At 38.8% G+C, this 144,179-nt stretch overlaps 1 protein-coding gene across 2 annotated transcripts; it reads left to right on the forward strand.

The window, feature by feature from the left end:
• The first annotated feature begins 229 nt into the window (after positions 1-229).
• GASK1B (golgi associated kinase 1B) lies at positions 230-71,669 on the forward strand. 2 transcript variants are annotated; one of them, XM_061384329.1, is made up of 5 exons: positions 230-318; positions 1,520-2,660; positions 20,881-21,095; positions 64,099-64,325; positions 67,753-71,669. In XM_061384329.1, the coding sequence occupies exons 2-5, from the start codon at positions 1,751-1,753 to the stop codon at positions 67,958-67,960; spliced, it is 1,560 nt and encodes a 519-aa protein (XP_061240313.1). In that variant the 5' UTR covers positions 230-318; positions 1,520-1,750; the 3' UTR covers positions 67,961-71,669. The 2 variants fall into 2 exon arrangements, with proteins under 2 accessions (XP_061240313.1, XP_061240312.1); XM_061384328.1 differs by lacking the exon at positions 230-318 and adding an exon at positions 633-812.
• The last annotated feature ends 72,510 nt before the right edge of the window (positions 71,670-144,179 follow it).

The raw sequence follows: 144,179 nt of genomic DNA on the forward strand, positions 1-144,179 counted from the left end.
AACGGTACGTCTAAGTGAGACCCAGAGGTCATCAACCCTTGCCTCTGTGCCGGGACACACAAATCACCTAAACCAATCACTAACCTGTTTTTTAAATACCTCCAATCAGAGAGAATCCGCAACTTTCTTTTTGTGATCTGTTGTACTGTGCAACAGCACACTGTAAACGTCTCTTCCTACCCATGTGTACTCCTATTTGCCTGTTCTATTTTAACCTTCATTTGCCTTAACCCTTTCTTACCTTTTTATGAATTTCTAGGCCACTTCTCAGAAGAGGTGGGAGATCAATGTGACTCTGGCCACAGCCAGGATGAAAAGGTGAGTCCCTGGGAACTCCGATGCTCTAATCCCAGGCCTCTGGGGTGATGGCATTCATCTCAGGAGGCCTTTATTCTACTGCTGCTAAGCAAACCCTCTCAAATGCCTTTGAATTCCAAGAGTCTGTTTCTAAACAGGACACTAGAGGGCTCCCGGGGGTTAAAAATAAGTGGAGAAATATTTGAATGAAAACTGCTTCTGGACGGCATTTGTTTTTTTCAGAATTTAAAATTAAAGTTCATTTTTTTTAATATGAAAAAAAAAAAAACCCTCACGTCTTCAAATTGGGTTGTCAGCAGCCAGTTAACAAGTATCCGTTTTGCTTTGCGATCAGTAGTTTTAAAGGGAACTTTTAAAGCTGAGCTGAAATATTTGAAATGTGGAACACTCTTGACCATGAAATATGTTCTACTTATATGCCTCAGCCTTTAAAAGTTCTTTGCATTAGAGTCAGAGATTACATTCTTCCTGGAGCCAAGCACGGGGCCAGCTGTGTAAGTAACATTGCTTACCAGTTCTTCTTCTTTTTAATAATGTGAAAAAAGACAGCTAGAGAGCTTTGGGTTTTCTTTCAGCTGAATTTGGTGGAAAGAAAAGGAATAAAAAGCAGTTAGATGCGTGTTTTGTGTTTATGTTTGTGTGTGTATGACTGAATAAATGTAATTACTTCCAAGATACGTGAACACGTATGGCTTTATAGTATAATGACTCTTAATGTAAGATAATGAAATGTATTATGAAGAAAAGATTGTACCATCAGATTAAGAGAATATATTTCTGATTTTGAATGTTAATATTTGGAGCTTCTGCCCAGTTAATTAATGCAAGACTTCTAAAAATAAATAGAAGATAGCTATAGATTTTTAAAACCCTTTGTTGCTTTTCTTAAATCACTTTTTAATTTCAAAGAGAAAAAACTGGATTTGTCCAATTTTAATGCTTTTCCTTCAGGATCAAATTAAAAGACTCTAGCTACAAGTTATAAAACAGTCTTGGATTTTGGTAGTTTGTTTTCACTAATTGCAACTGAATATCAAATGTATAGATCTATCTTGTTTGTTTTTTAACTCCATTTAAAAATTCATTTAGTGGTGACAGTAATGAAAGGAAAGGGTCCCGTTTTTAAAAAATTTCCTCTTGTGGAGGAACTGAACGGGAGTTTGAGACTGTGACTCAGTGCACTCTTTCCATTCATTCCCAGGAACTAGTCAGACTTCTTGGGGAGACTAATGGGGGTGTAAAAGGTTCGTTGTGGCCAGTGTCAGAAGCCTTCCCAGCTCCATCACCAACGCCTAACTTCCACCTCGACCCACTGGAGACCACTTAAACACCCGAGCGGAGGCGACAGCTGCGTTCAGAAAACCATGCTTCATGTCAGCAGGCACCAACGGCCGAGTTTAAACTCTGTTCAGCATGTGGACACCGCGGAGAAATGAGCTGCCCGGACAAGCCAGGGCAGCTCATAAACTGGTTCCTCTGCTCCCTGTGCGTCCCGAGGGTGCGGAAACTCTGGAGCAGTCGGCGCCCCAGGACGCGGAGGAACCTCCTGCTGGGCACCGCCTGCGCCATCTACCTGGGCTTCCTGGTCAGTCAGGTGGGGCGCGCCTCTGTCCAGCACGCAAGGCCGGCAGGAAAGGGGCCGCACCGGAGCCGGGCTGCCACCGAGGCCCCCTTCCCTGAGATACCCCTGGATGGCACGCTGGCCCCTCCCGAGTCCCAGGGCAATGGCACCACGCTGCAGCCCAACGTGGTGTACATCACCCTGCGCTCGAAGCGCAGCAAGCCAGCCAACATCCGTGGCACAGTGAAACCGAAGCGCAGGAAAAAGTATGCGGTGGCTTCGAGAGTCCCAGGGCCCGAGGCTTTGGTGGGACCATCCCTTCGGCCTCAGGTAGCTGCAAGGGCAGTGGATTCTGAAGTGCCCGGGCACGTCCCAGGAGGAAACCTGGCCAAGGCTGGGGAGCGACCCTGGAGGTGGATCCAGGGTCCAAGAGCACGAGGTGGGGGCGCAGATGTGCAGCTGCCCCTGGCCGGGGAGAGCAACATCAGGATCTACAGCGAGAGCGCCCCATCGTGGCTGAGCAAAGAAGACATCGGCCAGATGCGCCTGCTGGCCAACGGCGCCGTGGCGGGTCTACAGCCGGCCCAGTCCAGGAGCAGAGCACGCCTGCTGGTGCTGGAGGGGACTACCCGGCCCTCGGTGCCCGCCTGCGGTCCCAGCCCCTGCGGGCTGCTCAAGCAGTCTCTGGACATGAGCGAGGTGTTTGCCTTCCACCTGGACAGGATCCTGGGACTCAACCGGACCCTGCCCTCTGTGAGCAGGAAGTCTGAGTTCATCCAAGGTAACCCTTTCCCAGGCTTCCTTATTTGCAGCTGTCGGGGATTGGGCTTGATTTTCTCTTTGCCTCCCTCTCTTTTTCTAAATGATTTTCTCCACCCACGGTTCCCATTTGGACAGCAGCAGCAGCGTGTCTATCCACGTGGTTGGCATCCTTGATTTTCCCAGCTTTGGGAGGATGCAAGCTGTCCTCCACAGGCAAGAGAAAGCTCCCACTGCGGTAATCTGAGCTCTCTGTTTCCCTGACCTTGCTTCCCAGAGGTTTATTAAACCTAATTAAAGCCAGTGGCAATTTCAGTGACGAGGAGTGGAAGGTGGGGTGGAAGAAAAGAACTTGCAGTCAGGCATATTGTTAAGTAGGATACTACTATGGAAGTAAGTAGAATGCTGTGGATGGGAAGTTTTTAAAAGTAAGGTGGGGGTAGGGGGTGGGTTATCTTTTTCCTGCAGATGGAATCTTTCTAAGAGGCCCAGAGCCAGATCATGTTAGATTCAACACCTTCATTTTTCACAATGGGTTTAATTGCTTTCATTTACAAAGCTAATGAGATCAAAAGAGGTAATTTGTTCCATAGATGCACTAATCAGCTGGTGGTTTCTCCAAGTCCATGACTCTGGTTTATGGAACCTGAGTGTCCAGATGCCGTCAGGTGATAGACACTTTGTCAAGTCCCAGGGTGTACAGCCAGCTGCTTTGGCTGCAGGTGGCCAGGACTGGTGTGTGGCCATGCTCATGCCACAGAAAGAATTTTCTCTGGTGCCTGAGGTAATTCCAGAGTGTTAGGACAAAGTAAGGTAGGTCCCTTGCTTGTGTTTGAAAGCATAGTGATCCCAGAAGTTGTCACTAGCTCAATCCAGGCTAGTCCAAGAGGCTAAAAAGAACCCCAAAGACATTGTAAGCTCAAAGGCTATTTATTTACTTCATCTCGCCATGTGAGTGCGTGCTAGGTCACTTCAGTGAATGCAAAGTCTGACTCTTTGCAACCCCATGTACCCCATGGAGCCCACCAGGCTCCCCTGTCCGTGGGATTCTCCAGGCAAGAATACTGGAATGGGTTGTCATGCCCTCCTCCAGGGGATCTTCCCAATTCAGGGGTCAAACCGGCCTCGCTTATGTCTCCTGCATTGGCAGGCGGGTTCTTTACTACTAGAGTCACCTGGGAAGCCCCCTCCTGTCACCATAAAAGCATTTCAGCCCAGGCCCTGTGGAGTCTGGACTGGAATACATTAAAGCCTTTGGAGTGGTCAAAAGCCAAACTGCATTTTAATGACTTCAGGAGTGTAATTTAGTTTTAGAAAGGGTACTTTTTGAACTACCTGTGATTTGCTTAGAAAGACTGGTCATTCCTTACTCATCCTGGTTCATGGCTAAGTGCTTCAGATTCATAGGTGTGTTTCCATGTCTCAAGTTCACAGAGTCTTCACCAGGAGGAAGCCAATGTGAGAAAACTTCTCTAACATTCAATCAAATGTTGGTAAAAGCTCATTTTTAGCGGGTGCTTGCTATTTGCTAAACACTACACAAATTGAGACATACAGTCCATATACACCTCGATTCCTATGTTTCTCACAACAGTGCCAGCAGGTAGGTGCTATTATTAGTTCCACTTAGCAGATGAGAATACTGAGGCTTAGTTAGGCAAAGTAATTGGCCTTGTGTTCATGGCTAAGCTGGGTTTTGAGCACAGGCCCAGCAAACTTCCTGACATCAGCTCTTCGCCTTTGGGCTTAGGTGGCTGTATCACTTCCTCCAGACAGGAGTTCTTGGAGATAAGGGAGATCCAGGAGGGCACAGAGACAGCAGGCACACACTGAGGCTATCCTGGGCCAGCAGCACAGAGGGTTCCCAGGGAAGACTCTCTTGCCATTCATTTCACGTTGTAAAGGCCTTTCAGAAGAGGTGATGCACACTTGAATGTATCCCGAGGAACCATAGTCTGATCTGTCCTTCTAGATTCCCTGGGAAAATGCTGGATGGAGTTGGGAGAGTGAAGTAGAGTTAGAAGCCTGGGCTCCGGAGCCAGACCGCTTGAGTTTGAATTTACCATTCATGTGACCCTCCATGAAACAATACCCACCTCATGAGGCTGTTGTTAGTTAATCCATACAAAACCTTCAGAGTGTGTGTGTGTGTGTTAGTCGCTCAGTTGTGTCCCGTTGTTTGCAATCCCATGGATTGTAGTCCACCAGACTCCACAGTCCATGGAATTCTCCAGGCAAGAATACTGGAGTGGGATGCCATCTCCTTCTCCAAAACCTTCAGTAAATATTGGCTATGGAGAAGGAAATGGCAACCCTTGCCTGGAGAATCCCAGGGACGGTGGAGCCTGGTGGGCTGCAGTCCATGTTGCTTGCCACGACTGAGCGACTTCACTCACTTTTCAGCATTGGACAACCCACTCCAGTGTTCTTGCCTGGAGAATCCCAGGGACAGCGGAGCCTGGTGGGCTGCCGTCTATGGGGTTGCACAAAGTTGGACACGACTGAAGTGACTTAGCTTAGCTTATTATTACACTAAGCACATGAGGTACCAATTTCATTGAGTAGCCTCAATGAACTCATATAGCCTCCAAGCCTCATCTATCATCTTTTTTGTTTTAATTGAAGTGTAGTTGATTTACAGTGTTGTAATAGTGTCGGGTGTACAGCAAAGTGATTCAGTTATACATACACATATATATTCTTTTCAGATTTATTTCCATTATAGTTTATTAAAAGATTTTGAATATACAAAATATACTCTGTGCTATACAGTAGGTCCTTGTTGGTTATCCATTTTCTATATAGTGGTGTGTATCTGTTAATCCCAGACTCTTAATTGATGCCCTGCTCTTTGGTAACCATACATTTGTTCTCTATGTCTGTGAATCTATTTCTGTTTTGTAAGTAAGTTCATTTGTATCATTTTTTTGGTGGTTCCACATCTAAGTGATATCATATATTTGTCTTTCTCTGTCTGATTTATTGTACTTAGTACGATAATCTCTAGGTCCATCCATATTGCTGCAAATGGTATTATTTCAGTCTTTTTTATGGTTAAGGAATATTCCACTGTATATATGTGCCACCTCTTCTTTATCCATTCCTCTGTTGATGAACATTGAGATTGCTCCCATGTCCTGGCTTTTATACTGCTGCTATGAACACTGGGGTGCATGTGTCTTTTTGAATTAGTTTTCTCTGGATATATAACATTTCTTTATGTGACAGGACTAGAACTGAAACTGCGGTGTCCTTCTTGCTTAGTGAAACTTCTTGGTGCCAGGATACCTCTAAGGTATCCAGCATCTTTGCAAATGAAGAAGGCAGTTGCATTCAATTTGAAGGAGGCATTTAAAATCCCAGTATAGACTGGTGTTCCCCTCTCCTTTCAGAAGTAAGTGGTTATGGAAAGAAACCGGCAAGATTGCATCGACATGACTCTCTATGTGATGAATTAAATACCAAAGTTCGTATTTCAGGTAATACTAGGAATTTCTTTGTTCTTTCTTTGATTCTTTCTCCTAGAATGTAGTTATTGAGAGTCATAAAATCAGGCCAATTTCCTCAGGAGGCTAGGACCTAATTTAGGTATAGTTATGAGCACTCTGCACAATATGATTCTATTCGTGGAGACATTGTACTGATGTAAAGAATATACATAGATCAGTTCTGGTCATGGTAGGGGAAACACAGTCTTAGGTTCCTGGTACTAGCTCTAGCTTTTTCCTGACTTGTGTCTTTCTCCCTTTGATTTCCACAGATATGTGTATCTTCCCTCTAGGGTGCTCCTAGGCCTCTCTTGGTCCAAGCTTAGCTTTATTTGAGCCTCCGCATCTACCTAAAGTGATGATAGATCTCATCTAGGTACCCAGGATCTGCTTCTGGCTCATTCTGTGTCACTGCTTTGTAACTACAATTGCTTATTGATCATCTCTTCCATCCCACTAGGCTTTAGGTCTGTGAAGGCAGAGATATCTCCCGTCTTGCTCATCACTGTGTTTCTGGATCCCAGTGGAGAGTCTGGCACATAGTAGGTGCTCAGCAAATATTTTTGAATAAATGTAAGAATGCATTTTTGGATTGTTCCACTGACTCTAAACAGTAAATCTATATTTGCTTCAGGCTTTCAAAACTCAGGACAACATTTTTTGTCCTAAATCCAGGCTGGTCTTTCTCCTGCAGTATCTTATAAATAGCTCATTGGAAAGGGTAATGAAAAATGTCCTTGGCAGCCTCTGAATTATGCAAATAATAAGGTTTATGGAGCTTATTCTTGTGAGGACCATCAATATAATATGGTCTGCAACCTCATGTGCCCAGTCACTTAGTTGTATCCAACTCTTTGCAACCCCATGGACTGTAACCCGCCAGGCTCCTCTGTCCATGGCATTTTCCAGGCAAGAATATTGGAGTGGGTTGCCATTTTCTCCTCCAGGGTATCTTCCCAACCCAGAGATTGAACCAATGTCTCCTGCATCTCCTCTTTTGGCAGGCGGAGTCTTTACTACTGAGTCACCTGGGAAGCCCCTCATACCGTAATGTATGTGGCCTCATACCATAATGTATGGTGGCCTCATACCATAATGTACGGTGGCCTCATACCATAATGTATGGTGGCCTCATACCATAATGTACGGTGGCCTCATACCACTGGGCCACCTGGGAAGCAACCTCATACTGTAATGTAATTTGATAGTGAGTTTTCTGTAGGAGGAGCAGTGGAACTCAGGTATGTATTTTTCTGATGATCTGGCTTGGTCTGGGAGTAAAGCTTTTAATATCCAGGAGAGTGGTTAGGGAGACAGTCCTATAAGTAATCTGCTCTAAGTGTTGTTTTTCTTCTCTGACTTTTGATGAATGTTTGTGAAAATGAATTTATGCTTGGTAACAAGAACATGGCTAGTCTATCTTGTGTGATGAATGCAGATATTTTGCTTATCTCAGTTAATCTTTCAAAGAAACCTATGCAGGAGACACTTTCAATTTTGAGAAGAAAGAAAGATAAGAAGAAAGCAGCTCAAGGTCATACAATGAGTTTATTTTCCAGGAAGAATTCAAGCACTTGTCTTGTAACTTCCTGTTTATCATCTGCTTTCCTCACCAAATCATTTCAGGGGCCTTAATTAAGTGTGTCTTCTTTCCGCATCACCACAACCTATTCATGTACTCATTAGTCAGTTATCTAGCACAACTAGATGCTGATGACTTGCATGCTGATGCCCAAATATGGGCTATTTTATTTCTTCAGGAGACAGCACTGTAACCATAGCAAGCATAACACTGAGTGTCACTACGTACCAGGCACAGTCATACGTACCGTGTGCGTATTATCTCATTATTTATGACAGGTACTCTATGAGACATTTTGTGGACGTGGAAGAAGAGGCCTAGCGTAGTTAAATACCTTTTCTCAAAGTCATATAAATTACCCTGATGTAAAAAGGGTCCATAAGATGCAAAGGGAGATGTAAAAGAGCATCAGAGGCTGTGATTGAATGATGGGCCTGTCGCAGCCCCTCAGATGAAGATTTTGCCCATTCAGTCCGAAGACAAAAGGTCCCACTGATAAAGCTCCAGGTATTTCTTTATTTGTCTGTTTGTAAAACTGACAGAAGTGATCCTGTCATCCCAGAGCCACTAGCTAAGGTTCATCTGGGGCAGGTTCTTGGTTATACAACTTGATGAATTCTAGATGTCTCTCCTTGAATCCCAAAATAGATGTATGTGAAATTAGCAGGTATACTGGCCCTGAATGGTGTACTGAACTATTTTCTGACAGGTGTCACTCCAAATATATCCTAGAAAATAAGAAGGGTGTACTTGGGGAAGCGTAAGGTTGTAATTAGGTAGGGATGGTTCAGGAGGGGACCATCCTACAAAGTCTAGCCATGATCACTGGGCCAGAGTCCCATCCTATGATACCTGTGCGGGAAATACAAAACTGAATTGAAAGATAGCATCAAAAGCTTTGAAAAAAAATCCATGTTTGCAATAATGAAATATTTTTTTAGTTGTGAGTCTATAAAGAATCTAGTGTTATGTATCACAGAACATCTATACTGCATTTGATATCACTTATCTGTTGCATTACTTAACAATTCCACACAGCAGAGAATCCTGAGACTTGGTAAGGGTACATAGCTAGTGAGCAGTGGAAGTGGAATTTGTACCCAGATCTGTCTGATACTAGTCTCCCATGTTGCTTTCTTACCCACAATACCGCTCAAACATAACTTGATATAATCGTGAGATAGTGACAGTAATGTGCAAATTTTAACCTGGTGATTTCTAATTTACCATTATGCCAACCTTTCTATTTAACCTATTTTTTCAACTCAACCATTTAATATAGATACTAATTTTCACTCAAGGGAAGTATGAGCATACTACTTTAAACACGGCTACAAGGCTTATTGTTGTTTAAATACAAGCCAATGCCTCCCAGGTCTTCTTGTTTTACCATAAACAATTACTTGTATGTAAATATGACTAAACACATTAGTATGTTTTCTGCCAAACTGACCTTGGGAAAGTCATCAATCATGACAGAGGTCACCAGATACTGTGTGGTGTTGATACATTTAGATAAGTTTTTAATAAAATATTTCAAATATGTATCTAAGGCAAGACAAAGCAGATTATGTCCACGTAAAGAGCAGAGGAACCCAGCAGCCCCTGTGGTCCTCCACTTAGCAGCTTGGCCAACCTTTGTGGCAGTCTGCCCAGCTACACAAATGAATCCCAAGGGCTACCATTTTGGTAGCATTTAAGCATCCTACTATTTTTCATGCCTAGCATAGAAGATGCATTATGTTTGCTTTATTTTTAGGATGCTGCTTTACTGCCACAGAGATGTCAGACTGAATTAAGGTAGTTCCAGGAATTGTGTGTGTCAAGGCTGCTTGGATGACAAACTGCAAGCACCCCACCAACTTCCATTTAAATTCATTGTAAATCCCAAGTTGCTCACTGTTCTCCGCCTTGTACTGCCTCGTCTTATCATAAAGCAGGAGAAATATGCTGTGTATTTTCCACTCTCCTCTCGAGTACATGTGAGCAGTGCTATGAGTTGCTGGCTGACAGTGCGACTGCCAGGGCAGGGAAATAGCAGCTGAACAATTCATGTTGTCTCAAGCTCTCAGGTAAGGACAGGGGTGTTTTTCAGGGAGTTATAAGAATCACCCAGATGCCCATACAACTTGGAAACACCCTGACTTCAAAATCCTAGACATCTTGGACACGGGGTGCAAACTTTCTTAAAATATTAACTCAAGAGTATAGGAATCATGTCTTATTTTTGAGGAGCTGGAAGGAAAACATGTTGTGTTCTTTATCAGAAAAGCCTTAAGGGTTTTATTTCTTTAGCAATCAAATTGAGTTGGTCAGCTTCACACACAGGTTTACTGAGCATGGGCTCCAAGCAGCGCTTAGCTCTGCTATTTTCTTGTTTGCTCACTACATACTTTCATTGGCCAAGTAGGGGAACCTGGGAGCCTTCTCTGCTGTTCCTCTGGAAGGTGCCCCTGGATCTCCCACGAAGCTGGCATAGAAGGGTCAGTGGCTAATAGTTGCCACAGTCCTCACAGCCTGAAAATGGCATGTTCCTCAGTTCCATGCAGTCTGTTTCCTTCTCCAGCATCACATTATCCTTTTTTTCTTTTAAGAAATATTTATTGAGCACCTGCTATGTGCCAGCCATTCTTCACTGGGGGCTATATCAGTGGGCAGAGCAGTCAAGAACCCCTGTCCCCATGGAGCTTCCAGGGTTGGATCACGTGACAGCTCATAGCCTGGAGGGGTTCTTTATATGACCCCTGCTTTCAAGATTCAGTCAGCTTGAGCCTGAGCCCACAGTCATGACCTTTCTATTGGGACTGAATCTGTTGCTGTCTCTAGGTGGGTTAAGGACTACATAGGTGCTGACCTCAGTTAATGGGCAAATATTGACATTTCAGTTGAGTTTGGTTGTAATTTGTAGCATGTACTTTCTATTTGTGACTCTAAACATGAGGAAGAAGCTGTAGAGTTTTAAATTCAAATAGCTTTGCAATTCACAGAGTGGACTGGCATATCTGTTTGCTAGGGCTGATACCACAAAATACCACAGACTGGATGGCTTAAACCTTTATTTCTCACAGTTCTGGAGGCTGGAAGTTCTAGGTCAAGGTGTCAGCTGGTTTGGTTTCTTTGAGGCCTCCTCCTTGGCTTGTAGACAGCCACCTTCTCACTGCGTCCTCCTATGAGCTTAACTGTGTGATCCTGGGCCCCTTGCATTCCCTCACAGGGTCCAAATCTCTTTTTCTTTTATTTAGAAAAAATTAAAATTTTTCAAAAAAGTTTTTTTAGGATTCTTTTTTTATGTGCACAGGTTTTATTGCTTCTGTTTTATGTTTTGGTTTTTTGGCCAAGAGGCATGTGGGTCTTAGGTCCCTGAGCAGGGATTGAACCTGCATCCCCTGCATTGGAAGGAGAGGCCTTAACCACTGGACCATCAGTGAAAGTGAAAGTCGCTCAGTCGTGTCCGACTCTTTGTGACGCCATGGACTGTAGTTCATGGAATTCTCCAAGCAGGCCAGAATACTGGAGTGGGTAGCCTTTCCCTTCTCCAGAGGATCTTCCCAACTCAGGAATCGAACATTTCTCCCGCATTTCAGGCAAAATGTTTACCAGCTGAACCACTAGGGAAGTCCCCAAATCTCTTCTTCTAAGGACATGAGTTATACTGCATTGCTGCTGCTGCTGCTGCTAAGTCGCTTCAGTCGTGTCCGACTCTGTGTGACCCCATAGACGGCAGCCCACCAGGCTCCCCAGTCCCTGGGATTCTCCAGGCAAGAACACTGGAGTGGGTTGCCATTTCCTTCTCCAATGCATGAAAGTGAAAAGTGAAAGTGAAGTCACTCTGTCATGTCTGACTCATAGGGACCCCATGGACTGCAGCCCACCAGGCTCCGTCCATGGGATTTTCCAGGCAAGAGTACTGCATTAGGACCACTCTTAATTGCCTCTTTCTCCAAATGCAGTCACCTTCTGAGGTGCTGGGGTTGGGACTTCAGCATGTGAATTTTGGAGGAACACGGTTCAGCTCATAACGACTGGCAGTCTAGACTCCCTGAATTTGAAGCCGTGTTCTACCACCTGAGAATTGTGTGGTCTGGGAGAAATGACTTAATCTTTCTCTGCCTTATTTTTTCAAGAGTATCATGATATTGGTAATGGTACTAACCTCATCGAGGTGTGAGCATTGAGTGAGCTGATGTGGATAAAATATATATAACAGCGCCACCCCTCTCAAAAGGACACTCAGTGATTGCTACCTGTTATTTTCATTTGGTTTCTAAGCTAATTCAGCTCTTCGTAATAATGTCTCCTTAGATTTTCTTAGTTTGTTTCTCTAAATTGATGTTTACGTGAACTAAATAAACAGGCACTTCATGTTGTCATTTAATGAAGGTGCTTGGGGTGGATGGTGGATGATCCCAGTCTTTCCTGTTTATGGAGTGCAAGGCACTTTACGTTCATCTCACCAAATTGTATGGCAGCCACACACACCAGTTAGTCTTGAACAGGTTTCCTGTGGGGAAAACGAGGCTCAGAGAGTAAACGTGTCCTCCAAAGGCTGGCAGGTCGTGTGCAGTGGGGCTGGGACCCAGCCTCATCCTCATCACTGTATGAGCCTTCGCCATTACCCTCTCGCCTTAATGGATTCTCAGCGGGTGGGGCTGGGCCTTCCCAGGTAATCAGCGTCCACATCAGAACCTGCTACCTCCATGGCCTTTTGGTATAATTCCCGAATGGAGACAGGATGCCTTAACTGTCCCCTTCTCAAGACACTGATTTTGGGTCCCAAGGAGTGAGGCAATGTGTCTGCACCACTCCTGTGTTTATCATTCCCAGTCTCAGAGAATTATGGAGATGTGGGGCTGGATGGTAGAATGAGGGCCTGGAACCCCTGAACGCCCCCACTTCTACTTCTCAGGGCCTCTAATTGTTTTTGATCCATTTATACTGTTGTTGTTCAGTTGCTCAGTCATGTCCAATTCTTTGAGACCCCATGGACTGCAGCACACCAAGCTTCCCTGTCCTGCACCATCTCCCAGAGTTTGCTCAAACTCATGTCTATTGAGTCGGTGATGCCATCCAACCATCTCATCCTCTGTTGTCCCTTTCTCCTCCTGTCCTCAATCTTTCCCAGCATCAGGGTTTTTCCAGTGAGTCAGCTCTTCACATCAGGTGGCCAAAAGTATTGGAGCTTCAGCATCAGCATCAGTCCTTCCAATGAATATTCAGGACTGATTTCCTTTAAGATTAACTGGTTTGATCTCCTTGCAGTCCAAGGGACTCTCAAGAGTCTTCTCCAACACCACAGTTCAAAAGCATCAATTCTTCAGCACTCAGCTTTCTTTATGGTCTGACTCTCACATCCATACATGACTACTAGAAAAACCAAAGCTTTGACTATACAGACTTTGGTGGCAAAGTAATGTCTCTGCTTCTTAATACGCTGTCTAGGTGTGTCATAGCTTTTCTTCCAAGGAGTAAGCGTCTTTTAATTTCATGGCTGCAGTCACCATCTGCAGTGATTTGGAGCCCAAGAAAATAAAGTCTGTCACTGTTTCATCGTTTCCCCGTCTATTTGCCATGAAGTGATGGGACCGATGCCATGATCTTCGTTTTTAATGTTGAATTTTAAGCCAGCTTTTTCACTCTTCTCTTCCACCTTCAAGAGGCTCTTTAGTTCCTCTTCACTTTCTGAGTACAGTGAAATCACCACTTACGAGGAGGTCACATCAACCAAGTGTTTATTCGGGGGCCATGGACTATTGCTTAGAACTTACAGTCTAGAGATGGAAAGTGGAGGATTCTGAAAAATTCACTCATTTATTCATCAGCATATTTGAATACTTGGTCTAGACATTATGTCAGGAGCTGGAGAACCAAAGATGATTGGTGATGAGTCCCTGTTCTCAAGAGCTCCCAGCTTGGAAGGCGGGAGGTGGCTAAGCAAACCTATCCTACAAGAGTGGTCAGGTAAAGACCTCAATGGAGATATTTTTGGGGAACCCTGCAGGCACAGAGAGGGATGTGTATTTAGGGAGATAGTTAGGGGTATTGAAAAAAGATGTAGAAGCAGTAATGTCAGACTGTGGATGAAGTGAGAGATGGGTGGGTGTAGAAATATGGAGAGAGCATGTGCCTGGAAAACAGTTCTGGGAAAAGGAGATTAGCGGTTGGAGGGGGAGAGTGGAGAATGATTGGGTTTGTGTCATGGAAAGACATGGACTTTATCCCACAGACCATGGAGAATCATTGACAAGTCTGAAGAAGAAGGGTGATGTGATGGGCTTTGGACTGCAGGAAGCTTACTCCAGTCGAGTTCATGGCTTCTTCATCTACATTAGCAAACACTAAATGGCCCAGGACTGCATCACCCAGATGTGACGAACACTTTATTGGCAAAATGTGATTTTTTGTGTCTGTGGAACCTGGCAGTGATCCCATCCTCACGATCCTCTGAAGCTGAGGTCGGTTCCTGTTTTTCAAAGTGGAATATTGAGGCAGGAAGAGTCTGGAAGTTTCTATTTTCATAGCGGAAGTCCTGGGCAGACCTCGAAAGCAGAAGTTCCTGTCCATGAGTCAAAGCTTCGGAACAAAGAAGGACACTTTTTAAAGTGGAACTGATGGTTTGGATTGTTTGAGTCGTCTGTGGTGGAGGAAGTCACAAGTGCTTCACGCTTAGCTAATGCTTGAGGAAATGTGGAGATTATTTAAACTCAGTTCAATCTCAAGAAAACTAGTGAAACAGAAAAGTAACTAAATGCATTTATTTTTTTGTTGCAAGAACTAAATCACCCAGAAATCAGATTCCTAAAACAAGACCTTGTATTCAGGGCTCGATTGTCTGCACAGATTCTTAACATACAAAATATATGGAATTCTGCCTCTCTGTTGCTTTCCCCTTTTAAAATCATAAAAACCTAATATAAATTGGTTCTTCCTAATATGTGACAGTGCTGTATTTCAGTGTCTGTCTTGACCTCTCACCACCCTGCCAGACAGGTTTGGAAGATGGTCTTTTTACCTCTTGGGGTGCTCAGTGCCTCAGTCAGGGTGGCTGGAGGACTGGGCTCCAGTCTTGTGGAGACCAGAGATACTGTCAAGAGTAGGACCCTGGGACTTACCTGGTGGTCCTGTGGCTAAGACTGCATTCTCAATGTAGGGGACCCAGGTTCTATCCCTGGTCAGGGAACTGGATCCCATATGCCACAATTAACGATCCTGAATGCTACAGTGAAGACCCAATAGAGCCAAAAAAAAAAAAAAAAAAAAAGCCGGGGGGGGGGCGGATACAATCAATACTTGTGACTTCTTTCTCAACCCCACCCACATGCTCAGCTCTTCTTCAGAGAAGGTTCTTTTCCTCAACAACGGCTATAGCCCAATTCCGGAGCCCAGCAGTATTTTGTTTTGCTTGTCTTTGCACTGAGAGCTCAGCCTTTATTTTAGTCCTTCATTCACTCCCTTCAGAACATTCTTCAACTGGCAGACATGTAACCTGGTCATCATTACACATGTATTTGTCTGATTCTGCTGAATTCCTAGCCACAGCATGGGTCTTGCCTGGACTGGGATCTGGTAGGTCCTCCATTTTTGGTATGCTTCACTCTGAACTCTTTCTATCCAAAACACAGGGACAAAATGGGTCCAGAAATTAAGGGGTAATGGTAAATACATGCTTTTGGAATAAAAAGATGCTTAAAAACCTGAGTATCTTATTCTCTGTCCCTACCCTCTCCTGAAAGGCCATCAGAATCTTGCATTCTTATTTACCCTCTCTCACATTAAGTAACTTGTCCAGGTTCATCAACACTAAGCCAAGAGGTCCTACCTGCTTTTTTCACTTCTGTCTAATACTTTTAGTCACCGGAACCCTACTGTGAAAGGCACTGTAGAAAAATAGAGCAGATCATTCATTAATAACCAGACACCTGCTACCCTCTCATGGGAGGTATACCCCTTCAACACCTGCTTTTAGCAGATTAGAGTTTTGCAACGTTCAAATTTTCCTTCAGTGCATCAGACAGTTGCAATGGAACTGGACACAGTTGGTTTCCCGTAACAAAGATGAGCCTCAAGGTTTGGCTGGTCTTTGTTTTCTTTAATGGATTTTGGAGTTATTTTTAATGAAAGGCTCTGAGCTGAACTGTCACTTTCCTTTTTGTCTTGTTCACAAGAAGTCTTGGAACTTGGCCCACGTGATAAAAAAAAGGCTTCTGATTTCAGAGCTCAGGATGTTTTACTTATTTTTGCCCAGTGATAGATGCCGACTGACAACTCCACCTATAGTTCAACAAGACCCGTCACTGACTGAAGGCGAAGGGCACCTAGTCAACTAGGGTAGAGGAGGCTGTGTATAGCATTCATTCTTAGTGGATTTTCACATCCATCTTCTCAAAAGAATGTCTTCTTTGTGCTTTTGAATAAAGAACAAACTTGGGAGAACATAAAAATTCAGGGGAACTATTCAGATTTTGGAAAAAATATTAGTTTTATACTGGCAAGTCTCATTTTTTAAAAAGACAGCTGTATAACCTTTAGTTTACATGAGCACCCACATATCTTTGAAAGCCCACTTCCTCCCCACTCTGACAGTTAGAATTTTATTTCTTCACTGTAAAATTTCTCTGGAGAGCACAGTGCTGCATCATTTTGACAAACCCGAATGTGAAGAGATGAATGCAGCTCATCTCTGAGGCACTTCAGGTAAGTTGCTTTAACCCATTTCCTGCTTTCAGAGACTATTTTTCTGTCATGCCTTCAGATCTATCAAAGTTCATTTAATGCTGTTATCAGCCATATTTTATACAAAGTGGAGTTCTCCTCGCAGTAGCTGCTCACAGTTCTGAGCTCTGGAGCCATCCTGGCAGCTGTCAGTACCTCAAGGGAGGGCAATGTGCACAAATACTCTGCAAGACCTGTTTGTTGGGAGGAAGAGCGGGTGGCCTACCAACTCCGAGAACTGGCACTGGCCCTGCTTTCTGGAAGCCCCTTTCCCGTGGTGACTGATGTCAGGGAGGGCAGGATAGAACCTCTTTTTGTGACAGTCAGAATATTTGCTAACGGGAGATGGATGTGGAGGAAAACAGTCGATACTAACAGAAAACCAATTATTCCTATCTGCTGAAAGCTCCCTGTGGCCATTTGAGAACAATTTTTAAAATGATTTAATAGAAAATGTATCGTTCAAAAATTTTTAAGGTTTAAAAGGAAGAAAATGGTAAATGAAATGCAATATACTCAATAGACTGAAATGGTAATAGTTGATTCACTACAGTCTGTGGGTGAGAGATAGCCCACAGCCCATTTTTGTGTTTTGTGAGCTACTAATGGTTTCTACAATTTTTTAAATGGTTGAAAAAATATCATCATAATAATATTACTATGACACTTACAAATATATAACATGTATACTCAGTGTCTGTAATAAAGTTTTATTGGAACTCAGTCACCACCCTTTGTGTATGTATTGTTCCCACTGCTTTTGTGTCTCAATGGAGTTGAGTGCCTGCTAATGGACATTGTCTGGCCCTCAGTCACCATCTGACCACAGGGCTAGATATCACAGTTAGGGTGATAATACTTAAGAATATTTAATTGTAAGAGACATGTTTGCACTATAACATTTAGTGAGACAGTTATGACAAACTATATGTGTAAGATGATTCCAAATAGTCTATCATCCTTTATAATTTTTGCATCTTTCCCTTGGTGGAAATGTAAGTTCTAGGAAAGCCAAACAGCCACAAAAAAACAAACAAAAACCAAACAACTGAAAACCTGACATGTATGCATGTGTGCATGTATATATGTATGCTTTAGGCCTCGAGCAGCACTTGAGATATAGTAGATGCCCAATAAACAAATAAGGGCTAAGGGAAGGCTGATGAACTATGTGATTTTATAATGCAGGCATGGTCAAAGCAAAACCTTTCTAGGATATGCATATATGTGAGGCACCATGCTGAGAACTTTAAATGCATGATCTCATTAACCCTAATGCAGTTAGTTTTGGAAGGTACAGTATTGCCTACATTTTACAGAGGATGAAAGCGAGGTTTGAAGACATTATGTAACTTGTCTTACATCACAAATCTAAGAAATAATGTGACCAGAATTCAGAAAGTCTCTTGGGTTCTAGAGTCTGAACTCTAACCACAAGCTATGCTCCTTAAATTTCTAAAAACAACTAATTTTTTCAGGTGTGAAAGAAAGACATGGGAAAATACCTGATGTAAATACACAAATAAAAAAAAAAATACACAAATAATAGGACCAGTTACTAGGATAGGAGATTGTAGATGATTGTTGTTTTCTAAGGCTGTATATATATATTTCTTTGTATTATAGTTGATTAGAATATTTTATTAGTTTCATGTGGAGCATAGTGAGTCAATGTTTCTGTAGTTTTATACTCCATTTGAAGTTATTAAAAATCGTGGTTATATTTTCTTGTCCTGTATAATATATCTCTGTTTTTTCTTTGTTTTTATGCATAGTAGTTTGTGACTCTTAATCCCCTACCCCTGTCTTGCCCCTCCTACTTCCTTCCCTCCACTGGTAACTACTAATTTGTCCTCTATGTCTGTGAATCCGTTTCTGTCTTATTACATAATTTGATTTGCTTTATTTTTTAAATTCCACAAGTATGTGATAACTTAGATTATTTGTCTTTCTCTGTCTGACTTATTTCACTAAGCATCATACTCTTCAGGTTCATCCATGTTGTTGCAAATGGCAGAATTTCATTCTTTTTTATTACCAGGTAGTATTCACTGAATGTGCACACACACACACACACACACACACACACACACCCCCCACATCTTTGTTGCCCATTCTTTTGTTGATGGACACGTAGGTTGTTTATGTATCTTAGCAATTGTAAACAGTGCTGCTGCAAAGATTGGGGTGCATATACCTTTTAAAGTTAGTATTTCTGTTTTCTACAGATATATGCCCAGCATTGTAATTGCCGGATCATATGGTAGCTCTATATTTAGTTTTTTGAGAAACCTTCATATTGTTTTCCACAGTGGCTGCACCAATTTGCCTTGCTAGTAACAGTGTAGGAGGGTTCCCTTTCCTCTACACTCTCTCCAGCTTTTGTTATTTGTGTTCATTTTTGTTATTGGAGGATAATTGCCTGGGAAATCCATGGACAGAGGATCCCAGTGGGCTACAATCCATGGGGTCCCAAAGAGCTGGACATGATTTAGTGCCTAAACAACAACAAAAAATCTTTGAAAGCTATGCTGTGTGTCTTACATGTGTTTGGTTACACTGGTTTATTCATGTCTCCCACTACATGATGGACTGCTCCTGTTGTTATTGTTCAGTTACTAAGTCATGTCTGACTCTCTGCTATCCCATGGACTGATGCATGCCAGGCTCATCTGTCCTCCACTGTCTCCCAGAGTTTGCTCAAATTCATGTCCATTTAGTTGGTGATGCCTTCAAATGATCTCATCCTCTGCCACTCCCTTCTCCTTTTGCCTTCAATCTTTCCTAGCACCAGGGTCTCTTCCACTGAGTTGGCTTTTCGCATCAGGTAGCCAAAGCATTGGAGATTCAGTCCTTCCAGTGAATGCTCAGTGTTGATTTCCTTTAGGATTGACTGCTTCTACCTGAAATTTATTATTATTATTTTTAAAATTGGCATAGTATTTGAAGCATATACATTTAACATTATATTTATCTAGCATCTAAGAAGATAATTAGGTCCCAATAGCACCAAGTCATTTAGTACAGTAAAGGAAATAAAAAGGAGTGAGATAACAATTAAGTTCTTTAGTTATGGTTCCTCTTTCTTTATTTTTCTTTTAATTGTACATCAGTGATTGTGACCTATTTTCCACAGTCTGAAGGACTTTCTACATGCCCTGGCTTAAATTGCAAGGCTAAAAGGAGAAAGATTTTTCTTTTGAACAAAAGTGGAATGTAGGTGCTTAGAATGATTAAGTGAATGTTATTAATATTATTGAGGTCCCTGGAACACCAAATTGAAGAGTGGTTAGAAGAGTGACTGTCCTTGCATTAAAGACCAGAGATAAGAACTCTACAGAAGGCAAACAAGCAGGGTGGGAAAATAAGTCTTTAACAAAAACAAACAGTTATAGACTGAGAACCTCTTAGGTTATTTGAAAAAGCTTTAAAAATCCCTGTGATGTGTCTTGACATTCCAATCATAGTTTCAGAGGCTTCTATTGTTCAGGCTTGTTAAGAATGAGTTAAATGTGATTTTTCACATCCTTGTGACTTACTTTCTTTTCTTTTTTTCAAGAGATCATTCTGATTTTTAAGTTACAAGCAAAGCTGCTCATCATCCTCTTTGAGTGACTTTATTTGACAGACATTGAGGCTTGAGAGAAATACTTTTGGTTTTAAGCCTGCCGTATCATTTAATGTACAGTTTAGCAGTGAAATTTCTAAACTATCAAAAACATTCAAGTGACATTTTCTTTGAAATATATTCTATGCACTGGAAATTGAAAAAGATGATATTTGCTTAAATGTACTTCATGCGGTTTTATGTGAATAAATGATCATTTACCAGCAGTGTCATTGTTCTATCAGAAAAGAAAAAAAAAAAAAAATCCCAAACACCTCTAAACCTCTTACTTCCTTTCTCTTTCTTTGGAGATTATAGTGACTAGTGTGAAACATACAATTTCACTTTTAAATTTGCAACTTCTAAAAATTCTTTTTCTTCCTAATATCATACTGTGGCCTCAGAAAATCAGACAGTTGTTATTACAAATAGAGTGCAGCTCCACTCAGACACTGAATAGACAATTATAAATGTCTGGATTCTTTCCTTTTTCATGGTGGCTGCTTTTAGATGTGGAATAAAACCACATTAACCAGAGGGCGTTGTTATTGGTGGTTACAGGCCTATTCCTGCCACATCTATAAAGTATCTTTTCTTAAAATCCTTTTCTTTCCTTGTCTAATAGTAACTTTCCATCATATAAGACTGTTATCAGGAAGCATCATAAAGGTATATGAATATTAAATTATTCAGAAGACAAAGGGACCATAAATGTCATCTAATCCAATTCTAGCACATGACAGGTGAGAGTGTAAAGCTGTGAAAGAGTGAATGACATCCAAGGGCACTCACAGAGTCAGTAACTTGCTAACTGTTTTTTTTCTTCTTCTTCTTTTTTTTTTTTTTGCTTTTATAGATGGCCGCCCATGTCCTTTCATCCTCTGGGATCCATCTTTGTCTCCAACAAATAATGAGACCCACTCTTCTGTTAAGCTCACTTGGGGAACTTATCAGCAGTTGCTGAAACAGAAGTGCTGGCAGAATGGTCGAGTACCCAAGCCTGAATGGGGCTGTACTGAAATACATCACCACGAGTGGTCCAAGATGGCCCTCTTTGATTTTTTGTTACAGGTAAGTTTTTTTTTAAATCAAGTAAGTAGTTACCTGAGACTAACACTGAGTTATGGAAGTCTGTAGTGAGGAAGTTTCTGCACCTTTTGGGTTTTTATGAAAGTGTAATTTAAATTCTATAATGCTGTATTTGGCAAGCCTGGTACAATGTCATAAGACATTATATCTTTTTAGAAATGTTCAGAAATGTCCCTCAGCCCTTTTATTAATTTCTGAATAGGTAATTCTTCAGTACATTACTACTAGAATCATCATATCTATCATAGATACAATTTATTATGATAACCCATCAGTGGCCTTTCAAGGTAGGTAGTCTTACAGCACTTGGAAGGTAAGTAAACTGAAGTTTAGTGAGGTTAAGTAACTCACCCAAGTTGTCACAACTGCTCAAAATGGGGCTGGAATCCTGGGATCTTCTGGTAGTAGAAGTTTGGCTTTTTTTCTATTTTTCCACACTGTTTCAGTGGTCCCTTGGTCACTTTTCTTACAGTCACCATTTCCTGTTTTCTGTCCAGTAATTCTTTGTAAATACATTATTAAGATTGACATTGGAGAATAATAAATATTGGCCATCTACATAACTGCATGATTAAATGTTTTATAGGTTTCTTATAACTTTTATCTCCTTCTGATGAGGATCTCATGACTCTTTCTGTCCCCTTGTTCCAATTACTGCTTTTCTCTTCTTCCACTTTAGAAAAGCTGCCTGTTGTTGTATTGTTAATTAGTACTTTTTGTGGCAATTTAGGACTATCTTAGGACATCTACAAAACATTCTCCTTTTGTTAATTTTGTGTTGTGCATATGTGTGTGTGTGCCTTTTCAGCAAGGAACTAGAGAGGGACAAAAATGTAGGAAGAGGGGCTTCCCTGGTGATCTGGTGGTTATGAATCTGCCTGCCAGCAGGGGACACGAGTTTGATCCCTGGTCCAGGAAGATCCCACATGCTCAGAGCAGCTGGGCCTACACGCCACAACTACTGAAGCCCCCAGCCCCCTAGAGCCTGTGCTCCACAATAAGAGAAGCCATTGCAATGAGAATCCTGTGCACCGCAACTGGAGAGTAGCCCCTGCTCACTGCAATTAGAGAAAGCCCAGGCAGCAATCAAGATGCAGTGTGGCAAAAAAAAAAAAAAGTGTAGAAAGAAACCCAGTTTGGTGAGAGCCACAGGACAGGGATTAGGAACTTTCGAGGAGAGACGATCTCTGGTGTCCATGCCTCAGAGCCACCAGTGAGAACTGAGCTGGGAGCAGACCACTTGGTTTGGGGAGGAGGCCATCAGGAAGCACCAGATACTGATGAGCTGTGCATCTGTGAGGCTCAGGCCGGGCTCAGTATATGTATAATCTTATTATTTCGTTTATTAGCACACTCTCTCTATGAGGTAGACACCTTCTGTCCATTGTACAGTTAAAGTCACTGAGGCGTAAAGAAGTTATTATTGAGAACTGTGAAGTGTCTGAGGTCTTACTCTGCTTGTAGGCTAACAGGTTAGCCAGCCATAGATGTTAGCAGAAGATAAAGGACTCCCAGATGAGAGACAAATGACTTCATTACCCATGTTCCTTTGCCCTCAAGGCCCACTGGGGAGTTATGGAGTGGCCTCACTGAAAGCGCACACAGTGGGTTTCTGTACCTTCTAAGACTCTGATGCTGGGAGGGATTGGGGGCAGGAGGAAAAGGGGACGACAGAGGATGAGATGGCTGGATGGCATCACTGACTCGATGGACGTGAGTTTGAGTGGACTCTGGGAGATGGTGATGGACAAGGAGGCCTGGCGTGCTGCGATTCATGGGGTTGCAAAGAGTCGGACATGACTGAGTGACTGAACTGAACTGAACTGAAGAAAACCTCCAGTCTTTATTTCATTTCTTTTTAACTGAAAAATGAAATGATGTACAACATTATGCTGGTTTCAGGAATACTCCACAGTGATTTGACATTTGCAGACATTATGAAATGAGCAGTGTGATAAAGCTAGCATTCATCTGTCCCCATACAAAGTCATTCAGTTCAGTTCAGTTCAGTCGCTCAGTCGTGTCCAACTCTGCGACCCCATGAATCGCAGCACGCCAGGCCTCCCTGTCCATCATCAACTCCTGGAGTTCACTCAGACTCACGTCCATCGAGTCAGTGATGCCATCCAGCCATCTCATCCTCTGTCGTCCCCTTCTCCTCCTGCCCCCAATCCCTCCCAGCATCAGAGTCTTTTCCAATGAGTCAACTCTTCGCATGAGGTGGCCAAAGTACTGGAGTTTCAGTTTTAGCATCATTCCTTCCAAAGAAATCCCAGGGCTGATCTCCTTCAGAATGGACTGGTTGGATCTCTTTGGAGTCCAAGGGACTCTCAAGAGTCTTCTCCAACACCACAGTTCAAAGGCATCAATTCTTTGGCGCTCAGCCTTCTTCACAGTCCAACTCTCACATCCATACATGACCACAGGAAAAACCATAGCCTTGACTAGACGAACCTTTGTTGGCAAAGTAATGTCTCTGCTTTTGAATATGCTATCTAGGTTGGTCATCACTTTCCTTCCAAGGAGTAAGCGTCTTTTAATTTCATGGCTGCAGTCACCATCTGCAGTGATTTTGGAACCCCCAAAATTAAAGTCTGACACTGTTTCCACTGTTTCTCCATCTATTTCCCATGAAGTGATGGGACCAGATGCCATGATCTTCGTTTTCTGAATGTTGAGCTTGAAGCCAACTTTTTCACTCTCCACTTTCACTTTCATCAAGAGGCTTTTGAGTTCCTCTTCACTTTCTGCCATAAGGGTGGTGTCATCTGCATATCTGAGGTGATTGATATTTCTCCCAGCAATCTTGATTCCAGCTTGTGTTTCTTCCAGTCCAGCATTTCTCATGATGTACTCTGCATATAAGTTAAATAAGCAGGGTGACAATATACAGCCTTGATGTACTCCTTTTCCTATTTGGAGCCAATCTGTTGTTCCATGTCCAGTTCTAACTGTTGCTTCCTGACATGCATACAGATTTCTCAAGAGGCAGATCAGGTGGTCTGGTAAAGTCATTACAGTATTATTACTTATATTCCTTATGCTGTATGTTACATCCTTGTGACTTGTTTATTTTATAACTGGAGGTTTGTATTTCTTAACCCCTGTCACTTATTTCACCTGTCAATCTCCCTCCTCTCTGGCAACCACCCATTTTTTCCCCTCTACATTTAGAAGTCAGTTTTCCTTTTGTTTTGATTTTTTGTTTATTTTTAAGATTGTACATATAAATATGGTGCTTGTCTTTATCTGACTTATTTCATTTAGCATAATGCCATCTAGATCATCCACGTTGTCACAAATGGCAAGTTTTCACTTTTTTATGGCTAAGAAGTTTTATATATATCTATATATATATATATACATATATATATAGATATCTCACATCTTTATCCATTCATCTATGGCTGGACACAAGTTGCTTGCACATCTTGGCTATTGTAAATAATGTTTCAATGAACAATGGTGTGCATATATCTTTTCAAATTAATGTTTCCTTTAGCTAAATACTTAGAAGTGAAATTAGTAGATCATATAGCAGTTATATTTTTAAGTTTTTGAGGAACCTCCATCAGTTCAGTTCAGTTCAGTTGATCGGTCATGTCTGAATCTGTGACCCCATGGACTGCAACATGCCAGGCTTACCTGTCCATCACCAACTCCCAGAGCTTGCTCAAACTCGTGTCCATTTGAGTTGGTGATGCCATCCAATCATCTTATCCTCTGTTGTCCCCTTGTCCTCCTGCCTTCAATCTTTCTTAGCATCAGGGTCTTTTCAAATGAGTCAGTTCTTCTCATCAGGTGGCCAAAGGATTGGAGTTTCAGCTTCAGCATCAGTCCTTCCAATGAATATTCAGGACTGATTTCCTTTAGGATTGACTGGTTTGATTTTCTTGCAGTCCAAGGGACTCTCAAGAGTCTTCTCCAACACCACAGTTCAAAAGCATCAATTCTTTGGTGCTCAGTTTTCTTTATAGTCCAACTCTCACCTCCATACATGACTACTGGAAAAACCATAGCTTTGACTAGATAGACCTTTTTTGGCAAAGTAATACCTCTGCTTTTTAATAAACTATCTAGGTTTGTCATAACTTTTCTTCTAAGGAGCAAGTGGCTTTTAATTTCATGGCTGCAGCCACCATCTGCAGTGATTTTGGTGCTCAAGAAAATAAAGTCTGCCACTGTTTCCATTGTTTCCCCATCTATTTGCCATGAAGTGATGGGACCAGATGCACCGATTTTTATGCCCACCAATATTGCACACGGTTTCCCATTTCTCTACATTCTTTTTTTTTTTTTCATTTCTCTACATTCTTGCCAAAAATTTGTTATCTTTTGATAATAGCTATTCTGACAGGCATGAGGTAGTATCTCCTTGTGGTTATTTGCTGATTTTTTGGGGAGCGGAGCAGTTGGTATGCAGGATCTTAGTTCCCTGACTAGGGATTGAACCCTCACCCACTACAGCAGAAGTGTGGAGTCTTAACTACTGGACTGCAGGGAAGTCCCTTTCTTTGCTGATTTTTTCCCCTTGTGGTTTTATATTTCCCTGGTGATTAGTGGTGTTCAGCATCTTCTCATGTGCTTGTTGGCCATCTGAATGTCTTCTTTGGGAAAAATGTCTATTCATATTCTATGCCCATTTTTTAATTGTTTTTTGATGTTGAATTGTATGAATTCTTTGTATATTTTGAATATTAACCCCTTAATAGGTATATAGTTTGCAAATATATTCTCCCATTCAGAAGGTGGCCTTCCTTTTGTTGACAGTTTACCTTACTGTGTAAAAGCTTTTAGGTTTGGTAGTCCCATTTGTTTATTTTTCATTTTGTTTCCCTTGCCTGAGGAGATAGATCCCAGAAAAAAAACATACTGTTAAGACAGATGTCAAAGAGCATACTGATAATGTTCTCTCCTAGATTTATGGTTTCAGGCCTTATATTTAGGTCTTTAATCCATTTTTGACTTTATTTTTTCACATGGTATGAAAAAGTAGTCCAGACTGATTCTATTGTACACAGCAGTACAGTTTTTCCATGACCACTTATTGAAGAGGCTGTCTTTCCCCACTCTATGTTCTTGCCTGCTTTGTTGTAGATTCATTGACCATATAAGCTTGGGTTTATCTGGGGGCTCTCCATTCTATTCCATTGATCTATATGTTTGTTTCTATGCCAGTACTATGTTGCTTTCATTACTGTAGTTTTGTAGTATAGTTTGAAATCAGGGACTGTGACAACTCTAGTTTTTTGTTTTTTTTTCTTCTTTCTCAAGATTGCTTTGGCTCTTTTGGGTCTTTTTTGTTTTCATACAAATTTTGGAGTTATTTGCTCTACTCCTGTGATAAATGCCATTGGTGTTTTGACAGGGATTGCACTAAATATGTAGATTGCTTAAGTAGTATAGTCATTTTAACAAATAACGATTCTTCCAATCTATGGGCACAAAATATCTTTCCATATGTTTTGTCATCTTCAATCTCTCATAGTTTTCAGAGTACAGATCTTTTTCTTCTTTGATCAGGTTTATTTCTAGCTAATTTATTCTTTTTGATACAATTGTAAAAGTGATTATTTTCTTAATTTCTCTTTCTGATGGTTCATAATTAATATTTATAAATGCAGCATATTTATTTTTTATTTTTAATTGGAGGATAATTGCTTTACAATGTTGTGTTGCTTTCTGCCATATAAAAATGTGAATCAGCTATAAGTATACGTATGTCCCCTCCCTCTTGAATCTTTCTCCCACCCTGCACCCCATCCCACCTGTCTAGATTTTCAGAGGATCAGGTTGAGCTCCTTGTGTTAAACAGCAATTTCCCACTAGCTATTTATTTTGTATATGGTAATGTATATGTGTCAATACTACTCTCTCAATTTGTCCTGCCCTCTCCTTCCCCTGCTATGTCCACAAGTCTGTTCTCTATGTTTGCATCTCTATTCCTGCCCTGCAGATAGCTTCAATAGTACCATTTTTCTAGATTCCGTATATGTGAATATATGATATTTGTTTTTCTCTTTTCTGACTTACTTCACTCTGTACAACAGGCTCTAGGTTCATCCACTTCACCAGAACTGATTAAAATTTGTTCCTTTCATGGCTGAGTAATATTCCATTATATGTACCATGACTTCTTTATCCATTTATCTGTTGATGGAAATCTAGGTTGCTTCCATGTCACGGCTATTGAAAATAGTGCTAGAGTGAACATCAAGGTACATTTGTCTTTTAGAATTGTGGTTTTCTTAGGGTATATGCCCAGTAGTGGGACTGTGCAGTCATATGGTAGCTTTATTCCTAGTTTTTAAAGAAATCTCCATATTGTTCTCCATACTGGCTGTATCAATTTATATTCCCACCAGTAGTTCAAGAAGGTTCCATTTTCTCCACATCTTCTCCAGAATTTACTGTCTGTAGATGTTTTTGATGATGGCCATTCTGATGGCTCAGCAGGTAAAAATCCACATGCAATGCAGGAGACACTGGAGACACTCGTTTGATCCCTGGGTGGAGAAGATCCCCTGGAGAAGGAAATGGCAACACACTCTAGTATTTTTGCCTGGGAAATCGCATGGACAGAGGAGCCTGACAGGCTACAGTCCAAAGCGTTGCGAAGAGTAAGACACTACCGAGCAACTAAGCACATTCTGACTCGTGTGAGGTGATACCTCATTGTAGTTTTGACTTGCATTTCTCTAATAATAAGCAATGCTCAGCATTTTGTTTATTGGCCGTCTATATATCTTCTTTGGAGAAATGTCTGTTTAGGTCTTCTGCCCATTTTTTTGATTGTGTTGTTTTTCTGATATTGAGCTGCCTGAGCTGCTTGTATATTTTGGAAATTAATTCTTTGTCAGTTGTTTCATTTGCTATGAATTCCTCCCATTCTGAGGGTTGTCTTTTCATCTTGTTTATGCTTTCTTTTGCTGTGCAAAAGATTTTAAGTTGAATTAGGTCCCATTTGTTTATTTTTGTTTTTATTTCCATTATTCTGGGGAGTTGGTCATAGAGGATCTTGAGGTCAAAGAGTGTTCTGCCTATGTTTTCCTCTAAGAGTTTTATAGTTTCTGCTCTTACACTGAGGTCTTTAATCCATTTTGAGTTTATCTTTGTGTATAGTTTTAGGAAGTGTTCTGATTTCTTTCTTTTACATATAGCTGTCCAGTTTCCCCAGCACCACTTATTGAAGAGGCTGTCTTTTCTCCACTGTATATTCTTGTCTCTGTTGTGAAAGATAAGGTGCCTCATAGGTGCATGGATTTATCTCTGGGCTTTCTATCTTGTTCCATTGGTTTATATTTCTGTTTTTGTGCCAGTATCATTCTGTGTTGATGACTATAGCTTTGTAGTATAAAGTCAGGAAGGTTGATTTCTCCAGTTCCATTATTCTTTCTCAAGATTGCTTTGGCTATTCAGAGTCTTTTGTATTTTCATATGAATTATGAAATTTTTGGTTCCAGTTCTATGAAAAATGCCATTGGTAATTTGATAGGGATTGTATTGAATCTGTAGATTGCTTTGAATAGTGCAGTCATTTTCACAATATTGATTCTTCCAAAGCAGGAACATGGTATATCTCTTCATCTGTTTATTTTGTCTTTGATTGCTTTCATCAGTGTCTTATACACTTTTTGTATACAGCTTTTTTGTCTCCTTAGGTAGGTTTACTCCTGGGTGTTTTATTATTTTTGTTACAATGATGAATGGGAATGACTCCTTAATTTCTTTCTGATCTTTCATTGTTAGTGTATAAGAATGCAAGGGATTTCTGTGTATTGATTTGGTATCCTGTGACTTGACTGATTAGCTCTAGTAATTTTCTGATAGTATCTTTAGGGTTTTCTAGGCATAGTATCATGTTGTCTGCAAACAGTGAGAGTTTTACTTCTTTTCCAGCCTGGATCCATTTTATTTCTTTTTCTTCTCTGTTTGTCATGGCTAGGACTTCCAAAACTATCTTGAATAATAGTCATGAGATTGGGCACCCTTGTCTTGTTCCTGAAATTAGAGGAAATGCTTTCACTTTTTAACCATTGAGAATAATGTTTGCTATAGAAAACCACCAATCTAATGAGGTGCTGCTAGCAGACCTGCCCAACATTTGCCCCAGAAGGAGACATTATTTTTATTATTTGGTCAGGAAGAAAATCTATATTCCATCCTAGAAGGAGACAGTCTTTGTAAGTTGCAATGCTTTCTGCTATATTGACATCCTTGAACAAAGGTTGCAGAACAAAGCTTGATATAAGATGTGCAGAAATGCCATGAAGAATTGTTTCTCAACGGTTATCTCTTTCATTCATTGTTACTTAGAAAGTTCCCAAATAGAGATTTCAGCAAGTTTGTCTAACTGCATTTCTCATATTTTACACTATTATTTTACAACTGCCACGTTATTTTTAGTTTAATGAAAGAAGTTGGTGTGATAAACTGTTGTAGCAAGAAAGTGGAGAATGTGTGAAGACATCTAGGATGAAGTATGTAAAGGTACTCACTGTCGGGGTTGAGCAGCATAGTTGTTGCAAGTCCTGAGGGTGATGCCTTGGGGGAGCAGAGGATGGAGTGGAAGTTCATGAAACTAGTGGTGAGATCTACAAGAAAAGAAAGACCTTGAGGTTTGCAGCCTATGATCAGAAGAGCTAACCAGTAATGATTAGACAGCAAGCCTTGTTTCTGGTGATTCTTTGTTGTTGTTGCCCTGATTCTTGATTTGCTGTGTGTGCTCTTTCTCTAGTTGTGGTGAGTGGGGGCTATACCTCATCGTGGTGCATGGGTTTCTCATTGTGGTGGCTTCTCTTGTTGTGGGGCATGGGCTCTATTCAAGGGCTTCAGTAGCTGCGGATCTTGGACTTAGTTACTGTCAGGTATGTGGGATCTTCCTGGAGCAGGGATCAAACCCATGTCTCCTGCAGTGGCAGGCAAATTTTTATCCACTGTACCACCAGAGAAGTCTGACATTTAATTTTGGAACCTTCAACTAAATCTCAACAGCCTCTTTATCATTTTCCTTTCTGTTGAAGGAAGCTTTAACTGTTCTCATCCAATGAAAATATATTTATGCAACATCCACTATGAAGGGGCAGCAAAGTCATGTGAAATGGTTATCCCCCACTACCCTACCCCAAGTTTGGTTTGTAAAACATTATTTAATTAGGAAAATAGAGTGTATAAAACAAAAAGATAGATCCATGTAAAATGGCTGACTGAGATGATATAAGTTCCTATTGTTATGAGGTCAAAAAAAGAAGAACCTTTTGCCATAAAATGGTAAGGAGGAAGTTTGAGTAGGGTCATAGGCTGTGAATGATAAAGAAGATAAGAAAAGTGTGTGAAAGAACATGGGATTGGCAATGTTCTTGTGATATTCAGGATATCCTAAATACAGGCACATCACAGGAGATTTGGGGTTTGGTTTCAGACCACTGGGCTTCTCTGGTGGCTCAGATGGTAAAAAATCTACCTACAGTGCAGGAGACCCAGATTTGATCCTTGAGTTGAGAAGATCCCCTGGAGAAGGGAATGGCTATCCACAATAGTATTCTTGCCTGGAGAATTCCATGGACAGAGGAATCTGGTAAGCTACAGTCATGGGGTCACAAATAGTTGGACACAACTGAGCAACGAACAGTCTCTTTTATACCTTTTCAGACCACTACAACAAAGTGAATATGATGATAAAGTGAGTCACACAGATTTTTACATTTCACAGTGCATGTAAAAGTTAGCTTGATAGTCTATTAAAATCTCTTAATGGTGCAATAGCATTATGTCTAAATAAAGCAATGTACTTAGGTTAATTAAAAAAAAATGCTGCTGAGAAATTACTCCAATCAACTTGCTCAATGCAGAGTTGCCACAGACTTAACCAAATGCAAGTTCTTGTGCCTGATACACAGTGAGACCAAACAGAAACTTGGAGTTTAGAACAGAGAAATGCTTATTGCAGGGCCATGCAAGGAAACTCCAAAACCTGGAACTCTCCCAAAGGTTTCAGCAAAGTATTTTTAAAGGCAAGGTCACCATGTTCCTGTGAACCTCCAACAAGACAAATGTTATTCTCTATCTGCAGCTTTTTTCCCCTATATGAATGGAGAAATGTTATACCCTTAAAAGTTAGAGACTTGAGAATGGGCTATCATGTATATATATGGCTCTAGGCAACATTCTTAACTTGAAGCAAAAGCAATAGAATACAAAAGTTAAAGTAAAATATGGAGTCAGATTTGTTCTTTCCTACTACAAAGCCAACTTGTAAAAATCGCATTTTCTGGGGAACACAATAAAATGATATATGTCTGTATACCATTTGTCTGAAGCAGTTATTTAGGGGAGCAGTTATACTCTCTGTCTATAAGAGATACAATAGAACATTGAGGAAGAGAGCTATTTTTAAAAAATATAGTTATGTTGTAACTCTCTGTTCATTATCCTGACTCAGCAAAAACCAATCCCAGCTGAGCCACAGTCTCATGAGTACATCAGCTTTTATCATCACTGTGTCTATTGCCTGTAGTTGTGAGGATGCATCTGGGTATCACTCTAATCAGTTTTCAACAAAGATAAATATTTCAAATTCTTAAACTAATACTATTAATGATCTATCAGTTGTATAAGTGTGCTATATGCCTGGCACTGTTCTAAGACTTGCTCCTAAGCATGAAAGTATTCACTTATTTAGTTATCATACCAACCTTATAAAGTAGATACTGTTATTCCCATTTTAGAGGTGAGGAATCAAGACAAAGAGAAATTAAATAATGACCTGGATCATATACCTGGTATGCAATAGAACCTGGAATCAGACTCAAAGTGTTCCAACTTGAGAGATAAATTTCCTACAGTGCCTCTTCCTCTTCATTTTATGGGGGGTGGAGTAGGGGGTGGGGGGTGGATGGCTGTCTTCCAATTTTCCAAGTCAAAAATTTGGAGTTGTGCAGGTGCTTCAGGATACTTGCCCTTTCATCCACACAATGACAGTCCTTGATATCTCCCCAAGCCATCTTGTCTCAGGTATAGTTCACACTCTTACGTTAGTTCAGGCTTTGCCATTTATTAACTGGATGATTCCCTCCAATACACTCAAATTGTATGAGCCAAGGTCACCTTTGGCTTGAGACACCAGGCATCAGGCTACTACCTCAGCAGGAACTGATGCTCTTGGCAGATCAGCTCTATTTGTAGTCTACCCTCTGCTCCTGCTGCTTGGGTGGGGAAGGCAGTCTTTCTCATCCTTGATAATTTATGAGAATGAGATCTCAGCAAGCCTTTCCTGAAACTGTTCAAGTAAAGACACAAAGATTAGAGTTCCTAATTATAGCTACAGTTAAAGCACTGAATCTGAAAGTCAGAAGTTAATCTGGTTGATAAGAGTTAATTTGGTCAGTTTTACAAAAATGGATCAAACTACACACACACACACACACACACACACACAAGGATGGCATCTGTGAGAATGGGTTTACATTTTTTTTTAAATTCATCCAACATTTACTCCCACAGTCTCAAACAAAAGGCTAATTTTTTACTAGATTTTGAAGTGTTTTATAATTCTACCAGTAATGTATGAGAGTGTCTGTTTCCCTCTCTTTCTTACTTTGGTAAACGGAAAACTAATGTTTTTGCTGATTTTATGGAGGATTATAAGGTCTTGCATATATTCCAGTTCTTTCATTACAAGTGAGATTGAGGATATCATATTTTCACCTATTGATCATTTACATTTTGTTTTCTGTGAATTGCTTGTTCATATCATTGATCTTTTTATCGCATTCCATAATTTTTTCCTTAATGATTTATAAAAGCATTTTTAGATCTGGAAAATTAGCCATTGTCCAATCCTAAATGTCTCAGACAATTTTTCTTTATTGTTTTCTTTTGAGTTTTCCAATAGTATATTTTACGCTAGAGAAATTTTACATTTTTTGTAAGGTCATATTTTATCATTTTACTTCTTATGTTTAGCATGATGCAATGTTTATTGAACGTGTTTACTGAGCAAATAAATGAACAAGCTTTGGCCATTTTTCATGAGTACCATAATGAATAGTTATCTTTTATACAATAATGCTTCCCATCATTTGCTTTGAAATTTTTATTTTAAAGTCAAATATTTAAGTGGTGTTTGGGAATATGTTGGATTGTAGTGGATAGATTTGGAAAGCAATCTTAGAAAAGTTATGCTTGAAACAAATTGAAATCACTTGCTCTGGGATGTTGCAGCAAGGACAAGGGAATACAGAACACAGTTGTTAATTTTCTGTACACAACGTTCTTTCTGTTTCACCCAGTTAACAAATCTACATTCCCCAAAGCAATGGCATTTTACTGGGTCTGTAAAATGTGATAGAGGCACAAGTAACCTTTTATTCTTGAAGCGTGGGGTTCTGAGCAGAGTGGATAAAAATTCTTCTCCATTACTATAACAAAGAATAGTATTCTAGAGAGCATTTGAGTTTCCAAGATTTGGTCAGATTTCTTTCAAAAGATTAAATAAAATAATAGAAGAAGATTTAGGAGGTAGAAAACTTGCTTTTTAACCTCAGATATAGTCTGTATAATAGGAACTGAGATTCTGGAACCAGCTTGCTAAGCTTGAATTCTAATTTCCAATGACTAATTTTTTTTCTAGGTCTTGGTTTCCTCAACTGTAAAATAGGAATAATCATATTGTTTATATAGATTTTATATAACAATAACAATCATATTGTTATTTAGAAGATTCAATACTTTGTATACACATAATGGATATAGAATAATGCTTGTTAACACAGGAGGTGCTCAGTGGGTATTTCATATTAATTAAGAAATTGATCACCTAGAAATAATAGTAGAGGTAAATAGCAACATAAGAATTAAAGTATTTTATCATTAGTTTCATGTATTAAATTATAAATTATTCCCAAAGCATTCCATTTTTTCTACTCTCATGTGCTTTCATACTTACATTTAGATTTTAGCCTGTTAAGTCTTAATTATTTTTGATTACTCTGTCTTCTTTAATAAACTGTGAATTTCTCAAGGGCAAGTCCCTGTCTTATTCAACTTTGTAACCTTTAAATTAGCAGCAGCAAGTCTGAAAATATTAGAGTTACTCAGGGCATTTGTTTTTTTTTTTTGATGATCAAAGAAAACTACCTGATTATATCAAAATATTAAATCCAAAGTGTGAAATTAAAAGTGTTAAAAGTAAAAGAAATAAAAGCGTACTTGCCTTGCAGTAAAGAAATAAAATTTTGCTATAGGCAGAGAATGAGATGTTTAGAAAATGAAAATCAAATGAATAGAAAATGTTTAATATTTTTACTATTTAGTAAAGTCCTCCCTGTATTTATATTTTTTGTTTATTTGTTGGTAAGTTAAGGGCTGTTTCTATAGAGAGGGATCAACATAAAGGTATCTTGGGAGATGTTGGCTTTCACCATAAACAAAATAAGTCACACATATTTCTTTCCAGTTAGATTTGACAGATGCTTTTCGAGCTCTTTTCTTTTCTAAAAAAATTTTTATTTTTGCTTTTTTGATTTAATTTTATATTATGTTGGAAAATATTTGATTTACAATGCTGTGTTAGTTTATGGTGTATGGAGCTAAGTGATTCAGTTATATCTATCTATTTATATTTATATATCTATATCTCCACTCTTTTTCAGATTCTTTTTTCCCATTTAGGTTATTACAGAGCATTGTGTATAGTTTCCTGTGTTGTACAGTAGATCCTTGTTGGTTTTCTCTTTCACATATAATGGTTCATATATGTTACTCTGAAATGAGCTCTTTTCTGTTCCAGACACTCGGTAGGTTTACTGCTGGGATAAAATGCTGAGACTGTTTCCATGCCCACAAGAGTCATTAAATAAGATAGAAGAGACAGATCATCACAGAGGAATATATTATGTCTAATAATTGAGTTTAATAACTTGTAGAAACAAGTTAGATATTATTAGTTCTTATGGAGTTTGAGGCAAAAAAATATGGACAGAGAATGTGACATTTAATATAGAAACGTAAGAACTGGCAGAAATCAGGTGAGCACAGGAGTTAGGAAGAGAGTTTCAGGAGGGATGGATGCTAACAAAGGACTGGAAGAGAGGAAAAATTCCCTGAGTGGAAGGAATGATGCTTTGGAAACTTCCTCTTCCATTAAGGTAGTTTCTCCCAGATGTCTGTGAGTAGTAAACTTGTGATCATAGATTCGGTGCATAGCAACAGTGTGAACAGGTAAGCCTGGCCCCTAGCACGCTCTCTCCTAACTTTTACCTTGGCTCAGGGTTTAATTTGTCAATTTAATGAATCAATTAGTATGTGTTAAACTCTGACCTGTTCTTCCCCACTCTTTATTCTGTGGGTTATTTTTTTCTCTTAATGGTGTGATAATAGTAAAAGGGGTTTCTCAGATGGTACTAGTGTTGAAGAACCTGCCTGCCAATGCAGGAGATATAAGAGATGAAAGTGTGATCCCTCCATCAGGAAGATCCCCTGGAGGAGGGCATGGCTAACACACTCCAGTATTCTTACCTGGAGAATCTCAAGGACAGAAGAGCCTGGTGGGCTATGGTCCATAGGATCACAAAGAGTCAGACATTACTGAGGTAATTTAGCTCACACAGCAAATAGTAAAAGTAAAAATTTCAACTGACTATTAAGAGTAAATATTACTCTTCATGAAAAGGAAACTGAGTCTGTAGGAATGTTCTATATGTCCAGCAAAGAAAGATTCCAGCTATGGTCTCCATGGTATTGATGACAGGCTTCTAAGAATCCTTCCCCTTTATCCGTACAGCTCAGTGATCAAGGGCCTTGCTGTCAACTTTAGAGGTCAGTGCAGAAAAACACTAACAAGCAGGTAGGTGTTCTGACAGCAAAAGACATAGCAATCCAGGGACCCAGACACTGGTATTTCAAATACATAATTTGGGTCAGTTTTATTGTTTTTGTGTAATTAGCACACTGCCAATCTAAATGGCCCCGGCCATGTATGTATTAGTGGGTCCAAACAAGCAAATATAGGTTCTCATTCCTTTGCTGGCAGATAATGAGGGATGATCCCGCCGGATTCTATCTTGGCTTCAAGTAGCAGAGAAAATCTGGGATTAGCTTTGGCAATATCTGTTGGCATGCTGAAGTAGCTGGGCTCTAGGGAACAAAGACTGCCAAGGATGATGAGAGGATTTAGAGAACATCACATTCCTGCTTTTTATTGTTTGTTAAAAACTCACAGTGGTTCACTGACTATAGAGTCACTTTACTAAGGTAAAGGACATGGAGAATATGTCAGTCTCGGCTTTAAAAATGACAAGCTTCTAACTTTGCAGCACTGAAATGTACTCTGGTTAACTAATAAATTTTCAAAGTATAAAACTAAATTTGCCCTTTTGATATTCAAAAGTCTGACTTTGACATAGTTTCTACTATATGTATCCTCACACTGTTACTAGAAGAAACTGTTTTAGTATTAATGATGCTGTAATACAGGGACTATTTATTGAAGAGACCTCAGAAGACTATGGATTATCTTGTGACACTATAGTTTCAACCTTCTGAGTACTGCTTGCCAATATGTGAGCAAATTGTGTAGAAAATTTGGTACCATTGTGCCCTACAGTGGCTTTATTATTTTTTATGTTTTATGTGTAGAGATAGGGAAGTGAGGTAACAGAAGCATATTTGCTCCTGATGATAGCAAAGAATATAGGGATTTTGGTTTGTTTTTTTAATTAAATTAATTTATTTATTTTAATTGGAGGCTAATTACTTTACAATACTGTGGTGGTTTTTGCCACACATTGACCTGAATCAGCCATGGGTGTACATGTGTCACCATGTCCTGAATCCACCTCTCACCTCCCTCCCCATCCCATCCCTCTGGCTTTGAGTGCCCTGTTTCATGCATCAAACTTGGACTGGTGATCTATTTAAAATATGGTAATATACATGTTTCAATGCTATTCTCTCAAATCATCCCACCCTCACCTTCTCCCACAGAGTCCAAAACTCTGTTCTTTATATCTGTGTCTCTTTTGCTGTCTTGCATATAGGGTCATTGTTACTATCTCTAAATTCCATATATATGTGTTAATATACTGTATAGGTGTTTTTCTTTCTGACTTACTTCACTCTGTATAATAGGCTCCAGTTTCATCCACTTCATTAGAACTGATTCAAATGCATTCTTTTTAATAGCTGAGTAATAGTCTATTTTGTATATGTACCACAACTTTCTTATCCATTCATCTGCCAATGGACACCTAGGTTGCTTCTATGTTCTAGCTATTGTAAACAGTGCCTCAATGAACATTGGGGTACACGTGTCTCTGTCAGTTCTGGTTTCCTCAGTGTGTATGCCCAGCAGTGGGGTTGCTGGGTTGTATAGCAGTTCTATTTTCAGTTTTTTAAGGAATCTTCATGCTGTTCTCCATAGTGGCTGTACTAGTTTGCATTCCCACCAACAGTGTAAGACGGTTCCATTTTCTCTACACCCTCTCCATCATTTATTTTTTACAGACTTTTTGATAGCAGTCAGAGTATAGAGATTTCTGCAGGAAAAGGATATAAATAAAATGGCTAAGCCATGCTAAGAAAATATTTTTATTAAAGAAGAATTTAGGCTATTTTAATATTAAGTCCAACAAGATTTAACATACATTTTTTACTTAATTATTTTGTTATAAAACTTGAATGTATAACACTTTATTTTTAAATGAGTCCTTCCAGTCAGAGAGAGAGCATGAAGAACATCATTTTTGTACATGTATAGTTAAAATGTAATTTGTTTTTAACAAATAAAAGTAAAACCTTTTATTTTGACAAAATTTTATTTTTAATAAAGGCAAGTTGTCTCTTCAGCCTCTCAAACTTGAAGTTTGGAAGCAAATTTGTCACTTCCTTCCCTAACAGTGTGCTTTCTCTACTTACCTATTTCTATTTATGACATTCCTGTTTTTAGAATCAGCCAGATTTAAAATTTTTGAGTCATCTTTGCATCTTCCTTTCCTTGGTGACTTGTATTTGAATAGCACTAAACTTTGACAGTTCTTCTGAATGACTCTACTTTTTTCTTTTCATTCCTACTAATGCTGGGAACAACCCAGACCCGAATCAGACTCACCCCTATGGGTCAAGATGCTGAGACTCTGAAGTGATTTCCTGGTATCTGGCCTTTCCCAGCACAATTTATTGTGCAAATCACTGCTGATTTCGTCTCTTCTACTTCCCTTAATCGTATTACTTCTTGTGAAAAAAAAATTCTCCTAAGACTTCTATTTGATTGGAAAGTGAATTTTTAAATGCCCCAATGCATTGCAAAAATGTGTTATAGAAAAATTAAACATATAGAAAAGTAGAACATTATAATGAACTTTCAGGTAGCTGTTATCTATATACATCAATCAGTCACCTCATGGCTGGTCTTGTTTCATCTCTGTCTACCTACTTCCTGCACCCATATTTACTTGAGACAAGTCCCAAATATCGTATTTCATCTGTGAATATTTTAGTATGTATTTTGGGAGATAAAACACATAAGCACATTACCATTATCACACGCATAAAAAATTATCAACAATTTCAGTTAGATATCTTGTCAGTGGTCAAATTTTTAATTGTCTACTAAATATTTCTCTATGTATTTATCTATGCGTCTGCCTATGTATTATAGTATATATGTATCTATCTATCCATTTATCTCACAGTTGTTTTTGATCAGGATTAAAATGAAGGCTACCCTTTGTGAACAGTTGGTATGTCTTTTAATGAATAAACTCCACTTTATCTCTTCTTTTCTTCCCTTCATTCTACTTATTGAAGAAACTAGGTTGCCTGTTTTTAGAGTTCTGGACTCTGGAAATTGCTAGTTGAACTTCTTGGTGACTTTACTTTGTCCTCCCGTCATCTCTTTTCATGTAAGTAGGTGTCAGGCTTAGAGACTTGATCAAACTTAGATGTAACTGATTTTATCTAGACTTCTTCACAGATAGTGGTGTATTGCACTAGGGGCTTGCTGGTGGGTGTCTAGCTGGTTCTTCTTTTCAAGATAGTATCACTGTGTATGCTCAATATTGATCCATGCATTCACTAGCCATTGAAAATGAGGGTGTTCTAATTCTGTCATTATTTCTTTATTGATTAGTTGGAATACTTCTTTAGGGAGTAATTTCCCTTCATCTCTTATCTGGTTCAAAGTGGTACAGGTCATGTAGCATCTGTTTATCTAGAGGTATGGTTTACATAGGAGAAAATTAGCATTACTTTTAAGAAACATCATGACATGAGCTTCTAACTTCCTTTTTATTCTCATCTGTTATGATTCTCTTATATAGTATTTGCGTACCATAGGCTGACATTACTAACAAGCACAATGAGGAGGTATGTGTTTGTTAACTGCCTGTGTTAACTCTGTGTGTGAGTGTGTGAATTTTGTAGTTTGGTGTATTCCAAACTGTCAGTCATTGAACATGCCCCCAATTCTTCTTTACTCTCTGCTCACCACCAAAACACTGCTCTTGCTCCTGCTCCTACCTGATGTACAGGCTGCTCACCCCTCCAAGTCCAGCTCAGATTCTGTCTGTAGAGTCTCTGGGACTAACTTAATCTGAGTAAGCTCCTGTTCCCCCCTGAATGTCTAATACAGTTTTTAAAAAAATCCTACAAGTTTTTAATTCACTAAATACACAGAGAAATGACATGGATAGCGTTCATGTAGAACAGACTTGGGTTTAAACCCCAGCTTCTTCCAAGTCACCTCTGCAACCCTGGGCAAGTTTATAACCTCTCAGAGCTTTACTTTCTTCTTATATGAAGAAGAAAATGATTTTACTTCCATTGGAGATTTGCTGTGAGAATACCATGAAATAATTCACATGAGGTACTTACCATGGTACCTGGCTGTGCAAGGGCTGAATGTTTGTTCACCCCAAATTCATATGAGACTCCTGCCCTCACAAGGTGATGGTATTAGGAGGTGGGGCCTTTGATAAGATCCTGATGACAGAGCCCCTAGAATGCCATCAGTCCTCTTAGGGAAGAAGCCCAACAAAGTCTCCCCGACTCAGTCCCTTCTGTCACTCCAGTCACAGTGAGGAGTCAGGAGTGTAGCCCCAAAGAGAGCTGTCACCAGAACCCAACCACACTGGCACCATGATATCAGCCTCCAGACTTTCAGCCTCCAGAGCTATGAGAAATATATGCTTCTCATTTATAAACTAACCAGACTAATGGACTAAGACACTGATACAGAGCAAGTACTCAATAGATCAACGTAGTTATCATCTATAACCACCCCATTGATAGGAACTGAATTTATATGAAAGGTGTGAATTCCTGAATCTCCAAATACTGCAAACCTTTAGTGGTGGGAATCATGTAGGTCTATCTTTGAATTTTCTGCAGTGTAGAGTTGCTCCTGGTAGCCTTTGGTGCTGCTGCAGGGAACCATGAGAGCATGGGAGACCATTTCCATGGACCTGCCATCCGGTCAGGTTTTGGTGAGGGGCATTTTTGCATACATTAGGGGAGCAGCAGACAGTACCTCCTTTGGTGCTTGTTAATTACAGGGCTCTCCACTGACAGAATTCAGGAAACTATCTGGGATTTTATTCTCATATTCTATTCCTTGAGATCTCCTTGTCAAGACAAAAAAATACCAAAGAACAATGGTCCTAACAAGTAATGTGTTTTCAGTTTCTAGAATTATCCTGTCAACTTCTTGTGCATATTGGCTTTCAGAATTTTCTTTAGAGATAGAAATATGTAAAAGTTAGTGAAAGTCCCTTTGACCATCACCTCATATCCCCTTGCTGCACTTTGTCCCCAGAGGTGATCACTGTCATGACATTAGTATACAATTTTTCAGCCAATTAAAAATTATTTTACATGCACAGTACATGGATATCTGTGTGTTTAAAAAGTTTTACATATTGAAAATGCAGTTGAGTACATGCATTTTCCTGTATCTTGTCACTGCTGGTTTTTTACCAATTGCTTATACTTGTAACAATTCAAGAGGGGCAGGGTCTAGCCAGGCTGTGGTTTTAGGATGAGGGAGGTGGGAAGTGGATATTAGGGAGAATCTATTCCTAAGAATATAGGTCTACAAAGCAGCAGCCAAAAAGTTTTTCCAGGATTGGAACTGGAGTCTTAGTGCGACAAATCCCACATTATTGCATTTGAACTCTTTAACACTATGTGAAAAGCTTTGCTTGGTTTCATCAGTGTTCTGTTTACATAATTTGCTTTATAACCATTTGTTCTATTTTTCCTGTAAGCATATCTTCTTGCTTTTTATTTTGCTTTATAAACAAAACTAGGAATTCTAAGTGTACAGGATACTGCTTACAGGGTTCAATTAAATTCAGCAAACTTGGACTGAGGGATTTCTGTGTTCTGGCTAGCTAGACATCCTCAGTCATCATTTCAGGTTTTGTGTCTTGGCTCTCAAATCTGACTCCGTGTCATTCCCGGGCCTGGGAACTATTGTTCTCTCCTTTCTCAGTGTGATTCCTCCCAGAAGGCCCCTTGGTAGACTCACACACCCAGTTCCATCTACAGAGTCAGTAACATCTGCAGAAATGGACCCATTAGAGCTTCCTTTTCATTAAGAATAGAGCTGTCCCCAAACCTCGGGGAGATTAGAAAACCAACAGTAGAATTATATTGGCCTATATTTCAAAAGGCAAACAATTTTACTTTTTATGGCCCTCACATGAAATGTACTTCTGTTGCTAAAAATTCTCTACAAGAACATGGCAGGATGGAGAAAGTCAGTACAAAGGTCTTTTTTTTTTTTTTAATAAATTTATTTATTTTAATTGGAGGTTAATTACTTTACAATATTGTATCGGTTTTGCCATACATCAACATGAATCCGCCACAGGTATACACATGTTGCCCATCCTGAAGCCCCCTCCCTCCTCCCTCCCTGTACCATCCCTCTGGGTCGTCCCACTGCACCAGCCTCAAGCATCCAGTATCATGCATTGAACCTGGACTGGCAATTCGTTTCATATATGATATTATACATGTTTCAATGCCATTCTCCCAAATCATCCCACCCTCTCCCTCTCCCACAGAGTCCAAAAGACTGTCCTATACATCTGTGTCTTTTTTGCTGTCTCACTTACAGGGTTATCGTTACCATCTTTCTAAATTCCATATATATGCGTTAGTATACTATATTGGTGTTTTTCTTTCTGGCTTATTTCACTCTGTATAATAGGCTCCAGTTTCATCCACCTCATTAGAACTGATTCAAATGTATTCTTTTTAATGGCTGAGTAATACTCCATTGTGTATATGTACCACTGCTTTCTTATCCATTCATCTGCTGATGGACATCTAGGTTGCTTCCATGTCCTGGCTATTATAAACAGTGCTGTGATGAACATTGGGGTACACGTGTCTCTTTCCCTTCTGGTTTCCTCGGTGTGTATGCCCAGCAGTGGGATTGCTGGATCATAAGGCAGTTCTATTTCCAGTTTTTTAAGGAATCTCCACACTGTTCTGCATAGTGGCTGTACTAGTTTGCATTCCCACCAATAGTGTAAGAGGGTTTCCTTTTCTCCACACCCTCTCCAGCATTTATTGCTTGTAGACTTTTGGATCGCAGCCATTCTGACTGGCGTGAAATGGTACCTCATAGTGGTTTTGATTTGCATTTCTCTGATAATGAGTGATGTTGAGCATCTTTTCATGTGTTTGTTAGCCATCTGTATGTCTTCTTTGGAGAAATGTCTATTTAGTTCTTTGGCCCATTTTTTGATTGGGTCATTTATTTTTCTGCAGTTGAGCTGCAGGAGTTGCTTGTATATTTTTGAGATTAGTTGTTTGTTAGTTGCTTCATTTGCTATTGTTTTCTCCGATTCTGAAGGCTGTCTTTTCACCTTGCTTATAGTTTCCTTTGTTGTGCAGAAGCTTTTAAGTTTAATTAGGTCCCATTTGTTTATTTTTGCTTTTATTTCCAATATTCTGGGAGGTGGGTCATAGAGGATCCTGCTGTGATTTATGTCGGAGAGTGTTTTGCCTATATTCTCCTCTAGGAGTTTTATAGTTTCTGGTCTTATGTTTAGATCTTTAATCCATTTTGCATTTATTTTTGTGTATGGCGTTAGAAAGTGTTCTAGTTTCATTCTTTCACAAGTGGTTGACCAGTTTTCCCAGCACCACTTGTGAAAGAGATTGTCTTTAATCCATTGTATATTCTTGCCTCCTTTGTCAAAGATAAGGTGTCCATAGGTATGTGGATTTATCTCTGGGCTTCCTATTTTGTTCCATCATATTTCTGTCTGTGTGCAGTACCATACTGTCTTGATGACTGTGGCTTTGTAGTAGAGCCTGAAGTCAGGCAGGTTGATTCTTCCAGTTCCATTCTTCTTTTTCAAGATTGCTTTGGCTATTTGAGTTTTTTTGTATTTCCATACAAATTGTGGAATTATTTGTTCTAGCTCTGTGAAGAATACCGTTGGTAGCTTGATAGGGATTACATTGAATCTATAGATTGCTTTGGGTAGTACACTCATTTTCACTATATTGATTCTTCCAATCCATGAACATGGTATATTTCTCCATCTATTAGTGTCCTCTCTGATTTCTTTCACCAGTGTTTTATAGTTTTCTATATATAGGTCTTTAGTTTCTTTAGGTAGATATATTCCTAAGTATTTTGTTCTTTTTGTTGCAATGGTGAATGGAATTGTTTGCTTAATTTCTCTTTCTGTTTTCTCATTATTAGTATATAGGAATGCAAGGGATTTCTGTGTGTTGATTTTATATCCTACAACTTTACTATATTCAATGATTAGTTCTAGTAATTTTCTGGTGGAGTCTTCAGAGTTTTTTATGTAGAGGATCATGTCATCTGCAAACAGTGAGGGTTTTACTTCTTCTTTTTCAATTTGGATTCCTTTTATTTCTTTTTCTGCTTTGATTGCTGTGGCCAAAACTTCGAAAACTATGTTGAATAGTAGTGGTGAAAGTGGGCACCCTTGTCTTGTTCCTGACTTTAGGGGAAAAGCTTTCAATTTTTCACCATTGAGGATAATGTTTGCTGTGGGTTTGTCATATATAGCTTTTATTATGTTGAGGTATGTTCCTTCTATTCTTGTTTTCTTGAGAGTTTTTATCATAAATGGATGTTGAATTTTGTCAAAGGCTTTCTCTGCATCTATTGAGATAATCATATGGCTTTTATTTTTCAATTTGTTAATGTGGTGTATTACATTGATTGATTTGCAGATATTGAAGAATCCTTGCATCCCTGGGATAAAGCCCACTTGGTCATGGTGTATGATCTTTTTAATGTGTTGTTGGATTCTGATTGCTAGAATTTTGTTAAGGATTTTTGCATCTATGTTCATCAGTGATATTGGCCTGTAGTTTTCTTTTTTTGTGGGATCTTTGTCAGGTTTTGGTATTAGGGTGATGGTGGCCTCATAGAATGAGTTTGGAAGTTTACTTTCCCTCTGCAATTTTCTGGAAGAGTTTGAGCAGGATAGGTGTTAGCTCTTCTCTAAATTTTTGGTAGAATTCAGCTGTGAAAGCCATCTGGACCTGGGCTTTTGTTTGCTGGAAGAGTTCTGATTACAATTTCAATTTCTGTGCTTGTGATGGGTCTGTTAAGATTTTCTATTTCATCCTGGTTCAGTTTTGGAAAGTTGTACTTTTCTAAGAATTTGTCCATTTCTTCCACATTGTCCATTTTATTGGCATATAATTGCTGATAGTAGTCTTATGATCCTTTGTATTTCTGTGTTGTCTGTTGTGATCTCTCCATTCTCATTTCTAATTTTATTGATTTGACTTTTCTCCCTTTGTTTCTTGATGAGTCTGGCTAATGGTTTGTCAATTTTATTCATCCTTTCAAAGAACCAGCTTTTGGCTTTGTTGATTTTTGCTATGGTCTCCTTTGTTTCTTTTGCATTTATTTCTGACTTAATTTTTAAGATTTCTTTCCTTCTACTAACCCTGGGGTTCTTCATTTCTTCCTTTTCTAGTTGCTTTAGGTGTAGAGTTTGGTTATTTATTTGACTTTTTTCTTGTTTCTTGAGGTATGCCTGTATTGCTATGAACTTTCCCCTTAGCACTGCTTTTACAGTGTCCCACAGGTTTTGGGTTGTTGTGTGTTCATTTTCATTCATTTCTATGCATATTTTGATTTCTTTTTTGATTTCTTCTATGATTTGTTGGTTATTCAGCAGCATGTTGTTCAGCCTCCATATGTTGGAATTTTTAATAATTTTTCTCCTGTAATTGAGATCTAATCTTATTGCATTGTGGTCAGAAAAGATGCTTGGAATGATTTCAATTTTTTTGAATTTACCAAGGCTAGATTTATGGCCCAGGATGTGATCTATCCTGGAGAAGTTTCCGTGTGCACTTGAGAAAAAGGTGAAATTCATTGTTTTGGGGTGAAATGTCCTGTAGATATCAATTAGGGCTAACTGGTCTATTGTATCATTTAAAGCTTGTGTTTCCTTGTTAATTTTCTGTTTAGTTGATCTATCCATAGGTGTGAGTGGGGTATTAAAGTCTCCCACTATTATTGTGTTATTGTTAATTTCCCCTTTCATACTTGTTAGCATTTGTCTTACATATTGGGGTGCTCCTGTGTTGGGTACATATATATTTATAATTGTTATATCTTCTTCTTGGATTGATCCTTTGATCATTATGTAATGTCCTTCTTTGTCTCTTTTCACAGCCTTTGTTTTAAAGTCTATTTTATCTGATATGAGTATTGCTACTCCTGCTTTCTTTTGGTCTCTCTTTGCATGGGAAATCTTTTTCCAGCCCTTCACTTTCAGTCTGTATGTGTCCCCAGTTTTGAGGTGGGTCTCTTGTAGACAACATATATAGGGGTCTTGTTTTTGTATCCATTCAGCCAGTCTTTGTCTTTTGGTTGGGGCATTCAACCCATTTACGTTTAAGGTAATTATTGATAAGTATGATCCATTTTCCATTTACTTTATTATTTTGGGTTTGAGTTTATACACCGTTTTTGTGTTTCCTGTCTAGAGAATATCCTTTAGCATTTGTTGGAGAGCTGGTTTGGTAGTGCTGAATTCTCTCAGCTTTTGCTTGTCTGAAAAGCTTTTGATTTCTCCTTCATATTTGAATGAGATCCTTGCTGGGTACAGTAATCTGGGCTGTAGGTTATTTTCTTTCATCAGTTTAAGTATGTCTTGCCATTCCCTCCTGGCCTGAAGAGTTCCTATTGAAAGATCAGCTGTTATCCTTATGGGAATTCCCTTGTGTGTTATTTGTTGTTTTTCCCTTGCTGCTTTTAATGTTTGTTCTTTGTCTTTGATCTTTGTTAATTTGATTAATATGTGTCTTGGGTTGTTTCACCTTGGGTTTATCCTGTTTGGGACTCTCTGGGTTTCTTGAACTTGGGTGATTATTTCCTTCCCCATTTTATGGAAGTTTTCAATGATTATCTCCTCAAGTATTTTTTCATGGTACAAAGGTCTTGACATTTGTCAATCTGTCTTTGTGGTCTGGGCATCATTTCTCTGGTGGAGACCTTTTAGAGACTACATTCTCTCACTCTAGAGAATTTAAGCTATTTATTTGATTTTTCATGGAAACAACGTTGAAGAGAAAGAGTTGCCCGGTTACACTATGCCTAGTGCGTGATAGAGGTGACCTGGCCTCTACAACAGGAAGGTATCTCTGTAGATCCTGTACTGTGCTATGTTCAATCGCTCAGTTGTGTCTGACTCTTTGCAAACCCATGGACTATAGCCCACCAGGCTTCTCTGTCTATGGAATTTTTCAGGAGGGAATACAGGGTCAGGTTGCCATTTTCTACACAAGGGGACCTTTCTGACCTGGCCCACTTCCTATAATGGTTCTATGTGTCTCAAAGCATCTGCCTCCTCTTCAGAGGCATAGAGATGCTCAGACGTCTTCTTCTGACTTCAAAACCTTTAGAATTTTATATATCCTTTTTACCTATTGTCTAGCACTTATTCTCAGAGATTTCCAGGATGGATTATGCTAAAGCCTTATTTGCATAAAATGTGGGCTGGATAACATAGGTCTTTGCTATTGTATCTTTCTGAATCAAAGGGGAAGTGTCTCGTCAAATACATTATATTCATAAACCTTGTATTACTCAATGACAACCAACTGAGCATTTCTGGGTCAATTCTAATTTAGCTATTAATCAAAAGCAGTGTATTTTCCTTAATAACGGGTCATTTTTTATTTCAATCCTTGCCATGCTTTTTTTAGACTGTGTTGAATTTGATGAGTACATGGTCAGTATGTATCAGCCCTAAATCTTGTTGTATCCATAGATGGGTTGGAAAGATCAGGGATTGGAGGAAGTCTGTGTGATTCCATAAATAATCTTTTGAGACTCAAAGACTGTTTAATGCATCATTTGAGCTAGCTTTTGGGATTAGTTTCCCCACTAATCCTATGCCATTGAAATGTAGACACTTTGAAACCATCCTTGACTGCTCTGTTCCAGTAAAATATGAGGTCTAAGTTTCGGAGCTCTAGATAAATATGCCACAAAGTAAATAAAAATCCATGGAAAAGGCAACAACAGTATTGCCACAGGGACAATGAGAGGGCAAGCAGATACTTATCTGGCTCAATATATATTATATTTTTGTATGTAATCATTTTAAAAAGATTTATGGTTCATTTGGGCCAACTAAATAGACTCAGAGACACTTAGGGGAGAGCTGGTCCATAACGATTCTGTTAGCACAAGGCTCTTCCCAACCATATTCAAGTTGTTTATGGATGCAGATAACTAAGAGATAATGAGAGCTTTTAACATTTGTTACTGTTTGTGGTCACATTGAATGGGACTGTTTGGGGCAGTGGCTTTTCTGTGGCCCTTTCAACGGGTTCCATGAGGTCACAGCTATTTCTATAATAACATTGAAAGAGGTTTTGCTTTTTTTTAAATGATGGTTACAAAATTTGCAATCATGGGTGAACCTCTTGGTGCCTTAGGATGAATCAAAGCTGGCACCAGAACCTCCGAAGGGTCAAACTGCTCTCTGTGGCCAATGGACTCATGTGAAAAGACACATGGAATACATGCCTGATTCAATTAAGAAAGCCCTTGATGAAGCAGTGTTTGTATGTTGATGATGTTTTTAAGTCTTTACCTTTAAGTGTACACCTTTTGAATATTCTTGGTAACAAAATGGAAAGTATATATAAAGCACTTCTACTGCTTCTCACAGTGCAGTGGTTGTCTTGAGGAAAACTGCTTATTCAGTTGTTTGAATCAGGGGCTGAGCTCACTGCAGAGTTTTCTTTTAAAACTATTTTAACTTGTGAGAACAATTTCATTTCTCTTATTACTTTTAGAAAGTGTAGCAATTTCTTATAGAAGTGTTAACATGTAATAGGTGTATCAGTGTTATTTTTCAATGAGTTAATGCATAGCTATTCAATTTTTATCAGTTTTAATTTCTATATGGTAGATAACCACATCAAGGAGGATTTTGAGGCTCCCATACTTTTAAAAATGTCAAAAAGTTCTAAAATAAAAACGTTGGAGCACTGTGGCTCTAGGGTAATTTTTCTGGAATAAACTTACCTTTGCCTGTATGGGCTTCCTCTGTGGCTCAGTGTAAAGAATCTACCTGCAATGAAGCAGACTCAGGTTTGATCCCTGGGTGGGAAAGATCCCCTGGAGGAGGAAATGGCAACCCACTCCAGTATTCTTGTCTGGACAATTGCATAGATAGAGGAGCCTGGTGGGCTGTAGTCCATGGGGTGGCAAAGAGTTGGACATGACTGAGCACACATGTATGCAATTATTTACCTGTATAGGCTCTAAAAACTTCAGCATCATTACATTTTTGTAATTCTAATATTCTTTGATTTTGATTTTAAGACTCTGAGCTTTTTACACGATATTGGATAGAGGAAAACATGGAGGTCCGGCCTGATAAGAGGTCTTTTAGTAGGTTAGTATCTCCATCAGACAGACTTCAGTAGGAACCAGCATCTATTCCTTCATTTTTCCCCACAGACTTTGCTGAGTATGTACATTGCACAAAACCTGATGTGGTCAATGTGGACGATGTGCAGTGAATCACACTTAGAGGTGATGGATTGGAATCTCCCAGAAAGCAGGAATCTTGTCTTCTCTACACTGGGGGCAGTGTGGAAGAGGTAAAAGTTGGTAGAAACCCACATCATTCATAGCTGTGTCTCTTTGGGCAGGTTCCTTAGCTTCATTGAGATTTTTTCTTTATTTGTTAATATGAGAGAAAAAAAAAATGATACCTTTAGCTCAGATGGTAAAGAATCTGCCTGCAATGCAGGAGACCCAGGTTCAATCCCTGGATCGAGAAGATCCCTTGGAGAAGGAAATGGCACTCCACTATGCTTACCTGGGAAATCCCATGGACAGAGGAGCCTAGTGGGGTACAGTCCATGGGCCTACAAAGAGTCAAACGTGACTGAGTGACTGAGAACACATATGTGTGTGTAACTGAAATCCCATGGACAGAGGAGCCTGATGGGCTATACTCCGTGGGGTCGCAGGAGTCGGACATGACTAAGTGACTAAACCACCACCACCAACCTTTTGGGTTATTTTAATAATTAGAAACTATATGATACAAATTGCTGTGGCAGTAGCCTTGGATTTTATATCCAAACTACATAAAGGGCTTTGTTTTATAGCTTTTTGCCAACCCAGGGAGCATAAAAACAAATCCATTTTCAAACAGGAAATTCTATACATATGTGTAAAAGTAATCTTTTTTAAGTTTAATAAAGCAGAATTCATTTTTTAATTTTCTTTTTTCCCTTCTAGCTTTATTGAGGTATAATTGACAAATATAATTGAATATACTTAAAGTGTACAATGTTGCAATTTAGAGATGTGATTTATATATACGTTATGAAATATTTACCACAATCAAGCTAATTAACAGATTCATCACCTCACAGAGTTAACTTTTGTCTATGTATATGTTGAGAATGTGTAAGATCTACTGTTAGCACATTTCAAGTGTTCAATACACTTTTGTTAAATATAATCTGATCCTCAGAACTTATCCAGCTTATCCCATCCAAAGGCTAACCAGGCCCAACCCTGCTTAGTTTCCAAGATCAGATGAGATCTGGTGTGTTCAGGATGGTATGGCTGTAGACAGAAATTATCCATTTTCTAACTGAAAGTTTGTTTCCTTTGACCCACTCCACAGCCCCTGGCAAGCACCATCCTACCCTCAAGCAATATTTATTTTTAAATAGCCAGAGAATAATCAGTCTAGCAGAATTAACTTTTTATAAAGGAACCAGTTTCCATGAATAATGAGTTTCAATATCTTTAGGATATATTACATTAAGTTGTGTTAATCACTGTAAAAGAAAGAATATTTCATGGTGCTTGTTGAAGATGGTGAATGAGACTTTATCCAGGACCATCAAGATAGGTGTAGGGATCACTGTGGTGGAATTTGACAGGGAGGCAGGGAGAAAGATGGGGCTCCATACAGCAGTGCAGATAGGGACTTATAGCCAGGGAGCAGAGGAAGGGTCATGGGATAGACAAGGGCTAAGAGCAAACATCACGGGAAGGGGAGTTCCAGGTAAAGTGGCCTGACCAGATTCTTGCTAAAGACAAGTGACAAGACCTCACCTTGAGGATGGTGAAAGCTGAGGACCCAAGTTAGCTATTAAGTGTGATCAGGTATCTTCGAGAGTAAGGACTTTGCAGGGTTCTTGCTAAAAGTTAATTTTATAAGGAAGTACACAGATAGGCTTAGGAGAGTTCAGGAGACTAACTAAAGTTTGGTCGAGCAAAGTAGTTGTGTCACGACAATCAGAATTATGTTTTAGTGCAGTCATTTATTTTTACTTATTTTTGTCACTATCTTTATGATAAAATACTACATGATAGGGGGCAATAAAACTGATAGAAATTTCATAAAAGTGCTAAAAGTGAATGCATGTCGAGTCGAGCAAAGCAAAAGCTTTTAATGATGCTGCCCTGAGATGTAAATGTACATTGTTTTAAACTTACCGGGCAACCCTATTTAATGTTAAATCATGAAAAATGCTGTCTCAGTTCATTGGAAAAAAAGCATTTTTAAGAAACAGTACTTATAATTAAGGTTATTTTATTGCTGTTTTAAATTTATTTGCTTCATTTAAATCCATTCTATAAATGAGAACTTGATAAAATGTAAAAATTATTGTTTCTCTCCGTCCAAGTGCTCTTTAGAAATCTTTACAGGAAGGTGGGTGCACCTTTGATAGAGGCTATTTCCATGCAGCTCTACTTGTGCAGATTACAGAACGTGAATTTTCTTTTCTCTAAAAATAGATTGTCACTTCCCTGGTGACTCTTTCCAGAGTCTTTTTGTGGCAGGATGATGTTTGATTTCTGGTATTTATTCAGAGTTACATGAATTCAAAATACCACATCTGTTGAGACCTCCCCAAAGGCCCAGTGATTACGACTCAGTGCTTCCATTGCAGGGGGTGCGGGTTCCATCCCTGGTCTGGAAACTAAGATCCCACATGCGATGTGGCATGGTCAAAACAAAAACAAACAAACAAAATTATTCTATCTGTAGAAACAGATCCAAATATGTTGTAGCATTAAAAATAGCTTTACTTATATATAAAAAATACTATTATGTCTTTACTTATTCAGCAATGGGATGTAAGCTGGAGAGTCTGTCTTGAACCGGTACTCAATAATTGTTATTGTTAAATGCTGAGCTCTGGAGCATAGGTGGTACAAAGCCTGTTTACAGAGGCCAAAGCATAGGGGAACTCATGCCCATAGTTAGATGTATGTACTGTAAATGATTTTTACTTTCCTTATTGTTCGTAAGCTGCTCTGCTGGGCATTGGCATGCATACTCATTTAACAGTCTACCTGTTGCCATGGTAACACTGAACAAAAATGAAACCTATTCTTTTCTGAGGTGAGAGTTCCCCAGCAAGACAGATGCAGGCTGGTGAGAACCTCTGCTTTTGTTTTTGCTTTGTCGAGTTCCCAAGGTATCAGGCCAGGTCTGTGATCACAGGTACTGTGGGAGCTGTGGGGTTTGTCTGAAGTTGCCCTTCTCTATGATCCGGTAGAGATCCACACATCTATTAGACCACAGGGATCCAAATATGGCTCCACTGATGACATGGCAACCATGTATTGATCGACATCAAGACAAACCCAAGTACAAGGATTTTCTAATGTGAATTATTAGCTGATGAATAAATAAGCCCATCTGTTTGTGTTTCTCTCTTTCTCGGGTGGGGATGGTAATGCTAGTGATTCTCACACATTTTCTAAAAACAAATGAGATGTCAAATAAGATCACTGAAATTCAAAGGAATCTTCCAGAAAACTGCGAATTGCAGTCCTTTTGTTACCTCTGTCACATCTTCTTGTCAAGTGTTTATCAAACGTCTCTTACAAGCAGGATGTCACGTGGGCCCTGTGGGATGTGAGACTTCTGGTTCGCTAGTGACACTGAACCCACATAGAGACGCCAACCAGGAGGGGATGACGAGCACAGGCAGCTCTGTCCTTTGCTCCCTGCCCATCTTTCCCCACTCCAGTTAATACTGGATGCTGTTTTTAAAAGACCCACGTCTTACTCTGCCAGCATGATTTTATTTACTTGACTCTTCCTAAAGAAGAGCGTTTTGGAGGAGCTTTGTAAATAGCCAAATACAAAGTGGATACCAATCATCAGGAAAATTCTCTTAACAATAAAATTTTATCAAATGGTTGCTCTGTGCCAAGCATTGGATGAGTTACTGTGCTAACACTTTACCTATTTTATTGCACAATTTAAGCTTTCTCTCTAAAAATGCAGCTTTCTTTGTAAAATTGCAGTTTTTAATTTTTATTTTATTTATTTATAATTTTTAACATTAAAATTTAAGTGTATTTGATTTATAATTATTCAGGTGTATGACCAAGTGATTCAGCTTTATATATGTTTATATATATATATATATTTTTTTTTTTCTTTTTTGGGGCTTCCCTGGTAGCTCAGTGGTAAAAAATCTGCCTGCAATGCAGGAGACACAGGAAACGTGAGTTTGATCCCTGGGTCTGGAAAATCCCCTGGAGGAGGGCATGGCAACCCACTCCTGTATTTTACCTGGAGAATCCTGTGGACAGAGGAGCCTGAGGTCATACAGTCCATGGGTCGCAGACAGTCAGACATGACTAAAGCGACTGAGCATTTACACACATTTCTTTTTCATATTACTTTCCATTAGAGGTTATTAAAAAATGTTGACTATAGTTCCCTGTGTTCTCTTGTTGTTTATCTATTTTATACCTTGTAATGTGTATATTTTAATCTCCAATTTCCAATTTATCTCTCTCCCCCCAAAAGGTGGCATTTTTAAAACAAATAATTTGAAAAGAGATGATGAGAAGCTTGAGGTATTGACTTAACAGACCAGAAGCACTCACACACACACATGCGTGTGCTCACTCAAACCTTCAAATAAGTGTGGAAAGACAGGTAAAAAAATAGGGTGATAACATTACCTAAAAGAATTGAATGAATGAAATTTTTGGATTGGAGAGTTTCTCATCTCTGTTCGAAAGTATCTCTTCATTTTAGTCTCTCCAGCTTCTGAGCACATCTGACCTTGGTTCCCTTCGGTTCCTGTTCTTCTGATGTCTCCTGATGCCCTGCTCCCTGCCTTCTTCTATTCCAGCCTTGTGGAAGGAGGTGGTGGTGGAGCCTGCAGATACATCCATTTCTCAGCTTTCCCTCTAGGCATCGGGCCCTTGGTCCTCTCCAGCTCTGAGTCCTTGGCTTCATGCCCCCTTTACCTACGGGAAATGGGCTCAGACTGTGCTGCTCCAGGTGCGTTCAGGCACCTGGTCAGTCCAGACCCATCCACGGAGAGAGAAGGGCAAACACTGCAGATGAACATTTAAAAACTTTGATATCAATTTAGTAGAGTGGTTTTGTCTGTTGAGTCTAACAAGATATTTGGTTGGTATTTTGTATCTTTTAAAATTCCATTTCTCTTGTAATAAATTGTTTTATTTTTTTGTATTATCTTTTTAAAAAAAGTTTCATTAGAAGGACAGTGAATTCATTTGTAAGAACATTTATCATAGTGTGGTCTTTATGAAGCTCTTGTTCCCTGAGTTCTTGAGATGATTAGATGAATCTAATGGAAGCAGTTCTAACTATGAGTGATGATGTTCATTTATTTATTTATTTAAGTACAGTTAATTGACAATGTTGGTTAATTTCAGGTGTAGAGCAAAGTGATTCAGTTATACAATGTAGATACACATTCTTTTTTAGATTTTTTTCCTATTATAGGTCATTACAGGATATTGAATATAGTTCTCTGTACTGAACAGTAGGCCCTTTTTGGTTATGTTTTATATGTGTATATGTTTTATGTGTGTATATATAAATCTCAAGCTCTTAATTTATCCCTCCCCCTTTACCTTTCAGTAACCATAAGTTTTCTTTCTATGTCTGTGAGTCTGTTTCTGTTTTGTAAATAAGTTCATTTATATAATTTGTTTTTCATTCCATGTATCAGTGGCATCAGATGATATTTGTCTTTCTCTGTCTTATTTCAGTTAATATGATGATATCTATTTTATTGTCTTTTAACAAAGCAACAGTCCACATGGAATGTGAAGTCTGGGGAGAGAAAAGACAAAAATACCAGGTTTTTCACTGTAGGTCATTTGAGAAGTGCCCATCTAACATTCCCTCAGGTTCTCTAAAATGTCTTTTGATTTCCTACCTTCATGCCTTTGCCTGTTTTTTAGCTAACTGAACGGAACTGAACCTATCTCTTAAATCCCAACTGTAATATCCTCTCCTATATGAATTTTGCCTGAACTTTTCATTGAAGTTCATTGTGTTTCTGCAGAAACCTTGTGAACAGTGGTTATTGCAAGTAGGATCATTTAACCTTCTGTACAAACGCACATGTCTTTCTATAGCATCTTTGAAGGCTGTCCCTGGGAGATACACTCAGGATAGATAAGAGATGCACTTTGAAGGGGTGGACACCTGCTTTAGAATCCTGAGTTTCATCACGTATGAGCTGAGGGACCCTGAGTTATCAGCTAGCCTCTCTGCACAGCAATGTCTTCATTTATAAAATGGGACCCTTGGTAGCACCTAGGTCTTAAGGTTGCAATGAAGATTGAATAATCTATGTAAATATTTAAGTGTACAATTCCTGGCATATACAAAGCACTCAATCAATGAATGCTATTATGTTTTTCATTATTAATATTAGCAAGTTTGGAATATTTTAATTGCCTTTGTTCACACAATAAAATTAGTCATTTAACTGTTTTACTTTGAGAAAAAAGAGATAAGAAACTCCCACAACTGTGTTGACAGACCCATGTTTTGAAGACACAGCTAGGATGGGTGGGATTCAGAAGTCTGGGAAGTTACTGGATTTCTGCAGATTTCTTCTGGGTTTTAAAGAGCTAGTCGGGGCAGCTAAGACTTCCTTGTTTGGACTCTGCACACATAGCTTGAGTCACTCACAGATACTTTTTCTTATAGACAAAACTTACCCCACCAAAAAGAAAATGGGATTAGAAAAAGAAACTTCACAAAGGCCAGATATCTAAAAATACCCCCACCAACAAAATATTTGGCTGGGACACCTGAATTTTCTGTGTATAATTTTAATTAGGTAAACATTGAAAATATATATTTTTCTAAAAGAGCAAAGAGTAATTTTATGGAAAATAATGATTGTCATCAATCTTCAGAAGCCTTCAGAAGATCAGTTTTGCAAAAGACTTTCCTTGTTTTAAGGAGTGAGAAAATATGAATTTGAGCAAGCTGCTGCAATGGTGATCAACACGTAACTGCTTAACTGACAAGATTTCCCCCCAAATTGGCTTTTTTGTAGGATTATTATCTAAAAACATAGTCAGGGAGATGGTAACTATGGTGCTTGATCATGATTGTTGTTCAGTTGCTCAGTCATGTCTGACTCTTTGCAATCCAATGGACTGCAGCACGCCAGACTTCCCTGTCTTTCGCCATCTCCTGGAGCTTGATCAAACTCAAGTCCATTGCATCAGTGATGCCATCCAACCATCTCATCCTCTGCCGTCCCCTTCTCCTCCTGCCTTCAATCTTTCCCAGCATCAGGGTCCTTTCTAATGAGTCAGTTCTTCGCATCAGGTGGCCAAAGTACTGGAGCTACAGCTTCAGCATCAGTCCTTCCAAAGAATACTCAGGACTGATTTCCTTTACGGTAGACTGTTTTGATCTCCTTGCAGTGCAAGAGACTCTCAAGAGTCTTCTCCAACACCACAGTTCAAAAGCATGAGTTCACTGGTGCTCAACCATCTTTATGGCCCAACTCTCACATTCATACATGACTACTGGAAAAACCATAGCTTTAACAATATAGACCTTTGTCAGAAAAACAGTGTCTCCGCTTTTTAGTGTGCTGTTTAGGTTTGTTATAGCTTTTCTTCCAAGGAGTAAGTGCCTTTTAATTTCATGGCTACATTCACTGTCCACAGTGATTTTGGAGCCCAAGAAAATAAAGTCTCTCACTGTTTCCATTGTTTCCCCATCTATTTGCCATGAAGTGATGGGACCAGATGCCATGATCTTAGTTTTTTGAATGTTGAGTTTTCAGCCAGTTTTTTCCTCTTTCACCTTCATCAAGAGGCACTTTAGTTCCTCTTTGCTTTCTCCCTTAAGGGTAGTATCATCTGCATATCTGAGGTTATTGATCTTTCTTCCTGCAATTTTGATCATGTGATAGTTAAATGAAAAGATTGTTTTACCGTGTGCTCTAGACAAGTGAATATATTAAAACCATATTATGGATACATAGATGGCTAGAATATGCTTTGTTAGGGCTTAAAAAGTAGGTGAACTCTACTCAAAGTAAGCAGAAATATATTCAAGCTATAACTGAATTAAATGCCAAGCAAAATGACACTTAATTTAAAGGAGTGGATAACGATTTTGTGTTCCAATTATTTTGGATATATTGAATGTCAATTAGAAAGAAGGCCTATAAAAACAATTCTGGGAAGACCCAGGGAGTGATATTTAAGAGCTGCTTAGGTGAGCCTTAGAAAGCATCACTATGAACAAAGCTAGTGGAGATGATGGAATTCCAGTTGAGCTATTTCAAATCCTGAAAGATGATGCTGTGAAAGTGCTACAGTCAATATGCCAGCAAATTTGGAAAACTCAGCGGTGGCCACAGAACTGGAAAAGGTCAGTTTTCATCCCAATCCCAAAGAAAGGCAATGCCAAAGAATGCTCAAACTACCACACAATTGCACTCATCTCACACGCTAGTAAAGTAATGCTCAAAATTCTCCAAGCCAGGCTTCAACAGTATGTGAACTGTGAAATTCCAGATGTTCAGGCTGGTTTTCGAAAAGGCAGAGGAACCAGAGATCAAATTGCCAACATCCACTGGATCATCAAAAAAGCAAGAGAGTTCCAGAAAAACTATTTCTGCTTTATTGACTATGCCAAAGCCTTTGACTGTGTGGATCACAATAAACTGTGGAAAATTCTGAAAGAGATAGGAATACCAGACCACCTGACCTGCCTCTTGAGAAACCTATATGCAGGTCAGGAAGCAACAGTTAGAACTGGACATGGAACAACAGACTGGTTCCAAATAGGAAAAGGAGTATGTCAAGGCTGTATATTGTCACCCTGCTTATTTAACTTCTATGCAGAGTACATCATGAGAAACGCTGGACTGGAAGAAGCACAAGCTGGAATGAAGATTGCCGGAGAAATATCAGTCACCTCAGATATGCAGATGACACCACCCTTATGGCAGAAAGTGAAGAGGAACTAAAAAGCCTCTTGATGAAAGTGAAAGAGGAGACTGAAAAAGTTGGCTTAAAGCTCAACATTCAGAAAATGAAGATCATGGCATCTGGTCCCATCACTTCATGGGAAATAGATGGGGAAACAGTGGAAACAGTGTCAGACTTTATTTTTTTGGGCTCCAAAATCACTGCAGATGGTGACTGCAGCCATGAAATTAAAAGACGCTTACTCCTTGGAAGGAAAGTTATGAGTAACCTAGATAGCATATTCAAAAGCAGAGACATTACTTTGCCAACAAAGGTTCGTCTAGTCAAGGCTATGGTTTTTCCAGTAGTCATGTATGGATGTGAGAGTTGGACTGTGAAGAAAGCTGAGTGCTGAAGAACTGATGCTTTTGAACTGTGGTATTGAAGAAGACTCTTGAGAGTCCCATAGACTACAAGGAGATCCAATCAGTCCATTCTAAAGGAGATCAGTCCTGGGTGTTCTTTGGAAGGAATGATGCTAAAGCTTAAACTCCAGTACTTTGGCCACCTCATGTGATGAGTTGACTCATTGGTAAAGACTCTGATGCTGGAAGGGATTGGGGGAAGGAGGAGAAGGGGACGACAGAGGATGAGATGACTAGATGGCATCACTGACTCAATGGACGTGAGTCTGGGTGAACTCCGGGAGTTGGTGATGGACAGGGAGGCCTGGCGTGCTGCAATTCATGGGGTCGCAAAGAGTCGGACATGACTGAGCGACTGAACTGAACTGAACTAGGCCCTTAAGAGACAAGGCCAGTAAACAAAGACATAATTTACTATAGTTGGAGGCTAAGAAAAACAAAGTAAAATAATTATCTGAAGCCTAACAATGTGATTCTCTGTATATGTACACACACACACACACACACATACACAAAGCTCACATTTGAAAACTGGTATTATACCCACCAAGTACATGCATTATCTGATAAAAAAGAGTGATAAACATTTTTGGAAGAGAAGTAAGGCTGAAATCACACACCTATTTTCAATAACAAGGTCTGTGAGACTTGAAGGGCACAACAATCTGACAGGGAAGCGGTGAAATTATCATAGACTGTTGAGTGATTCAAATTGGATCAGGCAAAATGCTTTAAAAATACACTGTTGGAAACAATCTCACATTGGGAAGGCAGTAAAAAGATGGACCTAGAGTCTGTCACACAGAGTGAAGTAAGTCAGAAAGAAAAAAATAAATATATATATATTAATGCATATACGTGGAATCTAGAAAAATAGTATGGGTGAACCTATTTGCAAGGCAGGAATAGAGATGCAGATGTAGGGAATGGACTTGTGGACACAGCAGGGGAAGGAGAGGGTGGGATGAGTTGAGAGACTAGCTTTGAAACATGTTATGAGGTTGGTACAAAAGTAATTGCAGTTTTGGACTGTGAATTTTAAATCATGATAACTAGGCTCAAACACATCTTTATTTATCAAATAGGAACCATTACACTCAATACATTTCTGCCAACTAGAAATGAGTTTGCTTATTCCTGTGGTGTAAAAATTCATGCTTCCAGATTCCACGGTCTTGGAAAGCATTTTCTGTTTCCTGCTACTTGTGGAAGCATTTTCCTTGCAAAAGTTGTTGAGATACTTGAACAATTGGTAGTCAGGTGGCGAGAGGTCAGGTGAACATGGCAGATGAGGCAAAACTTTGTAGCCCAATTCATTGAACTCTTAAAACATTGGTTGTGCAACATACAGTTTGGTGTTGCTGTGGAGAAGAAATGGGCCCTTTCTGTTGACCAATGCTGGCTGCAGGCACTTCAGCTTTCAGTGCATCTCATCAAGTTGCTGAGCATACTTCTCAGATGTAATTATTTCACAAGGCTCAGAAAGCTGTAGTGGATCAGACCGGCAGCAGACCACCAAAGAGTGACCGTGACTTTTTTTTAGTACAAGTTTGGCTTTAGGAAGTGCTTTGGAGCTTCTTGTCAGTCCAACCACTAAGCTGGTCATCCACTGGTTGTTGTATAGAAGAATCCACTTTTTGTCTCATGTCACAATCCAATCAAGAAATCGTTCATTGTTGTTGCATAGAATAAGAGAAGAGACACTTCAAAACAATTGTTTTGATTTGTGGTCAACTCATGAGGCACCTGCTTGTGAAGCTTTTTCACCTTTCCAATTTGCTTCGAATGCCCAATGACCATAGAATGGTCTATGTTGAGTTCTTCGGTAACTTCTCTTGTAGTTGTAAGAGGATAAGCTTAGATGATTGCTTTCAATTGGTCCTTGTCAACTTCCTATGACCCGTCATTATGCTCTAATCTTCAAGGCTCTTGTCTCCTTTGCAAAACTTCTTGACCCACCACTGCACTGAAGAATCATTAGCAGTTCCTGGAGCAAATACACTGTTGATGTTACAAGTTGTCTCTGCTGCTTTATGACCCATTTTGAACTTGAATAAAAAGTCACTCGAATTTGCTTTGTGTCTAACATCATTTCTGTAGTCTAAAATAAATACAAAATAAACAGCAAGTAATAAGTCATTAGCAAAATAAATGGAGAAGGCAATGACACCCCACTCCAGTACTCTTGCCTGGAAAATCCCATGGACGGAGGAGCCTGGTAGGCGGCAGTCCGTGGGGTCGCACCGAGTTGGACACGACTGAACGACTTCCCTATCACTTTTCACTTTCATGCATTGGAGAAGGAAATGGCAACCCACTCCAGTGTTCTTGTCTGGAGAATTCCAGGGACGGAGGAGCCTGGTGGGCTGCAGTCTGTGGGGTCACACAGAGTCGGACATGACTGAAGTGACTTAGCAGCAGCAGCAGCAGTAAAATAAATAAAGCAAGAAATGTGCATTAAAATGATGTATAACACAACCCCATTTATTTAAGAATGTATTCCAACATCAAATGGCAAAGTCCAACAATGTAAAACTGCAATTACTTCTGCACCAAACTAATACATTATCATGTGTAAAATAGATAGCTAGTGGGAAGCTTCTGTATAGCACAAGGTGCTCAGCTCAGTACTCTGTGACCCTAGAGGGGTGGGATGGCAGGTGGAAGGGAAATCCAAGAGGGATGGGACATATGTATATCTATAGTTGATTCACTTTGTTGTACAGCAGAAACTAACACAACATTGTAAAGCTCCAATAATATACTCCAATAATAATTTTAAAAGGATGCTCTAAGTTGCTCTGCTGCTGCTGCTGCTAAGTCCCTTCAGTCGTGTCCGACTCTGTGCGACCCCATAGACGGCAGCCCACCAGGCTCCTCTGTCCCTGGGATTCTCCAGGCAAGAACACTGGAGTGGGTTGCCATTTCCTTCTCCAGTGCATGAAAGTGGAAAGTGCATGAAAGTGGAAAGTGAAAGTGAAGTCGCTCAGTCGTGTCCGACTCTTAGCGACCCCATGGACTGCAGTCCACCAGGCTCCTCTGCCCATGGGATTTTCCAGGCAAGAGTACTGGAGTGGGGGTACCATTGCCTTCTCCAAGTTGCTCTGTCTCACCTCTAACTCTTAATGCTTTCTTGTAGTCTAAAAACAGAAAGATATAATTTATTTATAGAGTACTGGAGGTTAGGGCCTAGATGGTACATTGCTTGTTATCAAACAATATTGTATGTGATACCCCTGGCTTTGTTGTGTGACAACAGAAATGCTATTTGTTTTGGTCCTTTCCCACCACTAGAAATCAACAATGAAGAAAGAGCTTAGGGTTCAGAGACCATTTAAGAACTGGTTGGTAGATGTGTCCTTACAAGTAAAGCTCTAAACACACTTATCCAACACAACACACGTTGATGTTATAGCAAAAGTGAAGTAAGATTGAGCTTTCTCTCATATATAGTGTCATTATAATTGGATAAAAACATACAATGATGACAGGAATAAGGTATAGAGACTTTTTGAGAATTATTAGCTACTGTATATAACAAAAAGGGACATTAAATGAGAATCAGCTCCCTGGAGAGTTATTTTTTACATTCTCCCTGACCTCTTGATGGTAACTTGATTAACTAGCAAGCACATACCATCTCTTCATATCATTTGATTTTCCTTATATTCAAATCTGTCAAGATAACACATAAAAGGAATCAAATTGAGGAGAAAAGAGTCAATTCATTTTTCATTTTTCTAGTATTTTCCAGCTTATGCTTTTTTTCATTTAACCTACAGTGATGTGGTTGGGGCTCTCTTGCTCACCTTTGGAAAACATTCAACCAGCCCTGGGAGCTTTTGTGCCCTGGAGACAGCCTGTGTGACATTTATGGATAAACCCCTGGTTAGGCCCATGACCCCACAGATCAGCTTGCCTGAAGCTAGCTCTGCCAAGGTCCCCTGATCTGTAGACTGTTTCTTGACCAGCACCGTACCCTCTGATCTGTCCAAGAGGCTGGTGGCTCATGGAGCACCTCATCCCATGTGACTACTTTTATATAAATTTCATAGAAAATTGGCTTATGCTAACCTCTCTTATAATCACTGCTTTCTGAAGTATGCTTTTTGATGTGAAGTCTACTTACCTGCAGAAAACAGAGAGGAGGGTCATTTGTCTGGTAGTGGGTTTGCTGTGTTAGCGAGGCAAAACTGATTCATCTCCCTCTGGAAGTAGTGCTGGTTTGGGCGGGGTGCTGGCCCTGGGTGACATTTGCCTCAGTGCCTGGCCCACTGCTGGGTGGTAGAAGATATTACATAAACATTTGTTGGATGAATAAATACAGGATTTTTGCAACGTAGGCTCAATTTTGGTACTACTCTTTCTGCATTTCTGTCTTAGCAACTGACTACCTATAGTGACCAGCCTTATAAGATATGGAAAAAAACAGGAGGAAGAGAAAAGATGGGAGTTTAGTAAATAAAAGACTTAAAATGACAAAAGAATGGAAATGACAGCCTGGGGACTTCCCTACTGGTCCAGTAGTTAAGACTGTGCTTCAGTGCAGGAGACACAGGTTTAACCCCTGGTCGGGGAATTAAGATCCCATGTGCTGGGTGGTACTGCCAAAAATTAAAAATACAAAAGACAATCTGTGTCGAGCCATCTTTTGAATCTTGAGCATACGTACAATATTTGACCAGACAAACTATTCAATGTGGTGTTTTAGGGGGAAATGTACACTTCAAAGACAAACACAACTGTGTCTGAATCTTAACTTTGCTACTTACTAAAATTCTATGCAGAGTACAATATTTAATCTCTCCAAGGCTCAGTTTTCCTTCACTGCAATGGAGAAACTACCTTTTGTTTCAGAAGCTTGTTTTGTGGTCAATCATTTCATACACTGTGTACATGTGTGTCTCAACAATAGTAATGACAGTTTTCCATTCTTAAGTATCTTCTAGATGCCTGGGTCAGGCTGGGGTGTATCCAGACACTTTTGTGTCCTTAACCTATCAAAAGTACAAGGCTAATAGTATGATTTCCGATATACAGAAAATTAAATTGAGACTCAGTAACGTAAAGGGAGCTATACAAGTTTGCGGAACCGCAAAGAGGAGACTTGAGTTTAAATGTATCTAACTCCTTAGCCTAGGCTTTAACTTACCATGATTAATAAATATAATTTTTTCCCTTTCCAAAAAGACATGTAAATAACCCATTTCTCCCTTTCCTAGTTAGTGTCTGCCCTCTATAGGGTGGTCGCCCTACTCCCACAATAAACCCCAATAAGCCAAAGTGTTCTGCTTGTTCATTTAGAATCTAACTGTGGGCTCCATATGTGGCGTGTTCTTGGCTATCATTATAGGTTATCACGTTTTTTCCATAGGTTTATTCTCAGTAACTTAAAGTTTTATACTGTAATACTGAAATCCAGAGAGAGTTAGGGAATGCAGTAAACTTTTAGAGCCACTGAGGTGACCCAGATTTTCTGGATGTATCCAAGTACAGTGATCTGTATCTTCTGTCCCAAGTAGCATCAGAGATTCTTCTGGCCACGCATCGACATATGATGTCAGTGGGAACTCTGAATGTGAAGGGTGGAGATGCTTAGTTTGGATGATCTGCCTGTGGAGCTGTTAACTGAGCTGGATCAGAAGGATATGAAATTTGGACTTATTCTGACAGTTAATTAAACAAACCTGGCCCCAATTAAATTCTGGCAAGTCAGCCACTTAGAAAGTACTTGTTCTTTGGACATCTAACTTTCCCAAGTTTTGTTTTTACTCAGCATCTTAGATTTTGTTTTTGCTTTCCCTTTCAGATTTATAACCGCCTGGATACAAATTGCTGTGGGTTCCGACCTCGGAAGGAAGATACCTGTGTACAGAGTGGACGGAGTTCAAAATGCGACAACCAGGATACTGTGGTTCTAGCCCACATTGTCCAGCGAAAGCAGGACCCAAGACACTTGGTTTTTATAGATAACAAGGGTTTCTTTGACAGAAGTGAAGATAACTTGAACTTCAAACTCCTAGAAGGCATCAGAGAGTAAGTTTCCTGATGTAGCAACATCTGCAGGACATTGCATTTCTATTGAATACGTAGTAAGCTTTGAGAAGACTCATATCCTATGTCTGATCAGTTTAACCTTTAAAGAGAATCTGGGAATGGAGGCCCAGAGAAGGGAACCAAACCCAAGGGAAGTAGAAAAAAGGTGCAGCCAGGTTTCACTGTAACTGGCCTGTGCAAGCTACAGAGGTCCTGCTGCATTTCACAGGCATCATATTGCTTGGCCCTCATGTGAAAATCCAGGTGGTATGAGGTTGGAAGCATGCAGGCATTTCTGGAATAGGAGCTAGCCTGGTGGAGGTGAGCAGGTCACAGGGGCTCCATTACCAGGGTGCAGGATGGGGAAACCAACAGACATTCAAATACTGACAAGGCAGGATATCCCAGGGCAGAATAAACTCAGTGACTTTGATGAACACATGGGAAGTTAGAGGCAACCTGCTGAGTAGAACACAGTAGCCAAGAATAATGGCAGTTCAATTCAGGTAAGAGGGTTTCTGAGCATTTGGAAATCCTTCTGTAGACATAGATTATGGGGACAAGTATCTTGAGCTTACACTCAAGAAGTATTTGGAAATAAAGGAAACTAAGACATTCCATAGTGGCAGGGACCTCACTGTAGAGTCTGAGATATTCACCCCCAAACATGGGGACTGAAGCTACATTTCAGACCTTCCTTCATAAGCACCCATTCATTGTCTTTCTTTCTTTTTTCTTAATTATTAATTAATTAATTTTTGTTTGCACTGGGTCTCCATTGCTGCATGCGGCCTTTCTCTAGTTATGGTGAATGAGGGTTATTTGTTGTGGAGCACAGGCTCAGTAGTTGTGGCTCGCAGGGTAAAGAGTGTGGAGTCAGTAATTGTGGTACATGGACTTAGTTGCCCAAGGCAAGTGGAATCTTCCTGAATCAGTGATCAAACCTGTGTCGCCTGTATTGGCAGGTGGATTCCTATCCACTGCACCACCAGGGAAGTTCCCTTCATTGTCTTTCAACCTTAGTCAGAAATCAGGGTCACTAAGAAACTGGGGGGTGTGTCTGAGACTTGAAAATAGAAGGGTGCTCTAGGGAAACAGTCCACCAGCCTTGTGAAGCTGAGTGATTGCTGGGGACACATGAGCAAGTCTAAAATTGAGAGTAGAACCCAGGTCCTCCAACCCCAAGTCCAGTCATTTTTCTGCAGTAACTTGTGGCATTTCTACTGTTAATATTTCTCTTGTTAACAAAACTCTGAAGCATATTTTAATAATTCTTAGCACCATGAATTAGGTAATGGGGAATTTTATGTATTTCCAACGCTAGAGTTAATGAGTTTCAGGACATCCATTTTCATGAGTTTTTGCCATGACTTTCTCTATTAATACCCACTCCTTATATCTCTGCGGATGGAAGGTAAAATATAAGTGTCTGCTAAGTACATACCAGTGGCATCACTTACTGAGTCGATATTATGGAGTCTTCTTAAATCCCTGAATTTCCTCTTAGAATTAATAGTGCCTGGAGAATCCATCTCTCTCATACATTCATAAAAATATGAGTAACATTTTACTTATGCTTTCAAAGGAGATTTAACCCTAAATGCATTATAAGGAGTAATGGGTTTAAAGTTAAATCTTCTTTGAATATGTAATTTCCACATTCAAAGGCAAAAATGAAGATTTCACTAACCAGATTTATGCATAGAATATTTCCATTAAGCAGCATAGCGCAGAGTCAGGTAATTTTTTTGATTTTCCTTTATGCAAGGATTAGACACTAAAGAGATCCATGAATGTAGTGGTTTCATCTTGTACATTCTGCCACAGCTAAGTTAGTTCAAGGGCCAGAGAATTAATAAATCATGGATTATTAATACTTCCTATAGCAAAAATGCTTAATTAATACTATGGTTACTAAACTATAAAGGACATGTCTTTGGGGTGCTCAGAGCATCTGATTAACATTATTTAATTCCACACTTAGACTCATTAAGCATGTCCAGCTCTTTGGCCTTTGGTCTCTCTGCAGCATCAGAAATGCTGGAACATATGGACTGCTGTATTCATGCCCCCTCAGTGCCATCCCCAGCGTGATCCATTGACATTTGGAAAAGATGCTTAGAGGACTGAAGCTCTTGGCAAACTGTACTCTTGGAACAAATATATATTCTGTTTTAGTTTTTAAGGAACTACTAAATTTACTCTTAAACCCCAGTATTTGTACTGTACTTTCATCAGCATTTTAATGAAAGCTGGGAGAGAGGCCAAATTGGAGATTCAGCAAAATGTTGCTTATAATTTTGAACGAGAAATTTTACTAAATCCTTTAGATAATGTATGTGCTGTATCCCTGCCTTTATTATTTCTAAATGAAAAGCAGGAATGATAATGCCCTTCTTTAGGGAATTCAGCAAGGATCCCTCTAAACTGACCTCAGGTTTTCCAGAAAGGTGCTTCCTTGTGGAGTGCCCTGGCCCTCAAACTTGAGTTTTGTTAAATTTATTTGACAATAAATTAATATTCTGGTTTAATATAATGTTTCCAGATTCTTAGAATTTCTGAAGTATTATCTGAATAAAAAGCATTTCAGTCTTTAATTGGGCATTTTGGTGTGACTTCTTTCTTTACACCACATGTATTTTGTATAATTTCTCATTAAGTTCATTCATGCAACTCTGCTTCAGGAAGAGTAATTTACTGAAATGTCAGCATTTTTTTTTGCTTCTCATATTTTCTTGCATATAATCTCATGCTGATACTTAAGAGGATAGGATTCTACTCAACAGATTAAAGTGGTTTCTTATGGGTGCTGCTGCTGCTGCTGCTATTTAGCTTCAGTCGTGTTGGACTCTATGGGACTCCACAGACGGCAATCCATCAGGCTCCCCCGTCCCTGGGATTCTCCAGGCAAGAACACTGGAGTGGGTTGCCATTTCCTTCTCTAATGCATGAAAGTGAAAAGTGAAAGTGAAGTCGCTCAGTCGTGTCCGACTCTTAGAGACCCCATGGACTGCAGCCTACCAGGCTCCTCCGTCCGTGAGATTTTCCAGGCAAGAGTACTGGAGTGGGGTGCCATTGCCTTCTTCGCTTATGGGCTCAATGGAGTTTAAATTTGAGGAAAGTACTTTTCCAGATTATCAGAATTCTTGCTAATTCTGTCCCTCTCTTTGCCTACATATAATGATCTTAAGTAAGACATTGGTATGTCAAGTTCTCAGTGGTATAGAAAACTCAGTCCCTTTGAAATCTGTTCTTCTAGTATATAATTATTGAGAAGTGTAAGCTAGACGCTGACAGAAATGTTTCGATCCTCAAGATATTATCTGATAGTATGATTTATAACAGATTAATGACTGGCTGAACTACTGGGCAGGGCATAATATTTCCAAGCAATTACGAAGAATGAAATATCATTTTCTCTTTTCAGGTTTCCCGAATCTGCAGTTTCTGTTTTGAAGAGCCAACACTTACGGCAGAAACTCCTTCAGTCTCTGTTTCTTGATAAAGTTTACTGGGAGAGTCAGGGAGGTAGACAGGGCATCGAAAAGCTAATCGATGTGATAGAACAGAGAGCCAAAATCCTGCTCACCTACATCAACGCACACGGGGCCAAAGTGTTACCTATGAATGAATAAGAAAAGGTCTTCTGGCTAGCGGTCCAGTCCTTTTAGAGATGAGGCAATGGAGATGAATACACAAAGTAAATGAATTTAATCTAGTAAATACGATGAACCTGAGCACAATAGCAGTCTTTAAAAGCTTTTGCAAATATACTGCTAAGATATATCTGTTTACATTTTCCTTTAACATCATGACTCGGAGTCTCAACATCTGAGCACAGAATAGTTGCAATTTTGATCCCAGTTAGTTGTATTAAAGCATCTGTCACATCGGTTAACAGGATAGTATGAACCAGAAGTGGTGATTCCTTTAATAAATCAGGTTTGATGCCATTTGCTGGTCTAACCAAATACTAATGGGAACAGTTCTGGATATCTTTCTGTTGTTGATTGTTAGAACAGACAGCAGTTTCAACACTACCCAGAGGCAACTCTACGCTGGAAAATGGAGGTGTATAACCTTCAGAAACTTCAGACTCTATAGTAATTTTAAGGAGAAATGTTGGTTTATTTGTAAAACCTCCAGTGTATATTCTATTGTATCTAAAAATGATCAGCCAGCTTTGTGATCCTCAACACAAGAATCGCATTTTCCATTCCCTTTTGGAAATGTATTAACATTTTGTCATCAGTATAGAAACCTACATCTGAGAGTTTATACATTAGGTAGTTTTACTCTCTGTTTTGGTCCAACTTATGTCTGGTGGCTTAAAAATTCAATGTTTAGGTATGAAGTTGCATATGTGAAACTACGCTTATTGAGTGTCTTTTGGTTGGGCGGATGTTCTTTTTACATTTTTTGTCATTTTTACTAAGGATAGGCTATAATTTCTGCTTATTTCATAAATAATAGTGGATTTCTTCAAGCTTGTTCTTTGTAATTATATTTAAACAGAATTAATTGATATTGTCCAGATATTGACAATAAGACCGGATATTGAGTATGTTTGAATATATTGTTTGACTTATTCCAATATGAAAAATAGGAGCAAAATAAGTTAAAATCCAACTCTGATCAGTTCTCCTCAAGTGAAATCACATGACTAGAAACAGGAAATTGGAGGATATTTAACCTCAAACAATTCTCTCTGAAGTCTGTTGTTTAGTCACTAAGTCATGTTCGACTCTGTGACCCCATTGACTGCAGCCCTCCAGGCTCCATAGACTGCAGCCCTCCAGGCTCCTCTGTTCATGGAATTTTCCAGGCAATAATAGTGGAGTGGGTTGCCATTTCCTTCTCCAAAGGATCTTCCTGATCCAGGGATCAAGCCCATGTCTCCTGCTTGGCAGGTGGATTCTTTACCACTGCACCACATATCCTTGGAGGCATCTACATCATGGTGTTTGATAGATGTTCACATAGAGATTTGAAGTCTTGAACAAATGGCTGTGACCCTCCCCCCTCACCTCTTATTAAGAAGCTACTATACTGACTTCTTTCAGTTTAAAAAAATAACTTAAGAATATTTATAATGCATTCTATCCTCTGTTTTCTCAATTCTGCATGTTATTCCTAAAGTGCATCCCATTTTCTGTGTTCTAATAAGGGTCACTCAGCATCACTGAAGGTTAGAACTACTAAAGACAGTATGATAAAGGCTAACCTATCTATAGATTTTAATTTATACAAACGTTTGAGGCAAAATGACATAATAAAATGTAGATTATAAGAAAACATAGTCAAAGGAAAAGGGAATCATTTGATCTTCTAATTATAACTTTTCTAGGCTTACATTCAAGCCCACTTTTTAGCACCCTCACTTCTCAGCTGACCCTTGGAGAGCTGGCCTCCAGACCATGCTGTCTTCAGCGTTCCCTCCATAGCCCTGAGTGCGCCTCTCCCACCCTCCGCCCCATACTTTCTAAGTACATGTGGACTCTGCTGAGTCTCCACTGCTACCTGCTATATTTGGTCTTTTAAGATCACTTTGTGTCTCAATAATCAGCATATTAATGAGAAATTGGCCTAACAGAAGTCTGGAGATGCAAACTCTACATTAAAATAACTCTTTGTCAAGTTGCCTTATACCTTGTCTTAATCTAGGTGACATATTTGCATTTTAATATGCCTTTCATGGAATATACCATCTTGTCCAACTTTGTGATACTGGTGCTGGAAATCTCAGGTTCCTCAGAAGTGGCTTTGATTTTGCATCTTAACCTATACCACTTCTGGACAACTTGGTCCTCCAGCTGGTGGGTCTCATTGTTTATTTGCCTCCAGTTTTTCTGAAATGCAAAGTATCAAATGACAGGTCCAGGAACACATGTTTAATTTAGTCAACTTTGCTTTTTAACAGTATATGTTGTTTTAGAATCAGTGGATAATTCATGCTATATTATTTTTGAATGACGAATGACTTGAGGCCAGGCTTTTCATTCTAATAAGTAATACTCTTCTCTTACTGAAACAATGAGAGTACTCTGCCTTTCAAATGTACTCATTAGGCTGCAGTTTGGTTCACATTGCACATTGTGGGGTTTATTTACAATTTGATAAATTTAAAATAGAGCAGTTTACGTAGGCAGACATACCGAAGCTTATTCTTGTGTGATTCTTTTTTTAAACTGATATTATGAAAATAAATACATATCTTAAAAATATGTCATAAAAATGTTAAAAATTAAAGATGTGTGTTTTTTATTTTGTCAGTGTTTTTGTTGTTGTTGTTTTGTTTTTATCTTGTTTTATAGGTAAACTGCTTTTCAGAAGTGAACTTTGGGGGAGTGTTTGCTACCTTTATCCATGATAAAAGAAACAATTGTATAGTCGAGACTTACACTAGACTGTGTTTGTGTATGCATATATTTGATATCATTAATAATGATATTATGCCTTCCCTTGGTGTACATTTAGCGCTCTTTTAGGTGGTATGCAGATTACTTAATAGATATCATAAATTATAAAAAGATACTAATTTGGGGTTTTCTTTGCTTGATGTGAGTCTTACTATTATATTTAAGGCTTCCTTGGTAGCATTCATATTTATTAAATTTATTAGGCACCTGGGGAACTTATTAAAATATAAAATGTCTTAGACTTATGTTCAAAATATTTATAATCTCTAAACTTCTGTAATAGCCTGTTTATACCATTGTGCTTTTAGATATATGGTAAATTATATCCAGTGACTGAAATAAAATAACCTAAATGTAGATTCATCTATATATTGTCTTATGAAATTCTAATGTTTATCTCAGTACAGATTAAATAAGGCACATTAGAGCCCTAGCCTGAAAATATGATATGGAAATGGCATTGATACATAAGTCAAATGAAGATGATGACGGTGTTTCTCTCAAGAATAAATAATGTTATCAAGAATCAGGAACTTTCATGAATGAAAGATGATTTGACTTGTCAGAAAAGGTATTGGACACTTGGAAATAGCCCCAAGTATTCTTTCAGTGCAATGCTGGACTTCATTTTGAATTGAATGGACTATTTAACAATACTCTAGGGCAGAGGTTAACTTGTGGATTTTTACCCCAGGGAGATGCAAATAATTTCTGTCTGGTGGATAAAACAATCCTACCTTAATGGCTTTACAAATTATTACCCTGTTGGACATTAACCAGTTTTTTTTTAATTTGTCCAATAATCTTATCCTAATATTTGCCTGTAAATATTTAGCTTTTGAAGCCCTCTTGAAATCGTAGTGTCTTCTTATTAGTTTTCTTGTTATTAATTATTTTAATAAAATCTTTGAATATGTTCATTTTATATTTGCATAAGAGTTGCGGTTTTACCTTTTTGAAGATTTTGGCTTAATAAACTTTTGACTGTAGAGTCTTATAATTGTATTTACTTGAGTGTCATGATTTTAAAATTTTGAAATTTTAACAACTTTCAAAACAGAGTCACATCATTTAAAAAACTAAATGCTACCATTTGATCAACAGCTTAAGTTTATTTTCATTTCATCCTTTAATTGATTAAAAATTGTTAGTTGATTATCTGCTTGAAAGGTCTGACTCAGATGGGTTACAGGCAGACTTTGTTTTGCAGTCTAAAATGCACATTGTACATGAAGGAAATCACAGAAATCCTTTCTTATACTAGCACTGCATATAGTTAAATTAGTTCAACATTTTGTTTTTCTTCTTAGAAAGGTATCTTTTTACCCTCATGTCTCCAAAGTGCATTTTATTTGTTTATAAAAACATACACAATTTTGCATGCATTAAGAAATTTCTATGCATCTTCTTAAAAAATAATGTGTGTTTCTTAGCAGTGCTTGTCAAGATTTTTAAAGCTTTTGAGACAAAGAGATTAAAAAAACCTTTCCTTGTCAGGGGCCTTTTTGTCGTGCTGCAGAATAGCTAGCTGAGCTATATTTCAAAAGGCAAACTGGGCTGCAGGGAGTGTGGCCAGTCACTAAATAAGACTGAAACAGCTGTGATTTTGCAAGACGTGCCAACATTTTCTTTAGCTCCAGGACACCAGACATTATCTGGCTCATAAAGTACTCTATGTTATTGGCTCAATTTCTGTTTAGGAGAACAAGAGATCTTGTTCTATATCCTCATTTCAGGCCCTCAGGAGTACTAAAATTTGAAGTCAATGTTATTTTTTGACCATATAATACTTTAAAAAAATTAACTGCAGTTCACATATCCTCTCTAACTTGGTGAGAATACTTTACAGTTAAACTTGCAAAGTTTAGGTCTTTCATAAGAGAATTTTGAAAAATGGATAGCATCTCCTAGGAGAGAGTCAGTCTTCTTCTCTCTCAATGAGGTAACAAGTGACAGTTAAAATATAGGACTTTCCTGAGGGTTTCACTGACAATTATGGCAGTACTATTTGTGTCATTTCCATTTTAGTGTATTTTTAGTTGCAAGCAGAGAGCATATGTTTAAAAAGAAGTGACATGGTGGCACCCAAAGTAGAAAGTTCCTAATTAAGGACTTAGATTCCTAATTGAATTTTGATGTTGGCCCTAGACTATTTACCAGATGCTAGTAGTAACAGGTCTCCAAGTTGTGACAACCAAGAATATCTCCAGATATTGCAAACTGTCCCCTGAAAGGCAAAGCTATCACTTTAAGGTTCAGAACTACAGCTTTAGTCCATTGATTAAAAAGCAGCCCCCTGCCCCACTATAGAAGGTAAACCTTTAATTTTCTTTTGTCTTTTCACATTCATAAAGATTGTCCAATTCTTCATATTAGAATGGGTTGCCATGTTTTATGGCATCAATCAGATTCCCAAGAGGTTTGATGGTTTGGGGGAAGGGGTCTAGAAATAAGCCACATGAAAATCATGAGGACGAGACACCTTGGGCTCATCAATACAAATTTTAGGTGAAAAATGTATCTGGGAGCATATTATTAGAGTGAAGAACTGACTCCATGTTGCATCTGTTTCTCTCAATTTAACCTTTGCTTCCAATTTCTTTTGTTCATTAAAAGGATACTGTTTATACATAATGGCCTGCCTCAGGGAACCCTTACCCCTCTGCCTGAATGCTAAACCAAAATGTTTTGTTCAGGACCCTGTCCACCTGTGGATGGCTACAGTAAGGAAGAAATTAACACCCCTTCCCTGAGGCTGGCCATTCCAGGAGATATTTGCAAGATTAATGACCTTTTTACTTTTCCTCCTCACTTACTCCCATCTTTGTTTTATAAAACAACCTGGAATCCAGACCCCAATAAGATGGTTGTTTTGAGACATTAGTCTGCCATCTTCTCAGTCTACTAACTTTGTATTCCTTCCCTCAACACTTCGTCTTTTGGATTTACTGGCCTGTCGTGCAGTAAGCAGAGTGAGCTTGGACTTGGTAGCAGTATGATAAATTAAACACCAAGGCAAACATTTTGGGTTGAGTGGTGGTAAAAATGCTTTACCTTCATCTCTGGGGCCAGTATCTGTGTCCTTTGACATGAATACTGGTCTGTAAAGAAGGCATTCTCTCCTCAGGACCCTAACAGTCCTAGGAACCTCCTCCTCTACCTTGACAGAAGATCAGACATTGTGGCAGGTGTTTCCTTGTTAGCAGGTGAGGAGAAAGAGAAATGAAGTGCATTGGAAAGAAACTGTTGGGCCAGGGTGCAGTTGCAGCCAAAGGGCAAAGCATAATCACATGGGAAATCTAAGAAAAGGTTAGAATATCGATATAATAGATCAAGTAGTGTCACAGGAACAAAGTACCTTCAAATCTCCATGGCTGGAAACCACTAAGTTAGATTTCTACTAGCAAATGTCCATCCCGGCTTGGCAGGAAGGCTTTGCTTTTCATAAAAACTGGAGAATCAAGCAGATGAGCAGCCTGGATGTTTCCATTGCTGTGCCTGAGTGAAGGGAAGTTCTGAAGGGCTGGTACTTTCAGTTACAAGTCATCAGACAAAGCAGTTTGAGAATCAGGTAATGAACTATTTGGTGAATAACACTGGTAACTACAGTGGATGGTGAGAGCTATTAAACAAATGGTGACTCATTATATTTGAAGCAAATACAACCTACATCTTATTTTGTCTATCCACCAATCCTCTTCTTCTGGGGACCTGGAACCCACTGTGTCACTTCCCCTCTGTCAGGGCCCTCAGGCCCTATTTGAGAGGTTCAGGGATGTACGTGTGATTTCCACTGGGCAAACAACGTCTCTTTATTTAGCTTCTTTTGCTGTCATCATTGATTGGTTCAGAATTGAATGCCTGACTGACTAGGAGAATATGCCTCAGAATTTTAGATCTGGAAAAGAGAAAAAACAGAACTAAAGTACTAATGGGCAATATTCTGGAGATCTTAGTCAGATTTTCTTTTTCGTGAGCTGACAACAGGTGTAGCTGAGCCCATGGTCTTGTTGTTTCTGCTGCCTTTGTTGCCCTGGAGATGCCTTCCAGTTCTTTCCTTGAAACGGCTCAGTATCTTTCATTGATTCACCTTTTTGCTTCAACTTAATCTAGGTTGATTGTTTTTCTAATGCTTGCAATCAACAGAAACATCTCTGATTTAGGTCTTTTTCTAAGCCAAGTTTAGAAAGCATGTCATGATTTTTTTCCAATGACAGATGAAGATGTCCATGCTCTTAGATGTTCTTCCCCTACTTCTTTCCTTCATGAACTAACTTCTGAAATATGTATCATCATGCTCACATTGTTAATCTTCTTACTGTTTACCTTCTAGCTTCCGCCTCTCACAGGTGCCTTATTGCTTTGTGTGCATGGATTTCCTGCCCGCCATCAATTATAGCTTCTGCATTCCCGAGGTCTTTGTTTTTCCTCCTTCATCTCTTTGCTGACACGTTTCTTCATCAGATGATTATTACAGACTTACTCACGAGTTCTATATTCACAGAGACATCCTCATTTGTGAATAACAGTGTTTTATTGATGTATTTAAACAACAGCTTGGTGATAGGAAATTTGGATTTCATATTTTATTTTCAAAACAAAAATGCCCCTGGAGGTTTGTAGACATTGCAAATCTATTATTTGGCTTTGAACATTACTAATAAGATTTCTGAGGTCACCCTGGATTCTTCTAACTTGTAGGTGATTTGCTTTACAAATTTTGGTGCACATTGTGTTTTTTCTTCATTCTTTAATTTTAATAAATTCTCAAGACATGTCTTAAAGCTGGTCATTCTACATCAGATTTTCCTAGAACACAAGGAATCAACATATTTATATTTTCCTTCATTTCAGGAATACTTTTACAATATATATTTGAATATTATTTGGTTCTATTTGTTAGGTTTTCAGATAAAGAGATATGTATGATGTGTGTATGGAATCTGCCTCTGAATTGTATTTTCCTTATTCACTAAATTTTCTCTATATTTTTCCTTCACAAAATTTACTATTTTCTCAAAGGTTTTCTTTATATTTCCAACTTTATCTCAGCAGTATGTATCCTATTTCTTACTGGTTCTAATTAGTCTTAATTCTTCTAAATGAATTTATCTTCAAATTTCCTTTTTTGAAAACTCAGTTTTAATTTTCTGCTTCTATATTAATTCTGTGTTGATTTTAAAAAATTTTTAATCTTTTTAGGTGAAATAGTTTTTCAAAGAGTTTTAGAATTTTCTCAGAGGCTGTAGGAAATAGTTTCTGAAAATTTTCAAGTAAAATTCAAATGAAATAAAGTTAAAATTGTATTTTCTCAGTCACACTAGCAACATTTTAAATGTTCAGTAGCCATGGGTGCTTTAATGGATACTCTGTCCTCATCTCAGCACAGGTGGAGGATGTTTCCATCATTATAGAATGTCTACTGGCTAGCATTGCTGCAGAGCACAGGTGTCTCTGTGTATTTTCATGTGCCACCCTCAGCAACAGCTGCTGTTCCCCAATCTCTATCTTAACCTCATCTGCCAGGTAACACATCTAGGTTAGGGTTTTGGTCTCTGTCTTAGGCAGCTTGGGGTGCCATAACAAAATGCCATAGGCCAAGAATTTACTTTTCATAGTACTGGTGAGAGGGAAGGCCAAGATCACGATGCCAATGGGGCCAGTATCTGGGGAGGGCTTTCTCCTTGGGTTGCAGATGGCCACTCCTTGCTGTGTATTCACATGGCCTTTTGGGGGTGTGCAGGTGGAGAGAGAGGAAGCAAGCTCCTGGGTGTCTCTTCCCACAAGGGAACAAATCCCATCATGAGTGCTCCATCCTCACGACCTCTTCTAAACCTCCCAAAGACCCCCAGCTCCAAATACCATCACATGAAGTTGGGGCTTCAACACATGAATTTTAAGTGTGATACAATTCGTTCTATAGCACTAGCCTTTCAAACTTCACATCCTTTTTGCATAAAAGATGCATTAATTCCATGCAAACAACCCTCACGTCCTAAATTGTTTCTGCATCATCTCTAAAGTCAAAAGTTCGAAGTGTTATTTAAAAATCATCGAAGTCATATGCGTAGGAGACTTGAGTTATGATTCATCCTGAAGCAAAATTCCTCTCCAGCTGTGAACCTGGGAAACCAGGCAAGTTAACTGCTTCCAAAATACCATGACGCGACAAGCATAGGATAAACACTACTGTTCAGAAAGGGAAAAATAGGGACGAAGGGAGGAGGGAAAAGTCCCAAGCAAGTCAGAAACCTAGAAAGGTGATTTTCATTGGCTCTTAAGTCTTGAGAATAACCTTCTCTGACTCTATGCCCCACCTCTTGGGACCACTGAGGTGGCAGCATCACCCCCACAGCTCTGTCCCTGTTGCTCTCTGAAAGGGTCCTGCTCATGTTGATGTCTGGGAGGGCAGTGAGCAGAGGCATCCTGGCCCAGTGAAAGCAGAAGGAACTAGTTGTGGCCCCCAAGCCTGTGGTAAGAGTATCAGCTCTGATGATCTCTTAATCACCTTCAGCATCATCATTCCATTTCCTTGAGGAAGAGGGTACCTTCATAACTAAAGAGCTTCACAGTCCTGTGTTGCAGAATCATGCAGCCTGAGTAGTCCTGTGATTTGCAGTTAGCGAGTTTGACAGCCTTCCTTCATTCTATCCTGCTTTCTCTGTCCCTTTGATTTCAAAATGGCGGTGTCTTTGGTGGTATAATCCCATTTTCTCTTTGTTAGGTTTCTTAGACCCTTGTTTATTTTCAAAGAAATCTGCACTCTGCGTTCTGCTTTTGGTGATGGTCATCTTATAGCTTTATACTAGGCACATCATTCTTTCCCTTTTGCATCTTCTTCATTCATTTCAGTGGTTTCTGAAGAAGAATCACATGTCTTCTATCCCTTGCCATGTTTTTTTAATGAGTTTTTCTGTTCTTAAAGGAGAGAATCATTTGAGAAAAGAGTCTGTTGGGGTGGACTGGAATGTGTGTTGGGGGAGAGGATGTGGAAACATGATCTAAAAGCTCTAGAAGTTACTTAGTTACAAAGAAATCAAGGAGTGAGGCAGGATGGGTCTAATTTTGAAGTAGTTTTCATACATAATTGTAGGCCATTACATAGAGATTTGGAGGGAATTAACTAACCATTCTGAGAAAACTGTCATGGCTATGGCAGATAACATGAAAAGATACTCCAGAAACACCATGCAATAGAAATAGTCTGCTCTGGCTTAGATTCATTTTATGCACCTGTGGTTATCTCATCAGTAGTCATCTCTAAAGGGAACTATGTTTACCAGAGGTCACCTGAGTTTGTATCATTGAGAAAGATTCAGAAAGATTGAGGGACACACACCCACACACACAACACACACAGGACAATAAATCTAGATAAAGAGGTAGATTGCTTTTCTTTCTTTTTTTTTGGGGGGGGGAGGGTTTCCTTGATGAAAAGGCTGATTTCACAGTTGATTCAAAACCAAGTGATTTACTATTATCAGAATTCAGGCTTTTAATTTAAGTGAGGGTGCCCCAAACCATGAGATTAAACCAGATCTCAGGATTTTCTGGTATAATTAGCTCTTAACTGGTGATGACTACATAATTTTTTAACTTTATTTCCTTAAGGCTTTATTGAGTTGTTCATGTGATAACTATTTCTTGAGTGCCAACTATGTGCCAAGCACTGCCTTAGATCTTGGGATTTAGTAGAGGAAAATAAGGGATCACTTTTTTTCAGCAGCTTCCTTCTTCAAATCTTTGATCATGAAACTGTAAAGGTTAATATCTGTCTATATGTGGTAGAATAGAAATCAGAATCATTAGCTAATTTTTTCACACATAAGAAAAACTAATTTTATATAGAGTTCCTTTAGCCTTTTCTTTTTGTTCTTCAACTGTTCCTACTAAAAAAGGCATGTTATTTTTCAGATATATTTATGAATCAAAATCTCTTATGTAATATCTCAAATATCCTTCATGATAGCTCCAGCCAATGCACTTTATGGTCAGGAATTGTGTATTTTGTGCCCTTGATGCTCTGTTCTTCTTTGATTTTTATCTTTGGTTAAAAAAAAAAAAAAAACTCGAATAAATCATGACAAGGACTCTGGAAAGAAAGAACTTGGATTTATGGCAATCTGGGTAGCATGCTTTCAGATCAAGGAAATGTTCTAAAATCAATATTTAAATAGCATATTTGGCAAAATGTTCTGCCCTGAAAGGAATGGGTGACATTTTTTTGAAGAGAAAGAGTAATGGGAACCAGACAGCAAAGTTCAAGAAGCCAGTTCCTGTAAATCTGCTTCCGTTTGTTGCAACATCATCCCCTTCAACAGCTTTCAGTGTCTTAGATCTATTCCTCCATTATCAGTTGTATTCCTCTCTTTCCATTTTGTTTTTAGTGCATTGCAGAATCATTACCTTCTATTTTGTTTTAGGTAAAAAGCCTCTTCAATGCAATGTCTGACTATTGGAATCTTTTTCTGCCATATGCAGCCATTTCATCTATGTAAAATCTCCAGTGGTTCTTTCCCTTTTCCACTAACTCAGATTTATCCTCTTTCTCTGAGATACAGAGATATAGCTCTTGATATTCTGTCCTGTTCTCCTGCTTCCCTTAAAAACTACCCATTTTTTTCCCCCTCTCATCTTGTTTCTCTTAAGAAATGCATAGCTTTGTTTCTACTGCCTGGGACAATGACAGCTAAATCAGCTTTGTCTAATGAATACAAACCTCTTGTTTGTCTTATATTTCAGCTCTTTGGAAGTTTCTTAAATAAATACTGGATACCATTTGAATCAACGGAGAAGAGCAGGACATAAAGAAAGAGGCAAATAATGAGTAGAATGAGACACTTGGAGAACTGGTCATTATGTAGGCTCATTTGGTATCAATTTTCATTTATATTTTGAAAATGATAATCTGTGAGTTATAGAAGGTTGTAACAACATAGATCTCCTAATTTAATAATGATAGCTACCCACCAGTCAGAATGGCCATCATCAAATTTCTACAAATAATAAATGCTGGAAAAAAATGCTGGAGATGGTGTGGAAAGAAGGGAACACTCCTACAATGTTGGTGGGAATATAATTTGGGGCAGCCACTATGCAAGCACTGTAAAAAACTAAAAACAGAGCTACCATATGATCACAGAAATCCCACTCCCAGGCATATATCTGGAGAAAAGCAAAACTCAAAAAGTACATGCAACATAATAATGTTCACAGCAGTTCTACTTACAATAGCCAAGACATGAAAGCAACCTAAATGTCCATCAACAGTTGACTGGATAAAGAAGATGCAGTACATATGTACAGTGGACTATTACTCAGCCATAAAAAGAATGAAATAATACCATTTGCAAGAACATAGATGGACCTAGAGATTGTCACACTGAGTGAAGTAAGTCAAAGACAAATATATCACTTATATGTGGATTCTAAAAAAAAAAAGTCTAAATAAATTTATTTACAAAACAGAAACAGACGCACAGACACAGGAAACAAATTTATGGTTACCAAAAGGGAAAGATTGAGCAAGGGAAGAAAAAATCAGGAGATTGGATTATCATATAAACATTACTAAATATAAAATTGATAAACAACAAAGGCCTACTATATAGCATAGGGCACTATTCTGTAATAACCTGTAAGCAAAAAGAACCTGAAAGACAATGGACAGCTGAATCACTTTGCTGTACACATGAAACTAACCAAATATTGTAAATTAAATATACTCCAATATAAAATGAAAATTAAAAAAAAAGATAATTACCATTTCAGGTTCACACCTTGAGGCTGCTATATATACTGTGATATATTTCAAAAAATAGTATCTACTTTAGTCCTCTCCACTCTGACACAAGAGAAAATTAAAGAATGAAGTTAATAATTTGTCCAAGAAAAGCCAGGAAATGACAATCTGAGATTCATATCCAAATCCACCCAACTTTACAAGCTCCGCTTGTGACAGTCAGGCCACATGGCCTACACAAGTCCATCCAGGACTCTCCACTCTGTAACAGTGACTCACTTTCCTGAGAGAATTTGTATCACTTATACACACCAAGATAAACTGAAACCTTGGCTAGGTGCTGAAGGGGAAACATTGTCTCACAGCCATCTAATTGAGAGAAGGGTCAGCCCCTCAAGTTTTTCAGTGTCCCTCTCATGTCTGATTCTACTCAAGCATATTGAAATGACAATGACCATTTTCCAAGATGGGTACCTACTCTTTAAAATTGTTATCTTCTTAGTCCATATGCTTGGCCTTTCTGATTCACAGGAGACAGAATTTCAGCTCAGAATTGCAATCTCAATCCATTTGCCATGATGCTGAGTTACACAGAACTCGGGCACATGTGAAATAAATACCTCTTTCTGTTCCAAGCCTTGGTGAGCATTTTTCTTGATGCATTTGGATTCCTCGGGTAAGAAAATCACAATGTAAAGCCATTCTTTACATTCGATGTTGTGAGTTTGAACAAAGGGCTGTGAGATTGCTGTGGTGTGAAAGCTGGCGAAGTTCACAGAACAAAGGAGGGCAAAGCCCCCTTAAAATCACAGCATTCCACTTCATTTTACTTTGTGTTGTTATGTCGAAAATTGAATTTGCTAGTTTGCAAGTAGATATAATAGCCAGTTAGAGCTTTGTTCAACTGATTAGTTAGTGTGTTTTAAAGCGAGAGATTGAAAAAACAATTAGCAGATTTAAACTCATATAGAATCAGCTCTGTTCTGGGAACAAATTTTTACTTTCACTGAGAGGCATATAAAAATGTTTATTTTCATGATCAAGAAGTGATACTTTTAAAATTTTTTAACATGGCTTTGATTGAAGCATTTTTTGGCATTCCTGTTGCCAGTTGTATGAATGACAATACTCTTAAAAATGATATTAAGTCCCCACCATATATTTAACCATCCAGTATCTAACTAGTTGGTTTATGTGGAATTCTGGAACTTTTATATTGAGGATTGTGGAAGACTGAGAGTTAAAAATAGACATCTCTCCTTTATTGTTGTGAGCAGATTTTTAAGCACACTGGACTCTCCAACCTGACATCTATCTCATCATGAGCATGAAACCATGTCAAAGCTCATAGCCGGGGGGCTATCTGAGCCTGTAATGCACAGAACAGTATAAAATCCATGGCTTCAGTCCAGTGTTTTGTGTGGGAGATAAGGTATTGTTTTAGAATATTATGTTCTTTTTTATGAAGACAATAGGCTATCAAAATCTGTTCCAACGCCATATGTAAATATGAGAAGCAATACCTGAAGAACTGGTCAGTCCAAGACCCATTTTAGAAGAGGCTACTGTTGGAAAACAAAGCTCCATCAATTCCATCTATCAAGATATGCATTCATACAGCACTGATTTATTTTTATTCATGTCTGTCCCTATGTCATTTGCAAAAGGACTTGAAGCACCTGGTTTCACTTGCTCCCAGTTGAAGCTATAAGTAACAAAACACTTATGCTATAAAAATGCAAATGATGAACTTTTGGAAGCTGAATTTTGACCCATAGCAAATAAAGATTGAAAAATAGAGTGATTCTTCTGAAAAGTTTGGTGTATAGGACCTCACAAAACAGAAGAAAATCAGTGAGCTTTTTAGGACCAGGACAATTGATGTATTAGAAAATGGATAAATGTGTGAGAGAAATGTCATCAATGTCATAGCGGCATTAAGCTTCACCAATGTTAATATTAGCTTTAAGATTAAAGCCAAAGGCTTTATCATATAGCATATATAAATAGAGATTTAATGCACTATATGTTTATACATACATAGAAAATACATATTATGTTTACATATATTATATACATAGATATGTATATATAAAGACACTGATGCTGGGAAATATTGATGGCAGGAGGAGAAGGGGGCAACAGAGGATGAAGTGGTTGGGGAGTATCACCAACTCAATGGACATGAGTTTGAGCAAACTCTGGGAGATAATGAAGGACAGGGAAGCATGGTGTGTTGCAGTTCATGGGGCTGCAAAGAGCTGGACATGACTTAGAGACTGAATAACAAACAACAATATATTTAATACACACAGATGCATAAAATATATACATATTAAATACTCACATGCATGTTTATATAAAGTATGCTGTGCTGTGCTGTGCTAAGTCACTCAATTATGTCTGACTCTTTGCAACCCCATGGTCTGCAGCCTGCCAGGATCCTCTGTCCATGGGGATTCTCCAGGATAGAACACTAGAAGCGGGTAGCCTATCCCTTCACCAGGGTATCTTCCCAACCCAGGAATTGAACCCAGGTCTCCTGCATTACAGGCGGATTCTTTATCAACTAAGCTACCAGGGAAGCCCTATATAATGTATACACTCATGCATTTATGATGTGCATAGTGTACATATATGTATCTACATTATATAATGCATTAACTATTTAGTAACTGTGTATAACATTTCATAGCATATGTCCAGGCATATACACCAGAAATTTGAAGTCATTCTAAGTTCAAGATCCTCAGAAACTCTTCAGCTGGTGTTACCAAGTGACCACTCCTGGTTAATTTCCGGTATGTGTTAATTAATTCCTTCAATAAATATTTCCTGAACACCTGCCATATCCTCAAGTCCAAAAAGAAGTACTGAACTAAACACATATGGTTCTTGACTTTTTGGAGCATATATTTAGGGAAGAATATGTATAATAACATTGAAAATTGCAGTGAAAGTTGTGAGCAGAGAGCTGTATTACTGATTAGGGCAGAAATGAAGGCCCCCAGAGGAAGGGATGTGGAGGCTGAGGTCAGAGGACTGAGAAGCAGTTACCCCAAGAACGGGAAGAAGAACATTTCAGGCAGAAGCATCAGCACATGCAAAACCTTGAAAGTGGAAAAATATTCCATGTCCTCCATAAAATGAGATAAAGCTCTTATGAAATATGGCAAATGAGGGAGAGACACTGCAGGTGGATGATGAGAGTAGAGGCCAAGATCATGCACCTCTGACCCAAAGACCTTGCTAAGGAATTTGGATTACATCCCAGGTTTGGTGAGATCACTCTAGAGTCCATGTGGAGAATGAGTGAGAGACAGGCAATGTTGTTTTCCTGAAAGTTTTACTTTTGCTTTAGGTTTGAAGGATTCATTAACAAAAGACACCACTCATTACACACACAAATAGTTTTAAATTTTTATAGATGATCATTTGAATTAATTTAAATATGCAGTCATTAAAAGAAAAGAAATAGAAACAATAGAGAAAAGTAACAGCACATACATCACCAAATTGGGCCGACCAACATTCCTTAAACAGCTCTGTGAAGTCCCTCGTTAATAGCAATCTGGAGTCCTAACTGGGAAAAGTTCCTGAGCGGCGGATCAACCCCATGGCTGAGACTTCAAATTGCAGTTTGTGGGTCTCCTGCTTATAATTCCAGGCCACAGACAGATATCATCATCAAAATTGCATGCAAAACTGCAGCTCTACTTTTACTTCAACCTTTTTGCAATGCTATTTGTTTTACCTTGTGAGTCGTAGGATTTTGTTAGACCTTGGGAGTTGACTAGACGTCCAGGGGCTCAAGAATTGTAAGACCCACTCCATTTCTTATCTAGAGTGCCATCTGATTTGCTGTTCTTGTAGGCATGGAATCCAGGCAATGTCCAGGCAGGTCAAAGTCCTGCTTTCCTGTTTCTGAACTTGAACATGACTTATTCCATTTTAATTTTTCTAACGAATGTGGAGGGAGGGGAGATGGGACAGAAGGCCACCCAGCAGCTCCAATGAGAGATGGTGAACCATTATGGGGAGTGGAGATGGAAAATCAGTGAATTTAAAGTGTTTAATGTGTATCTTCCATCTACCAGATGGAAAATGATGTTTTCAAGAATGACCACAAGGTTTCTAACTTGAGTAATCAGGTTCATTATGTTGCCCTTGACTCAAATGGGAACTATCCAGTGAGAAACAACTTTGGTGAATTAAAAAAAAAAAAGAATATTTTGTTTGACAGAAGTCATTGTGCATTTGAGTGGAGACATTAAACATAGATGTGAGGTGTGAGCTGGTCAGGGCCTTTCAACACTGGTGTCATTTGAGATTTTGGGTCCAGTTAACATCTTGGAGACTGTAGAATGTTCAGTGCCATCTCCAGCCTCTACACACCATATGCCAGTGACACTCCTCTTGCTCTGACAATCAACCTGTCTGCAGACATTGCCAAATGTCCTCAGGGGTAAAACCACCACTGACTGAGAATGAATGGCTTAGAAATATAGTTGGGAATTGTCAAAATATGGATGAAATTTAAAATCCATGAAAGCAGAAGAAATTACCCAGGTGCTTTCAGTTCCTGCAAAATTGAAAAAAATATCCATAAAAAGTATCAAAAAATGCAGAATTCTTCCATTAGGATTGAAATGTTTGATAAAATCTTTCTATCAGAATGTAACATTGAGAACATATAAAAAAGAAAATGCCTAGGCAATGGTACTGAAATATAATATAAAATAACTACTATTCAGTTCAGTTCAGTCACTCAGTCATTTCTGACTCTTTGCGACCCCATGAATTGCAGCACACCAGGCCTCCCTGTCCATCACCAACTCCCGGAATTCACTCAGACTCACGTCCATCGAGTCAGTGATGCCTTCCGGCCATCTCATCCTCTGTTGTCCCCTTCTCCTCCTACCCCCAATCCCTCCCAGTATCAGAGTCTTTTCCAATGAGTCAACTCTTCGCATGAGGTGGCCAAAGTACTGGAGTTTCAGTTTTAGCATCATTCCTTCCAAAGAAATCCCAGGGCTGATTTCCTTCAGAATGGATTGGTTGGATCTCCTTGCAGTCCAAGCGACTCTCAAGAGTCTTCTCCAACACCACAGTTCAAAAGCATCAATTCTTCGGCACTCAGCTTTCTTCACAGTCCAACACTCACATCCATGCATGGCCACTGGAAAAACTATAGCCTTGACTAGACAGACCTTTGTTTGCAAAGTAATGTCTCTGCTTTTCAATCTCCGCTATCTAGGTTGGTCATAACTTTTCTTCCAAGGAGTAAGCGTCTTTTAATTTCATGGCTGCAGTCACCATCTGCAGTGATTTTGGAGCCCAAAAAATAAAGTCTGACACTGTTTCCACTGTTTCCCCATCTATTTCCCATGAAGTGATGGGACCGGATGCCATGATCTTCGTTTTCTGAATGTTGAGCTTTAAGCCAACTTTTTCACTCTCCACTTTCACTTTCATCAAGAGGCTTTTGAGTTCCTCTTCACTTTCTGCCATAAGGGTGGTGTCATCTGCATATCTGAGGTGATTGATATTTCTCCGGCAATCTTGATTCCAGCTTGTGTTTCTTCCAGCCCAGCGTTTCTCATGCTGTACTCTGCATGTAAGTTAAATAAGCAGGGTGACAATATACAGCCTTGATGTACTCCTTTTCTATTATATGATGATAAAAGAAGGAATGGAATTTAATAAACATGGAGATGTTGTTTATTATAAACATATCAGCTGTTAGCCTGACTTTGGAGGTGCAGAGTTTACTTACCACACGAAGAGAAAATGGAACTTGAATTTTAATAACTGTGCAGGGACCGTATGAAGAAAAGATTCAGAGCTCCTCAAGAAAAACATTCTATCATAAATGCTGGGCTGTAGAAACCTGACGCTTCAGTGAAAGGTGAAAATGAAATATCTATCTCTCACCCAATGTTTAACAAGCAAGTTCCTATATCTGGTGTCAGGAAAAAGGTTCCCCTCACCAATCCAAAGATTTGGAGGCTGACCATTATCTGAGAAGGCCAGACTGCCCAGCTGAGACACTAATATAAGGTGGTCCTTGGGATAACTTTGGGATGTATAGAAGAAATAACTCAGCACTTCCTTGGAGCATCATCCTCAGAACCAATCAGTACCTGAGACTCCAGTGAAAAACAAGCTCCTCTCAAAGAAGAAAAAAGTTTTAAATTAAAATATAAAGAACACATTTACTGAAAGTTTACAGGAAAATCATTGCTTTAATCATTTTAAACAATAAATAATGTGAAACTTACTATAAATTAATAATGTGCTAAATGAAAATGAAAATCATTTTCATGATTAAATATGTATATATGTATTTATATGTATACATATATGAGTGGCACAGTTGGTAAAGAATCTGATTGCCACAGGAGACTCAGAAGATGAGGGTTTGACTCTGGGCTGGGAAAATCCCCTGGAATAAAAATGGCAACCCACTCCAGTATCCTTGCCTGGAAAATCCCATGGACAGAGGAGCCTGGTGAGCTACAGTCCATGGGGCTGCAAAGAGTCAGACATGACTGAGCACACACCCACACGCAAGAAGAGCAAGAGGCCAGGAATAAAATAAGACAAGATGGAAATCAGACAGTAGGCTCTTACTCTACAGAAACTGAAGAAATTGGAAGATAAAGATGAGAAAATATCACAGATTAAAAGTAAATCAATAACAATAGTAAAAGAAAAAAGAAAGATGACTTTGTTGTGAAAGATAGTACAGAAAGGACCTGCATGTATCTATGAGGAATTCCAAAAAGACAGCACAGAGAGAAGAGAGATGCTGAAATAATGCAAGAGATAAAGCCCTCAAATTTCCAAAATTGAACAAAGACACAAATTCTCAAGTTGAAAATACTTTTAAAAAGCAGGTCAAAAAAACCCACCAATACAGTATGCTGCTGCTGCTGCTAAGTCGCTTCAGTCGTGTCTGACTCTGTGCGACCCCATAGATGGCAGCACACCAGGCTCCCCCGTCCCTGGGATTCTCCAGGCAAGAACACTGGAGTGGGTTGTCATTTCTTTCTCCAATGCATGAAAGTGAAAAGTGAAAGTGAAGTCGCTCAGTCGTGTCCGACTCTTAGTGACCCCATGGACTTTGGCCCACCAGGCTCCTCCGTCCATGGGATTTTCCAGGCAAGAGTGCTGGAGTGGGGTGCCATTGCCTTCTCCCCATTATAGTGTACTAATGCATATATATGGAATTTAGAAAGATGGTAACGACAATCCTGTACGTGAGACAGCAAAGGAGCACAGATGTATAGAACGGTCTTTTGGACTCTGTGGGAGAATGGGGGGGATGATTTGGGAGGATGGCATTAAAGTATGTATAATATCATATAAGAAATGAATCGCCAGTCCAGGTTCAATGCAGGATACAGGAAAATTGGGGCTGGTGCACTGGGATGACCCAGAGGGATGGTATGGGGAGGGAGGTGGGAGGGGGGTTCAGGATTGGGAACACGTGTACACTCGTGGCAGATGCATGTTGATATATGGCAAAACCAATACAATATTGTAAATTAAAAATAAATAAATAAATAAATAAAAATAAAAGCAGATCATCCCGTAAATGGAATAGGGACAGATGACAAGAGGCAGTAAGATCTGTCTTGGGTGAACAACAGTTACAGAAGGTGGATCGGTGGTATCAGAGCAGCCAAGGCACAGGAACAACCCAGGTGCCCAGCAATAGACACCAGGCTTCAGAAGACGTAAGACAGATATGTACAATGGAATATTATTCAGCCATTAAAAGGAATGACACAATGCCATTTGCAGAGACCTAGAATAGATGTGGAAACAGTGGAAACAGTGTCAGACTTTATCTTTCTGGGCTCCAAAATCACTGCAGATGGTGATTGCAGCCATGAAATTAAAAGACACTTACTCCTTGGAAGAAAAGTTATGACCAACCTAGATAGCATATTCAAAAGCAAAGACATTACTTTGTCAACAAAGGTCCGTCTAGTCAAGGCTATGGTTTTTCCAGTGGTCATGTATGGATGCAAGAGTTGGACTGTGAAGAAGGATGAGCGCTGAAGAATTGATGCTTTTGAAGTGTGGTGTTGGAGAATACTCTTGAGAGTCCCTTGGACTGCAAGAAGATTCAACCAGTCCATCCTGAAGGAGATCAGCCCTGGGTGTTCTTTGGAAGGCATAATGCTAAAGCTGAAACTCCAGTACTTTGGCCACCTCATGTGAAGAGTTGACTCATTGGAAAAGACTCTGATGCTGGGAAGGATTGGGGGCAGGAGGAGAAGGGGACAACAGAGGATGAGATGGCCGGAAGGCATCACTGACTCGATGGACGTGAGTCTGAGTGAACTCAGGAAGTTGGTGATGGACAGGGAGGCCTGGCGTGCTGCAATTCATGGGATTGCAAAGAGTCGGACATGACTGAATGACTGAACTGAACTGACATGGACCTAGAGATTGTCATAAAATGTGAAGAAAGAGAACAATAAATATCATATATTAGCACATATATGTGGAATCTAGAAAAACAGTACAGATGAACTTACTGACTAAGCAGAAATAGAGTCACAGATATAGAGAACAAACTTGTGGTTACCAAAGGGGAGAGGAACAAATTAGGCCTTTGGGATTAACAGGTACAAACTGCTGTCCATAAAATAAGCAATGTCCATAAAGTAAGTAATCAACAAAGACTGACTGTATAGCACAGGGAATTATACCCAGTATATTGTCATAGACTATAATGGTAGATGATCTGCAAAAAACCTGAATCACTAGCCTGTACATGTGAAGGTACCACAACATTGTAAATCAACTATATTTCAGAAAAAAAAGGAATATTTTGGAGATTCATATCTGATTAAATTTGTTCCTGTGATTTCACTATATACAAGTGGAAAGTGAAAAAAAAAATCTACCTAAATATAACATTTTTCCTCCAGGGCACAAGGACCATCTAACACCAGAACTAAAGCTCTTCTGCTTCAATATACAAAATTTTATCTTGGGGACTTCTGTCTCAGATCAGATCAGTCGCTCAGTTGTGTCTGACTCTTTGCGACCCCATGAATCGCAGCACGCCAGGCCTCCATGTCCATCACCAACTCCCGGAGTTCACTCAGACTCACATCCATAAAGTCAGTGATGCCATCCAGCCATCTCATCCTCTGTCGTTCTCTTCTCCTCCTGCCCCCAATCCCTCCCAACATCAGAGTCTTTTCCAATGAGTCAACTCTTCACATGAGGTGGACAAAGTACTGGAGTTTCAGCTTTAGCATCATTCCTTCCAAAGAAATCCCAGGGCTGATCTTCAGAATGGATTGGTTGGGTCTCCTTGCAGTCCAAGGGACTCTCAAGAGTCTTCTCCAACACCACAGTTCAAAAGCATCAATTCTTCTGCACTCAGCCTTCTTCACAGTCCAACTCTCACATCCATACCTGACCACAGGAAAAACCATAGCCTTGACTAGACGGACCTTTGTTGGCAAAGTAATGTCTCTGCTTTTGAATATGCTATCTAGGTTGGTCATAACTTTGCTTCCAAGGAGTAAGCGTCTTTTAATTTCATGGCTGCAGTCACCATCTGCAGTGATTTTGGAGCCCAGAAAGATAAAGTCTGACACTGTTTCCACTGTTTCCCATCTATTTCCCATGAAGTGATGGGACTGGATGCCACGATCTTCGTTTTCTGAATGTTGAGCTTTAAGCCAACTTTTTCACTCTCCACTTTCACTTTCATCAAGAGGCTTTTGAGTTCCTCTTCACTTTCTGCCATAAGGGTGGTGTCATCTGCATATCTGAGGTGATTGATATTTCTCCCGGCAATCTTGATTCCAGCTTGTGTTTCTTCCAGTCCAGCGTTTCCCATGATGTACTCTGCATATGAGTTAAATAAGCAGGGTGACAATATACAGCCTTGACGTACTCCTTTTCCTATTTGGAACCAGTCTGTTGTTTTATGTCCAGTTCTAACTGTTGCTTCCTGACCTGCATACAGATTTCTCAAGAGGCAGATCAGGTGGTCTGGTCTTCCCATCTCTTTCAGAATTTTCCATAGTTTATTGTGATCCACACAGTCAAAGGCTTTGGCATAATCAAGAAAGCAGAAATAGATGTTTTTCTGGGACTCTCTTGCTTTTTCCATGATCCAGCAGATGTTGGCAATTTGATCTCTGGTTCCTCTGCCTTTTCTAAAACCAGCTTGAACATCAGGAAGTTCACGGTTCACATATCGCTGAAGCCTGGCTTGGAGAATTTTGAACAGTACTTTACTAGCAAGTGAGATGAGTGCAACTGTGTGGTAGTTTGAGCATTCTTTGGCATTGCCTTTCTTTGGGATTGGAATGAAAACTGACCTTTTCCAGTCCTGTGGCCATTGCTGAGTTTTCCATATTTGTTGGCATATTGAGTGCAGCACTTTCACAGCATCATCTTTCAGGATTTGAAAGAGCTCAACTGGAATTCTATCACCTCCACTAGCTTTGTTTGTAGTGATGCTTTCTAAGGCCCACTTGACTTCACATTCCAGGATGTCTGGCTCTAGGTCAGTGATCACACCATCGTGATTATCTGGGTCGTGAAGATCTTTTTTGTACAGTTCTTCTTGCCATCTCTTTTTAATATCTTCTGCTTCTGTTAGGTCCATACCATTTCTGTCCTTTATCGAGCCCATCTTTGCATGAAATGTTCCTTTGGTATCTCTGATTTTCTTGAAGAGATTTCTAGTCTTTCCCATTCTGTTGTTTTCCTCTATTTCTTTGCATTGATCGCTGAAGAAGGCTTTCTTATCTCTTCTTGCTATTCTTTGGAACTCTGCATTCAGATGTTTATATCTTTCCTTTTCTTCTTTGCTTTTCACTTCTCTTCTTTTCACAGCTATTTGAAAGGCCTCCGCAGACAGCCATTTTGCTTTTTTGCATTTCTTTTCCATGGGGATGGTCTTGATCCCTGTCTCCTGTACAATGTCACGAACCTCATTCCATAGTTCATCAGGCACTCTATCTATCAGATCTAGGCCCTTAAATCTATTTCTCACTTCCACTGTATAATCCTCAGGGATTTGATTTAGGTCATACCTGAATGGTCTAGTGGTTTTCCCTACTTTCTTCAATTTAAGTCTGAATTTGGCAATAAGGAGTCATGGTCTGAGCCACAGTCAGCTCCTGGTCTTGTTTTTGCTGACTGTATAGAGCTTCTCCATCTTTGGCTGCAAAGAATATAATCAATCTGATTTCGGTGTTGACCATCTGGTGATGTCCATGTATAGAGTCTTCTCTTGTGTTGTTGGAAGAGGGTGTTTGTTATGACCAGTGCATTTTCTTGACAAAACTCTATTAGTCTTTGCCCTGCTTCATTCCGTATTCCAAGGCCAAATTTGCCTGTTACTCCAGGTGTTTCTTGACTTCCTACTTTTGCATTCCAGTCCCCTATAATGAAAAGGACATCTTTTTTGGGTGTTAGTTCTAAAAGGTCTTATAGGTCTTCATAGAACCGTTTAACTTCAGCTTCTTCAGCGTTACTGGTTGGGGCATAGACTTGGATTACTGTGATATTGAATGGTTTGCCTTGGAAATGAACAGAGATCATTCTGTTGTTTTTGAGATTGCATCCAAGTACTGCATTTCGGACTCTTTTGTTGACCATGATGGCCACTCCATTTCTTCTGAGGGCTTCCTGCCCGCAGTAGTATATATAATGGTCATCTCAATTAAATTCACCCATTCCAGTCCATTTGAGTTCACTGATTCCTAGAATGTCAACATTCACTCTTGCCATCTCTTGTTTGACCACTTCCAGTTTGCCTTGATTCATGGACCTGACATTCCAGTTTCCTATGCAATATTTCTCTTTACAGCATAGAACCTTGCTTCTATCACCAGTCACATCCACAGCTGGGTATTCTTTTTGCTTTGGCTCCATCCCTTCATTCTTTCTGGAGTTATTTCTCCACTGATCTCCAGTAGCATATTGGGCACCTACTGACCTGGGGAGTTTCTCTTTCAGTATCCTATCATTTTGCCTTTTCTTACTGTTCATGGGGTTCTCAAGGCAAGAATACTGAAGTGGTTTGCCATTCCCTTCTCCAGTGGACCACATTCTGTCAGATCTCTCCACCATGACCCGCCCATCTTGGGTTGCCCCACGGGCATGGCTTAGTTTCATTGAGTTAGACAAGGCTGTGGTCCTAGTGTGATTAGATTGACTAGTTTTCTGTGAGTATGGTTTCAGTGTGTTTGCCCTCTGATGCCCTCTTGCAACACCTATCGTCTTACTTGGGTTTCTCTTACCTTGGGCGTGGGGTATCTCTTCACCGCTGCTCCAGCAAAGCGCAGCCATTGCTCCTTACCTTGGACGAGGGGTATCTCCTCACCGCCGCCCTTCCTGACCTTCAACGTGGGATAGCTCCTCTAAGCCCTCCTGCACCCCGCAGCCACTGCTCCTTGGACGTGGGGTTCATCCTCTGGTCCACTGCCCCTGGCCTCGGGCTTAGGGGCGTGGGGTAGCTCCTCCCAGCGGCTGCCGGACCTCGGATGCGGGGTAACTCCTCTCGTCGCCGCCCCTGACCTCGGACTTTGGATATCTCCTCTCCGCCACCCCTGACCTCGGACGCGGGGTAGCTCCTCTCGGCCGTTCCTGCACCGTCGCAGTCTGGTACTCTCTGCTGCTGCCCCTGACCTCGGACGTGGGGTAACTCCTCTTGGCCGCTGCCCTTCGGGCATGGGGTCCTCCTGGCTTCTGCCCCTGACCTCGGACTGGAGTGGCTCCTCTCAGCCGCGCGGTGGCTCCTCTCAGCTGTGCTTACTGCGCCGGTAGCAGCGAGGGACTTCTGTCTACTTCAAATCAAATTAAAGCTTCTTGGCATCTGCCCAAAATCTTTCACTTGGTTTTAAGAAATGTAAGTTGTCTGACTTTTAAAGTTTCCTTTAGTTTTATTAAAGTAATAAGAAATAAACTCTGATGTATGAAAACATTTTTTCAGATTTTATCAAATTATGATAATCAAACTTGGTCTTTACATTTGTTTTTTTATTTGAAATGTTTTTTGTATCCTAAAATAATTTGTAAACACTACATGAGTAATTGAAAAGCATATATTCGCTTAGAAATATGGAAATTCTATTCTCTTAGAATCTTAGAAAATTTCATACATGTTAGTTAATATCATTATTAAGTGAAAAAACAACTTGCAAAGATTTTAAGAATTTTGTTTTGCTTCCCAGCATAAGCCAGTAGAGTTTTGTTAGAAATTTCCTCTTCGTATTATTAATGATTTTTCCTAAAGCTTCTATAGAGACTTTAATTTGTGTACTTTTTCCTATGCCCTTGCATTTTAATGTAAATATAATTGTTATATTTTACTGTATTCTTATTTTTAACATATCTCTACTATTTGACTTCAGATGAATTTCTCTAAATAGCAAATAGCTATGGTTTTATAGTTTAGTTTGAGAGCCTTTGCTTTTAAGTAAGTCAATTTTAGTCATTTAATTCTATTGTTAATATCATTGCTCTTGGTATAACTTTAATTTTGTAGTTTCTGGATGTTTTTAGGTTATATGTTTCTAGTTTGTCTTCTGTCACATAAGCTATGCTGTTTTTATACATAATAATAGCTAGTATTTATAGTTGCCAGATGTTTTATGTAATGAAAGCGATATTAAAACTCAATATATCTAGCTCTTTCTATGTGACAAACACTTTGCAAAGATTTTCACTTTTAAGTCTCATAACCACATGTGAAGCAGGAGCAATGATGACCCCTGATGTGTTTTGGTGAGAAGACATTGCCTGAAAAAAACAAAGATAAGACAGTTAGGAGCAGAGGTGAATTTAACCCCAGAGGCCCGTGTCCTCCAGTGCATCAGTTCAGCCGATTTCCATAAAGACTCTGTATGTGAGATGTTATCATCACATGCTGCAGGTGAAAAAAACGGTACACAGGGCAGCTAAACACATTGCTCAATTTCACCAAATGGTGAGCAGTGAGCCTGAGATTTCAAACCCCGATGAGAACTGGGAAGATGAGAGAGTCTGTTTCCCTAGGAAATAACTGGGACATTGAATGCTCTATTTGTTTAGCAATTTGCCAAGAGACAGCACAGTATAGTAGGTAAGAATCTAATCTCGGGGTTGGAAAAACCCGAGATCAAATCCCAGCTGGACCACTTTCCTTCGCTGGGCCCTGGACAAGTTGCCCATCTCTTCTAAACTGCAGGTCTTAAAACATAAAGTAAGGATGAAAAATAGCTGCACCTCCCCAAATGTATTGCTGTGAGGAGTGAGTGAGGTGACTCATTTGAGGTCCCCACTAATACAATCTCCATCATAGAGGATGTGCTTCCAGGTACCCTAGAATAAATTTTACACTTTAAAATTCTAAACCAGATAACTAACAGAAGGAATGGATGCTACTTTACAAAAGAAGTGAAGACTTTGGAAGCAATAGGGACATATTTTTTATATTCAAATATCTGAGGAGATTTCATGTAGGAGATGGAAAATAATCATTCAGGGCTTGCCTCACAAACAAAAACAGGACTTGTGGTTGGAAGTTGTAAGGAGCTTAATTTCATTCCAGTTAGGAAATGTGCTCACAATCAGAACTATTCATAAATTCTCTGCTTCTGAGGATGTTTAAGTGGAGACTGCTGAATCCCTAGTTGGTTTCTGTGGGTCTGACCCTGGATTTTTAGATCAGTATTTCCGACACCTTCTAGATGCATCCTCTGTTGGATACTCACTGGGAAGGAAAAGTAGATGACAGAAAAATGGAGGAAATGAAAGAAAAAAAATATATATATAGAGAGAGACAGATCAGGGCTGTGAATGGGGTATCATACCAGCTTTTTATGAGAAAACTGTTATTTTTGCATTTATAGTAGCTTCAATTATGTGAGACTTGTGTGCCATTGTGAGTACTTTAACTTATACTGGAGTGAAGGATTTAAAGATGATACCACCTAACTTCCTTCTTAATAGGCTCACTCTGGCTGGAGTGTGGAGGGCACATTTCAGGGGCAAGAGCAGAAGGAAGGGGGCCAGCGAGGGTACTGTAATGATGCATGTGAGGCACTGTGATGTTTTGAACCTCAGTAGTGAGATGCTGGATGCACTTTGAAGGTGGAGCTACCAGATTGCCTGTGGGTTTGAAAGAAATAGAATGAATAATGGCCAACATGGGGGAGACTGGATGGGTATTGGGGTCAGGGGAGAGGTCCATTTTGACACATTTAAGTTTGAGGTGTTTACTAGGCATGGTGGCTCCTGAAAAAGAGTGAGTAGCACTGTAGGTGGAAAACCAAGCCATCTTAATGCCATGCCTGAAATCTAAGAAAAAGAGAAAAGCAAAGCATGGCAAAGAGAAAGATTAGAAACTCTGTCTGAGAACTGATCACTTATTAGTGACCTTCAAACCAAGCATCTCTGGGGTACTGGGGTTGGAAGTCCAATTGGAGTGATTTTTAAAAAATGTGTGGAGAGAAATTAGAGATGGCAGCAATATACCAAACATGGTCTAAGATAATAAATTCATCTTGAAATTTACATTACCTGAAAAATCTAATTTTATTACATTTTAAATTTTTTTTATTTTTAAGTACGCCATGATTTTCCCCCTCTATTTCTCCCTATCTGAGTCTTGGGGTAAGATCTATACTTGAGAGGGAACAAGAATAATTAATATTCCAAAAGCTTGTTTACACATTATATGACCAAAGCATTAGGAAAGTCAACAGTACCTTGAATTATTCTCCTATCATAGTTAATGCAATGATTTATTAGGTAAGATATCATTTTGGATATGGTAGCTATCATCATGGAACAGACTTTTAATGTTATGAAGTTATATTTAACAATGCAAATTAAGCAACTCTGATTGTAATTTCCTTAATGAGCCTTCCTAACCGGCAGTGGATTGAAGATTTCATGACTCTCAGAGCCTAACATCCCAATCTTCCAGTGTATTCTACGAAAGAATATCCTTATTTGGCAAAGGGAAGAGTCAAACTTGAAACATAATTCTCTTTTTTATTTCTGGTCTCAGAAACAGAAACTCCTGGGGCTTTAATGAGTAAGCTCCTTTAATGTTGGTGGAGTTATTTTAGAGAAGATCCCATAGAAAGCCCCAGGATGTGCTCTGCTCACTAACTAGTGTCTGTAAATATCTCACATGATGGTAGGTTACTGGATCTCAGAACAATAAAGACCAAACTACAGAGTAAGTTTTAGACTGTTGTGTTTCACATCATGGGTTCTGGTTCTATGTTCAGTGGATGATCAAACATCCCCGAGGCACCACTTTAGCTTGTGTTCTGTATGTCATACCTTCCTTGACTCTTCTTGTTCTGTCTCCTCTGATGACTTTCAACCAATCCACTGTCATGTCTTTACTGCTGCACTTCACGTTTGCATCTTCTCTGGTACTTGACTAATCACTGAATGGCAGTAGGAGGGACAAAAACCACAAAAAACAACCGGAAAAGAACTGGGCTGGAAAAAATGGACCGAAGTGAGGACTAATGGTAAGTAAATAAATCCTCGGCGTGGATCCTTGGAATAGACTATGTCCACTTGATGAATATGGGATCTGCTTTCCATGTTACAAGATGCTAGGAAATGTCAGTGAAGTATGGAGGTGAGAGATGAGGACAGGAGTAAGCCTTGTTTATGGCCCTGGCTGGATGCATGCTGCAGAGATTACAGCAATGGATAAAATAAAGTCTTTACTGCTGAGAAGTCTAGGATCGAGAGCTAGGTGGTCTCTCTGAAAACTAGAGATAAAATATAAAGTGACTCCATAATAAAAATAATTACAGACTAGGTATTATAGGAGTTAAATAATTCATATAAGCCAAAATATTAGCACATTTGAGTCAAAATTTTACTTTATGAAATGCGTCCTTGTTAAAGATTTTATTTTCTCTAAGTTTTAAGGAATATCTCCAGTCATTTCTCAGGGAGACTGGAGAAAATGAGCTTTCCTTTCAGTCTGGGGTGAAGGAAGGGTATGAAGAGTAAAATCAATATTCCTCCGGCCTCAGCTGCTGGGCTCAGAGGGTTTCAGCCCCCACGTTTTGCAGCAGATGTGAAGGAACAAGCTCATCTCCCTGAACTTCTCCTTGCCTGGTGCACTAATGGTGATGGCACCTCCAGAACTCTGAAATCTGGGTCCGGATATTTGCCTGCCTGAACTTACTAGCAGGAGATATAAATTGTGCTTCTGTCCTGGCTAATCCATGTGTTCACTTTTCTCCAAGTACACTCTTCTCTCCCTCATCGCCAAAGAGGCTGGGTCTGGACTGCCCATTCACAGCCAAGTTGACGTGAGCAATATCATATCGTCAGTAAGTGCTGAAATCATTGTTAAATCCCATGCAACAGTTGGTCAGGAAGCATTTATTTATGATTTTTAACAGAGCATTGGATTTCCAAGTGCTTCTTCAGAATTATTTTTCATTAGAGCAGATTAATCACTTGGTAGATTTTAACTTTGATCCTCCATAACTTTGACATTTGTTCACTTTTTCTTTTGCTAAGAATTAACCCAGTGACTAAATCCAGGTCCTTAAGAGACATATCTAAACAAACTTGCAAAAGAGCAACATTTCTGCGGAATTTCCTTTGATGTGTGCCGCTAGAGGAAACACACTACACTGTTCCTTTCAGGGTATCCTTTGTAAAGCAAAGGTCTCTCATTTAATATGAGCAATTTGATGTTTGATGAATTTCTATTGTTGCTTTTTCCTCAAGGTAAATAGTCTGATTTGCAGACTGGAGTTTGGATTTATTCATATTTTTTTTTAATTTTATTTTATTTTTAAACTTTACAATATTGTATTGGTTCTGCCATATATCAAAATGAATCCGCCACAGGCATACACATGTTCCCCATCCTGAATCCTCCTCCCTCCTCCCTCCCCATACATCCCTCTGGGTGATCCCAGTGCACCAGCCCCAAGCATCCAGTATCGTGCATCGAACCTGGACTGGCGACTAGTTTCATATATGATATTATAAATATTTCAATGCCATTCTCCCAAATCATCTCACCCTCTCCCTCTCCCACACAGTCTAAAAGACTGTTCTATACATCAGTGTCTCTTTTGCTGTCTCGTATACAGGGCTATTGTTACCATCTTTCTAAATTCCATATATATGTGTTAGTATACTGTATTGGTGTTTTTCTTTCTGGCTTACTTCACTCTGTATAATAGGCTCCAGTTTCATCCACTTCATTAGAACTGATTCAAATGTATTCTTTTTAATGGCTGAGTAATACTCCATTGTGTATATGTACCACTGCTTTCTTATCCATTCATCTGCTGATGGACATCTAGGTTGCTTCCATGTCCTGGCTATTATAAACAGTGCTGCGATGAACATCGGGGTACATGTGTCTCTTTCAATTCTGGTTTCCTCAGTGTGTATGCCCAGCAGTGGGATTGCTGGATCATAAGGCAGTTCTATTTCCAGTTTTTTAAGGAATCTCCACACTGTTCTGCATAGTGGCTGTACTAGTTTGCATTCCCACCAACAGTGTAAGAGGGTTTCCTTTTCTCCACACCCTCTCCAGCATTTATTGCTTGTAGACTTTTGGATTGCAGCCATTCTGACTGGCGTGAAATGGTACCTCATTGTGGTTTTGATTTGCATTTCTCTGATAATGAGTGATGTTGAGCATCTTTTCATGTGTTTGTTAGCCATCTGTATGTCTTCTTTGGAGAAATTTCTATTTAGTTCTTTGGCCCAGTTTTTGATTGGGTCATTTATTTTTCTGGAATTGAGCTGTAGGAGTTGCTTGTATGTTTTTGAGATTAGTTGTTTGTCAGTTGCTTCATTTGTTATTATTTTCTCCCATTCTGAAGGCTGTCTTTTCACCTTGCTTATAGTTTCCTTTGTTGTGCAGAAGCTTTTAAGTTTAATTGGGTCCCATTTGTTTATTTTTGCTTTTATTTCCAATATTCTGGGAGGTGGGTCATAGAGGATCCTGCTGTGATGTATGTCGGAGAGTGTTTTGCCTATGTTCTCCTCTAGGAGTTTTATAGTTTCTGGTCTTACGTTGAGATCTTTAATCCATTTTGAGTTTATTTTTGTGTATGGTGTTAGAAAGTGGTCTAGTTTCATTCTTTTACAAGTGGTTGACCAGTTTTCCCAGCACCACTTGTTAAAGAGATTGTCTTTAGTCCATTGTATATTCTTGCCTCCTTTGTCAAAGATAAGGTGTCCATATGTGCGTGGATTTATCTCTGGGCTATTTTGTTCCATTGATCTATATTTCTGTCTTTGTGCAGTACCATACTGTCTTGATGACTGTGGCTTTGTAGTAGAGCCTGAAGTCAGGCAGGTTGATTCCTGCAGTTCCATTCTTCTTTCTCAAGATCGCTTTGGCTATTTGAGGTTTTTTGTATTTCCATACAAATTGTGAAATTATTTGTTCTAGCTCTGTGAGGAATATCGTTGGTAGCTTGATAGGGATTGCATTGAATCTATAAATTGCTTTGGGTAGTATACTCATTTTCACTATATTGATTCTTCCAATCATGAACATGGTATATTTCTCCATCTATTAGTGTCCTCTTTGGTTTCTTTCACCAGTGTTTTATAGTTTTCTATATATAGGTCTTTAGTTTCTTTAGGTAGATATATTCCTAAGTACTTTATTCTTTCCGTTGCAATGGTGAATGGAATTGTTTCCTTAATTTCTCTTTCTGTTTTCTCATTATTAGTGTATAGGAATGCAAGGGATTTCTGTGTGTTGATTTTATATCCTAAAACTTTACTATAATCATTGATTAGTTCTAGTAATTTTCTGGTGGAGTCTTTAGGGTTTTCTATGTAGAGGATCATGTCATCTGCAAAGAGTGAGAGTTTTACTTCTTCTTTTCCAATTTGGATTCCTTTTATTTCTTTTTCTGCTCTGATTGCTGTGGCCAAAACTTCCAAAATTATGTTGAATAGTAATGGTGAGAGTGGGCACCCTTGTCTTGTTCCTGACTTTAGAGGAAATGCTTTCAATTTTTCACCATTGAGGATAATGTTTGCTGTGCATTTGTCATATATAGCTTTTATTATGTTGAGGTATTTTCCTTCTATTTCTGCTTTCTGGAGAGTTTTTATCATAAATGGATGTTGAATTTTGTCAAAGGCTTTCTCTGCATCTACTGAGATAATCATATGGTTTTTATTTTTCAATTTGTTAATGTGGTGTATTACATTGATTGATTTGCAGATATTGAAGAATCCTTGCATCCCTGGGATAAAGCCCACTTGGTCATGGTGTATGATCTTTTTAATGTGTTGTTGGATTCTGATTGCTAGAATTTTGTTAAGGATTTTTGCATCTATGTTCATCAGTGATATTGGCCTGTAGTTTTCTTTTTTTGTGGGATCTTTGTCAGGTTTTGGTATTAGGGTGATGGTGGCCTCATAGAATGAGTTTGGAAGTTTACCTTCCTATGCAATTTTCTGGAAGAGTTTGAGTACGATAGGTGTTAGCTCTTCTCTAAATTTTTGGTAGAATTCAGCTGTGAAGCCGTCTGGACCTGGGCTTTTGTTTGCTGAAAGATTTTTGATTACAGTTTCAATTTCCGTGCTTGTGATGAGCCTGTTAAGATTTTCTATTTCTTCCTGGTTCAGTTTTGGAAAGTTGTACTTTTCTAAGAATTTGTCCATTTCTTCCATGTTGTTGATTTTATTGGCATATAATTGCTGATAGTAGTCTCTTATGATCCTTTTTATTTCTGTGTTGTCTGTTGTGATCTCTCCAGTTTCATTTCTAATTTTATTGATTTGACTTTTCTCTCTTTGTTTCTTGATGAGTCTGGCTAATGGTTTGTCAATTTTATTTATCCTTTCAAAGAACCAGCTTTTGGCTTTGTTGATTTTTGCTATGGTCTCTTTTGTTTCTTTTGCATTTATTTCTGACCTAATTTTTAAGATTTCTTTCCTTCTACTCACCCTGGGGTTCTTAATTTTTTCCTTTTCTAGTTGCTTTAGGTGTAGAGTTAGGTTATTTATTTGACTTTTTCTTGTTTCTTGAGGTATGCCTGTATTGCTGTGAACTTTCCCCTTAGGACTGCTTTTACAGTGTCCCACAGGTTTTGGGTTGTTCTGTTTTCATATTCATTCGTTTCTATGCAAATTTTGGTTTCCTTTTTTATTTCTTCTGTGATTTGTTGGTTATTCAGCAGCGTGTTGTTCAGCCTCCATATGTTGGAATTTTTAATAGTTTTTCTCCTGTTATTGAGATCTAATCTTACTGCATTGTGGTCAGAAAAGATGCTTGGAATGATTTCAATTTTTTTGAATTTACCAAGGCTAGATTTATGGCCCAGGATGTGATCTATCCTGGAGAAGGTTCCATGTGCACTTGAGAAAAAGGTGAAATTCATTGTTTTGGCATGAAATGTCCTATAGATATCAATAGGTCTAACTGGTCTATTGTATCGTTTAAAGTTTGTGTTTCCTTGTTAATTTTCTGGTTAGTTGATCTATCCATAGGTGTGAGTGGGGTATTAAAGTCTCCCACTATTATTGTGTTATTGTTAATTTCTCCTTTCATACTTGTTAGCATTTGCCTTACATATTGCAGTGCTCCCGTGTTGGGTGCATATATATTTATAATTGTTATATCTTCTTCTTGGATTGATCCTTTGATCATTATGTAGTGACCGCCTTTGTCTCTTTTCACAGCCTTTGTTTTAAAGTCTATTTTATCTGATATGAGTATTGCTACTCCTGCTTTCTTTTGGTCCCTATTTGCATGGAAAATCTTTTTCCAGCCCTTCACTTTCAGTCTATATGTGTCCCCTGTTTTGAGGTGGGTCTCTTGTAGACAGCATATGTAGGGAGTCTTGTTTTTGTATCCATTCAGCCAGTCTTTGTCTTTTGGTTGGGGCATTCAACCCATTTACGATTAAAGTAATTATTGATAAGTATGATACCGTTGCCATTTACTTTATTGTTTTGGGTTCGAATTTATACACCGTTTTTATGTTTCCTGTCTAGAGAATATCCTTTAGTATTTGTTGGAGAGCTGGTTTGGTGGTGCTGAATTGTCTCAGCTTTTGCTTGTCTGTAAAGCTTTTGATTTCTCCTTCATATTTGAATGAGATCCTTGCTGGGTACAATAATCTGGGCTGTAGGTTATTTTCTTTCATTGCTTTAAGTATGTCTTGCCATTCCCTCCTGGCTTCGAGAGTTTCTATTGAAAGATCAGCTGTTATCCTTATGGGAATTCCCTTGTGTGTTATTTGTTGTTTTTCCCTTGCTGCTTTTAATATTTGTTCTTTGTGTTTGATCTTTGTTAATTTGATTAATATGTGTCTTGGGGTGTTTTGCCTTGGATTTATCCTGTTTGGGACTCTCTGGGTTTCTTGCACTTCAGTGATTATTTCCTTCCTCATTTTAGGGAAGTTTTCAACTATTATCTCCTCAAGTATTTTCTCATGGTCTTTCTTTTTGTCTTCTTCTTCTGGGACACCTATGATTTGAATGTTGTAGCATTTAATATTGTCCTGGAGGTCTCTGAGATTGTCCTCATTTCTTTTAATTCATTTTTCTTTTATCCTCTCTGATTCATTTATTTCTACCATTCTATCTTCTAATTCCCTGATCCTATCTTCTGCCTCTGTTATTCTACTATTTGTTGCCTCCAGAGTGTTTTTGATTTCATTATTCATTATATATTGACTCTTTTTTATTTCTTCTAGGTCCTTGTTAAACCTTTCTTGCATCTTTTCAATCCTTGTCTCCAGGCTATTTATCTGTGATTCCATATTGATTTCAAGATTTTGGATCAATTTCACTATCATTATTCGGAATTCTTTATCAGGTAGATTTCCTATCTCTTCCTCTTTTGTTTGATTTGGTGGGCATTTATCCTGTTCCTTTACCTGCTGGGTATTCCTCTGTCTCTTCGTCTTGTTTAAATTGCTGAGTTTAGGGTGTCCTTTCTGTATTCTGGCAGTTTGTGGAGTTCTCTTTATTGTGGTGTTTCCTCACTGTGTGTGGGTTTGTACAGGTGGGCTTGTCAAGGTTTCTTGGTTAGGGAAGCTTGTGTCGGTGTTCTGGTGGGTGGAGCTGTATTTCTTCTCTCTGGAGTGCAATGAAGTATCCAGTAATGAGTTATGAGATGTCTATGGTTTTGGGGTGCCTGTATCTTGGAGCTCAGGGCTGTGTTCCTGTGTTGCTGGAGAATTTTCTTGGTATGTCTTGCCCTGGAACTTGTTGGCCCTTGTGTGGTGCTTGGTTTCAGTGTAGGTATGGAGGCATTTGATGAGCTTCTGTCAATTAATGTTCCCTGGAGTCAAGAGTTCCCTGGAGTTAGGGTTTGGACTTAAGCCTCCTGCTTCCAGTTATCAGTCTTATTTTTACAGTAGTTTCAAAACTTCTCCTTCTATACAGCACCACTGATAAAACATCTACGTTAAAGATGAAAAGTTTCTCCACCGTGAGGGCCACCCAGAGAGGTTCACAGTGTTACATGGAGAAGAGAAGAGGGAGGAGGGAGTTAGAGCTGACCCAAATGAGATGAGGTGGAATCAATAGAGGAGAGAGCAGGCTAGCCAGTAATCACTTCCTTATGTGCACTCCACAATTGGACCACTCAGGATGTTCACAGAATTATACAGAGAAGAGAAGAAGGAGGAAGGTGACAGAGGTGGCCAGGAGGATAAAAGGGGGGAATGAAAAGGAGGGAGACAGATCCAGCCAGTAATCAGTTCCCTATGTGTTCTCCACCGTCTGGAACACACAGAAATTCACAGAGTTGCATAGAGTAGAGGGGGTTAGGGAGGAGACACAGGCGACCTGGTGGAGAAAAAGGAGAGTCCAAAGAGGGAGAGAGCAGTCAAGCCAGTAATCTCACTCCCTAGTGAAAAATGGGTACTGAAGATTGAGTTCTTAAAGGTACAAAATTGATAACAAATATATAAAAGCAAAAACTAAAAATCTAGAGTAGAGTTTGGAATTTCAAAAATACAATGTTAAAGAAAAGAAGAAGGAAAAGAAAGAGAGAAAAACCAAACAAAAACAAACCAAGTTGCAAAAATTATAAAGAAAATATAGGTACAAAATTGATAACAAATACCAAAAAGCATAAATTAAAAATCTAGAGTAGACTTTGGAATTTCAGATATACAATGTTATATAAAAGAACAAGAGAAAGAGAGAGGGGAAAAAAAAAGTCACAAAAATTAAAAAAAAAAATATAGGTATAAAATTGATAACAAATATCAAAAAGCTAAAATTAAAAATCTAGAGTAGAGTTTGGAATTTCAAAAATACAATGTTAAAGAAAAGAAGAAAAAAAAACAAAGTCACAAAAATTATAAAAAATACATATATGAAGTTTGCTTTTAAAAAAAATAGGGTCTTTTTTTTTTTTTGCAAAGTAATAGTAGGTTATAAAAGTGAAAATTAAAGGAATAATAGAGGACTTAAAATTAAAAAAAAAAAAGAAAAAAAGAATGATCATAAAAATAGTAAAAATATATCTAGGACTTTCTCTGGTTTTGTTTTGAGTATTGTGGGGTCAGTTCATTTTCGGCTAGTTCCTTGGTCTGACTTATATTTCTCAAGATCTATAGGCCCCTTCCTATGTATTCAGTTCTAACCACAGGGTTTTAATCTATTGCCTGTAACTTCCAAGATGGTTCCCTCTGTTATAGCTTCTTCTGTTTGCTGGTCTCTTCAGTGTCTGGTTTCCGCCCTGACACAAAGGGAACGGTGGAGGACACTTTTTTTTTTTAGGCTCACTTGTTCAGTCGCGCTGTGGGGAGGGAGGGAGGGATGCTGCAAACAAATAACACTGGCGTGTGCTCACAGTGCCTCAGCCACACTAGGCCTGCCTCCGCTCACGGCGCGTGTAGCCTCCCTGCCCACACTGCTCAGGCTCTAGGTTGCTCCGCCAGGAACCATCCGAGGCCGGCCCTGGGCTGCCTGCACCTCCCAGGTCCAAGCTGCTCAGGTTCAGGCACTCGGGTAGTCCTCAGAGGTGCAGACTTGGTTGGGCCAGCATTTTGTGCCCTTCCCAGGTCCAAGCAGCTCAGATGATGAGGTGTTTGGTAAGCATGATTGCTGTGATTATCGCCTCCCCACCGCTCAGTTATCTAGGTGTACAACTGGTGCACCTTCTCAAGCGGATGTTGACCGTCCAGACCCCCAAGAAGTTTTCGTTAGCAAAGAAGCCTACTTACAGTTTTGTAGATAATGTCTCTCTGGGGCTGTGATTGCCCCCTTCTGGCTCTGGCTGCCTGTCACCAGAGGGGGACGGTCTGCAGCCAGCTATCTCTGTACAGTCCTTTGTTCCGTGCGCGGGCCTGACGGTGTCTCAGGTTAGGGCTGGCTTATCGTGTGGTAGATATCCCGCAGTCTGGTTTGCTAGCCCAAATTATTTCGCTCAGATAGCGCTCGGGGTATTCAGGCCAGATCCTTATTCTAAGCAATGAAGCCCGCACCGCACCTCCCTGCCCAGCCTCCGCTTGCTAATGGTGGATGCAGGCATCTGCGCTGCTTCTCCGCTGGGGGAGTTACGTAGGGCTCGTAATCTGCGGGTTTTAATTGTTTATTTATTTTCCCTCCCTGTTAAGTTGCCCTCTGTGCTTCCAAGGCTCGGCACAGATTCGGCAGTGAGAAGGTTTCCTGGTGTTTGGAAACTTCTCTCTTTTTAAAACTCCCTTCCCGGGATGGAGCTCCGTCCCTCCCTCTTTTGTATCTTTTTTTGTCTTATATATTTTTTCCTACCTCCTTTTGAAGACATGGGTTGCTTTTCTGGGTGCCTGATGTCCTCTGCCGGCATTCAGAAGTGGTTTTGTGGAATTTACTTGGCATTTAAATGTTCTTTTGATGAATTTGTGGGGAAGAAAGTGTTCTCCCCGTCCTACTCCTCGCCATCTTAGCTCCTCCTCCCGGATTTACTCATATTTTTAAAAAATATTATCTCAACAAATAGTGGGGAAAGCTTCTATAACATTTCATGAAGATGGAGTTAGACTTTGCCCTAATTACAAAGAAGTTAGTTTGATTCTTGGGTTGGTAGGATCTCCTGGAGGAGAAAATGGAACCCACTCCAGTATTCTTGCCTGGAGAATCCCATGGACAGAGGAGCCTGGCGGGCTACAGTCCAAAGGGTCGCAGAGAGTCGGACATGATCTGATGTGAGCATGAATGATTGCCAGAATTTTACAGTTCCAGGTGACGAACTTCTCATAAAACTAACCATAATGAATGCCAGCCTGCCTTGCCTCCTCCACTGTCAGTGTAATCCAGGAACAGAACCATTGGTTCCTGCCTTTCTTGTACATCCCTCATTTTCTATAATTTTTTTCATCTGCCATTTACTGGATTTAGATTGGAGTTTGGATTTCAGATAGCTCTGACTTTCGTGTGTTCTTTTATTCTTTTTGGATAGCAGTGTGAACACACATCTGCTTCTGCTGATATTAATGACAAAGTTATTTGCCAAGAATAGAAGATGTGTTTCTCAATATTTTGCAAATAAATCCTATTTTTTAAAAAGGATATCATGGGGATGAGAATATTTTGCAATTAAATATCACATGATATCACTTATATGTGGAACCTAAAATAGGATACAAATGAACTTATTTACACAACAGACCCAGACTCATAGATGTAGAAAATAATTTTATGATTACTGTAGAAGAAAGATGGGGGGAGGGATAAATTAGGAGTTTGAGATGAACAGATACACACTATTACTGTATATAAAATAGATATAACCAAGAAGAACCTGCTGTATAGCCCAGGGAACTAGATTCAGTATCTTGTAATAACTATAATGGGAAAGAATCTGAAAAAGAACACACACATATATACGTGTGTGTGTGTGTAAATATATATATGATGTGTTTTATATATATATATATATATATACACACACAACTGAATCACTTTGCTGTACACTTAAAACTAACATAACTTCATAAACGAACTGTACTTTAATAAAAAAGAAGTATCCCCAAAATAATGGTGGGAAGACTTGCTTACTATATTTGGAAGTGAAAAATATTCATAATATTTTTATTCAATATATTGAATATTCAAATATTCATTTGCTTCTTAGATAGATGTAAAATCTCTGGCTCATCTTCCTACTCAGGGGCATCTGCACTTGATCTTGTAAAAATTTCAAAATAATAGCAAAAACAATAATAGTTCAAGAATGCTTTCCTGTTCAGTTTGCTGTCACTAATCTCTGCAGGAAGTGAAGAGCACTTTATTTTTTCATACTTCATTTTAATGAACTTGTTAAGTACACATGCCTTCAGGGTTACTCATACTTGGTGCTCATGTGGTTCTGTTGGAAGTTCCAGGAAGATACATAAGGAGGTGGCCCCTGTCTGTAGGTAAAAATAAAATGACATGGAGTGCAGCCAATGCTTAAAACTCCACTTACATTTTCAAAAGGTGTCTATGGCCACCCCTTCTTCTCACAGACTGAAAGATTGAAGAGGCTTGGGGCAAAGCCCCAGCAGGTTGTTTGATTTGTTCTGACTTATTTGTCAATTCATGACATCGTGGATGTTTATTTTTACCTTGTTTCATGTCTAGAGAATCTTGTCGGGGGACACGTTGCTTGCTAACATCCTCAGTGTCTTCTCCGTTCACCCATCTCCAGAGAAGCTTAAGCAAATGATATTTTACAATTTTAAATTCCAAGGGAACAAATATGCTACTTTCTTAGAATGCTACCAGGAAGAAAAAGGAAATATAATCCAGATTAAATTTCACCAGTCATGGCCAAATTCTTATCAGTCATAAAATCTTTTAAAACTTTTAGGAAATTTTATACAAAGTCTCTTGGCCATTTTTTTGGTATAACTTTCCCCCCTTTTAAACAAAATATTGTTTCAAAACTCATATCAGATCAGATCAGATCAGTCGCTCAGTCGTGTCCGACTCTTTGCGACCCCATGAATCGCAGCACGCCAGGCCTCCCTGTCCAGCACCAACTCCCGGAGTTCACCCAGACTCACATCCATCGAGTCATTGATGCCATCCAGCCATCTCATCCTCTGTCATTCTCTTCTCCTCCTGCCCCCAATCCCTCCCAGCATCAGAGTCTTTTCCAATGAGTCAACTATTCGCATGAGGTGGCCAAAGAACTGGAGTTTCAGCTTTAGCATCATTCCTTCCAAAGAAATCCCAGGGCTGATCTCCTTCAGAATGGACTGGTTGCAGTCCAAGGGACTCTCAAGAGTCTTCTCCAACACCACAGTTCAAAAACATCAATTCTTTGGCGCTCAGGATAATGAATCAAATAACTCACTTTAACAGGTTACTGATGTTGGCTTTTATGTACTTTTAAAACAAACTGTTTATAAATCCACTAATTGTTAAGTCAGATCTGAGTTCAATCCCTGGGTCAGAAAGATCCTCTGGAGAAGGAATTGGCAACCCACTCCAGTATTCTTGCCTGGATGATCCCATGGACGGAAGAGCCTGGCAGGTTACAGTCCAAAGGGTTGCAAAGAGTCGGACATGACTGAGTGACTAACACTGTCAATTGTAAGTTATAAGTTAGCTTTCTAAGTAAGTCCCTTATGTGGACATAGTTGTTGTATTAATCTTATTTATTATATTTATTTATATAAGCTGCCATAAATTATTTCAGAATTTCTTATTGTTAAAAAATAAACAAGCAGGTTTTTCTTCTTTCTTTCCACCCAGAACCATGCATTCTATAGTTAAACTTCAAAATATTGAACTTAAATGAATAATCTTGATGTTAAAAAAGCCATCCCCCAGAACTTCCTTGACGGTCCAGTGGTTGAGAATCCATTTGCCAATGCAGGAGAGTCAGATTCAATTCCTGATATGGGAACATCTCACATACCGCCGGCAACAAAGCCCCTGCGCCACCGAAGCAGGAGCCGCTGGAGCCCAGGAAACACAACTACTGAGTCCGCTTGCTCCAACTACTGAAGCCTGAGCGCCACAGAGCCAGTGCTCCCCTCAACAAGAGAGTATGCCCTGCTTGCGGCAACTTGAGAAATCCCAAGCACAGCAATGAAAACTCAGCACAGCCAAAAATAAATTAATTAACTAAAAAAGACATCCCCCAACTTATTTATTTTCCCCAATTCTTTAATGTGATAAATCAATAGTGGTCAATTCAATCAATTTTAATAAAATCACATTTGGACGATATATTGCAAGGAAATGTCTAATGTAAATCCAGAATTTTGATATGATTACATCAGTACATATACAAATGAATCAGCTCTATTTTGTTGAGTTCTGCAGAACATTATTTTCTAATTCTAGAGATATTTAAAACATGACTCTTAACTGCAAAGGGTTGACTCAATCAGTGCTGTGCTATGAGGACTCTGCACTAGGGGTGTAGATTTTGGTAAAGCCTCATCTTGTGGCGAGAAGTGTGAATGTTGAGTGGATATGGGGGTAGGAAGGATTCTGGTTTCTAGAGACTGAAAGTTTCCATTAAAAAAAAATGTTAAGAATAACTTAAAATTTTCCATTTCTATGTATTTGCTCTAATGAAATTTATAAAATTGTATTCTGTTTTAAATATAATGTAATTACATTTAAAGTTTGGGGGAAGTGGAAAAAGAAAAAATAATCAGTCATAGCTACACTACTCTGATATTAACCACTGTTAACCTCTTATTGCATTTTGTCCATTATTTTTCATTTTCCATATTTTGAGCTCCAAATGCCTTATTTGACATACTTTTTCAGGCAGATAATAGTGAATTATCTATGGAGCCCTGACTACAAGTACTTTACATACATTATTCCATTACATCTATACAACATTCCTGTGAGGCAGGGACTATTTATTACCTCTGTTTCACAGACAGAAAGAATAGAGGAAGGCTATAAAGGTTAATTAACTTGTCCAAGGTCATATTCATATGGCCAGTAAATTGCAATGTCTGGCCTTAAATCCAGGAAGCTTAACTTCAGAGTTCTTGATTTAAGTGTTATGCTATAATGTGCCTCTGCAAAGCTACTTTTGGTGAAACTTATATAGCTTGAAAATAAAATTATCTGGCTATTGCCAAAAAAAACCACATTTTAACATATTTCTCCATTAAAGATACAAGGTATGGGCTCCAAGTTAATTTTGTAGATTGATTATATTGTTTAAATTTATTGGTCTAATTCTTCTGATCAAAATTATGGTTAGCAATATCTTTAAGGGATATTTGGTTTAGTAACTAAGTAACTAGCTGAGTGGCTTTACCTTTAATTTTGTCTGAATTTTCCCTCCTTCCATGTAGGTTCTTAACCCTTCCTTATTTTTCTTTTTTTTGGACTATGGTTACCTAACTTAATCAGGGAATATGTTTGGTGCTGCAAAGACAGTTGCACACTTTGAAATTCATATATCCCCTTTGGTTTTAAAAAAGGAATTGAGGCAAATTTAATCATGCTTCCTTTTAAAATTTATTTCTGCTGTAAAGCCACAATAGTGCCTGTGATTTCAGATTGTATAGAAAATGAAAATTGGAGAAAGGATTAGTGAATTGAAGGAAGGAAGTCATAACTTACCAAAAATCAATCTGAATTTTTACTGCCCAGGTTCAGGGGCATCAATTAAGAATGTGATTGTTCTTTGTGTAACTGTCTTTTTCATATTCAGAGAAAGACATTAGCAGCTGCCCAAGCAAACCCTTCAGTGCTCTTTTGAACAAAGTGAAATGCTGAGAATTAGGATAATTTCAGGAAGGAAGACAACTTTGAGACAGTTTAAGCAGCTTCACAGAACCTGAGTGAGGTTTTGTTTTTTTCTACAAGCTTATTTATTAGATAAAGAGTGATAATAGCAAATATTCACCTATTGACATGTTATAATGTACACTTAAGTCCTCAGAATGGAAGACAGAAGGGAGAATTACTCTCCTGGAGACAAAATTGGGAACTCTCTCCTTCACACTGTTTGTAATCAGGGATGAAGAGCAAAGGAGAGAAAAGCTGGAATGATACTATGGTAAAAGTATTTTTGTGAGTTTTGAATTAAAACCAGCACTCTTTTCAATAGCCAAGACATGGAAGTAACCTAAATGTTCATTGACAGTTGAATGATAAAGAAGATGAGATACATGCATACAGTGGAATATTACTCAGTCATAAAAAGAATCAAATAATGCCACTAGCAGCAATGTGAATAGACCCAGTGAAGTAAGTCAAAGAAAGACAAATGTCATATGATATAACTTATATGTGGAATCTAAGCTATGATACAAATGAACTTATTTACAAAGCAAATAGACTCACAAACACAGAAAACAAACTCATGGTTACCAAAAGAGAAAGATAGGAGGAGGGATAAATTAGGAGTTTGGGATTAACAGATGTACATAACTATATATATATAACAGATAAATAATAAGAACCTACTGTACAGCACAGGGAACTAGACTCTATATCTTGTAAAGAGAAGAGAATCTGGGCTTCCCAGATACCTCAGCTGGTAAAGAATCCACCTGCAATGTGGAAGACCTGGGTTCGGTCCCTGGTTTAGGAAGATCCCCTGGAGAAGGGCAAAGCAACCCATTCCAGTGTTTTTGCCTGAAGAATCCCCATGGACAGAAGAGCTTGGTGGGCTTCAGTCCATGGGGTCTTAAAGAGTCAGACAGGACTGAGTGACTCAGCACAGTACAGAAGAGAATGTAAAAAGAGAATATATATATGGGTGTGTGTGTGTGTGTGTGTGTGATGTGTGTGTGTGTATGTATCACTTTGGTTTAAACAGTATTAAATAATCATTAAATAGCATCCGATTAAATAGCTGTTGAATCAGATGTAGGTGAACCTACCCACATAAGACAAGAGAAAAAGGAATACAAGCTTTACATGATTGATAAATGATACATAAGTAGCACTATGTATTATTACTACACATAATGGTATGATGTATGGAATGGATGATTATACATTTCATATTTCAATGGCCAGTGTTTGAATTTTCTTTGATTTCTTGGAAGGCTTTGACACCTGAGGTGATGATCTTCAGAGTGAAACCAAACACTGAATTCTTTTCTTCTATAATAATTTTTAACTTAATTTTTATTGAATTCAATATTTATTGATATTCAGTATTTATTGATATTCAATACTTATTGAAATCAATACCTATTGATTTACAATGTTGTTAAATTCAAGTGTACATCAAAGTGATTCAGTTATACATATATACATATATGGTCTTCCCTGGTGGCTCAATGGTAAAGAATCTGCCTTCAATGCAGGAGACGTGGGTTCGATCCTTGGGTGGGGAAAATCCCTTGGAGAAGGAAATGACAACCCATTCCAGTATTCTTTCCTGAAGAAGCCCATGGACAGAGGAGCCTAGCGGTCTACAGTCCATGGGGTTGCAAAAGAATCAGAGACAACTTAGCGACTAAATAACAACATATATTAATATGTGCATGTGTGTGTGTGTGTATTCTTTTGCAGATTCTTTTCCCTTATAGGTTATTATAAAATATTGAGTATAGTTTCCTGTGCTACACAGTAAGTAGGTTCTTATTGGTTATGTCTATTTTATATATAATAGTGTGTACCTGTTAACCCCAAATTCCTAACTTATTCCTTTCCTCTTTCCCCTTTGGTAACCATAAATTTTTATACATCTGTGAGTCTACTTTTGTTTTGTAAATAAGTTCATTTGTATCTTTTCTTTTTAGATTGTACATATAAGTGATACATGATCAAATCAATGAATTCCATAAAGTATCTAAACAATCAGACCTAAATGGGATCTTGGCTTAAGTGACTCTTGACATGTAAATTCTTCAACAGGTAGGGCAGTGTTATGGGTTAAATTGTGTTCTCTACAAAAGATTTGTTGAAATCCTAATCTCTCAGTTCAGTTCAGTTCAGTTCAGTCACTCAGTCGTGTCCAATTCTTTGCGACCCCATGAATCTCAGCACGCCAGGCCTCCCTGTCCATCACCAACTCCCAGAGTTCACTCAGACTCACGTCCATTGAGTCATTGATGCCATCCAGCCATCTTATCCTCTGTCGTCCCCTTCTCCTCTGGCCCCCAATCCCTCTCAGCATCTTTTCCAATGAGTCAACTCTTCGCATGAGGTGGCTAGCACCTGTGAATTTGATCCATCTTGGAAATAGAGTCTTTGTAGACTTAATCAGGTTAAGATAAGGTCATGATGGTGGATCATAATCCAGTGTGACTGGTGTCCTTATATGAAGAGAGGCTCTTGGTCACAGATGCAGACACACAGGAGAACACTATTAGGATAGAAGCAGAGACTGGCAGGAAGCATCCACAAGCCAAGGAACCAAGAATGCTTGGCTAGGACCAGAGGCTGGTAGAGAGGCATGAAGGAGCTTCCCTGTTAGAGCTCTCAGGAGGAGCCAACCCTGCTAACACCTTGATGGAAGACTAAGGGCCTCCAGAACTGAGACAATGTTTCTGTTGCATTAATGTACCCAGTTTGTGATCATCTGTTATGGCCACCCAGGAAACCAGTATACATAGGAGACTTCTTCCAAGCCATCTTGACCTGGCTGATAGGCCTAAAATAAAGACAAGTAATAGAAAAAACAAAACAAAACAAAATCAAAAGCTCAGAAGTCAGCTAACTATTGGGTTGGCCAAAAAGTTTGCTTGGGTTTTTAAGCTTCATTTGGGATATTCTCATAACAGCTTCCGGAGCAACCTGAATGAACATTTTGGCCAGTTCGATACTTCCTTCCTCACTGAGGGAAAACAAGTTTTAAGAAACCTGAGGATTCTGGCCTTGAGGTCAATGTTCTCACTGATCACCAGAAAGGGAGTATTTTTTTCCCTTCTATCTTTAGAAGCTCTTCACAACTGCCCTCAGGTTCAACAGTTTGTGAACTTTGTGACTCTCTGCTTTCTGCCACTCTAGTGAAAATGATGTCAAAGTTTAACTATTATAAGAGGAAAAGACATGAATCATGCCTAGAATTCCAGATTCAGGTATACAAATATGTGATTGTGAAGATGAAGGATGACAGATCTCAATGAGCCATCATGAGGCTCCTCGTGTGGTCGACACGCTCTCATTAGCAACCATTTAACACTGTCTGTTGTCCCAACGTGTAGTGGTAGTTATATACTCTGCTCCATCCCCTCTTCCTCATTCACTGCCTCTCGCGGAAATCAGGGGAGCACCATGGGGACACCAACACTATCTAGATTGCTTAATTGTTAAAGACATAAAAGGAATAAGTATTAATTGATCAGGCTGTCTTGTACGTTTAAGCACTAGTGAGCACTGCACCAGATTCTTTGAAACAGTAAACAAAATATTTAAGCATGATCTCTGTCTTCCAGGAACTCAAAATTCTGTGATGTTAGGGATCAACATGCTGACTCAGGAGTCAGGTTGTCCTGTCTTTGATCTGACCTCCAAGAAAAGTATTTCAGAAACATAGTGTGAATTATCTTCGCTCTGCTTCATTTCTAAACTCTTCAAATGGTAGTAGCTACTACGTATGCCAAAGGAGTTATTTAGGTTAAATCAAGTGTTTGGCTTATGGCAACTGCATAATAAACATTGGCTATTGTTACATTATTGATATTACTGATGAAATTAGTTTCAAAGCAATATTAACAGATACAAAAAGCAATTTTAGAGAAGACTCTTGGGTGTGAATGCTAAGAAGAAAGATTCAACCCTGAAATAATATATATATATGTGTGTGTGTGTTTGTGCGTGTGTGTGTGTGTGTGTGTATGTATACACACACACACACATATATAACTCACTGGAAAAGACTCTGATGCTGGAAAAGATTGAAGGCAAAAGGAGAAGAGGGTGGCAGAGGATGAGATAGTTAGATAGTGGCACCTACTCAGTGAGCATGAGTTTGAGCAAACTCTGGGAGATCGAGGACAGGGAAGCCTGGCATGCTGTAGTCCATGGGATCAAAGAGCTGGACACAACTTAGCCACTGGACAATAACCACAACCACACACACACCATATATTATACAATATAAAAATACAGAGAAATATATATATATATATATACACACACACACACACACACATATATATAACTCATTGCATGTGAGACTTCACTATTTTAATCTAGATAACTGAGAAAGAACCAGTATTTTAGGCCAATGAAGGAGAGTTTACCAGTGGGTGGTGCAGAAAAGCAGTCTGTCCAATTAATTTTTTCATGAACCGAGAAAAAAGGAATAACAGGCAAATTTTTTAAAACTTTGAATTTGACTGAATGTTTTTAAAAAGATTTCTGTGAACGTCATTCTCATTGCTTAAAATGAATAGAATAGTAAAATTTAAGTCACCAAATCTTAGTTGTGGTAGGCAGAATAATGATTTCCCTAAAGATATCTATCTCCTACTTCTTAAATGATGTGAATATTTTATTTAGGTTGATGCAAAAGTAATTGTGGTTTTGCATTGTTCAGCTTTGTCATTTGATATTGGAATCAGATCAGATCAGATAAGTCGCTCAGTCGTGTCCGACTCTTTGCGACCTCATGAACTGCAGCACACCAGGCCTCCCTGTCCATCACCAACTCCCAGAGTTCACTGAGACTCACGTCCATCGAGTCAGTGATGCCATCCAGCCATCTCATCCTCTGTCGTCCCCTTCTCCTCCTGCCCCCAATCCCTCCCAGCATCAGGGTCTTTTCCAATGAATCAACTCTTCACATGAGGTGGCCAAAGTACTGGAGTTTCAGCTTTAGCATCATTCCTTCCAAAGAAATCCCAGGGCTGATCTCCTTCACAATGGACTGGTTGGATCTCCTTGCAGTCCAAGGGACTCTCAAGAGTCTTCTCCAACACCACAGTTCAAAAGCATCAATTCTTCGGCGCTCAGCCTTCTTCACAGTCCAACTCTCACATCCATACATGACCACAGGAAAAACCATAGCCTTGACTAGATGGACCTTTGTTGGCAAAGTAATGTCTCTGCTTTTGAATATGCTATCTAGGTTGGTCATAACTTTCCTTCCAAGGAGTAAGCGTCTTTTAATTTCATAGCTGCAGTCACCATCTGTAGTGATTTTGGAGCCCCCCAAAATAAAGTCTGACACTGTTTCCACTGTTTCCCCGTCTATTTCCCATGAAGTGGTGGGACCGGATGCCATGATCTTCATTTTCTGAATGTTGAGCTTGAAGCCAACTTTTTCACTCTCCACTTTCACTTTCATCAAGAGGCTTTTGAGTTCCTCTTCACTTTCTGCCATAAGGGTGGTGTCATCTGTGTATCTGGGGTTATTGATATTTCTCCCAGAAATCTTGATTCCAGCTTGTGTTTCTTCCAGTCCAGCGTTTCTCATGATGTACTCTGCATATAAGTTAAATAAACAGGGTGACAATATACAGCCTTGACGATCTCCTTTTCCTATTTGGAACCAGTCTGTTGTTCCATGTCCAGTTCTAACTGTTGCTTCCTAACCTGCAATGTGGTTATGTTATACATCATTTTAATGCACATTTCTTGCTTTATGTTTTTTCTTTTTGCTAATAATTTATTACTTATTGGTAATTCTATATTTATTTTAGACTATAGAAATGTTGTTAGACCAAAATCAAATTCAAACAATTTTCTTATTCTAGTTCAAAATGGGTCATAAAGCAGAGGAGACAACTTGCAACATCAATAATACATTTGGCCCAGAAACTGCTAATGAACGCACAGGGCAAGAGTGATTCAAGAAGTTTTGCAAAGGAGACAAGAGCCTTGAAGATGAAGAGCATAGTGGCAGGCCATCAGAAATTGACAAGGACCAAATGAGAGCAATCAATGAAGCTGATCCTCTTACAACTATATAAGAAGTTGCCACAGAACTCAACATTGACCATCCTACAGTTGTTGGCCGTTTGAAGCAAATTGGAAAGATGACAATGCTCTATAAATGGGTGCCTAATGAGCTGACTGCAAATAAAAAAATCATCATTCTGAGTGTCATTTTCTCTTATTCTATGCAACAACAATGAACCATTTCTTGATCAGATTGTGATCTGCAATGAAAAGTGGGTTTTATACAACTGGTAATGACCAGCTCAGTGGCTGGACTGAGAAGAAGCTCCAAAGCACTTCCCAAAACCAAACTTGCACCAATAAAGTCATGGCCACTGTTTGGTGGTCTGCTGATGGTCTGATCCACTACAGCTTTCTGAGTCCTGGTGAAACCATTACATGTGAGAAGTATGCTCAGCAAGTTGATGAGAGGCATCAAAAACTGCAATGCCTGCAGCCAGCATCAGTCAACAGAAAGGACAGAGGTGATTAGGTTAAGGATCTTGAAGTTGTTGAGAGTATGCTGGATTATCTAGGTGGCCTGGTGTAACTATAGGGGTCCTAAAGAGCAAAGACTCTTTCCCTGCTGTGGTCAGAGAGAGGTAGGACTCCAGAATAACCATCAGAGAGGTGCAAATTTGCTGTCTTGGAAGATGGAGCAAGAAGTGATGAGCTGAAGAGTGTGGGTGGTCTTTAGCAGCCAGAAAAGGCAAGGAAATGGATTCTCTCGTAAAGCTTCCAGAATGAAATTGATTTTAGCTCACTGAGATCTGTGTCAGAATTTGGATCTACAGAAATATACATAATAAAATTGTGTTGTTTATGATAATTTCTGGCAGCAGCAACAGAAATCTATGAGTTACTCAACATCATCAAAAGTTAGGAAGAGGACAGTTTCAGCCTTTCCTGCTCTGTCTTTAACTATTTCGTACTTTTTCCTTAGTTCCTTTAGTATTATTTTTTAAAGGTGAGGGATAATTTCCTCTTTTGCATGAGATATAGTATCAGAGACTGAAAACACCCTCCTGCTTGATAAAAACACAAAACCAAAACCAAAAATCCAGACAGCATGTAAAGAGAGTTTTCAAGACACTGGCCATCAGACTCAAAGCCTAATGATCCCCAAAAGAAACAAAGAAAGTGAGTCCTGTCATTCACTTCCCTTCATTACTGCCCCACGTTTCTGCATGGGAAGGAAGGGAACCTACTTGGAGCCCAGGAGACTCCTGTAAGAGTTGGACCTGAGTCTCCACCTGGGGAGACAAAGGAAGCTGGAGTTCCCAGGACAGAGCCCTTGGAAACAAGTGTTGCTCAGTTGCTCAGGGGTGTCTGACTCTTTACAAATCTATGGACTGTAGCCCACCAAGCTCCTCTGTCCATGGGATTCTCCAGCTAAGAATACTGGAGTAGGTTACCCTTTCCTCTTCCATGGCATCTTCCCGACCTGGGGATCAAACTCATGTCTCCTGTATTGCAGGTGGATTCTTTACCACTGAGCCATCAGAGAAGCCGTCCACCCCAAAACAAGAGAGCTGCACAGAGTTTGCTCCCTGGAGATCGAAAGACTAGATCTTCCCTGGAGGTTTCATCAGAGCACCGGTCAGTGCAGAGGAAGAAATAACTGCCCAAGCCTGAGGAAACAACCAACCAAAACTGCTAGTGGGAACAGTGACTGGCACTCGCACAGCCTGGGAATAGTGCCTGTTTCCAGTAGCCAGACTGGAAAAACTCATAATTCAAGGTAGGTCTTGCCCGAGGAGCAGGAAATTATTAGTCTTAGACTGAGCAGCTCTCTACAGCTGCCTAAAAAACCAGAAATGCAAGATCAAAAAGGTTTAATTATTTCCAAGTACTTAATTGCATACTAAAATAAAACCCCCCAAAAAGCAAAGTTCACCACTTATTATTCTCTTAGTTTTTGTTTCTTTTATTTTTTAAGATTAATTTTTATTGAGGTGTAGTTGGTTTACAATGTTGTGTTAGTTTCATTTATGTAGTACAGTGTTTAATTAATATATATGTATTTTCATATTATTTTCCCTTGTGGGTTATTACAAAATACTGAGTATAGTTCCCTGTGCTTTACAGTAGGTCCTTGTTGTTTATCTATTTTTATACATAGTAGAGTATATATGTTATACCATGCTTGTTATTGAATTGAAGCTTACCAGGCATGCAAAAAGTTGGAAAACATTATGCATAGTGAATAAAATAATCAGAAAAGCCAAAGCAACCAAGAACTGCCATAGATGTTATAATTAGCAAAAATGAGCCCTGAAATAGTTATAACTGTTTTCCATATGTTTAACGTGTTCAGTAGAAAAAGACCCAATTCAAAATTTTAGAGGCTAAACCTTTAAAGTATGACTTAAAATACATTGGATGGAATTAACAGCAGATTAGATATCACAGAAGAAAAAAAAATCAGTGAATTTAAAGTTATGGTAGCAGGAACTACACAAAATAAAAAGTAGAGAGAGAAAAAGTAAATGAAAAGCATCAGTAGGCTGTAGGAAAACTTCAAGCAGTCTCATGTATTCAGGTTCCTGATGGAGAGAAGTAGAGAGTCAAGAAAAACATCTGAAGAAATAACGGCCAAAACATTTCTAAGCCTGATGAAAACCTTAATATAAGACACTCTACCCAACAACAGAATAATATGCCTTTTCTCAACTGCACGTGGAATACTTAACAAGATCACTCATATTCTTGGTCATAAAATACGTCTCAATCAAACCTCAGCAAGTGATTTGTAAATACTGGCAAGCTGATTCTAAAATTCATAAAGAAATACCAAGGATTTTGAATACCAAAACTATCGAAAAGCCAACTTTTAAAAAGAACAAATTTACAGGACTAACAACTAATTTCAAGACCTTTAATAAAATCACAACAACTGAGTAATGTGGCATTGCCATTAAGATAGACAAATAGATCAATTAAAAGAATAGAGGTCCAGATATAGACTCACATGTATAGGGACACTGGATTTTTTTTACAAAGGTGAAAGAAATTCCATGAAAAAAAGATAGTCTTTTTAACAACTGATTCTAGAACAGTTGAGTTCAGTTCAGTTCAGTCGCTCAGTCATGTCTGACTCTGCGACCCCATGAATTGCAGCACGCCAGGCCTCCCTGTCCACCACCAACTCCCGGAGTTCACTCAAACTCATGTCCATTGAGTCGGTGATGCCATCCAGCCATCTCATCCTCTGTCGTTCTCTTCTCCTCCTGCCCCCAATCCCTCCCAGCATCAGAGTCTTTTCCAATGAGTCAACTCTTCGCATGAGGTGGCCAAAGTACTGGAGTTTCAGCTTTAGCATCATTCCTTCCAAAGATTTCCCAGGGTTGATCTCCTTTAGAATAAACTGGTTGGCTCTCCTTGCAGTCCAAGGGACTCTCAAGAGTCCTCTCCAACATCACAGTTCAAAAGCATCAATTCTTCAGCGCTCAGCTTTCTTCACAGTCCAACTCTCACATCCATACATGGCTACTGGAAAAACCATAGCCTTGACTAGACAGACCTTTGTTGGCAAAGTAATGTCTCTGCTTTTGAATATACTATCTAAGTTGGTCATAACTTTCCTCCCAAGGAGTAAGCGTCTTTTAATTTCATGACTGCAATCACCATCTGCAGTTGAGTATTTACATACAAACAAAAAGCAAAATCCTTTAATCATACCATAAAAAATTAGTTTAAAATGGATTCTAGATATAAATATCACACCTAAAATGGTAATAATTCTAAATGTAAACATAGGGTAAAATCTTTGTGACTTTGTGTTAAGCAAAAATATCTTCGATGCACAATCTGCAAAAGCATAATCCACAAAAGAGTAAACTGACAAATTGGTATTTCAACATTGGAAAAAAAACAAAAAACAAAAAACTCCTCTTCAAAAGACATTCAAGAGAATGTAAAAATAAGCCATATACTAAGAGAAAATTAAAGGACTTGTACACACAATATGTAAAATCTCTCAAAACTCAATAAGTATAATACGTGAAAGTGAAGTCACTCAGTTGTGTCTGACTCTTTGAGACCCCATGGACTGTAGCCTACCAGGCTCTTCCCTCCATGGGATTCTCCAGGCAAGAGTACTGGAGTGGGTTGCCATTTCCTTCTCCAGGGGATCTTCTTGATCCAGGGATCGAACCTGGGTCTCCCTCATTCCAGGCAGACGCTTTAACTGCTGAGCCACCATGGAAGCCAACCCATAAAAATAGGCAAAAGATCTGAAGAGTCACTTCACAAAAGAGAATTTACAAATAGCAAATAAGCAAATGGGATTTCCTGGTAGCTCAGATGGTAAAGAATCCGCCTGCAATGCAGGAGACTCCGGTTCGATTCCTGGGTCAGAAAGATCTGCTGGAGAAGGAATAGTCTACCCACTCCAGTATTTTGGGGCTTCCCTGGTGGCTTATCTGGTAAAGACTCCACCTGCTATGTGGAAGACCTGGGTTTGATCCCTGGGTTGGGAAGATCCCCTGGAGAAGGAAATGGCTACTTACTCCAGTATTCTGGCCTGGAGAATTCCATGGACTGTATAGTCCATGGAGTTGCAAAGAGTCGGACAGGACTGAGTGACTTTCAATAAGCAAACACACAAAAGTTATTATTGTTAATAATAATTAACTTATTACTTATTGTTGTTGTTTAGTCACTAAGTTGTGTCTGACTCTTTTGCAACCCCATGGACTGTAGCCCATCAGGTTCCTCTGTCTGTGGGATTTTCCAGGTAAAATTACATTTATTATAGGCAAATGAAAATTAAAACCACAATGGATGTCACTGTAGACTGTTCAAAAAGGACAAAAACTTAAAAGACTGACCACACCAAATGTGAGCAAAGACGTGGAGAAATAGAACCCAATAAACTGGTGGCGGAAATGTAAAGTGATTCAACCACTGTAGAAAACAATTTGGCAATATCTTTAGTAAGCATACAGCTATCAATAACATGATCCAGCTGTTTGCTCCTAGTCATTTATTCAGAAAATTACTCAAAAACTTGTCTGTAAATATTCATGGAAGCTTGATTTGTAATAACCAGGAGCTGGAACAGTCAGTGTGCATATGAATGGATAAACAAGTAGTGGTACACCATGTGATAGAACCGACTAAGCGAGAAAAACTGATGTCTAATTATACACGTCCCTTGGACTGCAAGGAGATCCAGCCAGTCCATCCTAAAGGAAATCAGTCCTGAATATTCATTGGAAGGACTGATGCTGAAGCTGAAACTCCAATACTTTGGTCACCTTATGTGAAGAACTGACTCATTTGAAAAGACCCTAATGCTGGGAAAGATTGAAGGTGGGAGAAGGGGACAACAGAGGATGAAATGATCAGATAGCATCACCGACTCAATGGATATGAGTTTGAGTAAACTCTGGGAGTTGGTGATGGACAGGGAAGCCTGGCGTGCTATAGTCCATGGGGTCCCAAAGAGTCGGACACGACTGAGTGACTGAACTGAACTGAACTGAACTGAATTTATACATGTATCAGAATGGATGATTTCAAAATATTAATAACCCGGTTGAGGGAAAGGAACCAGACAGAAAAGGGCCACATACTTTGTGACTCCCTTTATGTATGCTGCTAAGTCACTTCAGTCGTGTCCGACTCTGTGCGACCCCATAGACGGCAGCCCAGCAGGCTCCCCGTCCCTGGGATTCTCCAGGCAAGAACACTGGAATGGGTTGCCATTTCCTTTTCCAATGCATGAAAGTGAAAAGTGAAAGTGAAGTTGCTCAGTCGTGTCCGACACTTAGCATGGACTGCAGCCTACCAGGCTCCTCCATCCATGGGATTTTCCAGGCAAGAGTACTGGAGTGGGGTGCCATTGCCTTCTCCGCCCTTTATGTATGACTGTGGCTATATTCACAGTAACATACTAATTCATAGTAGTCTGTACTAATCTATAGTAACATAAAGCAGATCAGTGTTTACTTGAGCAGAGGGAAGGCAGAAAAGAATGGCCAGTTTGGGAGACAGCCATATCATTTGATCGTGATGGTAGACCTCACAGTGTGGACATCTGTTACTCACTAAGGGCTGTGAGAATTAAATGCGTTTATACCTGAGAAGTCTTAAAAGGTATGTTAAAAAGTAACATGCCTGCAATTATTAAATATCAATATAATGTCTAAATTAAAATATTTCCTGCATCAGTCTTAAAATTTTCAACTCTATATCTCACAATCAGGACCTTTCTTCTCATCTTCTATGGTTTTGTTTTTCATCCTCTCCCTTTAATGAGTTTTTTTTTTCATTTGGTTATGATTTTTAATTCTCTTTTTATTCTTATTCTTAAAATGCAGCCCTCCTGTTTCTTTTGCTGTCCTTAAATTTCTTTGTCATTGAAATCAACAGATAGTGCAACAGTCTCTGAGAAAAAATTCAACCCAATAATTATCTTTTGGATGAAGAAAATTGCCAAAACTGACTAAAAGAATGTGCCTGTGTTCAACAATTCCATTAAAGATGTTTTATATGATTGATCAGCTTTTATATTAAAAGATCCAACATCTGATATGTTGCATAATATCAAATATAAGTAATAATTAATAGAATTGAAATAATGTATTTTGTCCAAAATTTTACTTTTGTTTTAGGTTCCAAGGATTTTCTAACAATAGAAACCACTCGTTGCTCACAAATAAACAATTTCAATATTTAATAGAGGATTATTTGACTTAATTTCGATATACAGTCATTAAAAGAACAGAAATACAAATAATAAAGAGAAGTAACAGCATATACATCACCAAATTGGGCCAGTGACCTATATCCAGTCTTGAACAGCACTGGGGAGTCCCTCATTAACAGCAATCTGGAGTCCCAGTTGGGAAAGAGTCCTGGGCAGTGTGCATTCACTACATAGATGAGAGTTCAAATTGCAGTTTTGGGGGCTCCTTTTAATAACCCCAGACCATGAACTGATATCATCATCAGTTTGTTCCTCTGAAAATACAGCTCTGTTCTTTTTTTGAAAATGCAGTTTGTTTCACCTAATCAGTCGTAAGACGTCTTAGACCCACTGGGGGAGGTGGTTAGCCAGGCCCTCAGGGACTCAGAAGATTTCAGGACTCATTCCTTTCCTTATCTAAAGTGCTGCCTGATTTGCTGTGCTTGGAGGCAGGCATGGAATCCAGGCAGATCAGAAGCAGGTCACAGGCCTGTTGTGCTTCTGAGGCCTGAACAAGATATCTTCCATTTTAATTTCCTTAACACACTACTTTTCTGATTAATAAAGATAGAGATATAGACAATCCTGATTATATTTAGCACTATAGAATACTGGAGGGGAAAATGTAAGGTTTTTCATAATTCTAGTCCTCTGAAATTCATGCAAGAAACGAAATAAACCATCAAGTTCTACCTACTCATAATAGTAAAACCAAGACTCCTACAAGGAAATAAAACAGCATTGTAGTTCTCAATTTATTCAGGGGCATTAGAGACAGTGGAGAAGGAAGTGGCAACCCACTCCAGTATTCTTGCCTGGAGAATTCCATGGACAGAGGAGGCTGTTGGGCTATGGTCCATGGGTTTACAAAAGAGTTGGATGCTACTTGGTGACTAAACAACATTAGAGACAGGTTGGGAGTAAAGAGACCTGTGGAGTGTCAATTCAAATAAGCCATCTATAAGTATGTCTTTTCTTTCCAATGTAGAAAGGGAAAATAGACTAGAAAAATCCAGAGATAAAGCAAGATGTTGTAGTAATCCTCTCATCTAGGAAGGGCTATGTTGGTGGCACAAAATAGCCCTGCAATTTTCTTTCCACTAAATATAAGAGGAGGGATGTGTGGAGGGCAGTAGTGATTATTTAACACAGGTTATGAGTAACTGGAGTCAAATAGCATTTCATCTGTGCCCTGTAATCATACTTTTTATCCCTTGTATGTATTGCGAAACACATAAACAAAAATTTCTTCACATAAATTTAGCTTCATAAACTCTTCTGTAGGAAATGTGTACTGAATACATAAGTACCATAGCAACAGCTAATGTTGGTTTTGTTCAACCACAGAGACTCATATGAAATGTATTAAAGGAAAGAAACAGTTTTATCAATAATCTACACTTTAAGAAATATGGGCATGTCATTTGGAACAGCAACTCATTAATGTTTCAGAATTTGTTGTCTGTTGCCTTAGAATAGTGTGATTTATTATTTCTTTATTGGTAATAAAGTGATTTTTCTATGGAATTGCTTGTGGCTGTTATATCTTGAGTTGCCACTACGATTCTAGACAGTTTTGGCCATTGTATGAGTTAAGAACCTGTAAAAGTTGTTTCTATGTTGGGCTTTCTGTGTCTCCATGGAAACTCTCTATGAGTTAAGTGTTTGTGAATGATTCGTGGTCTTTGATGAAGTAAATTTTTATGAAATAAATGCCTTCATGAGCCATTTTTGTGTGTGTGCTTCTTTTGTGTGTGTTTCATGGGATAATTTCAGAATCTTTGCTCCTAAAATTCAGCACCCAATTTACTTTTGTTGGTTTTGGTTCTTTCGGTTTACTGATGAGCTTCTAATTTTTGTTTTATCTATTGCAATTGCTTTTTGCAAATTCCTCTGTGTCCTCTTTCAGACAGCTCTGTGGTAGTACTGGAAAGTTACGTGTCCTGTCTCAGAAGTGATCATTCTCCTTCCAACACTGTATTTAGTGTAAAGGTGCAACAAAACAAAATGAAAAACGTGCTGTCATCAGCATATCTGGCTGAAGATATTCCCCTGTTTTGTAAATGACTTTTGGAATGAAATTAATTTTCCTTCCATTTTCTTTATAGCAAACTTGTAATGAAGCTAAGCAGGGGAAAAGGCAAAGTATTTCCATCAAGTATTTAAAATATTCATTTTATTTATTTAATTTATTAATTTAATTTATTTTACTAATTTAATTTACTTAATTTCTCTAATTCACACTACTCATTTTATTTAAATATTTAAACTTATACCATTATTTGTTTATGTATTTAAAATTTTATCCAGGAATATGGGGTTATTCCAATATTTTTGATAATAGAATTCAAATTGTAGTACTTTAACCCCAGTATTAGACAATGCTAACCTTAATAACTTAATATCTAAATAAAAATTTTAAAATGTATTTCCAAAGAGTCTCCACTATATGAAAGCCATACAGGCTACACTATACGAAGATTTTAGTCATCCTGGTGGAGGCAGAGTAGGGGTATCTTCCAGTGTTGACTTGAATTTCCCTGATGGCCAATGAGGCCACCATCTTTTCATGTGTTTAGGAACTATTGCGTATCCTTTTTGGAGAAATGCCTATTTAGATTCTTTGCCTTGTTTTTCATTGGTTGCCATTTTATGGTTGAGTTAAAGATTTTTTTAAAAAAGTTAATGAGGGGGACTTCCTTAAAGCTATATTTTAACTGATGAGTTTTAACTGACTTAAAAAAGTGATTTCTGCTTTTAATATAGAGTCTGTTCTACATCAGCCTATTATATAGCATTGATTATTATATACAAGTATCAATATGGTTTTACATTTATTTAAAAATCAATCCTAGCAAAATAATTTTATTAAGCATTAATTTTAAAATAATGCTATCTTCTCCTTCAAAGGTAATATTTCTTCAGAAGAAACACATAGAGCATATTTTGAAAAGCCAAAACTGCTTATTGCTTAACAAACAGTACGGCCTGATATCATGAAAACTTTTATAGCTCCAAGGAGACCTTGGCATTTAGACAATGACAATATTGTTTGAATAGAAGTCATTTTAAAAATGACTCTAACTTTTTCCTACCCTGCCTTGGTAATTTGCCTGAATGTCTGTGAGGGAAGATTAACAATGTTGTCAACGCCAGCTAGGTGTCTGAACCTTTAAAACTTGAAGTGAGCTGAATGTCATAGCAGGAAATAAAAATATTTTCTGCAAAACAGCAATTTCTAATGTATTGATTCTGCAGATTCCTGGAAATACATGTTTGATTTTTAACATGGACATTGTAGAGAGGCAAAGTAAAGGACAGTATAAACAATAATACTCAAAAAATGTTTTAGAAAAAGTATTATCAGTATAGTTTTCAAGGGTATACTCAAACCATCTTCAAGAATAATATCACTTGTAACTGGGGAAAAAATTTAAATTATATTCTTAGCATTTTCATTATTTAAAGAAATCCGTCTTTCACAAAACAAAGTTAAAAATTTCAACCACAAATTAATCTTTTTTTAAAATTTTTTTAATCTGTTTTTTTTTACTTCTTTCCTTTTTATTTTTTAAATATCTTTTTATTAAAAACAATTAATACTTAAGGTGTAAAATGTTTCCTTTAATGTTTTACCTGTAAGCTTCCTGAACACAGGGACCTGTCTTGTGGACCACAGAACTTGGGATGTAATAAATACTTAATATATGTCTATTGAATGAGTGAACTAAGGCTATTTTTAAATTGGTGAGCTTTCACTGACAAAAAAATATGATTTCCATCCTGTTTAGCCTAATTCTAATATGTAACATTGATTTTATTTAATAGTATCAATGTAATTGTATACTTTATAAACTAAAGGCTACCTCAAACTGGGGTACTTGGGATGAACTTGGTCTGCTTCACCCCAAGAGGAACTGGAAGATTCAGAGCCATCAGGGAGAAAAGTGGGCAAAGGAGGCTTTGGCAAGTGGGGTGATGGGCTTGCCCTCCTTCTGCTGGGATCCTTCCAGACCCTCAGATCTGGCAGGAGCGGGTATGTCTGGAACAGGGGACTGGAGAGGAACTGTCGAAGGCTGTGGTGGCTTGTCTACAGGGCTCAGTGGTCCAGGGGTCTTGGTCATCTTCCTAGCAGTTAGCTTGGTCCTTGTCACCAGCATCTTCCTGATGGCCTCCTTAGGGCTGGCAGAGATCACTGTGTTCCAAAGTGGTGCAGACTCAGGGACCTAGGAGGTAAACCCCAAGTTATCTTCCTGGCTTTTCTTATTATATTCTTACATATTAATTTTTTCCCCCTAAAGTAGGCTCTCTATTGTGGCTGAGGGTGTCTGTGAGTGTCACGATGAAAGGAAGAATCAAATCCTTGGACACAGACCTCCCATAGGGTTTCAACTATTGGAACATGGCCTGTGGTCCCTTTTCCCTTTCAACACTCTCTCCCTGGAATTCCAGCTAGAACCAGTACCTGTCAGAGGTCACAAGCCTACTTCTCAGCTTCATTTGCTTTAGTTCCTTTCAGATTCTTGGGAAAGAAAAGGAGGGGAAATACATTTGCCTTTTACATGATTTAGCCAATGATTTACAAAATAAACAGACATTGGTTACAATGGGAAGAATTGTTGCCAACTATAAAACACTGGTCTTGCACATCATTCCTTCCTGATGCTGGGTATTTTTAGCCAATGCCAAGTTAGCACTTGCAGCAAACCCCTGTAGTGATTCTACAAAGCCACTGCTGAGAAGTAATAAAAATCGAAAGCATTCCACTGGCAACAAATCAATTATTTCAACAATTTTCTTTTATTTGTAAGAATGCAAACAATCTTAGGCATGAGTTAGTATTCTTGAAATCCTGATTATACTAAGCTTCTTTCAATTCTAGGCTCAATTAAGTTAAAATTATGTAGGAAAGGACAAGCATGACAACAAACCTCACTTCACTTTAATCATGGCCATGAATGCATTGCTTTTTCTTCCCTAGAGAGACAGAAATGCTGTGCGAGAGATAATGAAATTCATTTGGAATTAAAAGGAAAATTGAGGAAGGAAATATAAAAGATTTTTAGAGGTAAAGGAACTTCAAGTTGTAATCTAATGATTACTCAACTGTTCATATTTGGCAGATGAGAAAATTTGAGCCCAGAAATATTCATTTCATAAGAACAGGCTACACGAGAGACTGGGCAATAAAGCTGAGAGTAGAGTAAGAATTAACTATCTGTTACACATCTACAAAAGAGAAAATATGCAAAAAGTAACCACTCACTAAATCTATGCTAAAACCCATGGTCACAGATGAGGAACTTCACTCATTGACAGTCTTTCCTGACACAGAAATAGCAAATTATCATGGTTCCCAGTCCTTTGGTGTTGAGAAATAGATATTGTGACCCGGAAGGTCTTCTGATTGGTCCTCAGAAGCAGTAATTGGTAGATGTTCTGTCAGTAAAAAAGAATGACTCTTTGACATTGATTGACCAATTTTTAACATCTTGCACAATTGGTTTTTCTCTCTTGATCTGTCTCTGACTCTGCCTGTCTCTCTGTCTCTTTCTCACACACACACATGTACATATACAAACTGGTTTCATTTTTTTTTTAATCTGAACCATTTGAGAGTAGGCAGACTATGCATACTCCTTTATTTGTTAATATTATAAGTATTTCATAAGAACAAAGATATTCTCTTATAAAATCAATATAGTTAGAAAATTCAGAAAAGTTGATTTCAATCTAATCTATGTTTTATCCCTTGTAGCTAACTAATTATATTAGTTTCAGATGTATTCTTTTCTTGGTTGTTTTTGCAAAAATAAGCAGATCCATATATGTTTTCTTATTTCCCTAAATAGGAGTGTTTTGTACAATAGGTCCATTAAACATACAGAAGTAAAACACAAAGCCAAATTTGAAGTAAACATACTTCGTAGGTTTTGAGATACTTTTATTCTTTCCAATGTCTTTGTCTTTACCTCTTTCCTTCTACATTGTTTGAAAGTACCTTAGAAAAAGCCAAATCTGATTTGCCAAGGAAATGGTACTATTAGCAATGATGAATTTCCAAACAGAGAATTAATATTATCAAACCTGATTGTGGCCATTGTGCGAAGGAGGAAATAAGAAGGGGAGACAGCAGAGATTGGCAGACCAAATAAAGATGTTACTGTTATTTTCCAGGTGAGAGATGTTGAAAGTCTGAATGAGGCTCATGGCTAGAGGAGTAGAAGTGATGGTCTGAATCTGGAGGGTGAGCAGGGGAAGGGGAGTATGCAACAAGGTTTTATAGCCTTGGAGTATGTTGTTATGGAAAATGGAAAACAAAACAAGACATAGTTTTGGGTGGTGGGGAGAGGAATGATTTGGTGTAGACCTAGTGAGTTTGAGTCATTGTTGTTGTAGTGGGAGGAGCACAGCACAATGTGATAACATAAGTCCATGTGGAATATCACTCAGACATAAAAAGAATGAAATAATGCCATTTGAAGCATTGGACCTGGAGGTTATCGTACTAAGTAAAATAAGTCAGATAGTGAAAGACAAATGTAAAGTGATATCACTTATTTATGGAATCTTGAAAAATGATATAAATGAACTTATTTGCAAAACACACTCACAGACATCAAGAAATTATGTTTACCAAAGGTGGATTAATTAAGAGTTTTGGATTAATAGATACACACTGAAAGTGAAAAGAAAGTGAAAATCGCTCAGTCGTGTCCAACTCTGCAACCCCATGGACTGGAATTCTCTAGGCCAGGGTACTGGAGAGGGTAGCCTTTCCCTTCTCCAGGGGAATCTTCCCAACCCAGAGTTCAAACCCAGGTCTCCCGCACTGCAGGCAGATTCTTTACTAGCTGAGCAGCAAGGGAAGCCCAGATATACACTACTATGTATAAAATAAATAACCAATAAGGACCTACTGTATTGGACAGGGTACTATGCTCAATATCTTGTAATAACCTATAAGGAAAAAGAATCTGAGAAAGAATGTGTGTGTGTGCATTACTAAATCATTTTACTATACACTTGAAAGTAAAACTACATTGCAAATCAATAGCACATCAAGTCTATCAATCAATCCATGTAGAGAACACAAAGAATGTTGTATGGACTGGGTGTTGCAGGAACAGTTTGGTCTGTAGTTTCATTTTATTTCTTTCACACAAAGGCATATTTTCGGCTTTGAGCTTCACATGTAGGGTTGCAGTGAACAAGTGTGATGCTTTAGGCTTGTGCATGTATGCTAAGTCACTTCTGTGCTAAGTCACTTCAGTTGTGTCAGACTCTTTGCAACTCTGTGGACTATAGACCACCAGGTTCCTCTATCCATGGGATTTTCCATGCAAGAATACTGGAGTTGGTAGCCAGTCCCTTCTCCAGGGCATCTTCCTGACTCAGGGATTGAACCTGCTACTCTTATGTCCCCTGCACTGGCAGGTGGATTCTTTACCACCAGCACCACCTAGGAAACCCTCAGGCTTCAGACTTCCTCATGTTCAAACCAGGAAGCCAGGCTGAAGCATGAAGTCTGGGTTTTATATTCCACATAGCTGCACAGAACTACTTAAAAGTCTAGCCTTTGGAAAGACAATGGTCTACGACAGGCATTTTGTAATGTTGCATCACGGTGTCTGTAAGGAACTCTGCCTATTGAGTTTTTCTGGTTTTCTTTCTGTAAGACCTGAGTAATACCTGATAATGAAAGTTGGATTTAACATGGGTCAGTGTCCAACTGTCTCCCCTGTTCATGCGAAAAACACACATACACACATTTTTTCTGGAAAGGACTCAAGCTTCTATTGTTACCAGAATTCTTTCCATGGAGAATAGATTTTGTTTTTCTCTTCATATAGTTTTCTTGTTGTACATGGAGAGGAAATGTTTTCTCTTGTTTCTAACAAACAGTTATGCACAGAAAATGCAAAACCTTGTTTGAAAGAGAAATAATTCTCTCTTTCCTGAGAGAGAAGATGGCTTTTACAAGAATTCCTAATTGTTAGGAACAAGTTCCCAAATAATGGCAAACTGCCTTTTCTTTTCTTGGGACTAAACAAATCAGATTGTGGGGGGGTGGGGGTATGTAGATACCCATGGCATTGCCCCTTTGCCCAAGAGGCAGTAGGAGCTGAAAACAAGTTTGACTTTTCTCCTGTTAGAAGATTGAGGCCCCAAAGTTTTCAGAAAGGACGAGCAGGACAAGTCTCCTTGACTCCCTCTGGGGAGAAGTCACGGTGCTGGCTCCAGCTCCCTCCAGGATCCATAGAGGCAGAGAAGACCAGCCTCTTCTGGTCCTCACCTAACCTTCAGGGCCAGTCTCATTCTTGTCAGCCTTGTATTTTAAAAACCAGATCTTGTTTCTCTGCATGCTCAGTTCTATCAGACTCTTTGCGACCCCAGGGACTGTAGCCAGGCTCCTGTCCGTGGGATTTTTCAGGCAAGAATACTGGAGTGGGTTGCCATTTCCTTCTCCAGGGATCTTTCCAACCTAGGGATTGAACCCACATCTCCTGTATTGGCAGGTAGATTCTTTACCACTGAGCCACCAGGGAAGCGCAAGGCCTTTCAATAAAAGATCTTTCCTTGAGTATGTTTCCAGCCTTTCTACCCTGGCCTTTCAAACTGTGCCCCAATACAGCTTTTCTGAATTACGTCTCCTCCTCAACCCCTTGAGATGGGACAGGCTGGAATCTGGGATCCTTTGCTGCAAAGCTTGTACCTGGACACACCTCTCCTCTAGCAACAAAACACAAAGAATCTATGCAGGACTAAAAGTAACTGCTTGTATGTGCAGTTGGAGCAAATTCTGGACCCAAAATATACAAAAAGATAAAAACCCAACTGCTACTTCTGAGGAGCCTGGAGCAAAAACTGGGTGTTGGGAGCAGAAGCAGGGTACTGTGCATACTCTCTGCACACAACACCACCAGAGGGCTGGGCAAACAACCTAACCCAGCCCTCAGGCCTGACCCCTGGACACACCCCTCCCCTCTCCCCGTTTAAGGAACCAGCTCACGACTCACCTCGGGAACAAGCAAGGGAACATGTTGCTTGTTCTTGCTCCACCCTGCTGCAGGAGGGGCCCCAATAAAGCCTTGCCTGGATTTTTTTTCTGACCTCTAGTCAATTTCTATTGATTAAGGAGGCCAAAAACTCTGGTCAGAACACTTTGACCCCTCGATGTGTTGTGTGTAGAATCATATTTGCAGTGTGTATTATGTGATATTATTGATATTATTTTCTTACCGGATATGATTTATATTAATGTCTTGATATTATTATCTCAGAACTATTAACCTCTGGGATTAGACTGTACAACCTATAAGAAAGGAAGAGCATTTGGGTTCTAATTTAGATCCTATCATTAACAATTTATCTGATTTTGTAGACATCATTTATTCCCTGGGAGCCCATCTCTATAGCTGCAAAATGCGTGGATCCATTTACATGGTGATTTTTTCTGGCTGAATCCAGGGATGTAGAACCCTTGGTGTGGAGGCTGACTGAAAAGTAAATTATCCTCAGACTTTGGACTGCACAGGGGTTGGTGTCTCTAATCCCCGCATTGTTCAAGGGTCGACTGTATTATTAGCAACTCTAACTGCTTCTGAGATTTTGAAAGAATTAATCTTGTTAAAAATAATAAGGTACTTGAGAATATTGTATTATATAAGCATGACTGAAATTTCTGCTGTTCATCAATTATTTTGCAGTTGTCTAGAATAGACAGAGTCTTAAGTACAGTGTACTGGGGCAAATTGTTATTCTGCTATTTAAAATATCTTTTTCCACAAATATTATTCAATATATAAGCTATCTAATAAAATTCTCTAAATATATTCCTTAACCATCTAGATCTGCTCATTAGCCATACTGGTCATAGAGAAAACTTTTGTAACTGTATAATAATAGCATGCTGCTGCTGCTAAGTCACTTCAGTCGTGTCCGACTCTGTGCGACCCCATAGATGGCAGCCCACCAGGCTCCCCTGTCCCTGGGATTCTCCAGGCAAGAACACCGGAGTGGGTTGCCATTTCCTTCTCCAATAATAGCATAGAGATTGCTGTTTGTTGTAGATGGTGAAGAAATAGAGTGGAATAAAACTAGCATGTATTTGTATTGAGTATGTTCAATACTCCTCACTATCTTATTTATTAGACAGTTTCTATGTATCACATGTGCTAGGATTAAAAAGCCTTAAGAAAAGAAACCATCAACAAAGTGCAAAGATAGTTTGTGAAATGAGAAAAAAATTTGCAAATCATGTATCTGATAAGGGGTTAATAGTCAAAATATATACGTAACTCATACACTCCACAGCAGAAAAAAAAAAAAACAAAACCTAAAAACAAATAACACAAATTAAAAATATACAAAGAACCTAAACAGATATATCTCAAAAGAAGATATACAAAAGGCCAACAGGTTCCTGAAAAAATGCTCAGCATCACAAATTATTAGGAAAATGCATATTAAAACCACAATGAGATATCACCTCATACCTGTTAAAATAGCTATTATCAAAAAGGACAATAAATAACAATTGCTGGCAAAAATATGGAGGAAAGGGAACACTTGTGCACTGTTATTGGGAATATAAATTGTGACGTTTTTGTGGAAAGGAGTGTGGAGTTTCCTCAAAAACTAATAATGGAACTACAATATGATCAAGCAACTCCACTTTAGGAATACATCAAGGAAATAAAATACTAAGTGAAAAAGATATCCTCACCCCCTTTTTCATAGCAACATTCTTTTTGGTAGCCATTAAGAGTACTGGAATTCTGGAAAATATTTGCTAACACAATATGGTTTTCTTTGTGAGAGCTTCAGCTTAGACCAGAAAATAAGTTGTGAAATAAAAAAATTAAAGAATCCACCAATTCTACCATTTATCATTAATGTGAGTCCAAGGGGAAAGGAAGGTGAATGTATAGTAATAAAATGATGTCAAGTTAGATATTAGGTGAATTCATGAAGTCACAAAAGACACATGCTGATGAGATTTGAAACTCTGAATTATATTTGCTTCTAACTATACATTTATGAATCTGTTATGTCCATCACATGGATCAGAGGTAGGCAAATTACCACACACTGCAAACCAATCCAGCCTGGCTCCTGTCTTGTAAATAAAGCTTTATTTGAACACAGCCATGTCCAATCATTAACCTGTTGTCTATGGCACGCCACTGGCAGAGCTGTGTTCCTGTCACAGAGACCATTTTGGTTGTGTGGTCTTAAATATTTACTCTCTGTCCCTGTATAGGAAAAGCTTCCTGATGCCTGAAACAAATCACAGTTAAAAATCAAACATATGATTTTTTTTTAGAGGAAACTCCATACTGTTCTCCATAGTAGCTGCATCAATCTACACTCCCACAAACAGTGGAGAAGTGTTCCCTTTCCCCACACACTCTTCAGCATTTATTATTAATAGATTGTTTGATGGTGGCCATTCTGACCTGTGTGAGGTGATACCTCACTGTTTTAATCTGCATTTCTCTGACAATTAGTGATGTTGAGCATCTTTTCATACTCCTTAGTCATCTGTATGTCTTCTTTAAAGAAAGGTCTGTTTAGGTCTTCTGCCCATTTTTTTCATTGGGTTATTTGTTTTTGGTTTTTTTTTGATATTGAGTTTTATGACCTGTTTACTTATTTTGGAGATTAATACCTTGCCAGTTGTTTTGTTTGCAAATATTTTCCCACTTTTCTGTGGGCTGTCTTTTAGTGTCATTTACGCTGTATGGTGCAGGGAGCTCAGCTGGGTGGTCTGTGATGACCTAAATGGATGGGACAGGTTTGTGGGTAGGAGGGAGGTCCAAGAAGGAGGGGATATATGTATACACATAGTTGATTCACTTTGTTGTACCCCAGAAATTGACACAATACTGTGAAATAACTATATCCCGAATAAAATGAAATAAAACAGATAAAAAACAAGGAAAAAATTCAAACAAAGAGCACAATAGATTGTCTCACCTCTCTTTCACATGGAAGAAAAATTAATACTGATTCACTTCTATTTCTCTGGCTGTGTTTTAATTTTTATTGTTTCCCTTACATGTGAAGGTTGGTAATAAATTGTGTTTTCAACTTATCTATCTAAACATGTGGGAGTATTTCTTTTTGAAAATGTTACTGAGGTTAATGGTATTGTTTCTCTATATTCTGTAAATCGAATCACGTTTCTAGTTATTGTCTTGTTAGCAACTGCTTTGTCAATTATTAAGCAAAGGAATATTTGAATGTCTTACTAACATTTTAAGTTTAAAGACAATGTTCATTTTTTAGCTGAATATTTAGTTACTCTTTCTAATACTTTTAATTCTCTGGGAGCCAGCTCTGGGGAAAGATAAATCTGCATTAGCATTATTCTGCATCTTTCTTTCTTATTCTTTCTGTAGTCTTTCTTAAGAGCGCATATCATTGTTTCAGCAAGATCATGATATGTTCAAGATAAGTCCGTGTCCAGGTCCTGAGTAAAGGCAGACTTCCCTACCTTCCCTAATTAGAGAGTCTGCTCTAGAAATACAAAATGTTCTTATAAAGTTTTTGTAGAATGGCCTCTTATCAATTAAGTGAGGTGAATAGAGAGATTTAGGAAAGAAATTGCTCTCAGTTGAACAATTCAGAGTACAAGTTGAGTACAAGTTGATAGAAGTCTGAAATTGTATCAGAGAGCGATGAGTAACATATCAAGAAAGATTTAAGTGAATGGCTTTTGAGATTAAAGTGAAGCTCTGAACAAAAGTATTCCAGAGAGAGCCAAGATTTGAAACTGGTTCTCACACCAGGAAGGTCCAGAGAGAGCCAAGATTTGAAACTGGTTCTCACACCAGGAAGGTCCTTTCACAGGACAGCTCCCCAGTATATCTGCAGATCGATGTGTTTAGGGTTGCCATGGGGAATCCTCTGAACCTTTTAGCATCTAGGGATCCTTCACCATTGAAAAGTGAAGATGCTGCTGTGTGTGCCCTAAAAGAGATTCCTGTTGTTTAGTTGCTAAATTGTGTCCAACTCTTTGTGACCCCATGGACTGTAGCCTGCCAGACTCCTCTGTCCATGGGATTTCCCAGGCAAGAATACTGGAGTGGGTTGCCATTTCCTTCTCCAGGGGATCCTCCCAACCCAGGGATCAAACCCACATCTCTTGCTTGGCAGGTGGATTCTTACCACTAGGTCACCTGCGATGCCAAAAAACGATTGTTACCAACCTACTAGTTATTCTGACTTCTAAATATAATATGCTTCTAACTCATCAGAAACATAGCTTTACTTCCAAAGATTGTGATACAGCAAATGTGATAAAAACACAGAGTTGTAGATATGAATATAGTTGTTTCTGAATATAAAACAAATTCTAGATTAAGCATGGACATTTTTGAAATTTTCTGACTTCATAGAAGTCCTGTTTCTGTTTTTCTCATCTGTCACCTTAATCAAAATATATATCACAAATATTTAGCTTTTACTTTTGGCTATTACATGTCTATGACACACATCTATGACGTATTTCACTTCCCAGAAATTGACACATAGGATGTATCCAGGTTTTGTGATCACAAGTAATTCTGTAATAAACAAATAATAATAAGCCTATGAGAAGCTTATTGTTGATTTCAAAGCAGACAATTATTTTATTGGTGTAAGTTTTCATTAACAGTGGCTTTTATTTATTTGTCTGAATTGGAAGTGCAAATAGACTACAGAATTTAAAGTAAATGATATGCCATAATATGGAAACTTCCCATCCCAATACTGTCAGTTGCATATGTATCTTCCCTGGAAACAATCACTATTACCATTTTCTCTTCTCTTCTTCCAGAGTCAGTCTGTGTATATGCAAGCACTGACTTATATATTCTTTTAGATAAAGCAAGTACTACCATGCTCTTCACATAGTTTGGAACTTTGCTATGCTACCTCAATAGTAAACCTTTGAAATTGATTCCTATCAGTACTTCATTATTTTTAACAGCTTCATAACATGCCATTGCATGAATGTGCCATAATATTTTTAACCAGTTCTCATACCAAAATGTTGTCAAATGTTCTGGCTTTGTGTTTCACTTTTCTTGTGTACATATGTCTGTGTAAGTATGTGGGTGTTGTGTGTGTATAGATGTGTGGATGAAGCTTAAATACAGAGGTTACATTATTTGGTGCACTAAAATATATTATTGGTCTGTATGAGTTTCCCTTATTATTCTTTTCTTTATATTTTCCTTTGTTTTTGATCATCAAATGCATTTCCTCACTCTCCTCCACCATAGCCATTACTAGTGTGTGTGGTGTTTTTCCTTGGATATGTATTTTTGTAAACTCTGAAATATTTTTTAGTGTACTTGTGTGCATTTAGAAATTACATTAATGGTATTGTTATTGTTCTACAATGTGGTTCATTGGCACTGCTTTCTGAACTGCTGCATGACCTTTTTTCAAGTCTATGATTTTTTCCTAATGATCTTTTTTCACATGTCTATGACCTTTTCCTAATTTGCTTCCCAGAAATTGACACATAGGATGTATCCAGGGTTTGTGATGACAAGTAATTCTGTAGTGAACTATGCATGCACGCTCCTGTACATCTATATGTGACACACAGGATGTATCCAGGGTTTGTGATGACAAGTAATTCTGTAGTGAACTATGCATACACGCTCCTGTACATCTATATGTGACACATAGGATGTATCCAGGGTTTGTGATGACAAGTGATTCTGTAATAAGCATATGCATACACGCTCCTGTACATCTATATGTGACACATAGGATGTATCCAGGGTTTGTGATGACAAGTAATTCTGTAATAAGCATATGCATACACGCTCCTGTACATCTATATTGACACATAGGATGTATCCAGGGTTTGTGATGACAAGTAATTCTGTAGTGAACACACACGCTCTGTACATCTATTGACACATAGGATGTATCCAGGGTTTGGATGACAAGTAATTCTGTAGTGAACTATGCATGCACGCTCCTGTACATCTATATTGACACACAGGATGTATCAGGGTTTGTGATGACAAGTAATTCTGTAGTGAACTATGCATACACGCTCCTGTACATCTATATTGACACATAGGATGTATCCAGGGTTTGTGATGACAAGTGATTCTGTAGTGAACTATGCATACACGCTCCTGTACATCTATATGTGACACATAGGATGTATCCAGGGTTTGTGATGACAAGTGATTCTGTAATAAGCATATGCATACACGCTCCTGTACATCTATATTGACACATAGGATGTATCCAGGGTTTGTGATGACAAGTAATTCTGTAGTGAACTATGCATACACGCTCCTGTACATCTATATTGACACATAGGATGTATCCAGGGTTTGTGATGACAAGTAATTCTGTAGTATATGCATACACGCTCCTGTACATCTATATTGACACATAGGATGTATCCAGGGTTTGTGATGACAAGTAATTCTGTAGTGAACTATGCATACACGCTCCTGTACATCTATATTGACACATAGGATGTATCCAGGGTTTGTGATGACAAGTAATTCTGTAGTGAACTATGCATACACGCTCCTGTACATCTATATGTGACACACAGGATGTATCCAGGGTTTGTGATGACAAGTGATTCTGTAGTGAACTATGCATACACGCTCCTGTACATCTATATGTGACACATAGGATGTATCCAGGGTTTGTGATGACAAGTGATTCTGTAATAAGCATATGCACACACGCACCTGTACATCTATGTGTGAGTTCCTCCACATCCAGCGATAGCACTGTTGGGCCATCCTTACAGTTACTATGTTCTCAGATTTTCTTCACATTAGTTTTGCCCGATTATAGTTCTACCTAAAACGCAGGAGATTCTTATTGTCTCACATCCTTCTCAGCCTTTGGTATCATATAGCTTTGTAGTTATTTTAATGTGATGGATGAAAAGTGATAAATAATGATTTAACTTTGCATTTCTCTGATGATTAGGGAGATTGAAACACCTGCATCTGCTTTTTAATCTGAGAAGTTTCACTTCCTAGTCACATATGTCACCTTTTTGTTATAACTTGGGATGCAATTTGTGTTTCCAAAACTTGTAAAAGACTCTCATATTCTAGATAACAGTGTCTTTTTTTTTCTTTTTTGCAATTCCCCGCGCCCATAATGTTCTCTCAAGCTTTCTCTGTAAAGCAAAACTCCTTAATTTTGAGGTATTCACATTCACCCGATATTTCACCTTTTGATAGATGCTTTCTAATACATTTTTACACTTAACTTTTACAGTGTTACATTTCACATTTTCATACACAATATATCAAAATTTCACTTGTGCAAAGTGTGAGAATAACAGTCCAAATTAATTTTTCTTAATAAATTTCCCATTTCCTTGACATTGTTTCTTAAATAATAGCTATTATTCTCATACTTCTTGGTTCTATATATAACCATACTGATCCATCTAGCACTATCAATTCTTAAGGTTCTCTCTTTTTCCATTGCATAATTTGACAGCTTGTATTCCTACTACACACATTTTATTTCATGTCTATGATGCTTGTAGTATAATCCAGTTACATGATTGCACTTTCCTTTTCACTTTATTTTAGTAGAATCTGGATATTGTTTTTTCACATCTTTTTTTCTTCATCAGTTTGGCCAGAGTTTTATCAATTGTATCAATCACTTTTTAATCAGCTTTTGGTGTCACTGATTTGTTTGCAATTTCTTTTTGCCTTTCAATATAATTGATTTATCCTCTGCTTTTATTATTCTCTCCCTTTTGCTTACTGTGGATTTAGTTTGCTTTTATTTTCCTAGTTTCTAAAGGTGGAAGCTTAGGCCAATGATCTGGGACATTTTTCTGCCCTGATGAAAACATTTAAGGTTAGGGTAGCTAGCTGTTCTTCAGTGACCACTCAGGCAATCTTTTCCTATCACATTTAGTCTCTGAAGGGCTTCCCTGATAGCTCATTTGGTAAAGAATCTCCCTGCAATGCAGGAGACACTGGTTTGATTCCTGGGTCAGGAAGATCCACTGGAAAAGGGATAGGTTACCTACTCCAGTGTTCTTGGGCTTCCCTGGTGGCTCAGCTGCTAAAAAATCCACCTGCCAAGCAAGAGACCTGGGTTCAATCCCTGGGTTGGGAAGATCCCCTGGCGAAGGAAAAGGCTACGCACTCCAGTATTCTGGCCTGGAGAATTCCATGGACTATATAGTCCATGAGGTTGCAAAGAGTCAGACATGAATGAGCAACTTTCACTTTCACTTTAGTGTCTGAAAAAGCCTTTAAACTTCATCTCTGAGAAATATTTCTAGGAGGTATAGATACCTGGGACAGAAGATTTTTCTTTTTTTCTTCATAATTTTAACAATACCACTGGTTATCTTCTCACTTAGATGGTTTCTGATGGGAAGAAGTAGTAATTTTCATCATTGTTCCTCTGTGCATTGTGGGTCTTTCCTTCCTCTGCTACCCTCAACATTTCCTTATCTTTTTCAGCAGTTTACATGTGATATCTCTGTATGTGGTTTATATGTTTGTATCCTGCTTTGGGTTCTCCTAACCTCTTGACTCTCAATTTTGGTATCTTTTATTACTTTTGAAAATTACAGCCATTATATTTTCAAATATTTGTTCTGCCTTGTTCTCTGTCTATTCTCTTTCTGCAGCCCAAGGGACTCTCGAGTCTTCTCCAACACCACAGTTCAAAACCATCAATTCTTTGGTGCTCAGCCTTCTTTATAGTCCAACTCTTGATTCCATACATGACTACTGGAAAAACCATAGCTTTGACTAGACGGACTTTTGTTGGCAAAGTAATATCTCTGCTTATAATATGCTATCTTGGTTGGTCATAGCTTTTCTTCCAAGGAGCAAGTGTCCTTTAATTTCATGGCTGCAGTCACCATCTGCAGTGATTTTGGAGCCCTCCAAAATAAAATCTGTCACTGTTTCCATTGTTTCCCCATCTCTATGCCATGAAGTGATGGGACAAGATGCCATGATCTTAGTTTTTTGAATATTGAAATTTAAGCCAGCCTTTTCACTCTCTTCTTTCACTTTCAACAAGAAACTCTTTAGTTCCTCTTCAGTTTCTGCCATAAGAGTGGTGTCATCTGCATATCTGAGGTTTTTGATATTTCTCCTGGCAATCTTGATTCCAGCTTGTGCTTCATCCAGCCCAGCATTTTGTATGATATATTCTGCATATAAGTTAAATAAGCAGGGTGACAATATACAGCCTTGATGTACTTCTTTCCCAATCTGGAACTAGTCCATTGTTCCATGTCTGGTTCTAACTGTTGCTTCTTGACCTGCATACAGCTTCCTCATGAGGCAGGTAAGGTGGTCTGGTATTCCCATCTTTTTAAGAATTTTCTAGTTTATCGTGATCCACAGTCGAAAGCATTGGCATAGTCAATAAAGCAGAAGTAGATGTTTTTCTGGAACTCTCTTGCTTTTTCTGTGATCCAATGAATGTTGGTGATTTGATTCCTCTGTCTTTTCTAAATTTGAATTCTTGAATAGGATTTAAAAGTTTGCTTATGTCCATCTTGTAGACTTCTTAAGTTTATTCCTAGATATTTTGCTTCTTTCGTTTCATTTCAAATGAATTATCTTTTCCAAATGGCAGTTATTTGGTGATGTGAAGATGATTGATTTCTATATATTTGAATTTTCACTGAAATTTGGTAAATGCTTTTACTGCTTATAGTTTTTTCAGCTGTTTCTTTTATTCTTTTCCCCTAGAAAACAATAATATAACCTAAATATAATGATAATAAAACTTTCAATTTCCATATTTCTTTTCTTCTCTGATCTAACTGAACTAATACTTTCAAAATAATGTTATTTAAAATGATGATAAAATATATATTTATTTTATTTTTATTTCAATTAAATTCTGCTAATGTTTCTCAATTAAGTATGATTTTTACAAGTAACTTAAATGTCTTAGATTGAGAATACTAACAAATACTTTGGGTGCTTGTTAATGCCCTTTCAAGTGCATATAAAGGTCATTTATATGATTTTTATTTATTGTTTCCTCCATCTTCAAATTTATATAAATAGATATACTAGCATTTAAGAATCCTTACATTCTTAGAATAAATAACAATTATTAAGCTGTATTATTATATTATTTTGCTTTTTGGAATCTGCTTTTATTTTTACAGTTATAGTATTCATTGAGAGTAAGTTCTACTCAGCTTTCCTTGTCTGCTCTTGTTCTGGGTTCTGAGTCCATATTATTTTTATTTCCTAAGGAGTTTTGGGTTTTTTACATTCTTTCCCCTGTTTTACTAATATTTTTTTTTGAAGAATATGATTGCATTGTCGTGAATTTTTCCTTACAAGTTTGGTAGAAATCCCTGTGAAGTTATTTGAACATTTGAATTTTGGAAAGAATAGCTTTATAGCAACATATTTTAGAGTAGTTGTTCTGACAATATTTTATACTGTTTCATGCTTTAATTTTAATTTATATACTCAGATTTGAAATAGCTCAACTGGAATTCTATCACCTCCACTAGCTTTGTTCGGAGTGATGCTTTCTAAGGCCCACTTGACTTCACATTCCAGGATGTCTGGCTCTAGGTGAGTGATCACACCATCGTGATTATCTTGGTCGTGAAGATATATTTTGTACAATTTTTCTGTGTATTCTTGCCACCTCTTCTTAATATCTTCTGCTTCTGTTAGGTGCATACCATTTCTGTCCTTTATCGAGCCCATCTTTGCATGAAATATTCCCTTGGTATCTCTAATTTTCTTGAAGAGATCTCTAGTCTTTCCCATTCTGTTGTTTTCCCCTATTTCTTTGCATTGATTGCTGAAGAAGGCTTTCTTATCTCTCCTTGCTATTCTTTGGAACTCAGCATTCAGATGTTTATATCTTTCCTTTTCTCCTTTGCTTTTCACTTCTCTTCTTTTCACAGCTATTTGTAAGGCCTCCCCAGACAGCCATTTTGCTTTTTTGCATTTCTTTTCCATGATGATAGTCTTGATCCCTGTCTCCTGTACAATGTCACAAACCTCAGTCCATAGTTCATCAGGCATTCTATATATCAGATCTAGTCCCTTAAATATATTTCTTACTTCTACTGTATAATCATAAGGGATTGGATTTAGGTCCTACCTGAATGGTGAAGAAAGCTGAGCGCTGAAGAATTGATACTTTTGAACTGTGGTATTGGAGAAGACTCTTGAGAGTCCCTTGGACTGCAAGGAGATCCA

This window comes from Bos javanicus, chromosome 17 (assembly GCF_032452875.1).
Source record: "Bos javanicus breed banteng chromosome 17, ARS-OSU_banteng_1.0, whole genome shotgun sequence".
Lineage (NCBI taxonomy): Eukaryota > Metazoa > Chordata > Mammalia > Artiodactyla > Bovidae > Bos > Bos javanicus.

Coding starts and splice junctions, on each gene's coding strand:
- GASK1B (XM_061384329.1), top strand. CDS start 1,751: ATGAGCTGCCCGGACAAGCCAGGGCAGCTCATAAACTGGTTCCTCTGC. Junction 2,661..20,880: donor GAAGTCTGAGTTCATCCAAG/GTAACCCTTTCC, acceptor TTGCTTTTATAG/ATGGCCGCCCATGTCCTTTC. Junction 64,326..67,752: donor CTCCTAGAAGGCATCAGAGA/GTAAGTTTCCTG, acceptor TTCTCTTTTCAG/GTTTCCCGAATCTGCAGTTT.